A 130,195-nucleotide genomic window follows, 5' to 3' on the forward strand; every position below is an offset into this window, starting at 1 on the left:
GCTCTGACTTAGAATATGTGGACAACTACAAATACCTAGGTGTCTGGTTAGACTGTAAACTCTCCTTCCAGACCCACATCAAACATCTCCAATCCAAAGTCAAATCTAGAATTGGCTTCCTATTCCGCAACAAAGCATCCTTTACTCATGCTGCCAAACATACCCTTGTAAAACTGACCATCCTACCAATCCTCGACTTCGGTGATGTCATTTACAAAATAGCCTCCAAAACCCTACTCAATAAATTGGATGCAGTCTATCACAGTGCCATCCGTTTTGTCACCAAAGCCCCATATACTACCCACCACTGCGACCTGTACACTCTCGTTGGCTGGCCCTCGCTTCATACTCGTCGCCAAACCCACTGGTTCCAGGTCATCTACAAGACCCTGCTAGGTAAAGTCCCCCCTTATCTCAGCTCGCTGGTCACCATAGCAGCACCTACCCGTAGCACGCGCTCCAGCAGGTATATCTCTCTAGTCACCCCCAAAACCAATTCTTCCTTTGGACGCCTCTCCTTCCAGTTCTCTGCTGCCAATGACTGGAACGAACTACAAAAATCTCTGAAACTGGAAACACCCATCTCCCTCACTAGCTTTAAGCACCAGCTGTCAGAGCAGCTCATAGATTACTGCACCTGTACATAACCCATCTACAATTTAGCCCAAACAACTACCTCTTTACCTACTGTATTTATTTATTAATTTATTTTGCTCCTTTGCACCCCATTATTTCTGTCTCTACTTTGCACTTTCTTCCAATGCAAACCAACCATTCCAGTGTTTTTTTTTGTTTTTATTTTACTTGCTGTGTTGTACTCACTTCGCCTCCATGGCCTTTTTATATTTTTATTTATTTATACATATATCTGTTTGCCTTCACCCCCCTTATCTCACCTCACTTGCTCACATTGTATATACTGTAGACTTATTTTTTTATTTTTTTCACTGTATTATTGACTATATGTTTGTTTTTACTCCATGTGTAACTATGTGTTGTTGTATGTGTCGAACTGCTTTGCTTTATCTTGGCCAGGTCGCAATTGTAAATGAGAACGTGTTCTCAATTTGCCTACCTGGTTAAATAAAGGTTAAATAAATAAAAAAATAAAATATGAGACTCCTGTTTCCATAAATCGAGGACGAAGACACTATCGCCTGCTAAGGTTGGTCGAAAATTCTCGAAAAAAATGTTATGGTTAAAACTGGTGTAACAATTTGTAGCTACTGCAGGAGCTCTTTCAGCGTTTACTGGAAATAGGACTCAAATACACAGTTAAAAGCACTTTAGGGGAGGCAAATTTAGGCAGAGGTCGGCCAAGATATTGAGGATAGAGAGGTTCAGGGGAGTCTTGCGGCTGAGGCATCCAGTGAGGTACTGTACCTGTAGGGATGGAGCAAATAGACAATTGTGTGATTAGGCCCTCAGCTCAGCTGCGCTGACTTCAAACTCATTCAACCTTTTGTCTTGTCAGGTTGATTGCTCAATCCTATGCAGCTGGGTGATTGCAAAGTGGCTTCAGTTGCGGGAGTCAGGACCCGTCCAAGATCCTGCCAACTATGTGGTGGCAGGTGGTTGAACCGACAGCGGGTTGGAGGCATTAGTGGTGCTTTGGAGAAGGCTATGGCTATTGTGCTACACACATTACATACTTGTTTATAAACTACCTCTGGTCATGTATTGTAGTGAGCACAATACTTCAACAAAAGATCAATGCCTCAGTAAAGTTTTGTGGTGTATTTTCAATGACAAGCTGAGTGTAGCAGTACCGGTATGGCAGGAGGAAGAAAAACATACAGCGGTACACAACAAACAAACCGTGGTATACTTAATAAGGCCAGAGGAGGTGTGGTATATTGGCTATATACCACAAACCCCCAAGGTGCCTTATTGCTATTATAAACTGGTTACCAACGTAATTAGAGCAGTAAAACGAATTGTTTTGTCATACCTGTGGTATACGGTCTGATATATCATGGCTTTCAGCCAAACAGAATTCAGGGCTCAAACCGTCCAGTTTATAATGAGGAAAATACAGGCTCAGTCTATATCTGTTTCTAGACTTGGTTTTATTGTGTAGCTTGAACCCATACATTGTTTTGACATGAGCCCATTGTGAGTGAATAACATAATTAGTCCTTACTGAGGATCTTGAGAGGTTTTGATCCTGCACATTGAGAGATGTTTAATTCTCTCTCTCTCTCTCTCTCTCTCTCTCTCTCTCTCTCTCTCTCTCTCTCTCTCTCTCTCTCTCTCTCTCTCTCTCTCTCTCTCTCTCTCTCTCTCTCCCTCTCTCTCTCTCTAATGAGAGTAATTTATTGGTGCTGGTCTAACTGATTGAATCCTTTCCTGCATTACGTAAATCCTCTGATGCGTAATGCCATGAGTGATCCAGACAAAGGGAAGCCTGCAGCCCAGGCCCAGAGGGCCTCCGCACTGGTCTAAACTGAGCATTTAAATATTCTCCCCAAGCAGTCCTGGATCAAAGACATGCATACACGCAATAAGTTGAAAGTGTTTCACAAGTGTTTTACAACCTGTTCTGATATATGAACATAGGAGTGTCGATAGAGCCATCACTCAGGCTGCGGTGTCTCTCTCCCTGTCTCTCATCAACATCACGATTAATTAAGAAAGGTTAATGAATCACCTCTGTTATCCACTCAACTGTAGAGTGCATCAGCACATTACACTAGACTTAAACTAGGCAGAACAACTTGTCGACTGTTATTGTCATGATTTTGTATTGCTACTGGAAAGCACATTTCTTTATAAGACAAGCAAAATAAAACATATTTTCTAAACAAACCGGACCTCTGTGTGGTGCTACAAAATGAAGCAGAGTAATAAATGAAACCACAAAATGAAACCACAAAAGTGAAGCATTCTTTCTCACATTCCTAGACATACAGCTTTTCATAAATATTCCTATTGATTTATTTTTTGGGCCAGTGAAATACCTAATATGTCTGTCAGGCCTCCCTTGAAGAACACTTCTTTGTCTTTTTAGATGATGGTGGTCTAGGTTAAGCTGTGAATCCCACCTGTCATAGACATGGACAGGAATGCAACAGCTTCAAACTGAACATTCCAGGACTAGGAGCTCTGTGGTTGAGACTTCCTGGAATCTTTTCATGGTCAGTTAAAGAATACTTAATAGTACAGAAACCTGTAGGTGTAGATTTGAAGAACACTAGCACAGCCCTTTACAGTACTTACAGGTCTCATAACTAACTTCACTTTGACCATTCCATACTGGACCTTTTCCATACCTTGTCCACATCAGCTGATGAAGCATATTCACAGGCAGTATGAAATGCAGACCATATCAAGTGTTCACACTTCAAAGTAGCGTACACATTCTGTATCAATGTTCGGGTACAGTACGAAAACAATTCCTCTCATTACATAGTCTGTGCGCTTCAAAGGTTGCAATGTACTCATTCCCACAGGTACTGGTTATAGATTAAGTGGACTGGCTGGAAGGGATGAAATCAGGTCTTATTCATGCAGTCGCTATATTCACCGACCATTGAATGGAAATGCACCAGTGGCGGGATCACGGCTGTGACTCCTTTCCAGGTTTATCTCCGAAGACACTTTTCATTCTCCGCAAGGGCCTTGATTTACCCCGCAGTGGTTAGCCACCAAGAATGATGGGCCGTGCATGCAAATAAAGCTGCGGTTTAAAGGTGACCAACTGAACTCTCTCTCTCCCTCTCGGGTCTCTCCGGTTAGAACAGAAGGCACGGCTCGTTAGCTCTGCAGCCTGCCTGGATCCTTTTCATTCGGGAAACTGCTCCGTTCCAATGACAGAGAGCAAGGGATTGATGGATCGGACAGACGACAGCTGGAAACCATGACTGTCCAGACGAAGATAAAGAGGGTGGGGTAATGAGAAAGAAGGAGAGTGATGCAGAGAGGCCCTTGAAAAAATAGCCATGTGTTGAACTTGTGGTATCTCTCTAAAGGTACTCCTGTTGAATTCGTAGAATTCCTGATGAATTCGTAAAAGTCTGATATATTCCTAGAATTACTCAAGGACCCTACTCACACAGCCTGATTCTTTTGACCGCTATAATCAATATGTCTATTCATGGAGCCCCATTCACTTAGGGGCATGGTCTAATGGTGTTGCTAGTCTTTCCTGATTACATTGTCCCACTCAATTGCGAGTTTCTGTAAAGTACTTTTTATTCGCCACCACTAGTATACTGTTGAAAACTGCCTTGAATGTGTCATGAATAGTTGATTTACTGTATACAGTGGTAGTTTATGACATAGAAAACATATTACAAAGCTTGAATTACTTGTTATTATTAAACAAAACTATACAGCCCTACACGCCCACACACAAGGTTACTTGTGTGTGTTGTCAGAAAGGCAGCCGGCCCTGACCTAGCAAGGCCCTTCTGTGCGGAGAGGAACCCACACACATTCCTCAGACACCACACACGCCCCTGTCCTTTTCAATTACCTTCCTCGCTCCACCTAGCAGAGAGCCAGCCAAGCGGAGCCATGCAGGGGAGATTATGATGCCAATCTAATTGTATCTCAATCTTTTCTCTCACCCAAAGCAGAGGCGAAACAAAACAGAGACGAAAAATGGCACTAACAAAACACTGTGGACTAGGGGAAAATAATTGGATATCCATATCTGTGTGTCGGTTGTGTATAGTGAGGAGAATGTCTGAGGGAGCTGTGGGGTATTAGGAGGGAGGCTGCTAGGGAAGAGAGACGATCACTGATGAACTGTGATGTGTGACGGTAAACTTGAAGACATCTCGCTGAATGTATACAACATTAAGGAGGACGAGAGCAGGAAAACCTCCCTGGCAGGTGAGAGGGATTATCACGGATGAAACAGGATCGAGACTGGTGCAGAGGTGACGCTTGTTAACTGTATGGTGGTTGTGGGTTGCTCAGGGTTAGTCGGTGCAGTGAGACGTAAAATGGGGGCACGCAAGCTTGGAGTCTACAATGTTGAGGCTGTTGTCTGCCATTTATTTGGACATGCAAGGGGTTGATTTGCCATTATCCTGCTTCATCTGCACATTATACCTCAGGTTATGACTAGGATCTTGGACTAGATTGAATATGTAATGCTACCTTTACCCTGGTACAGGGAACACTTCCTGTGCTCTCAGCAAACTCAGATATTATCTAGCTTTCTTATTGTCGTCAGTGCTACAAATGTCATTACAATTTCTTGCACATCCTACGAATAGACAGTTACAGTATGGCATGTACTTGGCCATGTACTTTAAGTGTGGCCAAAATTATAGACTGAACAAGGGAGTAACTTTGGGTGGCTTATGTTGGTTCACTGTGAGGAAAATCTACTTTATGAGGACAATAGCCACGAGTCAATGTTCAGTAGATTTGAGCAGTCATGGTGTTTCAATTGACCCTGAACCTCTCAACAGTCCTAAACCTCTGGCGTCATTTATATCTCTATCATGAGATGTCACGATCAGCTAGGACTGTGCCTCCTCCTCATCTCAGAGCAACAGTGTTGACCAAAGCAGAAGGGCCTTATCTATAACTGGCATATATTTTCAATTCTATGCCCTCCTCGTGTTTGAGAATCAGATAAATGAGATTAGTACGATGGCTCTACGTGGAGCTGGAGGAGCTCAGGGAGATACAGTCATTTATCAGGGTACTACTTTATTATTAGCCTATTGCTTCCTGATTAATATCTACAACCCCTCATTAAACAGGATCAAAATATCCCCTCTTCTGTTCCAGAAATCTGACTTGTAGCCAACCAATGTTCAGGCAACTCCAAGTGTGAATTTACACTGTAGCTTTACTCCATTAACAATCATCATTAACCATGTGAAAAAATAACCATCCCTGACCGCCAGACCAGAAGCACTGGGTTCTGTTAGTTCTGAAGTACACAACAGCAAAATAGAAACTGTATTCTTTTATGGTTTATCTAATTGCCTGTTTGACTCAGAGCCTGAAGACAAAGAGTGAGAAAGGCAAACATTGAGATAATTTGGATGACACAAACCATGAAGGAGAAGAAATTGATTTTTATTCTGTGCAGCTATGCTTCTAAATGCCAATCTTTATGGAAATGTGTTCCTAAGCCCAAATACCTCAGTTTAATTAAGGACAGACAAAGGTGTGTTGTTTTGCATTCGTGAATTTTCCTTACTATGGATGTTTTTAGTTTCCTCTCTATCAGATATGGATCAACTTTGTGGCGAATTTTTGAGTGACAGATAAAAGAACAATGAGCATTTTCAAGACACAGTTTCTTATCCTGGTCCTTGGGACCTACAGAGGTGCACAATTTTGTTCTCACCCATGCAGCACACAAGCAGCACCTAACACAACTGATCATCAATCCCTCGGTTAGCTGAATCGAGGATGGTTCGGTAACCCTTCATTTTACAGCCCGTAATAAATTGGAAAATACCTAGTAACAAAAATGAAATACATGGTAACCATTTAGTCCCAAATGTACTTACTAGGAACCAAGAAAGTAGTACATACTTACTTAGTAAATACAAAGTAACAAAATGTAATTATTTAACAAATTTTTTGTCCAAAAGGCTAGTATTGAGGACCTTATAAGTAAGGACAAGGTACTTACTATGTAAACACCTAGTCACAACATCTGTGATATTTAATTTATTTATTACCACATACTTACTACATAAATACCTTTGTTAGGTTCTAAAGGAACCTATTAAAACTCACGGACGCTTAATAAAGCTCAAACCAAGTTTATTCATCCATTGGGTCGATACAGCTAGTTAAGACAAAAACATATTTCCACCAATGGTAATATATATACCGCACTTTGGGTGGAGTTTCCTCCTTCTCTCTAAACATTACATCTTCACTGCTAGGCAGGAAGTTAAGTGATATGGGCAATAAACTGCTCCTTCTCCCTTAATGTGACCTGACCTGACCTGACCTCGACCCCCTTCCTCACTAATCCACAGCTCTCCACCCTTATCAGTGATCGTCTTCCCTGCACTCAGTACATTCTAAGCTTAATTGCCTCTACCATATACATTATGGTAGAGGCAATCGTACAGATAACCATTCACTTCTGATGTAGACTCTCTAGAGACCATAGCACTCAATATTTCAATAGGATATCTGATAATGAACATTATTCCAAGTTTAGGAGTCAGAACCCAGAATCCATCACCTTCAAGTCAATCATCCTGATAAAGAGTGTTAGTTGACCTGCAAGTATCTGGTATTCACATGGTATTAGCAATGGCTTCATTGTTAATATGTATTTGTTACCTAGTAATTAGTGTGCTGTAAAAAAATAAATAAAAAAAAAGGTTTACTGATGGTTCTTGTATTTTCAAGAGTCCACTAGATGCATCAGAATCTTCACATTGTCGCCGTTAGATCATATTCAAATCATAGGCTATGGTTAGGACAGACAGCACTTGATATTAGGTCCCTTTGTACCGTGTGTGATATTTTTTGCAGACGATACCAATAATGAACTCTCTCTACATAGAAATGTTAAGGCGATTGAGAAATTCTGATGCAACATTGGGCAACCTAGTGGTACAATCGTGCAGCAAATGAAGTTACATCATACATTTAACATAGAAAGCCAAACATAATTCAAATGGTTCAAATGAAATGCATTTACCCGTGTTTCTCACGCGTGTTGCACAACTCCACGCGTATTCAAACCAATTCCGGAACACAAAATGCCTCTGGCCATTACGATCTGTGCAAGAATTTCAAAACAAATGTGTTAAAGTTTCATTTAGATGTTTGTGCAAAAACATGTTTTGGGCTTTTTAACAGTAAATATGCTTCAATGGGATTCCAATTAGCACAGATTTTACTGGGTAGAGTCGGCACAGCCAGAGCAAGAGACTCCCAAACCAAAGCAAATCCATAGACGCAACAGCATCCCAGTCTTAAATGGGGGTAGGTGGCGGGTAAATTGGAACTGGAGTGAATAATTCAACACTATATTTTTATGGAATTATTTATTTAGCTAAATCGTGTGGATAGATTAGGAGCGATAGCTTGCCTGAGATTAGTTATGTTTTCTTAAACTTTATTTAAGACTTGAGAGAATATGAATGTACAATTAGGCTATTGGTAAGAGCAAGAGAGCATTTAACAGTTTAAACCTTTACCTAATATTTAATTGACATTTTCTGTTAGAACACTTCTTAAAAAATAAGTAAGTGGAGGTGTGGTGTACAGCTAAAAGGTGTGCCTTTCCAAATACCGTATTTCCATGTGCAGTCAGCGAGACCAGCAGGGATAGTTAAAACAAAGAAAGCAATTAAACACATTTAAAATAGCTCACAGGATTATCCCCCATCCACTACCTCTCTCTTCATTTCCAGCACACAGACAAGCACCAGCATTAAATGAAGATAGCGCCACGACTCAAGGATACAGTACATTCAAAACCAAGAGTGCCTTAGATAACTGCAAGCTCTGTGTCACTGTTATTACAAACTGAGAAATCAGAGCTGAATTACATGTATTATGAGTTCTGCATTATGTACACTACCGTTCAAACGTTTGGGGTCACTTAGAAATGTCCTTGTTTTCCATGAAAACATTACATGAAATGAGTTGCAAAATGAATAGGAAATATAGTCAAGACGTTGACATGGTTATAAAATAATGATCTTTAATTGAAATAATAATTGTGTCCTTCAAACCTAGCTTTCGTCAAAGAATCCTCCATTTGCAGCAATTACAGCCTTGCAGACCTTTGGCATTCTAGTTGTCAATTTGTTGAGGTAATGTGAAGAGATTTCACCCCATGCTTCCTGAAGAACCTCCCACAAGTTGGACTGGCTTGATGGGCACTTCTTACGTAGCATACGGCCAAGCTGCTCCCACTACAGCTCAATAGGGTTGAGATCCGGTGACTGTGCTAGCCACTCCATTATAGACAGAATACAAGCTGACTGATTCTTCCCTAAATAGTTTAGAGCTGTGCTTTGGGTCGTTGTCCTGTTGTGGGAGGAAATTGGCTCCAATTAAGTGCCATCCACAGGGTATGGCATGGGGTTGCAAAATGGAGTGATAGCCTTCCTTCTTCAGATCCCTTTTACCCTGTACACATCTCCCACTTTACCACCACCAAAGCACCCCCAGACCATCACATTGCTTCCACCATGCTTGACAGATGTTGTCAAGCACTCCTCCAGCATCTTTTCATTTTTTCAGCATCTCACGAATGTTCTTCTTTGTGATCTGAACACCTCAAACTTACATTAGTCTGTAACACTTTTTTCCTATCTTACTCTGTCCAGTGTCTGTGTTCTTTTGGCCACCTTAATCTTTTATTTTTATTGGCCAGCCTGAAATATGGCTTTTTCTTTGCAACTCTGCCTAGAAGGCCAGCATCCCAGAGTCGCCTCTTCACTGTTGACATTGAGACTGGCACTTAGCGGGTACTATTTAATGAAGCTGCCAGTTGAGGACTTGTGAGGCATCTGTTTCTCAACCTAAGCACTCTAATGTACTTGTCCTCTTTCTCAGTTGTGCACTGGGGCCTCCCACTCCTCTTTCTATTCTGGTTAGAGCCAGTTTGCGCTGTTCTGTGAAGGGAGTAGTACAAAGCGTTGTACGAGATCTTCAGTTTCTTGGCAATTTCTCGCATGGAATAGCCTTCATTTCTCAGAACAAGAATTGACAGACGAGTTTCAGGAGAAAGTTATTTGTTTCTGGCCATTTTGAGCCTGTAATTGAACCCACAAATGCTGATGCTCCAGATACTCAACTAGTCTAAAGAAGGCCGGTTTATTGTTTCTTTAATCAGAACAACAGTTTTCAGCTGTGCTAACATAATTGCAAAATGATTTTCTAATGATCAATTAGCCTTTTAAAATTATAAACCTGGATTAGCAGCAGTTAGCCTAGTAGCCTAGTGGTTAGAGTGTTGGGTCAGTAACCGAAAGGTTGCTGGATCAAATCCCTAGGCTGAATGTGTCTTTCTGCCAGTGAACAAGGCAGTTAACCCACTGTTCCCTGGTAGGCTGTCATTGTAAATAAGAATTTGACTTGAACTGACTTGCCTAGTTAAGTAAAAAAAAAAAAATTGCTAACACAATGTGCCTTTGGAACACAGGAGTGATGGTTGCTGATAATGGGCCTCTGTACTCCTAGGTAGATAATCAGTCAGGATTATAAGCAATACTACAAGTTCATAATATTATAATGTCTTGAATCAGTCAATCAGGATTATAAGCAATACTACAAGTTCATAATTTTATAATGTCTTGAATCGACAGTGTTTCCCGTTTTCTCTTGCGGTGTACACATACAGTAGATGTGCATCTCTTAACCAGGCTCATTATGCCTCCATGATTACTCTATTTATCATTACCTGTCACACTTTATAATGGCAAAACCCTTGCTCATAATTGAAAGAATTTAGTAATTTCTTCATGCAAACTTGTTCAAATGAGACCAGGAAGTTTAGCAAAAACATTAAGTTGACCAATTATTTTGACCAATCACAAAACGGCATACTGTAGAAAAGTGAGTAAAGCCCACATTATATTTCTCACTGCACGTAGATCAACTTAATCCTGATCAACTCTTCTCCTGTTGAAATAGATGTAAAGGTATTTTGTTTGAGTTAGCCTTTATCTTGCTCAGGTCTCTGCCTCCAATTGGCGTTTTCCACCTTGACTACCTCTGAAACAATCAATGAAATGGACACAGATTGAGGGAGGCATGTCGATATGGAAAGTGGGTGGGTGGACGAGGGGCTGAAAAACTCAATGAGGCAACAAGACTAGGCATCAGCCACCCCCTTCACGTACTGTATGAGTACACCAGCAAGAAGAAAAAATATATATTCTCAGGGTGTGTGTATTATCAACCATTTATTCTGCAATTTACTTTTGTTTTGTCAAATATATGATATTGTTAAAACTCTCAGATGACTGTGGCCTTATAAAGAAAAATCCAGTATCATAGACAATACTGCTAGCTTTGAGTATTGGTTGACATTTACTCTCCTATATTCTTTATACGGTACTCCTATCAAGTGTGTCTAGAGAAGAGAGACATAATAACGTAATATAGCATAAGACATTTTTCAAAAATGCAGGGAATGACCTTCACATTAAACCATATTCTGTCTGGCGTCTGGCAGAAAGGTCTATATTATCCACTTTTGCAATCATGTCTAGACTGAAGTTACTGCATCTTCTGGAGAGTTTCAATTGCTTCTGCGCCATCCTCTATGCAAGGAGCTTTCAATTGCCCTTGGATCTCTATTTGCAATGCATTCTGTGTGCTGTGGCTACTACTTAATGTGAACAAGAGCAAAGAAAGACATGTATCTTTCAGATACATTTTCAGGACATCTGAAAGTTGTGTCAATTTTAGATTCTTGTGTGTAATAAATAATCCGTGTCACCTCCAGAGTTTTTATATTTACTTAATTAAACAACCACTATTACTATGACGTGTAAAAATTGCTCCAAAAAGTCCCCACTCTCCTCGACCTCACTGCATGGATGCTGACATTCTACAGTAGGTGACATACAGGAAAGGTTTCTGATGGGCTGGGGGGGGGGGGATCTTTTGTGAGATTAGGGACGCAATTACAGTTGAGGCCCTTCCTGTGACATACACACATATATCGTAGTGGAGTGATAGCAGGGTGGGGGTGCTGACAAATGAGCCAGCCACAAAAACTCTCACTCACAGCTAGTAGCAATAACCTGGTATAATGGAGGGTGACCTTAAAGCTCTCACCCTGAAATCTTCACGTTGATTACGCTAGCAGAGAGGCTACACTCAGTCGGCGCTGATGCGTCAGCCTCACTGAAAAAACATTGCCTCACTACACTACTGTAAAAGAAAAGGGGTCAGCCAGAAGAACAAGAGGTTGTTTCAATCTTACATTGTTGCTTCAAGTATCAGCCAATTACTGGCCCTTTATACACTGTATTGTCCTCCATTCATTCCTAAAATGTACGCTGTTATAGGCCTACTTCATAGCTGCAACTCGCTTGGCCCAAGAACCAACCAGTGTGAACCGAATGTTTTTAAACCTAAATTCAAGTGAACATGAGATAGGGGAAATAAGGTTCTTTCAAATCAGGGCTAATTGTGTTTTGAGAAAGGGTGGACATTGGGTGAACTATTGGTGCTGTTTCTTTGTAGTGCAAAGTGTGTGGTCTGCCAAACGTAGCGGCTGACTAAACAAGGATGCTCCGCTGTTCCAGGCCAGAAACAACTCACTTGGGCTTGGTACTGCACACATTACCATGTGGCAAACCAGCCAAATTAACAAATTGTTTTGACTTTCAGAAGTTGGATATGCATGACTTGTTTTGATTAAATCTGACATCTCATTATTGTTGTGTAATGGTGGTACCCTGCAACAAAGATGAGTCATTAGGACGTTCCCAGAATGTCACAAAATGGTTACCTAAATTTGTCAGGACGTTGTGTCATTGTCCGGGGGAGGTTTTGTGTACTTCCCGGTTTGTTCCCGGGACGTCCCCAAGGTCAATATTAGGACGTTCTCAGGATGTTGTGTCATGGTTACATGCAGGTTTTTGTCTGCTTCCTGGTTTGTTCTGGGGACGCCTATGCCCCTAAAAAAATATATTCTATCCAGGGCACGCGCACCCTAGTTTCATTACACATCTCCCTTGTTACTGTTGCCAAGCCATCAAAGACCTGATTGGTGAACCACTGATCCATTCACAGCTCTCTCTGTTGGCAATGTAAAGGCCACCCACACACAAAAAGTGTTTTTAACATACAGTGTTTTCAACTGAGATATTTGACACACATGCATGATTACATTGTGTATGTTTATTTAGTCATTATTATTCAACATGTCCTCACCTGTCTGTGTCAATGACTGATTTCACCTGTATTCCTACATTTTGCACTTTGCTCTCAGCTCTATTAAAAAGACACTCAAGAATAACTATTATATTTAGGAGTGACATTAAAGCAGAATAATATACCGCACCAACATTAGACAACTATACAGAAAACCCTCAAATTACTGAAACAAGTCAATGGAATCAATGATGAGAAAATAGTCAGATTAACCTTTAGAACTGATCACCCGTGCCTCAATCTAAGTAACATAATAAAACCAAATCCCAACAAAATCCGTCAGTTTAAGATAGAGATATCAGGTTCTTTGCACGGGCTGCGTCTCAATCTACCACATGTCGGCCGAGCTACATCGGTGTTTGTCAGACCATGAGACACACCAAAAATTGGTCTTCTCACAAAAATTGGCCACAGACATCGGCGAATGCGGTGGATTGAGACAACAGCCCATGCAACAACAACAAAAAAGTCTCTATCTTAAACAGACAGATTTTTGATGCCGGTGCTGTTATTATGCTAATTAGAAGGCTTGAATTGGTTCCAAGCTTTTGAGTGAGACTACTCTGAAAAGATAAGCTATCAAAATGCATTTTGTCGATGAAGAAACAGGAAAGCTCTAACTTTCACCAGATTGCTAGGTGGTGCCAGCAGTTAGAGCCCTCTTCTCAGCAGCTTTCCCAAAGAGCCATGTTTTATAGGAAATGGGAGTGGAGAAAAGAGACAGCACTAAGCAATGCGGTTAATTCTCTTCAGGGTTTATTGCTCGGCCTCATTAGAAACACTAGACCTTTAAAAGGCTTTTAAATGCCCAGTTAACTGGTGATACAAATGATCAGTGTCAAATATCTCAATGAAAGGAAGAAAAGAATCTGCTGATTAGGACTAGTGATGGATACTGAGTAGAGGAAAGGGGAGAGCGAGGAAGGCTGAATACAGAGTGCACAAAAGAAGGGTAGGGTGAAGGTGAATTGGAAGAAGGGTGTAGAGACGAGACAGGGACAAGTAAGACCTTCTTTTGAAACAAAGATGTACAAGAAAGAATACACAGTGGGTATTTTCAAACGGTAATTCACTGTATGTCACCCAAGGATAACGCCAAGGCACAGAGACCAACATGTTCATCAACATGTTCATGTTGTACTTTTCACCACATGGTGAAATGTTGAGTCAGCCTTGCCTTGCCTTGCTGAGATGTTCGTCACTCAGTGATAATGAACATGTAGAGGAAGAGTTCATTTTGGCGGGAGGACATCCTGTCAGGTAGCTGTATATTTAGCTTGACTGTCACAATAGAAAAGCTTCTTTATTTTAACTAGGCAAGTCAGTTAAGAGCAAAGTCTTGTTTACACTGACAGCCTAGGAACAGTGGGTTAACAGCCTTGTTCAGGAGCAGAACAACAGATGTTTACCTTGTCAGCTTAGGGATTTGATCTAGCAACATTTCACATACTGTCCCAACACTCTAACCACTAGGCTACCTGCCACCACAGTGAGGCTTCCAGAAACTAAATTGCATAAGAATCATTGCTAGATCCTGCAGTTTAGCCCAAGTAATCTTAAAATTGGATTAATCAGCAACAATGTCTAAAGGGTTGCTTGTTAACTATCTACCTACCATGCAATGCTGAGTAATGTAATTGCTCAGCATTGCCATTAAATTAGTGTATGGTATAATGAGTTTAAATTGCCTCTTGTTCCTGAGGTGAGCTTCTGCTGACTGGGGCCAACGTGGCAGGGCTGGAATTGACTCACAATCGCCTCCCGACATATAACTACCTTGGAGAAACATTGAATATGGCGGTGTACAGCTGGAGACCAGCCTGCCCACAATGGATGGAATGATCTAATTGGAAAAATGTCTAGAAAGATAGACAGATGTTAAAGATCAAATAAAATCAGATGTTTTTTGTCACATGCTTCGTAAACAACAAATGTAGACTAACAGTAAAATGCTTACTTGCAGGCAGGGGTGTGCCGAGAACTCGGACAAAACTAGTATTATGACACGTATTTTTTGCAATTATCTGTATTTGGAAAGAAAAGAAATCAGCTGCCAGCACTTATCTCTTTCACTCAAACAGTGTGAAGCACTGCGTGCTCCAAAAAACAATCAGATAGCTCTTGTAAAGAAACTTGTGGAGTATCGGTTGAGCCTGCTACAACGATTGGATTAGAACAAGCCACTCTCCATCCGCTCTCATTTCCCCAGACAGACACACGTGCGCAGCTGTTTCAGACACCCACAGTCACGTCTCAGGGCACAAGTCTCCCCTTCTCCAAAACATCATGTATGAATCAGAAACCGTCGCTCGTCATTGTTGTTGTGCTCCTCTCAAAAAGTGAAACAATATACTGGGCAAGCAAATTAGCCAATCTTCATCTAAATCTGTGTCTGGAGTAAATGCAGGCAGTAGTAGCCAGCCATGCATTAGTATAGTATTAGCCTATTTCATTGATAATTGAATAGGACTAAGTAAATAGCCCTAATGTGCATTTTCATCTGTCGAGGCCGTGTACCTTTGAACAATGTGTGTGAATGAGTGAAGAAACATAACGATGCGATTTGATTGATAGTGCAGCTGAGGTATAAGCTTTATTCTGGTTTTCCGATCAGGAGTTAAACTGATTACAGGTATCAAGTGTGATAAAACAGATACGAATACGAGTATGACGAGATCGGCACACCCTTACTTGCTGGTCCTTTTTCAACAAAACAGGGTTAAAGATTTTTTTGAAATATATGAATAGTGACTCGAGGAATAAATACACAGTGAATAACGAATAACAATTTTGTATTTGTATTTATTAAGGATCCCCATTAGCAGCTACTCTTCCTGGGGTCCAGCAACATTAAGGCAATTATATACAATTAAAAATATTACATTACATTTCACAACACATTAAAGGTGTTCCCTCAGGCCCCTACTCTATAATCACATATCTACAAAACAAAATCCATGTGTATGTGTGTTTAGAGTGCGTGTCTTGTCATGTGTATGTGTGTTTAGAGTGCGTGTCTTGTCATGTGTATGTGTGTTTAGAGTGCGTGTCTTGTCATGTGTATGTGTGTTTAGAGTGCATGTCTTGTCATGTGTATGTGTGTTTAGAGTGAGTGTCTTGTCATGTGTATGTGTGTTTAGAGTGAGTGTCTTGTCATGTGTATGTGTGTTTAGAGTGAGTGTCTTGTCATGTGTATGTGTGTTTAGAGTGCGTGTCTTGTCATGTGTATGTGTGTTTAGAGTGCGTGTCTTGTCATGTGTATGTGTGTTTAGAGTGCGTGTCTTGTCATGTGTATGTGTGTTTAGAGTGCGTGTCTTGTCATGTGTATGTGTGTTTAGAGTGCGTGTCTTGTCATGTGTATGTGTGTTTAGAGTGAGTGTCTTGTCATGTGTATGTGTGTTTAGAGTGCGTGTCTTGTCATGTGTATGTGTGTTTAGAGTGCGTGTCTTGTCATGTGTATGTGTGTTTAGAGTGAGTGTCTTGTCATGTGTATGTGTGTTTAGAGTGAGTGTCTTGTAATGTGTATGTGTGTTTAGAGTGAGTGTCTTGTCATGTGTATGTGTGTTTAGAGTGCGTGTCTTGTCATGTGTATGTGTGTTTAGAGTGCGTGTCTTGTCATGTGTATGTGTGTCTGTGCCTGTGTCTCTTCACAGTCCCCGCTGTTCCATAAGGTGTATTTGTATCTGTTTTTTAAAATCTGATTCTACTGCTTGCATCAATTACCTGATGTGGATTAGAGTTCCACGTAGCCATGGCTCTATGTAGTACTGTGCGCCTGTTCTTGACTTGGGGATTGTGAAGAGACCTTTGGGGGTATGTCTTGTGGGGTATGCATGGGTGTCCGAGCTGTGTGCTAGTAGTTTAAACAGACACCTCGGGGCATTCAGCATGTCAACACTTCTTACAGAAACAAGTAGTGATGAAGTCAATCTCTCCTCCACTTTGAACCATGAAAGATATACATGCATATTATTAATGTTAGCTCTCTGTGTACATTTAAGGGCCAGCCGTGCTGCCCTGTTCTGAGCCAAATGTAATTTTCCAAGGTCCCTCTTTGTGGCACGTGACCACACGACTGAACAGTAGTCCAGGTGCGACAAAACTAGAGCTTTGTTGATAGTGTTTCTAAAAAGGCAGAGCAGCGCTTTATTATGGATAGACTTCTCCCTATCTGTTGTATTAACATGTTTTGACCATGACAGTTTACAATCCAGGGTTACTCCAAGCAATTTAGTCACCTCAACTTGCTCAATTTCCACATTATTTATTCCAAGATTTAGTTGAGGTTAGGGTTTAGTGAATCATTTGTCCCAAATACAATGCTTTTAGTTTCTGAAATATTTAGCACTAACTTATTCCTTGCCACCCATTCTGAAACTAACTGAAGCTCTTTGTTAAGTGTTGCAGTGATTTTGCTCGCTGTAGTGAATTATCTGTATAGTGTTGATTCATCCGCATACATAGACACACTGGCTTTACTCAAGGCCAATGGCATGTCGTTAGTAAAGATTCAAAAAAGTAAGGGGCCTAGACAGCTGCCCTGGGGAATTCCTGATTGTACCTGGAATATGTAAAGGTTAAATAAAAATATATTAATAAGCGTGCTGAAAGTCCGTTAGCAATTTGTTTACAGTAAAATAGCATTGTATCTGATCAAACACAATTTCTCCAAAAGTTTACTAAGGGTTAGTAACAGGCTGATTGGTCTGCTATTTGAGCCAGTAAAGCGGGCTTTACTATTCTTGGGTGCCGGAATTCATTTTGCTTCCCTACAGGCCTAAGGGCACATACTTTCCAGTAGGCTTAGATTGAAGAGATGGCAAATAAGAGTGGCAATATCATCCGTTATCATCCTCAGTAATTGACCATCCAAGTTGTTAGACCCAGGTGGCTTGCCATTGTTGATAGTGTCACGATCGTTTTTAGGTGAAAGAGAGGACCAAGGCGCAGCGTGATATAAATACATCTTCTTTTATTTGAAGATAAAAACGAACACGGACACTAATACAAACTAGACAAAAACAACAAACGACCGTGACCGCTGGGCAGGCAGCAAGCTCAGATGGCTCTTGTAGCCCCCCCCTCCAATACATTTTTGGTTCTGACTCTCAGGCTTCCAGCCTTGCTTCCGTGCTGCCTCCTCATACCGCCGCTGGTGGTGCCCAGGGTCCTCCGCTGTCTAGAATTTCCTCCCAATTCCTATAGTCCTGCGTTTGCTGCTGCTGCCTTGTATCACGCTGCTTGGTCCTGGTATGGTGGGTAATTCTGTCACGATCATCTTTAGGTGAAAGAGAGGACCAAGGCGCAGGGTGATATAAATACATCTTCTTTTATTTGAAGATGAAAACGAAAATGAACACGAACACTAATACAAACTAGACAAAAACAACAAACGACTGTGAAGCTACAAAACGAAAGTGCAGACACAAGCAACTAACATCAAGACATAGACAATTACCCACAACCTACCTAATGCCTATGGCTGCCTTAAATATGACGACTGATGTGGTGTACTCCTCAACACATTCCAGTCTGTGCTAGCAAAACAGTCCTGTAGCTTAACATCTGCATCATCTGACCACTTTTTTATTGATCAAGTCACTGGTGCTTCCTGCTTTAATTTTTTCTTGTAAGCAGTAATCAGGAGGATACAATTATGGTCAGATTTGCCAAATGGGGGGCTAGGGAGAGTTTTGTATGCATCTCTGTGTGTGGAGTGTAGGTGGTCCAGAGTTTCTTTCACTCTGGTTGCACATTTAACATGCTGATAGAAATTTGGTACAATGGATTTAAGTTTCGCTGTATTAACTTCTTCGGGGTAGGGGGCAGCATTTTTACCTTTGGATAAATTGCATGCCCAAATTCAACTGCCTGCTACTCATCCCCAGAATATAAGATATGCATATATATGCATATTATTAGTAGATTTGGATAGAAAACACGCTGAAGTTTCTAAAAAGGTTTGAATCATGTCTGTGAGTATAACATAACTTATGTAGCAGGCAAAACCCCGAGGACAAACCATTAAAAAAAAAAAGATTGAGGTCACTGTCTTTTCAATGAATTTTCATTGGGACACCAGATTTCCAAGGGACTTGTTTGCAGTTCCTACCGCTTCCACTGGATGTCACCAGTCTTTGGAAATTGGTTGAGGTTTTTCCTTTGTGTAATGAAGAAGTACGGCTATCTTAAATGAGGGTCACTTAAATTGTTTGAGAGAGGGACATTACCAGAAAAGTTGTGTCAGTTTGTTTTCTTTTTGTATTGAACACAGATCATCCCGTCTTCAATTTGATCGATTATTAACGTTTAAAAATACCTAACCTTGTATTACAAAAGTAGTTTGAAATGTTTTGGTAAAGTTTACTTGTAACTTTTAATATATTTTGTAGTGACGTTGCGCAAGTTGGAAGCTGTGTTTTTCTGGATGAAACGCGCCAAATAAATTGACATTTTGGATATATATCGACGGAATTAATCGAACAAAAGGACAATTTTTTGATGTTTATGGGACATATTGGAGTGCCAACAAAAGAAGTTTGTCAAAGGTAAGGCATGAATTATATTTTTATTTCTGCGTTTTGTGTTGTGCCTGCAGTGTTGAAATATGCTACTATCTTTGTTTACTGTTGTGCTATCATCAGATAATAGCATCTTATGCTTTCGCCGAAAAGCATAACAATCTGACATGTTGGCTAGATTCACAACGAGTGTAGCTTTAATTTGGTATCTTACATGTGTGATTTAATGAAATTTTGATTTTTATATCATTTTATTTGAATATGGCGCTCTGTATTTTCCCTGGCTTTTGGCCAAGTGGGACGCAATCGTCCCACCTACCCCAGAGAGGTTAAAGTCCTCGGCTACTAGGAGCGACACCTCTGGGTGAACGTTTTCTTGTTTGCTTATGGCAGAATACAGCTCATTCAATGCTGTCTTAGCGACAGCCTCTGACTGTGGTGGTATGTAAACAGCTACGACAAATACAGATGAAAACTCTCTAGGTAGATAGTGTGGTCTACAGCTTATCATGAGATACTCTACCTCAGGCAAACAATAGCTCAAGACTTCCTTAGATATCGTGCACCAGCTGTTATTTACAGAAATACATAGTCCACTGCCCCTTATCTTACCAGACACTGCTGTTCTATCCTGCTGGTGTAGCGTGTAACCAGCCAGCTGTATGTTGATAGTGTCGTCGTTCAGCTACGACTCTGTGAAGCATAAGATTTTACAGATTTTAGTGTTGAATTGGTTGTTTAATCTTCCGCGTAGCTCGTCAATTTTATTCTCCAAAGATTGCACGTTTGCTAGCAGAATGGAGGGAAGTGGGGGGTTTATTCGATCGCCTACAAATTCTCAGAAGGCATCCTGCCCTTTGGCCACTATTTCTTTGCCTCGTCTTCACACAAATCGTGGGGATCTGGGCCTGTTCCTGAGGAAGCAGTATATCCTTCTCATTGGGCTCGTCAGAGTCGTGAAAGGAAAAAAAGGATTCTGCTAGTCCGTGGTGACTAATCGCTGTCCTGATGCCTAGAAGGTATTTTCAGACATAAGAGACGGTAGCGACAACATTATGTACAAAATAAGTAAAAAAGTAAGTTACAAACAACGCAAATAAATTAATTAACAAAAAAAAAACAAAGGTTGGAGAAACGTAAAACGTCTGTCTTCCTCTCCGGCGCCATCTTAAGGGCGCCAGAGAGGGTGATAGTGGTGATGCAATATGTAAACACAATTTAAAAGTGACTAAGATACCATAGAATAGTGTAGAGTGCAGTTTATACATATGAGATGTGTAAAGCTAGATACGGAAACATTATCAACCCTTTCACACGTACCATCGGGTGTGATCATTCTACAGTGGACCCTGTAGCATACGATCACACCGATGTGATTAGAACGCTCTTTTAGAACGCTTATTTAGAACTCTTAATAAGAACAATCAGCATTTGAGTTGGTCACACTTTTTTCAGAAACTTTTTCCACAAACACAGTCCTTACAAAGTTATGTCCAGAATGTGAGCAGTTTATTTTTGGATGCAATGTTCAGACATTCACACAAGTATCTACAGCATAACACAATCATCCAAACAAGAAAAATGTTGGCTACATTTATCCTAGCGCTAACTGAGGAAAGATTGACGTAACACAAGCGGTCATATTTGTATAACTCTCGGCTGACAAACTACAATATGAATTAGCTAATAGCAATTACTATTTATAATTAATCACATCATGGGTGAGCTCACCATTGATCGAAATAATTGAGTTAAACACTCTCTAGAAGTCGAAAGTAATCCAACGATGGGTAGTTTCTGTGCGCTGCCATGCTTTTTTTCCTTGCAGAAACAAAGATAATAAGAGAAGACAAGATGAGTTTGGTATCATGTTCAAGGGGTGGGTGTGTCGTCTACCATCTTTCACATCCCACCATTCATTTCCAGAAGTCCTCAAAACATGAGTGAACCCTTACTCACCTCATTTTGTTATAACATCTTTGGTCCAACAGACAATTACGTGAAACCCAGAATGCATTGTATGTCAACAAACATGGCTCCACACACAGCTGGAATTAGTTTAGCTCATCATGATCAGTACAACCTTAAAAAAAGTATTTTGCACACATAATATGTGCCCATTACAATCTATGCAAGAATCGAAATGCATGATTTGTCACCGGTAATTGAAAACATGTGAATAAAACAGTCAAGACATAAATAATTACCACACAAAACATTTTCTGATAGTCATTTATTGATACAAGTGGCGTGTACCGACAGCCAATCACGTAACCTCTCTCTCCCACTCTGAGCCATTCAGTGTTGTTGTTTATGTATGTAGCTATTGAGATAAGCTGTCGGATTAGCAATGTCTTTCAAAAGGAGACAACTCACAAATGTGGAAATTCTGGAGATTTTTTAAAATTCTGACAATGAGTCTGAGTATGAAAGTCAGGAATCAGATTCTGAAAGTCACAGTGAGGGTCTGCCCCCCAACCTTGTAGCCATTGAGAACCCTGAATCTGAGGATCCCTTGTCCACTGACAAAGTCCCTGGTCCCTTTGAAGATGCTGGTGGTGATGGAGGCAGACAGACAGTGGATGAAGTACAGGAGTTCTGTGGTAGCTGGAAGGCCGTCAGCCATTTTACCCCTAATGGCCCTGCTGTTTGCTTTGATGAGTCCAAATCTGGAGTACTACGCCCCTTGCTGTTTACAACTGAGACAAAGTGCTTCAAGTTGTTTCTGCCAGAGGAGTTGGTGGGAGACTTAGTAGAGAAGACCAATCGCTATGCCTTGGAGCTACATGAGAAGAGAGAGCCAGGAGTGGGGGGGACAACCACAATTAGTGAAATCTATACCTTCCTGGTGGCAGTCCTTCTCATGGGGATAGTAAAGAAGAATTCCCTAAGAGAATACTGGAGCACAGATCCTATGTTCGCAACTCCCTTCTTTGCCACCTTCTTTTCCCAAGACCGCTTCCTAGTTCTGCTGGGATGCCTGCATTTCGTCAACAATGCTACTGCCATTATAAATGACCCGTTATATAAAATAATACATTTTCTTATCAGCCTGACATCAGCATTTGGTCAGGTCTTTGTGCCATACAAGGACCTATGCATTGATGAGTCCCTGATGTTATGTGGTCCCGTGTGGCTCAGTTGGTAGAGCATGGCGCTTGCAACACCAGGGTTGTGGGTTCGTTTCCCACGGGGGACCAGTACAAAAAAAGTATGAATGTATGTACATGTAAGTCGCTCTGGATAAGAGCGTCTGCTAAATGACTTAAATGTTATGGAAAGGTAGGCTGGTGTTCCGTCAATACATTCCCTCCCAAAAGGCACAGGTTTGGGGTCAAGTTCTTTGTCATGTGCGATGTGAAGACAGGATTTGTCCAGGACATTGTAGTTTACACAGAGTCCACCACTGATCTCCAACATTATGAGGGGCTTGGAGTGTCTGGGTCCGTGGTGATGACCATGCTGGCTCCTCATCTCGGCAAGGGACACACTTTGTATGTGGACAATTGGTACACCAGTCTCACACTCTTGAAGCATCTGCTCTCCAACAGCACAGGGGCCTGTGGCACAGTCAGGTCAAACAGGAAGGGGATGCAGGAAGATGCAGAGAGGGGAGGTGGAGTTGAAGGAGGACAGTCAACAGCTGGCAGTAAAGTTGCATGACAAACGAGACGTCCATGTCCTCTCCACTGTCCATACAGCAACCATGTCGGCCACAGGGAAGGTCGACCACCTGACGGGAGAGAGAAAAATCAAACCAGAATGTGTGCTTGACTATAACCTCAAAATGGGGGCAGTGGATAAGGCTGACATGATAAACAGATTTGTGGAATGCACTCGTAAAACGACCAAGTGGTATAAGAAGATATTTTTCCATCTGATCGACACTACTGCCCACAATGGCCACATAGTTCACCGCCAACGAACAGGTGAGATGATCACTGAACAAGATATTTTTGTAATTGGATGTACAGTTCACATACAAATTCATTATGCAATTATAGTGACAATATCTCACCCACCTACCCACTGCCTCATCATCCTCTCCCTTCTCTCATCCTCCCCACTCCCTCATAGGTAAAGTAATTACCCAACAATAGTATAGAGAGAACCTTATGAGAGAGCTGCTGGAGGAGCACCACACCCCTCGGCACACATCCACTGAGGGTCGCCCTGCTGCGGACAATCCCCTATGCCTCACTGCACGGCATTTTCCCTGCAAAGTCCCTCAAACTGCTGCTCAAGGTAGTCACACACGGATGCACTGCAAAGTCTGCCTGTCTGGCACCAGGTGAAGTAAGCAGAAGAAGATGACAAAATACATGTGTTTAGCTTGTGATACACCTCTATGTATTTCACCATGCTTTGTGGAGTATCATATGCTCAAGCACTATTGAGCACATCTGCAGCAATTAGTGACTGACTGAGCTGACAGATGACTTGACAGGTGACCTGCCATGATACTATGCCTTTAGAGGTGGGTTGGTGGAAATTCAGTTGTTGTTCAGTCACTGCATGAATATTAAATATGGGTTTTTCCCCTCTAGTTAAACAAGTTGTTGAACCAACCACCACCAAAACTGTAATATTACATACTGTATTGGCCTATGTGTTTTCTTGCTGTGTTTTCATCCAGTAAAACTGTTAAGGAGTGTACGCTAGCGTACAAAAGCTGGCCTCAATCTTCAGCTCGAAAGATATCCCTGTCACGAACGTTGTAGAGAGGAGACCAAGGCGCAGCGTGATTAATATTCATCTTCCTTTTAATAAAGAAGAAGACTGAACAAACCATACAAAATAACAAAACGAACATGAACACTAATAGACACGCGTGCAGACATGCAACATCACATAGACAATAACCCACAAACCAAACTGGAAAATGGCAACCTAAATAGGATCCCCAATCAGAGACAACGATAAACAGCTGCCTCTGATTGGGAACCAATCTAGGCCACCATAGACCTACATATGCCTAGACTACACACACACAACTAGACATACAAAAACCCTAGACAATACAAAACAATCATATCCACCCTCGTCACACCCTGACCTGACAAAAATAATACAGAAAACATAGAATACTAAGGTCAGGGCGTGACAATCCTGCTCGAGTTCCAGTTATGATATTGGCAAATACTGTTTGTGGTTTCTGAAAGTACAGAATAAAGAGGAATTATTCATTAGAATACAACATAAGGATATAGCAATCAAGTCATTTAACAACAAATTATTATTTACAATGACGGCGTACACCGGCCAAACTCGGACAATGCTAGAGCCAATTGTGCGCCGCAGTATGGGACTCCCAATCACAGCCGGTTGTGATACAGCCTGGATTTGAACCAGGGTGTCTGTAGTGACGCCTCTAGCACTGAGATGGAGTGCCGTAGACCGCTGTGCCACTTGGGAGTCATAAGGCCAGGGTAGCTTCAAAATAAAACACAAGATAATACTTCTCTGATGCAATTAGCATTGTTTTACAGAGCTAATAGAAGAATGTAGCTCGCTGCATAAGCACGATTGAATATAACACCATAAAGGTTATGAAATGAGGAACGTTACCTCACGTGTCCGCGGTTATAAGGAATATACACAAATATATTATGCTCCATACATACAGTAAGCTACAATAGAAACGACATACAGAAACTATTATAACGTAATAAGGCACTTACTTTGATAGAAACGCACACATTTCCAAAGTTATTATAAGTAACGAAAACAACAATGACTGCGATGCGGGCAACAGATGGAAAATGTGAACACGTGTGTGCAGATCCTGTTCTGACGGGAGATGCGCAAATGTCTGCAGACTTGAACAGCACAAACAACTGGGAAGTGCTTGGGGAATTTTGTCCGAGTCAGAAATGGCCCAAAAATTCATTGTCCGCAGAAGTAAAAAGGATTATTTTTATGTGAATGAATGAGGAGGCGGAACACACCTCAATTCAAACTGTTCTTAGAAAATAAAAACTTGTTTGAAAATCATTTGGAATTGATGTTGAAACAGCCTATGAATAAAAACAGGCTAAGTGCCTTGGTTTGAGGGCAATATACTGCTGAGTAACAATCACATTCTGGAATGGAGAGAACGTTCAAACATCCCCAGCATAAAAAAACTCACGCTGGGGCGGCCATTAGAGATTATTGGAACTCACGCATGAAAAAGCTAAAGTGGCTAGTGATCCATTTCTAAAAGTGGCCATTGATTTCTAATCTATGTCTATAGGCAGTCGCCTCTGATGTGCTAGTGATGTCTGTTTAGCAGTCTGATGAGATAGAAGCTGTTTTTCAGTCTCTCGGTCCCAGCTTTGATGCACTTGTACTTACCTTGCTTTTTGGATGATAGAGGGGTGGCTCGGGTGGTTGATGTCCTTCATCATCTTTTTGGCATTCCTATAGCATTGGGTGCTGTATGTGTCCAGGAGGGCAGGAAGTTTGCCCCCGGTAATGCGTTGGGCAGACCGCACCACCATCTGGAGAGCTTTGTGGTTGTGGGCGGTGCAGTTGCCGTATCAGGCGGTGATACAGCCTGACAGTATGCTGTCAATTGTGCATCTGTAAAGGTTTGTGAGGGTTTTAGGTGTTAAGCCAAATTTCTTTAGCCTCCTGAGGTTGAAGAGGTGCTGGTGCGCCTTCTTCACCACACTGTCTGTGTGGGTGGACCATTTCAGTTTGTCATTGATGTATACGCAGAGGAACTTGAAGCTTTCCACCTTCTCCACTGCGGTCCCATCCATGTGGATAGGGAGGTGATTCCTCTGCTGTTTCCTGAAGTCCACGATCATCTCCTTAGTTTTGGTGATGTTGAGTGAGAGGTTATTTTCCTGGCACCACACTCCCGGAGCCCTCACCTCCTCTCTGTAGGCTGTCTCATCGTTGTTCATAATCAAGTCTATTAATGTTGTGTCATCTGCAAACTTGATGATTGAGTTGGAGGCATGGGTGAACAGGGAGTGCAGGAAGGGGCTGAGCACGCACCCTTGCAGGTCCCCAGTGTTGAGAATCAGCGAATTGGAGGTGTTGTTTCCTTCCTTTACCACCTGTGCGCGACCCGTCAGGAAGTCCAGGACCCAGTTGCACAGGGTGGGGTTCAGACCCAGGTCCTCAAGCTAGATGATGAGCTTGGAGGATACTATGGCATTGAACGCTGAGCTATAATCAATGAACAGCAATCTAACATAGGAATGCCTCTTGTCCAGATGAGACAGGGCAGTGTGCAGTGTGGTGGATCTATTGGGGCAGTAAGCAAATTGAAGTGGGTCTAGGGTGGTAGGTAAGGTAGAGGTGATATGATCCTTGACTAGTCTCTCACACCACTTCATGATGACAGAGGTGAGTGCTAGGGGGCGATAGTCATTTAGTTCAATTACCTTTGCTTTCTTAGGTAAAGGGACAATGGTGGCCATCTTGAAGCATGTGGGGACAACAGACTGGTATATGGAAAGATTGAATATATCTGAAAACACAGATATATTCTCCATTATAATCCCAGTCCCCATTAAAAATAAAAACAGTTGCTGGAGCCAGGTAGAGTATCTGTATTGACCAGTGCTACCCAGAGTGTAATGTATGTTCAGTTGATATTTCATGGCAAACTTTCCAGCAAAGAGTTGACCAACTGTCCCACCACATCTGATTCTTCACAGAGAACAAGTTAACTCTTAAGTGCATTGTCACAAGCTCTGTAGAATGATGTTGCTGTGGTTACTCGTAAATCACAAATACACACTGTCCCATTTTGCCATTTGTTATAACATCATATGTACAGTTGGTGGCGAAAGTATTCACCCCCCTTGGCATTTTTCCTATTTTGTTGCCTTACAACCTGGAATTAAAATTGAATTTTGGGGGGTTTGTAGGAACACCTTCCTAATATTGACTTGCATCCCCCTCCCCCTTTTGCCCTCAGAACAACTTCAATTCTGCAGGGCATGGACACTACATGGTATCAAAATCGTTCCACAGGGATGCTGGCCCATGTTGACTCCAATGTTTCCCACAGTTATGTCAAGTTGCCTGGATGTCCTTTGGGTGGTGGACTGTTGTTGATACACACATGAAACTGTTGAGTATGAAAAACCCAGCAGCGTTGCAGTTCTTGACATACAGAAACCGGCGCACCTGACACCTACTAACATACCCCATTCAAAGGCACTTAAATATTTTGTCTTGCTCATTCACCCTCTGAATGGTACACATACACAATCTATGTCTCAATTGTCTCAAGGCTTAAAAATAATTCTTGAACCTGTCCCCTCCCCTTCATCTAGAGTGATTGAATTGGATTTAACAAGTGATCAATAATGGATCATAGCTTTCACCTGGATTCACCTGGACAGTCTGTCATGGAAAGAGTGTTCCAAATATTTTGTACACTCAGTGTACATACGTGTAGGACAGTATGCTTTACTTAAAGCATTACATGAACAGGTGAATACATGGTCACATTCCAGAGCTTTACATTGCATGAACGCAACTGGCTTATCCAGTCAGATCCGGATTTACCCCAAGGCGAGGCATTGATTGGATTTAGTCTCCACTCACTGAGGTCAAAGTGCGTATGGGTACCCCCTGGATGGACATACAACCACCAGAAAAGAGAGATGTAGATAGAGGTAGAAAAGGTAGAAGCCCTACATGTCTCCCTAATGACGAGGGGGCCTCCTAGGTGCAGTGAGCTGTCACTAAGAGTTGCTGACGTGAGAGCTTTAACACGCCAGGCCCACATCCATAGAGTTGTGTAGTCAGTTGGATGTGATGGCATAATTGATTTTTTATCTCATTGACAAATTCATTATTTCACAGAATCCATCAGTAATGCTGGTGGCAAGAGTGACTCCAGAATCATAATTGTGATTGTGTTTAACCTGCTAATGATGATAACGTAACGATGACCTGGCAAAGGCATCTTCTCTCAATGATGCATAGTAAGGAGGAGAGGGGAGGACAGGTGAAGACTGAAGAGTCTGCTTCAGCTTCTGCTTATTAAGCAGGTAGAGACCCGAAAAGCTTTGGGCACCTGGCAACATGCTAGAAATACTCAGATAAATATGACTTGTGCAACCAGAACCATGCAGAGGTTTGCTTCGTCACGTCTTCATCATCTCTCTCTTTTCCTCCTTCTCCTGTTCCCACAACACACTACTCTGAAAACTTGCTGGTGTCACGCTACACTGCACATTTGCTAGTCCCCATTTTTGGGAAAGGGGGATTATGCAGTCTGAAAAAGGTATTGTGCTTAATTATTTTATGATCTATAGAATTGCATGGCGGACAGTGGGGCCATTTCTGTTGATGAATGTAGGAAAGCTGTGAATCATTTCAGTGAGAAAGGACATATGAGTCACATTTTATCAGCAAGGTTTCAGCTGAAGAAAGAGCACAATGTAAACGTATGATGATTTCCCCATCCCCTTTGTCTTTTCCCCATCTTTTCCCCATTCCCCATCCCCTTTTCCCCATCCCCTTTGTCTTTTCCCCATCTTTTCCCCATTCCCCATCCCCTTTTCCCCATCCCCTTTGTCTTTCCCCATATGCCAATCAATCTGTGCCCATGGTAGCCACCTCCACCCCACTGTCACAGCTATACAAATAGCTACGGTGCACTGTTGGTTTGGCTCCGTAGCCTCTATCAAGTAATGAGGCCTGAAATGAAATGCAGAGCATTTGGCAATAAAGCCTGCCATTCTATACTCCTTTCTGTGCTTTGGTGTGATTAATGAATGTATAAATGTTCAGATAAGGTTTAGCTCCTTTGGCAGAGAGTCTGCATGTATCTTTACCTTTGACTACTCTCTATATAGAACGTAATCTAGTGTACAGTACGTCACACACTAACATACACTACCTGACCAAAAGTATGTGGACACCTGCTCGAACATCTCATTCCAAAATCATGGACATTACTATGGAATCGGTCTCCCCTTTGCTGCCATAACAACCTCCACTCTTCTGGGAAGGCTTTCCAGTAGATGTTGGAACAATGCTGTGGGGACTTGCTTCCATTCAGCCACAAGAGCATTAGTGAGGTCAGGCACTGATGTTGGGCGATTAGGCCTGGCTCGCAGGCGGCATTCCAATTCATCCCAAAGGTGTTCAATGGGGTTGTGGTCAGGGCTCTGTGCCAGTCAAGTTCTTCCACACCGATCTCGACAAACCATTTCTGTATGGACCTCGCTTTGTGCACGGGTGCATTGTCATGAAACAGGAAAGGGCCTTCCCAAAACTGTTGCCACAAAGTTGGAAGCACAGAATCGTCTAGAATGTCATTGTATGCTGTAGTGTTAAGATTTCCGTTCACTGGAACTAAGGAGCCTAGCCCGAACCATGAAAAACAGCCCCAGACCATTATTCATCCTCCACCAAACTTTACAGTTGGCTAATTTGCATTTGGTCAGGTAGCGTTCTCCTGCCATCTGCCAAAGCAAGATTTGTCCGTCGGACTACCATATGGTGAAGCGTGATTCTTCAATCCAGAGAACGCGTTTCCACTGCTCCAGAGTCCAATGGCGGTGAGCTTTACACCACTCCAGCCGACGCTTGGCATTGCGCATGGTGATCTTAGGCTTGTGTCCGGCTGCTCTGCCATGGAAACCCATTTTATGAAGCTCCCGACAAACAGTTATTCTGCTGACATTGCTTCCAGAGGCAGTTTGGAACTCAGTAGTGAATGTTGCAACCGAGGACAAATTATTTTTTACAAACTGTGCGTTTCAGCACTCGGCGGTCCCTTTCTGTGAGCTTGTGTGGCCTACAACTTTGAGGCTGAGCCGTTGTTGCTCCTAGACGTTTCCAATTCACAATAACAGCACTTACAGTTGACCAGGACAGCTCTAGCAGGGGAAGAAATTTGTTGAACTGACTTGTTGGGAAGGTGGTATCCTACGACGGTGCCACATTGAAAGTCACTGAGCTCTTCACTAAGGCAATTCTACTGTCAATGTTTGACTGTGGAGATTGCATGGCTGTGTGCCCGATTTTATACACCTGTCAGCAACGGGTGTGGCTGAAATAGCCGAATAAACTAATTTAAAGGGATGTCCACATACTTTTATACATATTGTGTATATGATTGTGAATATATACTATTGTTCAGCAATGTATAGTGTTAGAGCTATTTCCGAGGGACTGAGAACCAGGGAAACTCTCACAACTGTAGGGGATCCCTGTTAATCGCATTGGAAATATGGCCAATCAAGATCAAACTTGGCACTCTCACCAGTATCTCTTTTTTTCCAGTTGTATTGAACTCAAAAAATCAACACAATATCCTCGAGTGTTACATGCTGCATGTTTGCCATTGTAATTCATCTATGATTTCATTTTTTGGGCAAAGGAAATAATTTTGTGAAGTGTCTCTTCTTATTTGTCTTTCTCTCAGAGGCACAATTTGCATAGGTGAACTGTTGCAACGCTTCCAACTGTCTGTTTGGTCCTTGTTTTTTCAGAGGGAGCAACATAAAAGGGAAAACAAATGTACAATTAAGATTAAGAGAATGAGTGAAACAGTTTTACGGTGTTCGTTTAGTTTTTTTCCTTTCTGAAACTAATAAATGGATAATGTTGCTCAGGTGCATACAGTGGCCTGCGAAAGTATTCATCCCCTTGGAATTTTTCCTATTTTGTTGCCTTACAACCAGGAATTAAAATAGATTTTTGGGGGGGTTGTATCATTTGATTTACACAACATGCATACCACTTTGAAGATGCAAAATATATTTTATTGTGAAACAAACAAGAAATAAGACAGAAAACTTGAGCGTGCATAACTATTCACCCCCCCAAAGTCAATACTTTGTAGAGCCACCTTTTGCAGCAATTACAGCTGCAAGTCTCTTGGGGTATGTCTCTATAAGCTTGGCACATCTAGCCACTGGCATTTCTTCCCATTCTTCAAGGCAAAACTGCTCCAGCTCCTTCAAGTTGGATGGGTTCCGCTGGTGTACAGCAATCTTTAAGTCATACCACAGATTCTCAATTGAATGGAGGTCTGGGCTTTGACTAGGCCATTCCAAGACATTTAAATGTTTCCCCTTAAACCACTCGAGTGTTGCTTTAGCAGTATGCTTAGGGTCATTGTCCTGCTGGAATGTGAACCTCCTTCCCAGTCTCAAATCTCTGGAAGACTGAAACAGGTTTCCCTCAAGAATTTCCCTGTATTCCCTGTATTTCCCTGTGCCCTCCAACATTCCTTAAATTCTGACCAGCTTCCCAGTCCCTGCCGATGAACAACATCCCCACAGCATGATGCTGCCACCACCATGCTTGACTGTGGGGATGGTGTTCTTGGGGTGATGGGAGGTGTTGGGTTTGCACCAGACAGAGTTTTTCTTGATGGTCAAACAGCTACATTTTAGTCTCGTCTGACCAGAGTACATTCTTCCATATGTTTGGGGAGTCTCCCACATGCCTTTTGGCGAACACCAAACATGTTTGCTTATTTTTTTCTGGCCACTCTTCCATAAAGCCCAGCTCTGTGGAGTGTACGGCTTAAAGTGGTCCTATGGACAGACACTCCAATCTCCGCTGTGGAGCTTTGCAGCTCCTTCAGAGTTGTCTTCGGTCTCTTTGTTGCCTCTCTGATTAACGCCCTCCTTACCTGCTCTGTGAGTTTTGGTGGGTGGCCCTCTCTTGGCATGTTTGTTGTGGTGCCATATTCTTTCCATTTTTAAAAAATGGATTTAGTGATGTTCCAAGTTTTGGATATTTTTCTTATAACCCAACCCTGATCTGTACTCCTCCACAACTTTTTCCATGACCTGTTTGGAGAGATCCTTGGTCTTCAGAGTATTGTGTGCTTGGTGGTGCCCTTTGCTTAGTGCTGTTGCAGAACAGGTGTATATAGACTGAGATCATGTGACAGATCATGTGACACTTAGATTGCACACAGGTGGACTTTAGTTAACTAATTATGTGACTTCTGAAGGTAATTGGTTGCACCAGATCTTATTTAGGAGCTTCGTAGCAAAGGGGGTGAATACACATGCACGCACCACTATTTCTTTAAATAAGTAATTTTTTTCATTTCACTTCACCAATTTAGACTATTTTGTGTATGTCCGTTACATGAAATCCAAATAAAAATATATTTCAATTACAGGTTGTAATGCAACAAAATAGGAAAAACGCCAAGGGGGTGAATACTTTTGCAAGGCACTGTAGTAATTCTTGACGTTATGTATTTATTTGCATTGATAGCCATTCCCAGTATTTGAGAGCTAATAACTAATCTTCATATAAACATACATTTTGTCTTATCCTTACTCTGCTGCCCCTATCAGTTTTTAGAATCGTACTTTGTGCCAAGTTAAGCTATACAGAGGCCTGCCGCCATCAATATAAATGCAAATAAACCGTGGGGCATCGAGAGGCCGTGGCATGGTTTTGTCATGATAATATTATAGGTTTGCCTTAGAGGAAGGTTCAAGACTAGGTATTGAGCTGCAGATGAGGGCCAGGCTTTGAAGATCTAACACATTATCCCAAGTGGAAACACATGAAAAGGCAATGATTCTTTAGCGGGAAGATCATAAGGCCTGAAAGACTCCTTGTTGATTCACCAAGACTGGGAGGGTGCCAAAAACAATGAGATATCAAGTAAACAGTGCAGAGGAGGGTTATCTTTGTATAGTATTGTAAATAGTAGTGTCTTTGGTACCCGGGTTTATTTTGCACATCAACTGGGGACTATGGAGTCATAACAGTCAAAGAGTCATGTGCCATAATGTGTAGATTGAGATGTAATGCATGGAAAGCTATTCGCATTCATTGCTTATTACATGTCAAACCTATTACTGCTCTCTCATACGCCTCCCTCTCCCACGACTTGTCATGGACAATCTCAGGATATCTTTTTTTATATATATTGACACAGTAGTCGAAGATACAAAATTGGACACATCCTAGATTGGGCCTAGCCATGATGTATTGTTAGCCAGAGGCGGTGGGTTATTTTTGCCGATTCAGGCGGTTTTGGCAAATAACCTTGTGGAAGGGTAGACACCATTAGTGTGGTCACATGGGATTTTATAGCATTGAGAGCTTCCAATCCTCAACACTTAGCAGAACCCAAAATCACTGATCAATTACACCAGCATTGAAGGGCAAACCTAAAACGCCTGTCAATCTATGCATACAGGTATTCTACCTTCAACTCTACTAGGTTAGCCATTATGATAACATCTTCAAAGCACAGTTTCATCTCACAGATAAAGTGATGACCTTATCTGTGAGAAGGTAATTCAAGTCCTTACATTTCCTCAGCAGTTTCATCTCAGGTCTCGTTTCACCTGAAAAGTAGACAGGACATGGACAACAATGTCACTCGAGAGATGATATGTACATTTGGGTGTCTTATTTCACCTGATTATCACAACAGTGTTAGACTATCTCCGTAAGGTGTGATTTATCAATTGAAGGCAGAGGGCACAGTGGGTCAGGTCATGTTTCAATTCCTGGTTGCATAACTATCACATAAAGTACCAAATCAAATCAATTTCACAAATCGAATCTCAATGAGGCTTGTCTGACTCGGATCAAATAAGTACTGGTGACTCAGGAGTCTTCAAAATCCAACTTAGTGGCACAGCACAGTACTCTCTACACAAATCATATGTTTAGTACACGCTTAGAACAACAACAACAATTTAAGTGTGGGCATAACACTTTGAATACAGTTAGTTATGTTGATACTTTGAACTTGCAGAGAACTATAGTTTGAGGGAGAAAGTGGTGGGAGAGAGTGCTAGTTTCCACAGAAGAATGCGTGTGTATGTAAGGAGAATGACTAGAACCGGAAGATAAAGCGAGGCAAAGATGGATGCGGTAAAAGAGTGCAAAGACAGAGATAAATAGTTAAAAGTGGGATAGTGTGAAAGAGAGAGGGATAAAGGAAGAGGGAAGAAAAGGACAGTCTGCTAAACAGAGTGACAACTCCTTGTATAATGCAGCGGCGAGGAGCCTGCTGTTTTTGTTTCCCCATGCCGAGAACAAATGGTAGTAATCAGGGACTCTCCAACTGACAATAAATATCAGGATGCGTTCCCTCGCTCAGAAAACAGAGGCGGAGGAGAACATAAAGACATTAGACAAAAAGCTTGCCTTACTTCTCTGAAAAGAGATGCACTAAAAGCCACTTAAGATGCAATTTCAGAAACTGGTGTGCGACATAATGTTTTAAAATACCATATCAAGCTGTAAAGAGAAAAATCAGTGGTGATGGTTTGTACTTCTGTTGTCAATATTTCTTAAAAATGGTGCTGTAACGCGACAAGGCCTTTTTTTCGATTGCGACTACCAACCCAACATTTACAGATTTTAGCAGGCCTAATCGCTAGCAAATTGAATGCCAAACACGTTAAAGAGAATGAATACAATTCATTCCAGGTTTTTCATGCCTGTATTTAGTATATTGACCCTAACGTAGAGGTCAAAAACGACGTTGTATAATGAAGGCTTTGGAAAACATTGAATCTTAGTGTGGTATTCCATCAATTGCAGAAAGCGGCTTCCAAATAACACATTATCAACCACACTTCTAAAAGTGCTACAGAAAGCCACTTTCTGCAAGTGTTTGAATACCATATTTAGGCTCATGATTATGATGTCAGAGCACATAAACACTGAATATTCTATACCAGCATCCCTCCTACCCAGTCATGATGAAAATAACTTCCGTTATCTACTTGATCAATGTTTTCATGACTCATTTCTAAAACTTATGAGAGTCTGGACAATTTTTATCCCTCCGCTCGCCTCAGTCTGTCGTTATGTCAGCGGGCTTTTGTTCCCCTTCCTCCAGTAGTTTGCTGTGATTAGGGGATGCACAGCGGGGTGCTGGCAGAGCCTCTCCCCACGCTTAACCACGGTAATTTACTGCCTGTGAAGAGGCCTGCTGAGTGCACCGGGAGAAAGGGTGCCTTACCCGCACTGCCCGCTACCTAAACCTTTCATTATCCCGAGTCCACTGCTTCCTGTGCATTAAAACTGTCACCTGTTCATTTCCACCTAATCGAAGGGGCTTTGGTGGGTTATCTTTTTTCCTGGAGCCTGTGGCATATTCAAGGGAACAGAATAAACAAGGAAGAGAAAGGGAGAGTTAATTTCATAAAAATGTAAAATAACATATTTTTTCCTCCCTCACCTCACTGTTTCAAAATGGCCTATGTTTCGTAACAAGGCTTCATTCGAATAATGAGTCTCCATTCTTTCCCATTGCAAGAGCATTCACTGTCGACCTGACTGTGCTGGTATTTGGAGTGTTTTGAGTTTGTTACATCTCAAAGTCATCTCCCTATCAAAACAGGTGCATTACAAGGAATGGACTTCATCATTTAGTCTTATCTCGGCCAAATCCAGACTGTGGAGCCACGTACAGTCAATACATGGAAACCAGCCACTGTGATAGTGCTGTAAAAATGCTTCCGTTGTAAACATGCAAACGAATCATGACAGTCGCTGTATCTTGGAGGCATACATCAATCTCTCCTCTCGACTGACATCCACCGGTGTCTTTGTCTCAATGAAGCTGGGGGTTTGAGAAAGTGAAATGCCTTTGCTGTTTTGTGTGTGAATGTGTGTTTGTTTTATTTTCAAGAAAGAAGAGGAGTACACTCAATTTAAAACAAGCAATGAGGTTGTTCAATTCTGCATAACAAAGAGAACAGGACACCTCCCACTGATAGTGTATCAACAGTCGGGGTGTGATGTGTTACCCTCCAAAATTATTATCTTTCTAATCCTTAAAGCTGTACACAAAAATCTTGTGTTATGAAGACATATACACAAGCAGATAAATTCAATTTCTTTATATCATATTGGACAACACAATTCCCAGACAGAATCTGTCTCTCTCCCTTCCCCCCCTCCTCTCTCTCTCTCTCTCTCTCTCTCTCTCTCTCTCTCTCTCTCTCTCTCTCTCTCTCTCACTCTCTCACTCGTCCTCAAATCTAGCATACTCCAAAGAAATCTAAGAGAGACAGATTCTGTCTGGGAATTGTGTTGTCCAATATGAAGTAAAGAAATTGAATTTGGTGAGGTCAGGGATAGAATATATAATGTCAAACAACCAGTAAGATATACAAGCCTATTCAAGAGAGAGATACAAGGCCACAACTTGTTCATTTTTATGACACCCACTACATACAGTGGACAATATTTTTTTCCATCGTATTTGATATATAATGGATTTTCTTAACCATAAAGCTGTCCTTTTTTATTCCATGGCTGTTTTAATAGGAGTGATTAAGATGTGCAGATTTGCACAGGAGAACAGAGAATGTAATTTATTTTTCTACTAATCTGGCTAATGGTCAGCACTGAGTTGTCCCAAGGTCAGTCAGTATCATAATCTTATCACTGTTTGCAAGTATATAGGTTCTTGAGCTTGGAGGACATTGCAATAGCGCAATAGTATTGTAATGATCGTCCTACCAGAACCTTTGATTGAGTCTTCGAAAAGAAGTCCAAGTTCATATTCATATTTGTAAGCCAATGAAAAAAAAATGAAAATGCATGTTACAGAAGGATGATGACGATGATGAAGATAATAATGATGATAAATAAATAAAACAAACAAATCTGGAAATGCATGGAGATGGAACAAATGACAAAAACAATACCTCAACCAGGGGTAGTCAAATGTAGGGTTAACTCAGGTAAAACAAAAAACATGAAAGGGTCTGTCTTCCGTAGAATGGACGAATAACACGATTGAGAATACAGCCATGTAGCCTGAAGCTAAACGACTGGGTTTTCTGCGTAACATTAATATCATATGTTTTTTTTTATCATGAGTAAGACAGAAAGCAGCCTCCATGTCACCCTGAGACACCGTTCCCCGTCATACTGTAGGACCAACAGCCAGCCATGCAGTAAGGTCATGAATTACTAAACATGATCCTCGGCTAAATGTAAGAGACTGCACATCTGAGGAGGATTGCCTGACACAAGCAGGCTCCTCATATAGCGCCTACGCTGCCTTTTACGGCTGTATGCGGGAAGAGCTAAGACCTACGTCACCTGCTATGTCTCTTTAAACACATTTGAGGGAACATGACATCTCATTCAGCGAAATTCCACTCAATGTGCTCTAATAGGCCAAGAATGAAAAGCAGTCTTACAAAGAGGAATGTTTTGATGAGCACACAGATGCAACCAGTGGAGCCTGTATACATGAGAACCCTTACTCATTTACAGAAATAGAGAATTAGTATAGAATTGACTGTTTTGTTTCATTTGTGAAAATTAACCAATTGGGTCTTGGGAAAATACCACTTGGGAAAATGCTGAGAGGTCAATGGCCATAACATATGAGCAATGCCTTCCGTCCTCCTCTGGCCCATGATGGGTGTCGATGGAACAATCAATAGGTCTTACTCGAGGTCAGTGGTACATAATGGCTGGTTTTGATGGTGTGGATCTCTAGGAGTCTGGGGGCTCGGAATGCTGAAGATCATGATCCATCTTGTGGAATCAGTTGCTCGACTCAAGCTGCCCGTTGTTATTCAGCTCAGGCTGTTCTTCTATTGATATTTCTCTACTGTCAAATAAGACCAGGGGCTTGCTGTTCCATGTAAGGAGGTAATCAATAGCACAGTTTGAAAATTCACCTTTATTGGATAGCATTCATGCGCTTTAAATAGAGATATTTTTCCTGATTCATCTAGTACATGTTTTTACTTTATAGTTTGAACATGGTGCAGTTTACAGTATGAGCACGCTCACAAACTGCAGTATGGTCTATAGCCTTCAAACTCAAATCTGGACCTCGAAGCCAGGTCCACTGTTTGTTTTTATTGTTCTACTCAGGGACTGATTTAGACCTGGCACACCAGGTAGGTGCAATTAATTATCAGGTAGAAAAGAAAACCAGCTGTAACTGTCCATAGGGTAAGAGTTAAATACCCCTGACCTACAGTATATGTGTGCAAGTACAAGTGTGTGTACAAGGCTTGCTGCAAATTCAATTATGAGCCCCTAAGTGCATGTAGAGGGGTTCTGGTTAAGGAAAGAGAATGTCAGTCTCCTGACACTAACTCATTGTCAAGGGAATGCACCAATGCTGCTCCTGGAAACAATGAGGCCATCAGAACTGAAATGGACCTTCTAGCATAACCTTCCAGCATAACTCTTTATTCAAAATGAATTGAGCGCTACTGTTAAAACTAGTGGAAGTTATCATTTCCCACAGTCAACCCTTTCTCTAGCTCTCATGTCCTCTTCTCCAAATTCTCTCTGACTCTAGCACTCTATACTAGCTTTGGATGAAGTGCTAACGGGAAGAATTCAGTGAACAAGCAATGCATTATTGGCAGCTTGGCAGCTGGGAGAGACGTTTTAGGATTCAGCCAGGGGATCAGTCTGCTGCACCATCCAGGCATCTCAGAAAGACCCTAGATTAAAGCAATAATGGTGGCAATCCACCATGGTCCATACTCCATATAGGTGTGTGTGTGTGTGTGTGTGTGTGTGTGTGTGTGTGTGTGTGTGTGTGTGTGTGTGTGTGTGTGTGTGTGTGTGTGTGTGTGTGTGTGTGTGTGTGTGTGTGTGTGTGTGTGTGTGTGTGTGTGTCACAGCAGGCTGGTCACACCAATCATCATAATCATCAAACCATAAACAGTTATGACATGTATTGGGTGACATTAACATAATTATGTATTTATTTTCAAAGCAAATAGCACAAAATTATTAAATAGGAGCAAGATTGTGTTGAATGGTTCAATATCATAGTGAGATTGATTTTAATCCGAATTACCACATTGTCTGTTTGAGGGAATACGGATTATCCCGGTGGTTATAATACCAGAGGCTGTCTAAAGCACTGCTCTTTTGTTCTGTAGGCCTATTTTTCACGTTAAATAAATAAAACGCTCGGCTCCGGCTAATTTCAGGGTGGCTTGTTGATTTTGGAGAGAAAACAGCATGAATCATCTTGATTCTATATGTTTTAAGGTTTGACATTTCGTTTGGACGTCAGGTTGTGAGAATTGCCCTCATAGGTTGAGCCGCGCGTTGATTTGAGGGAAGGGTTGATTAGGCTTCAACGCGAGTCAGGCTATCCGTGGCGTCGCGCGCATGCCACACTAAGTTAGTGGGTTTGGAAATGCTAAAGCGCCTCCTCGCTGATATGCACTCGCACACAAAGCAAAGGGATCCGCTCGCGAAACTGGGAACTATCTACTGATCCTCCAGGTCTTAGTACAAAACACGGGAATCTCGTCCTCGGCAGGTCCTCTTTATGGGAGCGGACACAAGGATGGTTATGTAATGGGTCTTGGAGAAGTGCCCGGGAAACCTTCCCTTCATGTGGAAAGCAGAATGAGCAGGTTTCTTTCAGCTGAGAAGAAGTTTGGTTTCGACCTGAAGCACATCAGGAAATAAGGAATCACAGTTATAAAGGGATAATAACAGAATATAGAGTAGCTGCAGAACATTCTCACTAATCAAGAGAGGGTATTCTGGTTCGCACCTTTGGATTGTACGTTTTTTGCCTGGCTGGCAGGAAAACATTTTGGAGTACGTTATTTGGATCTTGTGAAATATCCTAAATCTTTGGAAAAGCAGACGAATAAGCCCGACAGATCAGAGCCCAACGCTTGCCCATCATGGAAATTGAAATGCTGATGTTATAAAGATACATTTATGGTCAAATGACCGTCTTTACGCGCTCTCTAATCTAACTACCCGAGCCTATCTATGAGATGGAAAAACGGGGACTCAACGGCGTCCTTTATTATTTAATTCTTAATGCACCCTTGTTATTCTGTGTAAATGGTAAGTCAACTTTGTCAGTCGTAGCATGCCGTGCTATTGATGGTCAACACAAATGATGTCAATCGAACAGCCCCTGTTGTTAGATTTTTGATTTCAAGCTGTTGTGATATGGACCGGACCCGGTCATTATTTGAAGTCAAGCGCATTATTCTGCTGCAGTAACTTGATCGTTATAAGAAAAAACAATCGACGTTGTCGATTAAATGATATATGGGTGAGAGAATAGATTGATAGGAATAAAGTATTAGACGCACGCACGTCAAGACTGCGCTTCAGTAGTTATGCATGTCCACATTTCCCCAGTTATGCTAAGCCTAATGCTAAATGAACATGATCTCTCAAAACACGTAAAGCAACAATAATTAGTATTGTCATGGTGACCAAATACTTGTATTTATTGTGTTACAGGTCATATCAAAAGCCATGGTCATTTCAATGCACAGTGCACGGGTCACATAACGCTAATATGCCTAGTTGTGTAGGCTACCTTTGCGTCATTGCTTCATTGTTTATTTTAAGTCTTAAACTATTATAAACTGATATTTTAGATTGAATGGCAACCTGAATGTGATTGTATTGCGGAATAAAGATACATTTGGTTACGGATATCACTAAAGCGCATTTCAGTTGTCTGTCATGAGGCTACGTAATCTCAGACCTTTGTTAATTTGTTATTCCACCATTTAATCTATTATATCTGTTGTCTTTTCCCAATGGTAGCTACATTTACTGAAGTGCCCAAAGATGTGAGTGTCAGTGAGGGAGAAGACGTTGAGATGCCGTGCGCCTTTCGGGCCATCGGATCATCGCCCTTCTCGCTTGAGATCCAGTGGTGGTACCTAAAGGAGACAACACCTAAAGAACATGTACACGAACTGCAAATAAGCGCTCCGGCGAACAGAGCCAAGGTAAAGCTGTCCCCATGACAGGGAGGGCAGGTTGGGCTGCTCCCGGGCAGCTACTGAGAGGGGCTCTGTTTAAATGTTCGAAGATGCACCAAAAGTGATTGACACTTACAGCTACGGCTGTGTGCAATCTGTCTTTTCATGATGGCATCGCCATATGTACGACCTATAGCGCTATTTATTTTATGGACTTTATTACAACATGTTGCCAACTAAAAGCATGCGAGTGGATATACTGGAGATTATTAACACTGTGTGGCCATTTATATTAAGAAGGGTTGGGGGGGGGGGGGGGGGGGGGGTATTGGGGTGGGCGGGAGGGGGGACGACACACCTAATGATACAAATGGTACTTGTTGGCTTTTAAAATCAGTTCAGGGAGAGTTCTCATGCATGCGACGGAAATGCCCGTGTTGGAATATTCCATAATGCTGTTGGATAACTGTGATATGATTACGCCCTCTGCGCCTCTGTTCCAATCGACTCAGGGACATAGAACAACCCCATCTGTAGTTTCTGCTCTGTTATTTAACCACATTAAACATGCACTAGAAAACACAACCGACTATTTATGACAGCTCGAGAGCTAATGCAGCGGTCGCTGTCCGTGGTGCTGATGCCAATGCAGGCTGTTTGGGACAAGTTTGGTAACAGCGCAACTGTTGCTGTCCATGGTGCTGATTCTAATGCGCGCAGTTTTAGAAACAATTTTACACTGTCGAAAGCGATTCAAAACTGCACAGAGGGAATTCCATTGTGGTGAGGCTCATATCCTAATGTGTAATTGCTATAAAAGAGAGTATTATGCAGTCTTGTGTCTCTGGCTAACACTTCGACACATTTCTGGTTTCAGGTCACTCAAAAGGATGCCACAAAAATAAGCGTAAGTGTTTCCTCTTGTCACTAACCATGTCCAGCTGAAACATTCACGCTAAAACTTTATCATAGTGGAGATATCTATCTGATTTCTTCAAATGTTCGCTTTTTATTGTATTTGGATATGGCTGCACAGTTAAGAGCCATAATGCATTTGAGCAATAAAATGTTTATTTTGTCATTCAAGGCTAGCCACATGATATGGCCAAGTGGCACTATGAAGGCCGATGGCCAATGTTTTAGCACAAGTTATGGAGGTAACTGTCCAGGCCTTTGGTGCAACTGGGAATTTTTCCAAGCATTTTGTTTTCTAGACTTAGGACTCCATTTTGTACAGTTGTCTCCAACGTGGCTGGCTCACCATTATCATGTCGCCTTTGGAATATGAATATAGCCTAATCTTGTTTTGAAATGTATTCAGACTCTTGCCACACAACAGGCAGCGTTAAATCTCCAAATGTTTTAGCATTTTTGGATAATAGGCCTTTAGGCTTTCAAACGCATAAGCCCTCATCGCGTGATACATATGTGGCAGTAGTCTAATGAGTGGCCGGCCTAGTCTACTTTGATATAGACATATTTCTTGTTGAAACCAACAGGTTATATTGTACATGTAGCAATTTCTCCTTTTCTGTTTCTCTTTGTAGACTGTGAGGGTGCAGGGCAGCGCCATATCTCACAGGCTTAGTCTGTCCAAGGTGCGGAAGGAGGACGAAGGGGTGTATGAGTGCCGAGTTTCCGACTTGTACTCCGACGAGACTCAGGAATACAAGGTTCAAGCCACCCTCCGGGTGAGTCCGCGTGATGGCATGGTGGCCGAGGAGGCCGTGTCCCACATCCAGAATAGATGGCCACTGAGGAACAGCAAGGACGCGGTGGCAGGGGGGCGGGCTACCTCTGAGCCGGGTCAGGGAAAGCCTCGTGTGCCTCCTCCGGCGGGACATGGCCCCCTCCCCGCCAGCACGACGACCACTGCCTCCGCAGCAAAGTCCTCAGCTTCGCCGAGGCCCGGCAATGCGGCCATCCTCCGACAGCAGCATGGAGCAGGTAAGTTGAAGTGCAACAGTGACACCTAGTGATATAGGGCGAGAATACGGGAGTTTGTGTGTGTTTCTCCTCGATCTCCAGTCAGACCCTCAGTAGCATGTCATTCTGACCAGTGATTTGTCCTTTTTAAAGTGAATGATAATAAATTACACTGACAGTTTCATTGTCATTGAATAATTCAATGTTATTTACAAATAATACATTTGATGATGCTTGTAGAGTACAACGCCTGTTACATGGAGTGATATTGCTTACAGGGCAGTGTTTCTTAAGGGGAGGTATTGATTCTTTCATCATACCTTAATAAATAAATACAAATGATACATGCTGGGACATATATGCCTATAGTCAGACTATGGAGAGTGAGGGAAGGTGTGTATGTACAGTGGGTATCATAGATACTCCATAATGTCAAAGTGAAAAGAATATTCTACAAATGTTAATAAATGAATAGGCCTACAAATTGAAATAACTAAAATACAGTTGTTTCAAAAGTATTCACCTCTTTTCTTTTGGCAAAATCACATAATAAATTACATCGACTCACTCTGTGTGAGATAATATGGTTTGACATGATTTTTGAATGACTATCCCTTCCTCTGATCCCCATACATAAATGATCTGCAAGGTCCCTCAGTATTGAATTTCAACCACAGATTCAACTACAAAGACCAGGGAGCTTTCGAAAGACTCGTAAAAATGGGCAGTGATTGGTATACTGTTGACCATGAAAAATCAGACATTGAATATCACTTTAAGCCTGGTCAAGTTAATAATGATGCTGTGGATGACGTATTAAACCACCCAAACACAACAAAGACAGTTGTCCTTCTGAACTAAGCTGCAGGACAAGATGGAAACTGCTCAGTGATGTCACCATGAGGCCATTGGTGTTTTTCAAACAGCTACAGAATTCAATGGCTGTGACTGGAAACTAGTCAGGATCGAGGAAAAGATGAACGGAGCAAAGTACAGAGAGTTCCTTGATGAAAACCTGCTCCAGGGTGCTCAGGACCTCAGACTGGGGCAAAGGTTCACCTCCCAACATGACAATGACCCTAAGCACACAGCCAAAACAACACAGGAGTGGCTTCGGGACAAGTCTTTGAATGTCCTTGAGCGGCCCAGCCAGAGGCCGGACTTGAACCCTGGCGAACATCTCTGGAGAGACCTGAAAATAGCTGTGGAGCGACGCTCCCCATCCAACCTGACAGAGCTTGAGAGGATCTGCAAAGAAGAATGTGAGAAACTCCCCAAATACAAATGTGCCAAGCTTGTAGCGTCATACCCAAGAAGACTCGAGGCTGTAATCGCTGCCAAATGTGCTTCAACAAAGTACTGAGCAAAGGGTCTGAATAATTAAGTAAATGTGATATTACATTTTACGTATTATAAATTAACAACATTTCTAAAAAACAGTTTTTGCTTTGTCATTATGGGGTATTGTGTGTAGACTGATGAGGGTGAAAAAAACAATTTAATCAATTTTAGAATAAGGCTGTAACGTAATAAAATGTGGAAAAAGTGAAGGGGTCTGAATAATTTCCCGAATGCACTACATATACTGTATATATACAAAGTATGTGGAAACCCCTTCAAATGAGTGGATTCGGTTATTTCAGCCACAACTGTTGATGACAGTTGTATAAAAGCGAGCACGCAATCTCCATAGACAAACATTGGCAGTAGAATGGCATGGCAGAAGATCTCAGTGATTTTCAATGTGGCACCGTTCCAACTAGTCGGTTCGTCAAATTTCGGCCCTGCTAGAGCTGGCCCGATGAGCTGTAAGTGCTGTTATTGTGAAGTGGAAATGTCTAGGAGCAACAATGGCTCAGATGTGAAGTGGTAGGCCACACAAGCTAACAGAACTGGACCGCAGAGTGCTGAAGCGTGTAGTGAATAAAAATTGTCTGTCCTCGTATGCAACAATTACTACAAAGTTCCAAACTGCCTCCGGAAACAACTTCAGCACAATAACTGTTCGTTGGAAACTTCATTAAATGGGTTTCCATGGCCAAGCAGATTCGGGCTAGGCTCCTTAGTTCCAGTGAAGGGAAATCTTAATTCTACAGCATACAATGACATTCTAGACAATTCTGTGCTTCCAACTTTTTGGCAACAGTTTGGGTAAGGTCCTTTCCTGTTTCAGCATGACAATGCCCCTGTGCACTAAGCAAGGTCCATACAGAAATAGTTTGTCTAGATCGGCGTGGAAGAACTTGACTGGCCTGCACAGAGCCCTGACCTCAACCCCATCAAACACCTTTGAGATTAATTGGAATGCCGACTGCGAGCCAGGCCTAATCGCCCAACATCAGTGCCCGACCTCACTAATGCTCTTGTGGCTGAATGGAAGAAAGTCCTCACAGCAATTTTCCAACATCTAGTGGAAAGGCTTCCCAGAAGAGTGGAGGCTGTTACAGCAACAAATGGTGGACCAACTCCAAGTTCATGCCTATGATTCTGGAATGAGATGTTCGAAGAGCTTTTGATCATGTATTTTATATATATATATATATATATATATATATATATATATATATATATATATATATATATATATATATATATATATATATATATATATATATATATATATATATATATATATATATATATATATATATATATATATATATATATCTTGTTTCTTGTTAACAAACTATAGTTTTGGCAAGTCGGTTAGGACATTACTTTGTGCATGACACAAGTAAGTTTTCCAACAATTGGTTTACAGACAGATTATTTCACTAGGAATTCACAGTATTACAATTCTAGTGGGTCAGAAGTTTACATACACTAAGTTGACTGTGCCTTTAAAAAGCTTGGAAAATTCCAGAAAATGATGTCATGGCTTTGGAAGCTTCTGATACGCCAGTTGACATCATTTGAGTCAATTGGAGGTGTACCTGTGGATGTATTTCAAGGCCTACCTTCAAACTCTGTGCCTCTTTGCTTGACATCATGGGAAAATCAAAAGAAATAAGCCAAGACCTCAGAAGAAAATTGTAGACCTCTACATGTCTGGTTCATCCTTGGGAGCAATTTCCAAATGCCTGAAGGTACCACGTTCATCTGTACAAACAATAGTACGCAAGTATAAAAAACATGGGACCACGCAGCCGTCATACCGCTCAGGAAGGAGACGCGTTCTGTCTCCTAGAGATGAACGTACTTTGGTGCGAAAAGTGCAAATCAATCCCAGAACAACAGCAAAAGACCTTGTGAAGATGATGGAGGAAACAGGTACAAAAGTATCTATATCCACAGTAAACGAGTCCTATATCTACATAACCTGAAAGGCTGCTCAGCAAGGAAGAAGCCACTGCTCCAAAAAGCCAGACTATGGTTTGCAACTGCACATGAGGACAAGGATCGTACTTTTTGGAGTAATGTCCTCTGGTCTGATGAAACAAAAATAGAACTGTTTGGCCATAATGACCATTGTTATGTTTGGAGGAAAAATGGGGAAGCTTGCAAGCCGAAGAACACCATCCTAACCGTGAAGCACGGGGGTGGCAGCATCATGTTGTGGGGGTGCTTTGCTGCAGGAGGGAATGGTGCAATTCACAAAATAGATGGCATCATGAGGAAAGATAATTATGTGGACATATTGAAGCAACATCTCAAGACATAAGTCAGAAAGTTAAAGTTTGGTTGCAAATGGGCCTTCCAAATGGACAATGACCCCAAGCATACTTCCAAAGTTGTGACAAAATGTCTTAAGGACAACACAGTCAAGTTATTGTAGGGGCCATCACAAAGCCTTGACCTCAAACCTATAGAAAATTTGTGGGCAGAACTGAAAAAGCGTGTGCGAGCAAGGAGGCCTACAAACCTGACTCGGTTACACCAAATCTGTCAGGAGGAAGGTGCCAAAATTCACCTAACTTATTGTGGGAAGATTGTGGAAGGCTACCCTAAACGTTTGACCCAAGTTAAACAATTTAAAGGCAATGCTACCAAATACTGATTGAGTATATGTAAACTTCTGACCCACTGGGAATGTGATGAAAGAAATAAAAGCTGAAATAAATCATTCTCTCTACTATTATTCTGATATTTCACAGTCTTAAAATAAAGTGGTGATCCTAACTGACCTAACTGACAACTGACATTGTAGAATAATAGTGAAGACATCAAAACTATTAAATAACGCATGGAATCATGTAGTAAGCAAAAAGGTGTTAAACAAATCAAAATATATGCTACATTTGAGATTCTTCAAAGTAGCCACCCTTTGCCTTGATGACAGATTTGAACACTCTTGAAATTATCTCAACCAGCTTCACCTGGAATGCTTTTCAAACCGTCTTGAAGGAGTTCCCACATATGCGGATCGCTTGTTGGCTGCTTTTCCTTCACTCTGCTGTCCAACTCATCCCAAACCATCTCAATTGGGTTGCGGTTGGGTGATTGTGGAGGCCAGGTCATCTGATGCAGCCCTCCATCAGTCTCCTTCTTGGTCAAATAGCCCTTACACAGCCTGGAGGTGTGTTGGGTCATTGTCCTGTTGAAAAACAAAAGATAGTCCCACTAAGCGCAAACCAGATGGGATGGTTATTCGCTGCAGAATGCTGTGGTAGCCATGCTGGTTAAGATTGCCTTGAATTAAAAATAAATCACTGACAGTGTCACCAGCAAAGCACTCCCACACCATCACACCTAATCCTCCATGCTTCACGGTGGGAACCACACATGCAGAGATAATCCGTTCACCTACTCTGCGTCTCACAAAGACACGACGGTTCGAACCAAAAATAAAAAAATTGGACTGGACTGGATTGAATTGGATTACTCCAAATCAGACCAAAGGACAGATTTCCACCAGTCTAATGTCCATTGCTCATGTTTCTTGGCCCAAGTAAGTCTCTTCTTCTTATTGGTGTTTAGTAGTGGTTTCTTTGTAGCAATTCACCCATGAAGGCCTGATTCACGCAGTCCCATCTGAACAGTTGATGTTGAGATGTGTCTGTTATTGTAGAATATATTTGGGCTGCAATCTGAGGTGCAGTTAACTCTAATGAACTTATCCTCTGCAGCAGTGGTAACTCTGGGTCTTCCTTTCCTGTGGCGGTCCTCATGAGAGGCAGTTTCATCATAGCGCTTCATGGTTTTTGCGACTGCACTTGGAGAAACTTTAAAAGTTCTTGACATTTTCCAAATTGACTGACCTTCATGTCTTAAAGTAATGATGGACTGTCTCTTTGCTTATTTGAGCTGTTCTTGCCATGATATGGACTTGGTGTTTACCAAATAGGGCTATTTTATGTATACCACCCCTACCTTGTCACAACACAACTGATTGGCTCAAATGCATTAAAAAGGAAAGAAATTCCACAAATTAACTTTTAACAAGGCACACCTGTTAATTGAAATGCATTCCGGGTGACTACCTCATGAAGCTTGTTGATGGAAAGAGTGTGCAAAACTGTCATCAAGATATGTAAAAAAATGTTTACCATTTATTTAACTAGGCAAGCCAGTTTAGAACAAGTTCTTATTTATAATGACAGCCTACCGGGGAACAGTGGGTTAACTGCCTTGTTCAGGGGCAGAGTGACAGATTTTTACCTAGTCAGCTCAGGGATTCGATCCAGCAACCTTTCGGTTATTGGCCCAATGCTCCAAGCACTCGGCTACCTGCCGCCCCAGGTAGAGGGTGGCTACTTTGAAGAATCTAAAAGATAAAATACGATTTGATTCGTTTAACACTTTTTGGTTTATACATGATTCCATATGTGTTATTTCATAGTTTTGATGTCTTCACTATTATTTTACAATGTAGAAAAATGTAAAAATAAAGAAAACCCTTGAATGAGTAGGTGTGTCCAAACTTTTGACTGGCACTGTATATATATATATATAGAAACATATTCCAAAACATGCATCCTGTATGCAAAAAGGCACTAAAGAAATACTGGGAGAAAAAAACACAGCAAAGAAAAATACTTTTTGGCCTAAATGCAAAGACTTATGTTTGGGGCAAATCCTTCACAACACATCACTGAGTAACTGCCTCATTATTTTCAAGCGTGGTGGTGGCTGCATCATGGTATGGGTATGCTTAAAATCAGCAAAGATTGGAGAGTATTTCAGGATAAAAAGAAACGGGATGGAGCTAAGCACAGGCACAATACTAGAGGAAAACCTGCTTCAGTCTGCTTTACACCATACACTGGGAGAAAAACTCACGTTTCAGCAGGACAATAGCATAAACTCAGCAAAAAAAGAAATGTCCTCACTGTCAACTGTGTTTATTTTCAGCAAACTTAACATGTGTAAATATTTGTATGAACATAACAAGATTCAACAACTGAGACATAAACTGAACAATACCACAGACATGTGACTGACAGAAATGGAATAATGTGTCCCTGAACAAAGAGGGTGTCAAAATCAAAAGTAACAGTATCTGGTGTGGCCACCAGCTGCATTAAGTATTGCAGTGCATCTCCTCCTCATGGACTGCACAAGATTTTATGTGAGATGTTACATCACTCTTCCACCAAGGCACCTGCAAATTCCCGGACATTTCTGGGGGGAATGGCCCTAGCCCTCACCCTCCGATCCAACAGGTCCCAGACGTGCTCAATGGGATTGAGATCCGGACTATTCACTGGTCATGGCAGAACACTGACATTCCTGTCTTGCAGGAAATCACGCACAGAACGATCAGTATGGCTGGTGGCGTTGTCATGCTGGAGGGTCATGTCAGGAAGGGTACCACATGAGGGAGGAGGATGTCTTCCCTGTAATGCACAGCATTGAGATTGCATGCAATGACAACAAGCTCAGTCCGATGATGCTGTGACACACCGCCCCAGACCATGACGGACCCTCCACCTCCAAATCAATCCCGCTCCAGAGTACAGGTATAACGCTCATTCCTTCGAAGATAAACGCAAATCCGACCATCACCTCTGGTGAGACAAAACCGTGACTCGTCAATGAAGAGCACTTTTTGCCAGTTCTGTCTGGTCCAGCGACGGTGGGTTTGTGCCCATAGGCGATGTTGTTGCCGGTGATGTCTGGTGACGACTTACCTTACAACAGGCCTACAAGCCCTCAGTCCTGCCTCTCTCAGCCTATTGTGGACAGTCTGAGCACTGATGGAAGGATTGTGCATTCCTGGTGTAACTCGGGCAGTTGTTGTTGCCATCCTGTACCTGTCCCGCAGGTGTGATGTTCGGAGGTACTGATCCTGTGCAGATGTTGTTACACGTGGTCTGCCACTGCGAGGACGATCAGCTGTCCGTCCTGTCTCCCTGTAGTGCTGTCTTAGGAGTCTCACAGTATGGACATTGCACTTTATTGTCCTGGCCACATCTGCAGTCCTCATGCCCCCTTGCAGCATGCCTAAGGCACGTTCACAGATGAGCAGGGACCCTGAGCATCTTTCTTTTGGTATTTTTCAGAGTCAGTAGAGAGGCCTGTGTCCAGTGTCCTAAGTTTCCATAACTGTGACCTTAATTGACTACCATCTGTAAGCTGTTAGTGTCTTAACGACCGTTCCACAGGTGCATGTTCATTAATTGTTTATGGTTCATTGAACAAGCATGGGAAACAGTGTTTTAACCCTTTACAATGAAGATCTGTGAAGTTATTTGGATTTTTACAAATTATCTTTGAAAGACAGGGTCCTGAAAAGGGACGTTTCTTTTTTTGCTGAGTTTACAGCACAAGGCCAAATTTACACTGGAGTTGCTTACCAAGAAGACAGTGCATGTTCCTGAGTGGCCAAGTTACAGTTTTGACTTAAATCTGCTTGAGATCTATGACAAGACTTGAAAATTGCTGTCTCGCCATGATCCCCAACACCTTGACAGAGCTTGAAGAATTTTTAAAAGAATAATGGGAAAATATCGCACAATCCATCTGTGGAAAGCTCTTAGAGACTTACCCAGAAAGATTCACAGCTGTAACCGCTGCAGAAGGTGTTTCTAACATGTATGTATTGGATTTATCAGACTCAGGGGTGAATACTTATCTTATCAAGGTAAATTAGTTATTTATTTTTCATTTAAAAACATTTTTAGAATTTTTCTTTCACATTGATATTGGAATATTTTGTCTTGCTCGATGACCCCAAAAAAATCACAATTAAATCCATTTCATTCACACTATGTAATGCAACAAAATGTGGAAAATCCAACGGGGGGGGTGAATACTTATGATTACCCACTGAGGAGAGGGACATGTTCTTGCCTTCATAGTGTCCACCATACAGAGAAAGAAATGATGAAGATATGATTCACAACGGATATGTCTCCTCATGATCTCCACATTATAACGTGAGAGCGCCTTAATGTAGCCTTTGGAGAGAGCGAGCAGAGGGGTTATCTCACACGCCAGACTCGCTACTGATCGATGAAGCATACTGCTGAATAATTCCATTTCACAGACTCCGCAGGAGGGTTTCATTCGCCGTTCTGCCATATCAGACTTACAGCTGCTGACGCAGTGGTGGTGCAGCAAGGGAGACATGACTGGCTGGGGATAGGGAAGGTGGATACTTCTATTTCTCAGTATGTGGGATCACACTTGTCTGTTTATGTGCATTATCATGTAGCTGTGTGCTGATGTATGTTTTGATTGTGCCTGCGTGTGTGTACAGACACGATGTGAAAGCAGCCAGGGAGACCATGTTCATTTCTCTGGCTGGAAGCATGTCTCCAGACTTCTCCTCCACTTTCATGGCTGTTGCTGTCAGTGCGTTGGTGGTTTGCAGGGTAATGTAGAAAAGGCCCCTCCTCTAATGATAGGCTGTTGCCAGGGTTGTGACCTCTTTACGTGGGGGTCCTCAAGGGTTTTTAGAAAGACCTTAGATGCCCTTGGAGGAGACATGGTGGGGAGTTCCATTCTCTGTTCCTTCCCTATTGTGTCTATCTTACTCAGTGTTGTGCCTGCTCAACGTATGTTGTGGCTAGTCGGGATGGCTGTTCTCTCCTCGCTGTGGCTTTGTCTTCAGGGCAGAGGAGGAAAGCTATTGGGCCATGACTGGAGGAGATGACTCCAGAGGAAACATTTCTACAGTTTTACAACTCTACCTGTGTCCTTGAGTGCAGTGCTTCACCTCTGCTTCACATCTAGTCCAGACTTATGATTCAGTAATGTCACCCAACAACTCATATATCTAAATGTATGCTTGATGCCAATGCCATCTACAGAGCCTTGGGTTCCATTGAAAATGTAACCAACAGAGTTGTGCAAGTTAGTAATCGGAGCATACATTTACTTCTACATGTGAGTCATTCAGCAGACTCTCTCATCCAGAGGCCAGGGATCCATTTGGTCTTTTCTATGTGAGTCGAATCCCTTACTTTCTGAATGAAGCTAACTGCCAACCGAGGGGTAATCATGCAAAAAACACCAAAGCTAATAGAATGGCACCATGCTGTTAGTCCTCCTCGTGTTGGACTGTTCATAACACTGATGCTGCCATCCTGGACATGTACTGTGGACGTGAGAATAGCCTGGAGCACGTTAAATGCCCTCTCCTAGGAACTGGCACTGTGGAATCAGCATGCTCGGCCAGCCCTGTCCTTAGCGAAGCGAGACGGAGGCGGCCATTTGGCAAGAAAATCAAACAATACCACTGCCAGTTCACTGACTCTCCGCGTTCTCTCTCTCTCTCTCTCTCTCTCTCTCTCTCTCTCTCTCTCTCTCTCTCTCTCTCTCTCTCTCTCTCTCTCTCTCTCTCTCTCTCTCTCTCTCTCTCTCTCTCGCTCTCTCTCGCTCTCTCTCTCTCTCTCTCTCTCTCTCTCTCCTCTCTCTCTCTCTTCCTCTCTCGCTCTCTCTCTCTCTCTCTCTCTCTCTCTCTCTCTCTCGCTCTCTCTCTCTCATTAACCTAAATGTCCAAATAGTCTAATGTCATCGATTTTCAATATTACTCCTAGGCCCTAATTATAAAATCTGAATCCTTTTCACTGTTTGATTGGTAAACTTGAATACAATTGTGCTCTGCTTTGCTTACACAACGAGCTAAGGTCAGGCAGCCATTGTCAGGGCAATTGGATTGACTGACCAACATTCGTATATGCCTCATACTGAGTAGTACTACTTGTGTGCTTCAGTTCTAAATACTGATTTAGTATCGAAAAACAACATCAGACTGACCTCTGGGCTTGTTGTCTAAACATGATTGTCCAGGACAGAGCAGGGCAAGCTCACCTGTTTATTTAGGAGAATCTGATGGATATTATTTTTCATATTTTACTGTTTGTTCATGGCTGCTATATTCCTTCAAATTGGCTGGTCAGTATTTGCTTCTCTGTCTCTCATCATGTATCTCTGTCAGACTAAATCAAATACAGTAAATAAATCCATGTAAAAGTGCCTCCCTGACACTTTTACATTGACGGGGGGATACAGAATTTGTCTTGGCTTTTTTTTAACGCTTTAAGTGAACCCCTCAACATATTTGTCAACAGATTGTGAAGGTTAAAAAGCACCCTGGCATATTTGAAAGATTGGCCCTCTCCTGTCTTACCACAATAACGACAGCTGAGGGGGAAAAATGCGATCTGCCCACCTCTCGGAAATGCGTGCATCTGTCACTTTTCTGCAATGTCATCTGTCTGAGTGGCAGAAACAATTAATATTAAAGGGGAAATGTCACGGGCATGTGGCAGATAAGCCGGGCCCTCAGCACACTGTCAGGTGTCTCAAATTGCCTCTCACATTTTCATTTTTCATCTGGGGGTTTGGTGGCCTTGCTGGGGTAACATAAACTTGCAGTGCACCATTCTCCAGTGCTTCACAGATAGATAGTCCCATGGAGGATCAGTGGCTAACTAACACTTTGGGGATGGAGGTTGTCTATCATGAATTCAGAGTGGAATGTGTGGCGACTGCATAGATGTGCATGTTCCTCCAGGTTCCAGAAAATCTCCAGAAAATCTACAACATAGCAGTGAAATGGAACCGTGTTGAAACTTTAAACGGTGACCATCCATGGAATCACAATTACTAATCCCAGCATTTTTCGACATTAGAAACAGAATATTATTGTAAAGATTTTAATCTCATCACATTTCTTTGTTTGCGGCACCTCCCAAGCATAATATACAATACTGTTTTCCCTTACTATAAATTAATCTGAAATATATATTTTTTTACATATCTCAGTAATTTGGCTCACTTGTTTCACAAAATCAACCTGTATATAGGCCAATCTGAAAGCCAATTACAATTACAATAATCATCAAATTAATTCACTGGAATATTCTAATTAGAATTTTATTGACTATCTATATTGATTACGGACTGCGTGATTAAAAGGAACATTTAGTTAGTGTAAATATTCCACATTGTGGATGTACAGTTTAAGTCGGAAGTTTACATACACCTTAGCCAAATACATTTCAACTCAGTTTGTCACAATTCCTGACATTTGATCCTAGTAAAGATTCCTTGTCTTAGGACAGTTAGGATCACCACTTTATTTTAAGAATGTGAAATATCAGAATAACAGTAGTGGGAATTATTTATTTCAGCTTTTATTTATTTCATCACATTCCCAGTGGGTCAGAAGTTTACATACACTCAATTAGTATTTGGTAGCATTGCCTTTAAATTGTTTAACTTGGGTCAAACATTTAGGGTAGCCTTCCACAAGCTTCCCACAATAAGTTGGGTGAATTTTGGCCCATTCCTCCTGACAGAGCTGGTGTAACCGTGTCAGGTTTGTAGGCCTCCTTGCTCGCACACGCTTTTTCAGTTCTTTTCTATAGGATTGAGGTCAGGGCTTTGTGATGGCCACTCCAATACCTTGACTTTGTGGTCCTTAAGCCATTTTGCCACAACTTTGGAAGTATGCTTGGAGTCATTGTCCATTTGGAAGACCCATTTGCGACCAAGCTTTAACTTCCTGAATGATGTCTTGAGATATTGCTTCAATATATCCACATAATTTTCCCCCCTCATGATGCTATCTATTTTGTGAAGTACACCAGTCCCTCCTGCAGCAAAGCACCCCCACAACATGATGCTGCCACCCCCATGCTTCATGGTTGGGATGGTGTTCTTCAGCTTGCAATCTTCCCCCTTTGTCCTCCAAACATAACGATGGGCATTATGGCCAAACAGTTCTATTTTTGTTTCATCAGACCAGAGGACATTACTCCAAAAAGTACGATCTTTGTCCCTATGGGCAGTTGCAAACCATAGTCTAGCTTTTTTATGGGGGTTTTGGAGCAGTGGCTTCTTCCTTGCTGAGCAGCCTTTCAGGTTATGTCGATATAGGACTCGTTTTACTGTGGATATAGATACTTTTGTACCTGTTTCCTCCAGCATCTTCACAAGGTCTTTTGCTGTTGTTCTAGGATTGATTTGCACTTTTTGCACCAAAGTATGTTCATCTCTAGGAGACAGAACGCGTCTCCTTCCTGAGCGGTATGATGGCTGCGTGGTCCCATGGTGTTTATACTTGCGTACTATTGTTTGTACAGATGAACGTGGTACCTTCAGGCATTTGGAAATTGCTCCCATGGATGAACCAGACATCTAGAGGTCTACATTTTTTCTTCTGAGGTCTTGGCTGATTTCTTTTGATTTTCCCATGATGTCAAGCAAAGAGGCACTGAGTTTGAAGGTCGGCCTTGAAATACATCCACAGGTACACCTCCAATAGACTCAATTGATGACAATAAGCCTATCAGAAGTTTCTAAAGCCATGACATCATTTTCTGGAATTGTCCAAGCTGTTTAAAGGCACAGTCAACTTAGTGTATGTAAACTTCTGACCCATTGGAATTGTGATACAGTGAGTTATAAGTGAAATAATCTGTCTGTAAACAATTGTTAGAAAAATTACTTGTGTCATGCAGAACTACTACAGTTTGTTAACAAGAAATGTGTGGAGTGGTTGAAAAACGAGGTACAATAACTCCAACCTAAGTGTATGTAAACCTCTGACTTCAACCGTAACTGTGGGAGTTAGTTCAATAATGTTGATGTTAGTATTATTCTCAATGAAAGTGAGGTGAGAGGTACAAAGAGAGAGAGAGAGAGAGAGCAATAGGAGCAGTTGACTATGCAATAGGATAAGAAAAAAATATAAAAACTGACTGTGTTCACTCAGCAGTTCGGGAGCAATGACTTGCCAGGTGAGCTTGTTTGGTAGGAGGTGAGGAGGATGGCATAGAGCAAGAGGACAGCCAGACAGTAGTGATGCAAGAGCTCACTCAAATACACCTACCCAAGAGTACTTGTCTCTGGCTGGACAGCTGTCTCAATCCCTTATTAAACACCCAGTCTATCTCATCCTATGTGTGTTTGTGTGTGTGTTTATGCCATGCATGCCTATTCGTTGCAATACTATTAAATGTGGTTAAAATACATTTAAATAATATAGACTGTATATTGGACATGGCTGATTTCCCTGTCCATTTGTGAAGATTTGGCGAGGGAGGTAGCAATGTGAGAGAGTACATTTGTCTGAGGTAATGGCCACTGTGTGTGTCTGCATGTTAACAGGCTGATGTGGTTTTTCAGTTGTCAGTCTCCTCTCCAAGGACCATTATGACAAGTGTTAGGTAACTGTCAGACTGTGCGGGAAGCACTTTACTTCTCCCAATGTGGTGTTGATTGACTTCCGTTCATTTTTTGTCTAGGAAAATACTTTCATCTGTGACAGATGACGGCTGGACGGTTATGGGGACTTTACATTATTCTATTATTATTGGGCCTTTGTGTTGCTGCCTATAGCTCATCCAAAACCACGAGACAGTGGGATAAGTGGTAGAGAGGTGGAGAGTTCTCACTTAAATGAGTGGTCACTTTCACCTATAAGGAAAGACACTACATGACATATAGGGAACAATGGTAGCTGGCGATCCATAACGGTAGATCTCTGTAGCAGTTCTCTGTGTTGCAGCTACCCCAAGCAGTCAGAGTTAAAAACCTATGGCGCACTGCAAGCTGAGGGTGAAGTGATGGAGGAGGCCTTGTTTGCCTCGCCCTCAGCTTGTATTATTGAACTTCCAAGGCTTTTTGTTTCCTTGTGGCGAAGAAGCCTGTTGGAGTTCAACCTCCCCCTTACGAAAGAGAACGTTGATTTTTGACCTGTATGTATCCATGATGACAAACTTAGGCACACACCAGAGAAAATATCATACAAAATCCTTCTTTGTATGTACAGTCCAATGAAACGAATAGAACAAAGTCAACCACCTGTCAATAGTTCCCTCTTTTTTTTCCTCTGTTTGTTCTCCCCCATATGCGATTCCTAATCATCCCCCTTCTAGCAGATGCCAACCGTAACCTTTGAGAATAGTGATGTCATCCTAACGGTCATTAGTTACAGGTCTACACAGTGCATGGCTGCTACTCTACAGAAACACTCGTATCTAACCAAGGGGTTCTGTTTTAGGTAAATTGTCAATGTCTGCTAATGTTTGAGAGAGAGAGAGAGAGAGAGAGAGAGAGAGAGAGAGAGAGAGAGAGAGAGAGAGAGAGAGAGAGAGAGAGAGAGAGAGAGAGAGAGAGAGAGAGAGAGAGAGAGAGAGAGAGAGAGAGAGAGAGAGAGAGAGAGAGAGAGAGAGAGAGAGAGAGAGAGAGAGAGAGAGAGGAGAGAGAGAGAGAGAGAGAGAGAGAGAGAGAGAGAGAGAGAGAGAGAGAGAGAGAGAGGATAGAGAGAGAGAGAGAGAGAGAGAGAGAGAGAGAGAGAGAGAGAACTTCCAACCTCACTGCGCTGGTGTACTAATGACAGTAATTATTGCTCGAACAGAGCATGTAGCTGAGTCATAGCTAGTTTTGTACACTGTATGAAAGGAAATTGTTTCTGCTTCCCTTTGGCCCCAATGAGCTGGAATGTGATCTCCAAATAATGTGTTGGGCCCATTCAACACCCCCACTTCATATACCACAGATGGCTTTTTAACCCAATGCCAATGTCCAGGTTTTAGTTTACGAATATTTGAACGTGGCGGGTTATATAAAGTATAGCAGATTGTCGGCAGTTAAATAGACTATTGAATTAATTGTATTTTTAAAGGTCGAGGTTACTCTCACAAACCTGTAAGTCGCTCTGGATAAGAGCGTCTGCTAAATGACTTAAATGTAAATGTACATTTCCATTGGATGTAAAATATTGGCTAAATGATTTATCTGCAGTAGACGGATGATCTTACAGACACTGTGTTCTGAGGTTAAGTGTATGCTTTGATTGATTCAAAACTCAGGGGAGAATCATCTGAACCTCAAGGCAAAGCAATGTCATTCGTATCACAGAGAGATATCCACTGGTACTAAAACATGGTTCAAAGATAAACAAGACAGATCCCAACAGAGTGTTGTGTAAATTTGGAGTTGGAGCAGTGTTTGCTTTTATGAGAGTAAACAAATAAATCAAATCAAATTGTATTGGTCACATACACATGGTTAGCAGATGTTTTTGCGAGTGTAGCAAAATGCGTGTACTTCCAGTTCTGACGGTGCAGTAATATCTAACAAGTAATATCTAAAGATTGCACAAAAAATACCTAATACACACAAATATAAGTAAAGGAATAGAATAAGAATATATAAATATAAATATATGGATGAGCAATGTCAGAGCAGCATAGGCTAAGATGTAATAGATACTGTAGTATACAATACAGTATATACATATGAAATGAGTAATGCAAGATATGTAAACATTATTAAAGTGGCATTATTAAAGTGACTAGTGTTCCGTTTATTAAAGTGGACAATAATTTAAAGTCTGTATGTAAGCAGCAGCCTCTCTGTGCTAGTGATGGCTGTTTAACTGTCTGATGGCCTTGCGATAGAAGCTGTTTTTCGGTCCCAGCTTTGATGCACCTGTACAGACCTCGCCTTCTGGGTGGTAGCAGGATGAACAGGCAGCGGCTTGGGTGGTTGTTGTCCTTGATGATCTTTTTGGCCTACCTGTGACTTTGGGTGCTATAGGTATCCTGGAGGGCAGGTAGTTTGCCCCCGGTGATGCGTTGTGCAGACCGCACCACCCTCTGGAGAGCCTTGCGGTTGAGGGAGGTGCAGTTGCCGTACCAGGCTGTGATAGAGCCCAACAGGATGCTCTCAATTGTGCATCTGTAAAAGTTTGTGAGGGTTTTGGTTGACAAGCCACATTTTTTTCAGCCACCTGAGGTTGAAGAGGCGCTGTTGCGCCTTCTTCACCACACTGTCTGTGTGGGTGTACCATTTCAGTTTGTCAGTGATTTGTATGCCGAGGAACTTAAAACTTTCCACCTTCTCCACTGCTGTTCCGTCGATGTGGATAGGGGGGTGCTCCCTCTGCTGTTTCCTGATGTCCACGATCATGTCCTTTGTGTTGTTGAAGTTGAGTGAGAGGTTATTTTCCTGACACCACACTCCGAGAGCCCTCACCTCCTCCCTGTAAGCTGTCTCGTCGTTGTTGGTAATCAAGCCTAATACTGTTATATCGTCTGCAAACTTGACGATTGAGTTGGAGGCTTGCATGGCCATGCAGTCATGGGTGAACAGGGAGAACAGGAGGGGGCTGAGCAAGCACCCTTGTGGGTCCCCAGTGTTGAGGATCAGCAAAGTGGAGATGTTGTTTCCTACCTTCACCACCTGGGGGCGGCCTGTCAGAAAGTCCAGGACCCAATTGCACAGGGTGGGGTTGAGACCCAGGGCCTCAAGCTAAATGACGAGCTTGGAGGGTACTATGGTGTTGAATGCTGAGCTATAGTCAATGAACAGCGTTCTAACATACGTAGGTATTCCTGTTGTCCAGATGGGATAAGGCAGTGTGCAGTGTGATGGCGATTGCATCGTCTGTGGACCTATTTGGGCGGTAAGCAAATTGAAGTGGGTCTAGGGTGACATGTAAGGTGAAGGTTATATGATCCTTGACTAGTCTCTCAAAGCCACTACATGATGACAGAATTGAGTGTTACGGGGTGATAGTCATTTAGTTCAGTAATCTTTGCATTCTTGGGTACAGGAACAATGGTAGCCATCTTGAAGCATGGGTGGACCCCAGACTGGGATAGGGAGAGATTCAATATGTCCGTAAACACACCAGCCAGCTTGTCTGCGCATGCTCTGAGGACGCGTCTAGGGATGTCGTCAAGCCCACAGTCCTTGGTAGCGGGCCGCGTCGGTGGCACTGTATTATCCTCAAAGCGGGCAAAGAAGGTGATTAGTTTGTCTGGAAGCAAGACGCTGGTGTCCGCGATGTGGCAGGTTGTCCTTTTGTAGTCCGTGATTATCTGTAGACCCTGCCACATACGTCTCGTGTCTGAACCGTTGAATTGCGACTCCACTTTGTGTCTATACTGAAATTTTGCTTGTTTTATTTCCTTGCGGAGGGATTGCCTACTCTGTTTGTATTCTGCCATATTCTCAGCCGCCTTGCCATGGTTAAATGCAGTGGTACGCGCTCTCAGTTATGCGCGAATGCTGCCATCTATCCACTGTTTCTGGTTAGGTTAGGTTTTAATAGACACAGTGGGTACAACATCTCCTATCCACTTCCCTAGAAACTCACTCACCGAATCAGTGTATACGTCATATTGTTCTCTGAGGCTACCCGGGACATATCCCAATGATCAAAACAATCTTGATGCGTGGATTCCAATTGGTCAGAAAAGCATTGAATAGTCTTAGCACGGGTACTTCCTGTTTGAGTTTCTGCCTATAGGAAGGGATGAGTAAAATGGAGTCATGGTCAGATTTGCCAAAAGGAGGGTGGAGGAGGGCCTTGTATGCATCGCGGAAGTTAGAGTAACAATGGTCCAGTGTTTTTCCAGCGCGAGTGCCTCAGTCGAAATGCTGATAAAATTTAGGTAGCCTTTTTCTCAAAGTTGCTTTGTTAAAATCCCCAGCTACAATAAATGCAGCCTCAGGATATATGGTTTCCAGTTTGCACAAAGTTCAGTGAAGTTCCTTGAGGGCCGTCGTGGTATCAGGTTGAGGGGGGATATATACGGCTGTGACAATAACGAAGAGAATTCTCTTGGGAGATAATACAGTTGGCATTTGATTGTGAGGAATTCTAGGTCAGGTGATCAAAAGGACTTGAGTTCCTGTATGTTGTTACAATTACACCATGAGTCGTTAATCATGAAACATATATCCCCGCCATTCTTCTTCCCGGAGAGATGTTTATTCCTGTCGGCGTGATGCACTGAGAATCCAGGTGGCTGTACCGACTCCGACAGCATATCCCGAGAGAGCCATGTTTCCGTGAAAGAGAGTATGCTACAATCCCTGGTGTCTCTATTCTCTTATGTAGTGCTTACAGGAGGGGGATTAGTGTGGATTGAGTAATGCCTTTGTGTTATATCTTTGATGACTGCTGTGTTAACGTGTGGAGTGAGGAGAAGTCCTAGGAGAAGTTCTCAGGTTTTAGCTGATTCGTGTGGGTTTATTCATTTTGTTATTTTCATGGCTTTTATTCGACCTTTGTATTTAACATAACTTTACCTGCATTCCATCTACAATGAACACATACTTTAACTGTCTGAGTAGGAGAGTGTCTGATAAAGATTACCATATATGACACAGGGTGAACCAATTGGTTTAATGTAGTTAAAGGTGAGGTGGGGTGCGTCACGGGGGGCAGGGTGACTGACAGGGGTCGTCAGAGCCGGCTGTCTCCAGATAGCCTCAAATAAACACCTGTCATTTGTATCCTTGGTGAGGAGGGTCAGATAAGATGCCCTGTCCAGATGCTGTCCATCACTACAGCCAATCTACTCAATGACCATGGAAGACAGAGAGAGTGCAGATCGGACAGAGAGAGATTTTAAAGGGCAAAGGAAGAGAAATGTGGCAAAAATAAAATGGGGGTGGGACACAAAAGAACAGATAGAGTTTACAAAGAGGCACAGAGCCAGAGACATAAACAGAGAGCGGCTGGAGGGACATGAGAGGTTGAAACTATAGAAGTGGAATGAGGGAGAGACAAGGGGAATTGATGCGAAGATTAGAGCCAATCAGCAAATCAACAAATCAGCGCAGTACGGAGAAAGACATTTGGTCTAACGCTTTCTCACTCACGCCATTTTGTCCTGAATTCACTGCAGTTCTGTTTGGGATTAAGACAGCTGGCCTGGCTCCGGGTGAGTCTTGTAAGTCACTGTTAAGCACGTGTATTGCCCTGTTTGCGTGTGGTAGAGTTCATGTCTTTGAGTTGATGCTGTGTCTTTGGGCTGGGGGATGATGGAAACGTTGGTGTGTGGATGTGTAGTGGGGCATGGCCCGGGGAAGACACGAGAATGGTAAAACAGACTGCTGTTTCACACTGTATCTGTCACAGAAACTCCAGCCTAGTTAAACATTGACTCATTACGCTTGTTTCTGTGTGTGTGTGTGTGTGTGTGTGTGTGTGTGTGTGTGTGTGTGTGTGTGTGATCTGAAAAATCCATCTGGGCTGATTTTTGTTTGTTCGGTGTCTGTTTTTCGGGCAACCGTGCGTGTCCATATATGCACATGTGTGTGTAAACGAGCATGTGTGCTCGTGTGAGAAAGTGTGCGTGTGTCGTAATGAACCAGCTTTTAGCCAGCAGTTGCTCTACTGCTCAAACAGGAAATGAAACGTGTCAAACAGGGATAAGGAGCTATATCCAAGGGCGACTATTCCTCATAGCCAGGTTCTACCCCGGGATGTCTCCCACCTTTCCTGTACAAAACCATCAGCATAAATAGATGCCGCCATTTCATCTACTCAAAGGTAGCCAGGCAATGTGGATGAAACTCTCACCTCTATCTCACCTTTATCTGCAAGTGGCAGCAGAAGCGTGAACAAAAGTCGATTTGAGATTTTCTGCGACTGACATTTTGTCAGCCATAATTGTGTGAAATATGGCCCAGGTAATACAGAATTCTACTCCTGGCAGGAAGTTAATAGCTATCATGAGCTACTGTGAGCTTCCTTTATTCTGGAGGATCCCCCATTGTTCCCATTCACCACAGCCAGGCATCCATGGTACTGTCTTAACACTGTATCTCTCCTCAGTTTCTGTGTGCAGGTTTGATTTGAAGCACAGAGACATTTCCACTGACCTTTCTACCCCCTCTGGTTTTCTTTGTCTGGACAGGTTCTGGAGCCATTACCACCACTGACCCGTTCCTCTTCATCACTCTCCTGATCCTGCATAAGCTCCTCCCCTCCCTGTTTGCCCAGTAAGAGACTTCAACCAAACGACGACCCGAAGGTTTTTACTTTATGTACCAAACAACGAAAGGGAAATATATATAGATGTAAACCGTTATGGCACATCACTGAGGATGAGGAAACGAATGGCAATGAAAGGAGAAGAACGGACTGATGACATAAGGACTGAATGAAAGAAAAGGAGGAGACGGTGGTCTTCTGACTGGGACTAATAGAGGACACGTCTAAGAACTGGAATCATATGGATTGTATGAGAAGCATGAAACAAGGAATCTATGTGAATAGGAACTTCACCTCTGTGTCATACACACAACCGACATCCACTAAACGCTGCATCCAGTTTCCAAATAGTATCTGCCGTGCTTCATGCATGGCTGTTCTTATTTATTTTCGGGTGGATATGTTTTTATGTTTTATTTTCTATTTGTATTATATTTTCAGTTCTATGGATTTTATTTGGAATTCATTTTTCAGGATTTTGAAATTATTTTGATCATATCTGCTTTTGGTTGTTTTTATTTTTTGTATTCTAAAAGAGATCCACTCCTCATGTTTGTTCAAGTTGATTTGCATGAGCTGTTGAACAGAAACCCATCATGTTTGTTCACAGACATCAAAGATGGGGCTTTTTTAAATGTTTGGTTCATTCATGGAGACTGTGAGCCTAAGTAGTTATGTTGCCTCTCGCTCTCTCGCTCTCTCTCTCTCTCTCTCTCTCTCTCTCTCTCTCTCTCTCTCTCTCTCTCTCTCTCTCTCTCTCTCTCTCTCTCTATCTCTCTCTCTCTCTCTCTCTCTCTCGCTCTCTCTCTCTCAAGCGTTGTTTCATGATGTAAACAAATATGACCTTATATATTTTGATTAAATAAGGCACACATTACCATAGTTGTTGTTAGTCACCTTCAATAATGTTTATTTTTATTAAAGATATGGTGGTCAAAGGTAAGACATTCATTTATAAAATCAACAAAAAAAAAACGTATTGGTATGTTGCCAACACCAGTTGAAATAAAAGTTGTTGTTTTTTTAAATAAAAATTGACATCAAAGGCGTTATATGTGAACATTGAATCTATGGCGCTTTCTTTGACCATACAGGAAGCCATGTCTTAGTGCTCTCTAAAGTATATGGTTGACCCATATCATGAGATGAATCTTTCCATGAACTAGAGTTGAATTAGGCAGGTAGGTCACTGTCCAGACAGATCTTTCTTGCCAGTGCCACACGCACTAATGTCTAATGAAGCGCCTGCGTGCATCCCTGTCCAAGTGTATCTCCAAAGTCAGTTGCAGAACCAGTGTCTGAGCTCTATTGAATCCATGGGAGATATGTGACAGCTGAGCAGCTGTTGATCCTGGCAAAGCAGACGCAAGGTACCACTTGAGCGCCCACGTTGTAGACTGAGGGTCGCAACGCAGTCCCCTGGGAGTAGTGAGCTGTGATGTAGTCTTTCCGGCAGGATAGGCACACATTCAGCGGAAGAATTCTTGCTCGTTTAAGCATGTCTAACTAACCAACCAAAAAAAAGGAGCACGATACGCCACTACAGTTCATTTCATTAGTCGAATGTGCATCCCAGGGAAGAGCAACGGAAACTCCCTACCTAGTCTCCTCTTGTTGTCTGTTTCAAGATCTTTCGTCGTTTATCAGTTTATCACATTAATATTGGTGGAGAATGGGAAGACTGGATCCACTTTGAACTTTAGTTTAGTTAGTCCTTTGGTCTCAATAGATGCCTTGCAGACATGATATAAACACAAACAGAATTCTCATCGCAAGTGTTAAATGTCAACATCTTTGAACATTCGGTAGTTTATTATCTTTCCCTGAAACTATCGTTGTGATTCCCTCTTGTGTACGGACTGCATTTGTCCCGAAAATGAATATCACCACAAAATACTAAACAGGTCAGATAGTTAAAAGCAAACAGCAGCAAAGTGGCAGCAACATTAAAACATTTTCGGTTATGTTTCAGTGCCTTTTTAGGGCCTGTTTGCCCATCAAATTAATGGGTGTTTGACAAGGGCATTTAAATGTGTTACACAACATCCGACAAGAATACATTTTATGGCTCCCTCTCGCCCTCTAAAGCCAGTCTTATAACCAATGGCCGAGGTGGACAATGACATCCAGGGTATTGGGTGCGTATTAGGACGTTTGGCCACATCTCGTTTGCGTAATACATTACCGCGTTCTGGCAGTCAACAAAGAGCCCAATGATTATTCCTCGTCAGTGTCTGATTAATTCTGGCGCACACCCCTCCCCTGCCGTTATAGATGGACTGCATTAAAGTGACAAAGCCAAGTGAGAGTAAAGGAGATACTCTCCTGCTCTGTGGATTGTATCAGGAAATAAAACGTTGGCTTAGTGCTGCACAGAGAAAAGCACATGACAAATGTGAGAATATCTTACATAAAAAATAGTTAGCCTCCTTTTTTCTCTGAAGATACTTATTGAGGAACTAACAAGCTGTTTCTGCCTTAGTTAGGCCGGACTAAGAATGCACTTGAATCAGCAATGGGGCCATTAGGCCTTCTCTTGTTCTACTGGAGCACAACATCAGTCTGGTTTATATAAGACCTATAAATATATAATTTGCCGCGTTTACTGGCTCACCGAGAGGTCGAAGTATTACCTTCACCATAATCCAGACTTTACGACAACAAAAAAAAAAAGATCAGCCAAAACTAGAAAAAGAAACGCATTATAAACATGTCTTTTCATTTACAGTATTGGAGCATGGCAGAACATTTAAGGTCAGGGTGAGAACACATAATCCATATCCTGTGGTGTGAGAGTAAGGTCAAAGTCGTTACAAGGAGTGGCTAGAACAACAATTCGCCACCAACAACTGTTCGTCTGTCTGGAAGATATCCAGCAGATCAACAACTACAAATAAAAGACCCCCCCAGGCACCAGGCAACCCTCTACTACCAAACCAGCTGAACTAGTTCTACTGTCGTTTTGAAACACAAAAGGGCCCTCTGCCATCTAGCCCCTCAGCTGACAAAACCCTCAGCCATTAAGACTCTACCCCCCCACCCTGCCCCCATCCCATCTTGTATTATCCAAATGCTAATGCTTTCTTATCTTTTCTTATTTCTTATTGTTGTTGCATTGTCGAGAAGGAACCTGCAAGTAAGCATTTCATTGGACGATGTATACCATGTGTATCCCGTACATATGACTAATAAAACATGAAACTTAAAACCATCTACTCCCTATCCCTACCCCCTCCTGACTACACTCTCCCCTGCCATCCCCTCCTTCACTCCCACCCCCCTTTTAACCCCCTCCTCCCTTCCACCCCCCTCCTCCCTCCGCCCTAGGTCTGTGGACGGTGCCGTCAACATGGGCCTTCACTACATCCACCAACACCTCGACAACCCAAGGACATACGTGACGATATTGTTTGTGGACTTTAGCTCGGCCTTCAACACAATCATTCAGGACCTGCTACAGCACAAACGTACCCAGCTGAACGTATCTGGCTACAGGCAGGTGGATCACTGACAGGACACAGCACATAAAGCTGGGGAAACATATTTCAGATTCCGCAGGGTTGCGTGCTCTCCTCCCTCCTCTACTCACTCTACACCAATGATTGCACCTCCAACGACGCAATGTCAAACTGCTCAAGTTTTCTGACGACCCCCCCGGTCGGTCTCATCTGTGACGGTGTATCATCTCATGACCGCCTGGTGACCGCCTGGTGACCGCCTGGTGCAGTCGCAACAACCTAGAACTAATCACAGTCAAAACCATGGAGAAGGTGGTTGACTACAGGAAATGATCCCCACCATCTCTCCCCCTTAAGATGAATGGCTCAGCCGTCAGCACGGCCAAGTCATTCAAATTCCTGGAGACCATCATCTCCCACGACCTCAAGTGTGAGGACAACATCACGGCGGTCACCGTGAATGCTCGACAGAGGATGTACTATCTGCGCCTGCTGAAGGAACTCAAACTCTCTCCATCAATTCTGGTTCGGTTCTACAGAGCCAGTTGATCCTCACCTCTTCTACCACCGTGTGGTTTGGGTCTGCGTCTGCCCGCTGCAAGGGCAAACTGCAGTGCATCGTCTGGTCTGCAGAGAAGGTCATCGGTTGTCACCTGCCTCCATCAAGGACGTGTACATCAACAGGACAAGGAAACGTGTAGGAAAGATCATTGCCCGACCCTGCCCACCCCATCTTTCAAAGACTCCCCTCTGGCATACGGTTTAGGTCAATCTGACCAAAACCACCTAAACAGTTTCTTCCCCCATGCTGTGGCCCTCATCAACCCACCATCAGGCTCATAGGAATTAAGTGACTGCCTCAAATATGAATCTGCACTATACTGCATTGGCACTAGGTACACCTCCGCACAGCACTGTATATATTTGTCCCAGCAGTATCCCTCCCCCTGTATATTTAAGCAATGCAGTACGAGGGAGTGTGGTATATGAGAAATATACCACAGCTAAGTGCTGTTCTTAGGCAGGACAAAAACCGGAGTGCCTAGATTCAGCCCTATATTGGTCATATACCACAAACCCCCGAGGTGCCTTATTGCTATATAAAAACTGGTTACCAACGTAATTAGAGCAGTAAAAATAAATGTTTTGTCATAACCGTGGTATACGGTCTGATATACCACGGCTGTCAGCCAATCAGCATTCAGGGCTCGAACCATCCAGTTTATAAATAGATATACCCTCTGTAAATTGTGTATTCGCATTCTAGTCAGTCTATACTCCAGAGTTTTATGTTTTATGGTTACTGTTTCGATACTCTATATTCTGTATGATGTCTATGTGGACTTGTGTATGTATTCTGTTTGTATATTGGGGCGGCAGGGTAGCCTAGTGGTTAGAGCGTTGGACTAGTAACCGGAAGGTTGCAAGTTCAAATCCTCGAGCTGACAAGGTACAAATCTGTCGTTCTGCCCCTGAACAGGCAGTTAACCCACTGTTCCTAGGCCGTCATTGAAAATAAGAATTTGTTCTTAACTGACTTGCCTAGTTAAATAAATAAAAATATTGTCTATTGCCGGCGGCACCTTCTCACCAAGGCAAATTCGAGATATGTATAAAGGTGATTCTGATTCTGATGTGCAATGTGGTCACCAGCTGTTTTAGAAATGTACACATCTGGAGAATTCCCTGACTATGCCGCGCAGGATGAGCACTGTGATGCAGAGGATAGAGACATGTCAGAAGTTGATAATTTAAATGCAACGGGAATGAATGAGCTAGATAGACCTCAGAATGCTGCCTGGGGCATTACATAAAGTTTATTTCTCCCCTTAGCCCGTTCTTAGATTTATCATCAACCAGAGCATACTGCAGCAGACTGGCAAAGAGAGAACAGCAGAATCATGATCATATTTTCAGTCATCCTGAAATCAAGGGCTACTGATAACTGTCAAACTTGTACAAGGCTGTGTGTGTGTGTGTGTGTGTGTGTGTGTGTGTGTGTGTGTGTGTGTGTGTGTGTGTGTGTGTGTGTGTGTGTGTGTGTGTGTGTGTGTGTGTGTGTGTGTGTGTGTGTGTGTGTGTGTGTGTGTGTGTGTGTACATAATAATGCTTCACCTGAAACATTCAATGTTGAGATGAAGTATTCTTGTTCCAATCTATGCCTCTCTGATAAAGCAGGGAGCCAATTAAAAAGGCATGGTCAACAGTGGAAGAAGCACAGTGGCAGTAGGGCATTAACACAACATTTTAGCCTTCATGTAAGGCAGACAACCTCCCCAGTGACAGTGTCTAAACCATGGCCAAACTTACACAGCCTTTTCAGGCCCAGCCATGCTACAGCAGAACCCAATCCTGAACAGACACTGATGCTACCTGACACTCTCTGAGGATTGTCTGCACCTCAGCCCACAACACCGTGTCTCCTGCTAGCAGGCCAGGGAACAAGACAGCAGAGAAGATTGGTGGACAGCAGGTGCTGCCCTTCACTTAGATAGACTATTCTCATTTACAATGCTTTAGGCTCTCCTGTAAACCTGGCAAACATTACTTTATCCACTATCAGTAGGGTCGGCTATATTGTTGTGTAGAATTACTGACCACAAATTTAATGGAAGGTTGTTGTTGTGAAAACGCTACTCGTGACCTCATGAGGCAACCTGGTCTCAGAACATTTCCTATTATTCTGTTTGTAAATCTGAGGCACTTCATTTAGTATGATATGTTACGTTTCGTATGGTATGTACCAGGTTGTGGCTATCCATTACCCATGTTGTATGATATGTTGCGAATTACAATTCATTTTCAATGTTATGAATTTGCAAACCGTACAGTATGTTACGAATTTGCGAAATGTAAAATATGTTAGGAATTTTATCTAGGTGGCTAATGTTAGCTAGCTGGCTAACATTAGCTAGGCTAGGGGTTAGGGTTAAGAGTTAAGTTTAGGAGTTAGATTAAAGGGTTAAGGTTAGGGTTAGGGGAAGGGTTAGCTAACATGCTAAATACTGTAGTTGCAAAGTAGCTAAAACGCTAAAGTTGTCCGTGATGAGATTCAAACTCGCAACCTTCAGGTTGCTAGACGTTCACTTTACATGCCCAATCATCCAACCTGACCAACCACCCTACTTTCGTTTTTTTCTCAAGTAAGGGAGCCCCCCCCCCCCCCCCTCTGTTTTATATATGAATATATATACGTAAATATATATGACAAATATATATATATATTTTAAGTAAGAGTTATCATGACTTAGTTTTTTTTGGTATGTAACCATATCAAACGTAGCATATCATACTAAATTGAATGTCTCAGATTTACGTTTAATATGTTACGTCTAGACCAGGCTGCATGAGGACATAGAGGACAACAGATAAACAGACACGTTTTGCAGTGATTGAGAGGAGGTGGTGGAGGGAAGTTTTTTTTTTTAAGCACAGATACTGATATCACTGAACATCTGGCAGCTCAGCCCAACGGGGAGCTGGTGACATTGAAAGACAGATCCTTGACTAAATCTCCACAAGCTGATTGGATTGCAGCAGGTTAAACAGGGACAGACGGACAGAAAGCAAAATGGTTCATAAACAGTTCTCTCTGAAAAATAATTGGACAGTATAGGCCAGATCATTCAGCTTATAATTTACATGAAAAAAAATGTCTGTTCATCTTGTGCATGCTCTATTTGAAACATATGGCACATCATGTATTTAAACATAACTTTAATATCCTTAACATCAATTATATTGCACTGAAAAAGAACTAAACAAGTGACTAATCCTCCAATGGTGCCACCTCCCCCTCTGCAAACTCACATGCATACATTGAGTAGGATGTGTGGATTGTGTGGATTATGTGTAGGTGGGTATTTGAGACAAATCTAATGCAATTGTCTTATTGAATGCAAGCCATGGAAATTGCTTTCTCTTTACTAAAAACCTCCCTCTCTTAGTTCCTTCTTGTCTTTTTCTCCTCCTCCGCCCCCAGCCCTTTATAAATCATACCAGCAGTACACTGGGACCATGGTAGCTACATTGTATAATTAATTCCAAACCTGCGGGGTTTTTGCACTTGTTATTACACATGACATTGGGCTAGTGGAGATTATAAACGTCCTTCTTAGGAAGAGACAGGGGGCTTAAGCCTGATGCATGGTGTGTAGGCTTTTATTTGTCATGAGTTGCTCAGTGGAATTATTTTCATTATTTGATTATTTACCTTCTGTAGCTCACTGCCCTAATTACATACATTTGTGCTGGAATTTACTGTGGAAATATCTGAACCAGAACCAACTAAAATACATCTCTGAACAATAGCTATAATTTAGAAAAATCATTTTGAAAGTAATTGTAATACCATTAGAAGGCAAGCATGGGGCATTACACACATACTATAAATACATGGTGTACCGAGTACGTGCACTCTACTTCAGATTAAAAAAAAAAACAGAACTCAAAAAACCTAGGAAAGTCTTATATCTCTGCCAAAATGATGACTCCACTGTGCAGCCTCTTGATTGCTGAGTGGATTGAGGAGGGTGATTAGGAACTGCCCATGGTCCTGCACGTGTTCTGGGAACTGCTGCAGGAGTGCGTGTCAATGATCACTGTCCGTGGTGCTGAATATGTTGAGAGAGCTGCTGCAGCGCTGGATTCTCACTGCAGCTGTCCGTGGTCCTGAACCTTTGGGGGAAAACCATAAGAAATGTTCCTGCTAAACTCAAATGTGCATGCAGCCCTATTTCTCCTGCCACTACCTCAGATTCACAATGGTGGCTGAGCTATAAGGGTTGGTCTATTTATAGATCCACACTTTATCGTTTTTTAAATATATTCTTCCTGGCGACTCATTTAAAAACTTATCCTCTTAAACTCTAAGCAGGTAAAGTGTAGATTCAGGATTGCTGTAATCCAACAGTTGTCACAGATTTGTTTTTAGTTGATTTGCATGCATTCAACTTTTTTCTGAGAGATGTGTAGATTTGCAAGCAATATCCGTAATACAATTGTTTTGCGCTACACATTCCTAGCTGTTAGAGATTGCCAGCGTTGATAGGTCCATTCTGTATCAAATGTCAATTTCAACCCCCACACTAGCCCTGGAACACATTTAATAGGACACAAATATGTACACACTGTCAGGTACACAGACACACCGCCCAAATGCCTGTCACATTAAATGACCGAACCAAGACAAATCTCACCACTGAAGAAGGCGAGGTCACGAATCTCAATCTCCAGCACCAATATCTTTCCCTGCATTTATGTTTATGCAATGCTTTGTCTTTATGTAGTCGAGCACATCAGTTCTGGCAGGTCTGTAGAGTGTTAAATTATTTCAAATACAACACTTGTCTCCCAGACCCCAAGTTCAAGGCGAAAGTGAAGCGAATGAAACAAGTAGCACTTTTATAAAGAAAAAGAGACTGCCTGGCTTGCTCTCCATTTTACCCTCAAGCCATATTTTGCTAAGTGATAATAAAATATAGATACATATTAATGACGATCGACATGAAACCTTTAATTGGTTGTTGAGGATCTACTGTTATTACCCAATCGTTAGAGGGCTTTTAGAGCTTCCCATCTCTCGCTGAGTGATGTTTTACCTAAAGTACATTGGTGATTTATGAGGCAAATCCCTGCGGAGCTACGGAACAATGGCGAGAGAGGGAAAACTATGAAAGAACTCAGTGGAGTGATTGAGAGTGACAGACGCAACATAGCTACAGATATACTTTACACTCCTCAGTGTAACGGCTTTCGTCGGTGGAAGAAGGATCGGACCAAAGCGCAGCGTGATATGAATACATCTTCTATTTATTATAACGAAGAACACTTAACCAAACTTTACAAAACAACAAAAGTGAAAACCAAAACAGTTATATCTGGTGCAGACACACAAAGACTGAAGACACACAACCACCCACAAAACACAATAGAACACAGGCTACCTAAATATGGTTCCCAATCAGAGACAATGACTAACACCTGCCTCTGATTGAGAACCATATCAGGCCAAACGAGAATCCCCACATAGAAACAGAAAACATAGATAATACCCACCCAACTCATGCCCTGACCACACTAAAACAAAGAAAATACAAAAGAACTATGGTCAGAACGTGACACTCAGCTCTTAAACATAACATCCGTTTTTATTGTGTGGTGGGATAAAGTACAGGATGGAATGGTAAAGTGCACAAATTTACATAAACTGTCTATTGAGGAAACAATAGGTTTTCTGGGAGTGGGCTATAAGAAGACCTTGCTGACCTGCATTACATAAGTAAATGAAAGCTTTTGAGTCAGTCCAAGAGAATAAATAAGGCTGTCTGTTTATATGAAAATGATTGCATGTCCATGTTATCTGGAGAGACCTAAGGTCTGACTGGGCTTTAAGTGTTGTTTTGCAAACATCCTAAGATGACAAGAGGCTTTTCAGCCAGTTCTATTCTGTTTGCCATTCACATTATCGAAGACATTGAAAATAGAGACATGATCAAGAGGGTCATTTTTATCTCCAATGCTATAAAATAACCTTCTCTCCTAAACGCAACCATTGTGACGGTCACATCAAGCAGGTTCAAATCAAATTAAACGTTATTTGTCACATGCGCCGAATACAGCAGCTGTAGACCGTGAAATGCTTACTTACAAGCCCTTAACCAACAAAGTAGTTCAAGAAAGAGTTAAGAAAATATTTACCAAATAAACTAAAGTAAAAAAAGAACGTGTCAATGTGCGGGGGTACAGGTTAGTCGAGGTAATTTGTACATGTAGGTAGGGGTAAAGTGACTATGCATTGATAATAAACAGTGAGAAGCAGCCAATGGGGGAGGTGGGTCAAAGTAAATTGTCGGGTTAGGTGAAAGCTTACAGAATGATGAGGAGAAGGAGGAGGAGGAAGACGACGAGAGGCGGAAGAGGAGGATAAGAGGTGGTGGTGGAGAAGCAGTAGGAGGAGAAGGAGGAGGAAGACATGCCACGGAAGGACATTGGAGTCATTATTGCCAGACAAATGGGACAGGTTCCACCATGAATCCTTAACAGCCCCACTCTCCCTGTCCGTGGGGACAAGGATGTCTCGCAGCAAAGTTATCTTTGTCCAATTCTTTCACGATGCTCTCCTCCCTCTTTTCCCTGTTGAATGTGTACTCGTATGTAGTTGTAGTTCATCTTTTCTCTTACAGTAGTTCACAGATAACCACAGATAAAAATGTTTTTGATTTTCTTTCTGAAAATATCTCTGAGTGCTAGTTTTGGTATATCTCTCCTCTTTGGTTGTATGTAACCATCATAAAGTTTGAATAAAATATTTGCATGTAATTTAGCTAGTTGATCACCATTTTCCACGTTTCATTGGTCTCAGCTCACTATTCTGTGAAATCGTTTGGAAATGCTCGGGATGGAGAAGAGAGGAACCCTTCTAACACCAGACTGTCACGCCTTGTCATGTGATTGGGGAGGATAATATTAATTACAGAAAACAATTGAAGCAGTCAAGTTCAGAGAGCCTGTGTGAGTGCTGTGGACCATGCAGCACACGTTTATGACTTCAACAGGTTGCATACTAACTGGCCCGGTTGTGCATGTGCATGGCAGACTGGCTCCCGGGGGCACTCAGCCACACAGCCCAACAGAACCAGATCCTACTGGGATTGTGGAGCGCAACCCAATCTCAGACCTGTTAAAGGTTCATTAGAGCTCACTTACGTCTTGTTTCTTTCCCTCTGCTTCTCCCCTATCATCTGGCTAAACCCCCTCTCTCACTCTCTAACTATGCCTGCTAGCCTCACCGCCTCCCATTTACCCTGACGCCCTGCCTCCACCTCATCTCAGAAAGACGTCTCACTGTCTCCTCCTCTTCATCCAGTCTAATAGTGCTGCTTATCTAAGGAACCTGATGCCAAACCACCTAAGCATTTAATGAGGTATTTAATTAAGAGGCCATTCATTTATTTCAATTTTTATGCATTCGTTAAAACCGTAAGCTGGCTGAAGGCTTTCAACAAATCCTGTTTTAATTCTGTTTAGACCCTAAACTGAGTTTGTTTCATCTCTCAGACAGAAGTAGTGCTGAGTAAACCCACTGTTCTACTACTCTCATCTCATGAACGAGCAGATCAGACAATGTCAGGGGATACATGAACCAAATACCCGAACGTCAGAAACAATGGGACCTCCCCGGACTTACTCTGATATCAATGGACAGTGAACTATCTCTTACTTGATGCACCATGTCATGCAAAAGGGACATTTACCCGGGCATCAACTCATGCTCCATTTGTTTCCCCCATCTGGCAGCCATAAAGTTTTGAGTAATGCCAATGCTGGGCAGCACTGGCATGTGTCACTCACTACAGTCAGTGTAATTGGGCCAGCCCCTCTACTCCCAGAGCGAGAGAAAGAGAGAGCGAGAGAGCGAGAGAGAGAAAGAGAGAGAGAGAAAAAGAGAGAGAGAAATATAGATAAAGAGAGAAATATAGATAAAGAGAGAGAGAGAGAGAGAGAGAGAGAGAGAGAGAGAGAGAGAGAGAGAGAAAGAGAGAGAGAGAGAGAGAGAGAGAGAGAGAGAGAGAGAGAGAGAGAGAGAGAAAGAGAGAGAAAAAGAGAGAGAGAAAGATAGATAAAGAGAGAGAGAGAGAGAAATATAGATAAAGAGAGAGAGAGAGAGAAATATAGATAAAGAGAGAGAGAGAGAGAAATATAGATAGAGAGAGAGAGAGAGAGAAATATAGATAGAGAGAGAGAGAGAGAGAAATATAGATAGAGAGAGAGAGAGAGAGAGATATAGATAGAGAGAGAGAGAGAGAGAGAGAGAGAGAGAAATATAGATAGAGAGAGAGAGAGAGAGAGAGAGAGAGAGAGAGAGAGAGAGAGAGAGAGAGAGAGAGAGAGAGAGAGAGAGAGAGAGAGAGAGAGAGAGAGAGAGAGAGAGAGAGAGAGAGAGAGAGAGAGAGAGAGAGAGAGAGAGAGAGAGAGAGAGAGAGAGAGAGACTGGCTAACCTCGGTTTCCCTGATGCTACCAGCGAGAAATTTAAAAGCCCATTTGGCGAGATTGCCTCGTCCATTACATCCACAGTTCTAATGATGGAGGCGTTTTAGCTCCACTAACAGAGCTGTGTCATTGGAATGCCTCTAAGAGTCACGGTAAGTGATAATTCCTTCTGTTTTTTCTTCTTGTTAGAGGCTTGCCAGTGGAACAACAAAGGCATTCAGTGCTGCCTGGTGTCGCCCACAGCATTTTCGATTAGTTATCAGCTTGCCCATTACTGTGATTATGACAGTGAGAGGGCCAGCGGCTGAGCCATACAATCACAGGTGCAAATTAAGTCCTTGCAGTGGTCGCCAATCACAAGACTGTCAGAACTGCTGGAAGAAACTCTCTGAGTACTCCATAACACTCATTGATTTTATGATGACTGAAATGTCCAATCGTTAAAGATGCCCTTCCCTCACAGAGCCATATCCTTATCTGGATCCATACACTCAAGTGGGCCATCCTTAAGACCTTCGCAATATGATAGTGTTACTGCCAAAAGGATAGGACTGAGAAGACACACAATCACAGCTACACACAGATGTATCCACAACACCAACATACAAGAGTAGAGAAATGTATTGCATAAATGCACCATAAAAATGTACTTAACTCCAATGAGTAGACCTACACGTGCACACAAACTCACACACATGCACTCACACACTCTCACCCTCTCACACAAAGCTAATCCACACTGTACGCTGACACAGTGCAGATTGATGGGAGAAAGGATGCAGTAAATTAGCTGGCGATTTGCAAAACGGAAACACCAAACTGTTCCCTGCGCCAAACTGTCCCCTACGGCTCTTTTCTGCTGAAGCCATTCAGAAGTCCTGTTTCACTCATTTCTAGTTGAATTGCTGTCCACTTTACATAAAGTACAGCCTGGAAACTGCTTCTGAGAAAAGGACCCTACAGAGACAACGGACCAAGAGGAGACCAGCTTGACAGGTGGACACTCTATTTGAATTTGGCCTGTCCTACATCACTTAAAGGTCCAGAAAATATAGGTGGCGCTTTGCTTTTGGGATGTTCATGACCTCAGTGTAGGTCCTCGCCGCATTAGATAATATAAGGCACATTTACCTGAAGAAACTAGTGTATGTTCAGGTATTATTTTTCTCTTCATGCTCTTTCGTCATATTGTTTTGGGAAGAATTCTGAATTCTGCTTAAGGAGGCTGGTGGTGGTGACTGAATCCTAGTCATGACCACAGGGCAGTTGTGAATCGGGAGAGAGATGAGAGGGAGTAGCTATTCAGATAGTAATCCCATTTCCTGTCATTACCCTGTTGTGCCTGCCTGGAGTCTCTGGCCTCTGCAGGAATATAATCCCTTTAGCTCTCATTATCAACCCTCTTTATCTGAGCCTTTCACTAGCCCGCCCTATAAGCAGCACTCTCTATTGTAACATCAGTGCAACATGAAGACGAGCTGGGTATTTCCACCTGTAGCTCTCGAGGGAGAACAAATCCCATTGTCAGTGTACCCAGCAGCAGCCCGTGACCAAAGAAGCTCACCAGATTTAATCTGAGATCTCATCATTTTTATTTTAAAAGGTTTGGCTGAGTGAGAGGTGGGTGGTTTGGTGGATGGCTAGAGGACGTGTGAGAAAATAATAACAATGACAGAGGAAGCATTATTAGTGTAATTACACTAGTCTATTTTAGCTGAAACTCAAGGTTTTGGGAATGTTATGGTCTCCGCTGCTACAATTTCACAATAAGAATCCCTGTCTTTCACTAAAGATCTTTCTCCAGTTTTAAATGTATGCCCATATGATGTATACACAAACACACCCACCCACTAGCTACCAATCACAACGTCCCCTCTCTCCCATCCATTTAAAATGCCTGTACACTCAAAATGACATTACCGAGTTTGGGATATTGCATTGCTTTTTTGATCGTATTTATTGCCTAGTGTTTAGCATCCAAACGACGCCTCTCGTATTATTTAACAGATCCATTATGGTTTGGAGGAATCATCACCCCCCCCCCCCCCCCCCCCCCCCCCCCACACACACACACACCCTCCTCTTTATGTCTCTCTGTGGTCTGTTTGTATGTGTATAATCATATCTAGATAATTAGGTTGGGAGCACCGCGAGTGGAGGTACACAACAAAAGCATTATGGTTGGCCATACACCTCCCGCTCAGACATGGGAATTAGAGAGACCACGAGTCCACGACTCAAGGGAGACTGAAGAGGCGGAGAGGAAAGTGCTGTAAAAAGTATTCATTTTGACACAGCGAGGCTTCCATAACAAATTAGCAGACAAGAGCTTTTCAATTTTGTTTTGGCCTCGCCTTTGTGCTCTACCATTTTCATTTCCTCCCCAAAGTGGATTTAGAAAAGTGAATTTGGAACAAAGTAATGGGTTGATTCAATAAACCTCAATTATTTCCGATACCTGTATGAAGAGCAGTGGTTGAGATCCAAGCCTTTTGCCTGGGGGTGATTGAGAGCAGGTCATTCCTAATGGCAGGCCTTTTCTTCTCCTCTGTTCTTGACTCCGCCACCAAGATTTAGACAGGGTCTAGAAGGAAAAATGTAGAGATCCCGGCAACCTGGAAAATTAGAAACACCTCTGGTTTGTATTCTTACACTTTTAGACAGGCCCTCTTTGTGATGGCTTTGTAGTGCTCTATGGAGGAGCTTAAGCTCTAAGCTCACTCCACAAAGCTATTAGTTTGTCTGAAATATGGTAATCCGTAGACTTATCCGTGACTACATCAGGCGCTCAGAAGCCCAGCTGGAGTGTTCAAAAGCCAGTGTTGAGTTAAGAGTGTGTGACGGGTGCCCACTGCGCTGTGTGATTTAATCAACGTTATACGGACCAACTACACAGAGTGAAGTGAAATGAAGCACGGGTAGTCTGCATTGTGAGTGAGCGTGTGCCCACGTGTAAAGACTGCGGGACCCGTTTTGCCCTGTCAAAAGTTCACATTTGTGTCTTTCCATGCGCTAGAGAATGTAGTATGAGCTAATATGGTTCAGTCTGTATGGATACTGTAGGCTGTCGAATTAACCGCCTTTCTCCATGTCATTTCCGTTCTAACTCCACGGAACGGTACTGGCCTATTGTTTAACATAAGAGTCAAGGCTGAACGGAGACATCAAAATACACAGAGTCAATTCACCCTCTCCATGAGTTGCAGGGGGTTTTCCCATTGAAGATTGTTTAGCAGCCTGTCTAGAATCATGTATTGTTTGTCAACAACCCAGAAAACATCATTGTTTTGTTTGTTTGTGTTGCTGCAGCAGTCAAGGTTTCCATCACTGTAGAATACTGCCCTTGTGTTGAACAACATTTCTCCTTCGTCTTCTTCAGAGAAATGCTTTTCGAACGCCTTGACACACGTTTTCAACAGCCTACCCATTATGCTAATACTTTGTTGATGAGATTATGGTAACAAGCAATGTCAACTTTTGGTTCAGTTTTGTTGCCATTGTTCACATACACTGAGTATACAAAACATTAAGAACTTTTGTTTGGAGATATCATTCTGCCTTACCGTCTGTGGGCTAACCTTTCCCTTCTCTAATGGAAAAATGCTGAATTAATTAAGGTTATAAAAATGGATCTCAATCAAATGAGCAATGCATGATGGCCATTTGGAATTCCATTGGGCCGGGAGAAATGGAAAAACAACGGAAATCTCTAATTGGTCAATTAGCTGACGTATTCCATAGATACATTCCTCAACAAAGGAGAGTGAAATAAAACAGTATTGTCCTGAGGTAAATGTATACTTTGTTCCAATGTGCCATCCACACTGAGTGCATAAAACATTAGGAACATCTTCTCTTTCCATGACATACTGACCAGGTGAATCCAGGTAGAAGCTATGATCCCAATTGTTAAATCCACTTCAAATCAGTGTCGCTGAAGGGGAGGAGATGGGTTAAAGAAGGATTTTTAAGCCTTGAGAAAATTGAGACATGGATTGTGTATGTGTTCCATTCAGAGGGTGAATGGAGAAGACAAAAAATGTAAGTGCCTTTGAACGGGGTATGGTGGTAGGTGCCAGGCTCACAAGTTTGAGTCAAGAACTGCAACTGTTTCTCGTGTGTATCAAGAATGCTGCACCACCCAAAGGACATCCAACCAACTTGACACATTGGAGTCAACATGGGCCAGCATCCCTGTGGAACGCTTTCGACACCCTGTAGAGTCCGTGCCCCATCGAATTGAGGCCGTTCTGAGGGCAAAAGCGGGAGGGGGGTGCAACTCAATTTTGGAAGTTGTTAATGTTTTGTACACTCAGTGCATATTCATGTCCTCGTTCAGCGACGACTCTGAGAAACTCAGGATATTACAGTTTCCCAGGTCCCGTCGACAGGACAGTCTCGAACGGAGCTCATCCAATTTGTTCTCCAGTGACTGCACGTTTGCCAACAGAACAGAGGGCAACGGCGGCCAATTTGTTTGCCGACTTAGTCTCGTCAGGATGCTGCCTCTTTTTTTGCCGACACTTCCTCTTTCGAGTCTGAGGGATTACGGCCTGGTCCGGAGTAAGCAGAACATCCAGAGCTGCCAACTTGTTGAAGGGACATTTTCATCCAAATCGAGGCTAGCGATCGCTGTTCTGATGTCCAGAAGCTGTTTTCGGTCACAGGAAATGATGGTGGAGACATTATTTCATTCGCTCCGCAGGTAGTATAACTTTTCATTACATTTCATTACATTTCATTATAGTACAACGGTTTAAATTGTCTAACCTTAGCAATTTCCTCTTAGCTAGCTACATAGCCGTCTTTGTATCAAAGATAATTGCGTAATTATCGTATTTCGTCGTCCTATCGTAGTCCACACTGCTATCTGCCCAGCAGCTAGCCAGCTAGCCAGCTAGCAAACGTCCACCATCTACCGAATAGTAGTATAACTTTTCATTACATTTCATTATAGTACAACGGTTTGATTTGTCTAATCTTAGCAACTTCTTCTTAGCTAGCTACATAGCCGTCTTTGTATCAAAGATAATTGCGTAATTATCGTATTTCGTCGTCCTAACGCAGTCTACACTGCTATCTGCCCAGCAGCTAGCCAGCTAGCCAGCTAGCAAACGTCCACCGTCTACCGAAAAGCAGCACTGTAGAAACTATTACACTCAACGGAACGACTTGATTAGTGTAGTGTTAGCTAGCTACATAGTTGTCTTTGCTGTCTTCGTATCCAAGATAATTGGGTAGTTCAGAGTGTGTAGTTTTAGAGTGATTATCTTAATTTACCGAGGTTACCTAGCCAGCTATTTGTCATCCTTAACGTAGGAAACACTGCTAGCTAGCCAACAGCTAGCCAACGTCTACCGAATAGAACTTCCGCACTCAACAACCCGGTCGCATTCCGCTTCGCTCCACAGGTAGTATCACATTTTCATTTCATTTCATTACAGTACAACGGTTTGATTTGTTTGATTGTAGCTAGCTACATAGCTAGCTACATAGCCGTCTTTGTATCAAAGATAATTGTGTAGTCTAGAGCGATTTTCTAGGTTAGCTAGCCAGCTATTGTCGTTCTTTTAACGCAACGTAACGTAATCAACACTGCTAGCTAGCCAGCTAGCCACCGAATAGCAGCACTGTAGCAGCACTGTAGAAACTATTACACTCAACGGAACGACTTGATTAGTGTAGTGTCAACAACGCAGCCACTGCCAACTAGCCTACTTCAGCAGTACTGTATCATTTTAATCATTCTAGTCAATAAGATTCTTGCTACGTAAGCTTAACTTCCTGAACATTCGAGACGTGTAGTCCACTTGTCATTCCAATCTCCTTTGCATTAGCGTAGCCTCTCCTGTAGCCTGTCAACTATGTGTCTGTCTATCCCTGTTCTCTCCTCTCTGCACAGACCATACAAACGCTTCACACCGCGTGGCCGCGGCCACCCTAATCTGGTGGTCCCGGCGCGCACGACCCACGTGGAGTTCCAGGTCTCCGGTAGCCTCTGGAACTGCCGATCTGCGGCCAACAAGGCAGAGTTCATCTCAGCCTATGCCTCCCTCCAGTCCCTCGACTTCTTGGCACTGACGGAAACATGGATCACCACAGATAACACTGCTACTCCTACTGCTCTCTCTTCGTCCGCCCACGTGTTCTCGCACACCCCGAGAGCAGCTGGTCAGCGGGGTGGTGGCACCGGGATCCTCATCTCTCCCAAGTGGTCATTCTCTCTTTCTCCCCTTACCCATCTGTCTATCGCCTCCTTTGAATTCCATGCTGTCACAGTTACCAGCCCTTTCAAGCTTAACATCCTTATCATTTATCGCCCTCCAGGTTCCCTCGGAGAGTTCATCAATGAGCTTGATGCCTTGATAAGCTTCTTTCCTGAGGACGGCTCACCTCTCACAGTTCTGGGCGACTTTAACCTCCCCACGTCTACCTTTGACTCATTCCTCTCTGCCTCCTTCTTTCCACTCCTCTCCTCTTTTGACCTCACCCTCTCAACTTCCCCCCCTACTCACAAGGCAGGCAATACGCTTGACCTCATCTTTACTAGATGCTGTTCTTCCACTAACCACATTGCAACTCCCCTCCAAGTCTCCGACCACTACCTTGTATCCTTTTCCCTCTCGCTCTCATCCAACACTTCCCACACTGCCCCTACTCGGATGGTATCGCGCCGTCCCAACCTTCGCTCTCTCTCCCCCGCTACTCTCTCCTCTTCCATCCTATCATCTCTCCCCTCTGCTCAAACCTTCTCCAACCTATCTCCTGATTCTGCCTCCTCAACCCTCCTCTCCTCCCTTTCTGCATCCTTTGACTCACTATGTCCCCTATCCTCCAGGCCGGCTCGGTCCTCCCCTCCCGCTCCGTGGCTCGACGACTCATTGCGAGCTCACAGAACAGGGCTCCGGGCAGCCGAGCGGAAATGGAGGAAAACTCGCCTCCCTGCGGACCTGGCATCCTTTCACTCCCTCCTCTCTACATTTTCCTCTTCTGTCTCTGCTGCTAAAGCCACTTTCTACCACTCTAAATTCCAAGCATCTGCCTCTAACCCTAGGAAGCTCTTTGCCACCTTCTCCTCCCTCCTGAATCCTCCTCCCCCTCCCCCCCCCTCCTCCCTCTCTGCAGATGACTTCGTCAACCATTTTGAAAAGAAGGTCGACGACATCCGATCCTCGTTTGCTAAGTCAAACGACATCGCTGGTTCTGCTCACACTGCCCTACCCTGTGCTCTGACCTCTTTCTCCCCTCTCTCTCCAGATGAAATCTCGCGTCTTGTGACGGCCGGCCGCCCAACAACCTGCCCGCTTGACCCTATCCCCTCCTCTCTTCTCCAGACCATTTCCGGAGACCTTCTCCCTTACCTCACCTCGCTCATCAACTCATCCCTGACCGCTGGCTACGTCCCTTCCGTCTTCAAGAGAGCGAGAGTTGCACCCCTTCTGAAAAAACCTACACTCGATCCCTCCGATGTCAACAACTACAGACCAGTATCCCTTCTTTCTTTTCTCTCCAAAACTCTTGAACGTGCCGTCCTTGGCCAGCTCTCCTGCTATCTCTCTCAGAATGACCTTCTTGATCCAAATCAGTCAGGTTTCAAGACTAGTCATTCAACTGAGACTGCTCTTCTCTGTATCACGGAGGCGCTCCGCACTGCTAAAGCTAACTCTCTCTCCTCTGCTCTCATCCTTCTAGACCTATCGGCTGCCTTCGACACTGTGAACCATCAGATCCTCCTCTCCACCCTCTCCGAGCTGGGCATCTCCGGCGCGGCCCACGCTTGGATTGCGTCCTACCTGACAGGTCGCTCCTACCAGGTGGCGTGGCGAGAATCTGTCTCCTCACCACGCGCTCTCACCCCTGGTGTCCCCCAGGGCTCTGTTCTAGGCCCTCTCCTATTCTCGCTATACACCAAGTCACTTGGCTCTGTCATAACCTCACATGGTCTCTCCTATCATTGCTATGCAGACGACACACAATTAATCTTCTCCTTTCCCCCTTCTGATGACCAGGTGGCGAATCGCATCTCTGCATGTCTGGCAGACATATCAGTGTGGATGACGGATCACCACCTCAAGCTGAACCTCGGCAAGACGGAGCTGCTTTTCCTCCCGGGGAAGGACTGCCCGTTCCATGATCTCGCCATCACGGTTGACAACTCCATTGTGTCCTCCTCCCAGAGCGCTAAGAACCTTGGCGTGATCCTGGACAACACCCTGTCGTTCTCAACTAACATCAAGGCGGTGGCCCGTTGCTGTAGGTTCATGCTCTACAACATCCGCAGAGTACGACCCTGCCTCACACAGGAAGCGGCGCAGGTCCTAATCCAGGCACTTGTCATCTCCCGTCTGGATTACTGCAACTCGCTGTTGGCTGGGCTCCCTGCCTGTGCCATTAAACCCCTACAACTCATCCAGAACGCCGCAGCCCGTCTGGTGTTCAACCTTCCCAAGTTCTCTCACGTCACCCCGCTCCTCCGCTCTCTCCACTGGCTTCCAGTTGAAGCTCGCATCCGCTACAAGACCATGGTGCTTGCCTACGGAGCGGTGAGGGGAACGGCACCTCAGTACCTCCAGGCTCTGATCAGGCCCTACACCCAAACAAGGGCACTGCGTTCATCCACCTTTGGCCTGCTCGCCTCCCTACCACTGAGGAAGTACAGTTCCCGCTCAGCCCAGTCAAAACTGTTCGCTGCTCTGGCCCCCCAATGGTGGAACAAACTCCCTCACGACGCCAGGACAGCGGAGTCAATCACCACCTTCCGGAGACACCTGAAACCCCACCTCTTTAAGGAATACCTAGGATAGGATAAAGTAATCCTTCTGACCCCCCCCCCCCTTAAAAGATTTAGATGCACTGTTGTAAAGTGGCTGTTCCACTGGATGTTATAAGGTGAATGCACCAATTTGTAAGTCGCTCTGGATAAGAGCGTCTGCTAAATGACTTAAATGTAAATGTAATGTAAAATGATTATGTACTCAATATTAGGAAGGTGTTCCTTATGTTTTGTACGTTCAGTGTATTGGCAAATATTGTCATTGTCATTACTTGAACAATACAGAGCACTGTATCAGCAAATAGGCCACGCAGAACACAAGTAATTGATCTGAACTCCACAGATCTGAACATCATGTTCCCTGAAGCAGCAACATTATTGTGGTATTGAGTGGTCACCGGGCTATGCCTAGCGTGACAGAAATATTATTATCTACATTCACCCCAGGGTAAGGTAATATCATCTTTCAGTGGTCCACTGACACGGAGACCAAATCAATGACAGCTACATAACAAATCCATTTATGTTGTTTGGAAAACCTTAAATCATGCTCTCAAATCCTACCAGCAGTGAAAGACATTTTGTGTAAAAAAAAAACTAACAACCTCATAAGGATCCGACCCTTTTTTTTTAAATGTTTTGCCTATAATGACATACCCAAATCTAACTGTCTGTAGCTCAGGACTTGAAGTAAGGATATGCATATTCTTGATACCATTTGAAAGGAAACACTTTGAAGTTTATGGAAATGTGAAATGAATGTAGGAGAATATAACATATTAGATGTAGTAAAAAATAATAAAAAGAAAAAAACGTGTTTTATTGTATTTTTTTGTACCATCATCTTTGAAATGCAAGAGAAAGGCCATAATGTATTATTCTAGCCCAGGCGCAATTAAGATTTTGGCCACTAGATGGCAGCAGTGTACGTCCAATGTTTTAGACTGATCCAATGAACCAGTGCATATCTCTTCAAAATGTTGTATTAATAAGACTTCCCAAATCTGCCTAATTGGTTTATTAAGAAATGTTCAAGTTCATAATTGTGCACTCTCCTCAAACAATAGCATGGTATTATTTCACTGTAATAGCTACTGTAAATTAAACAGTGCAGTTAGATTAACAAGAAATTAAGCTTCTGGCCATATTCGATATGTCTATGTCCTGGGAAATGTTTTATTGTTACTTAGAACCTCATGCTAATCCCATTAGCCTACGTTAGCTCAACCATCCCGTGGCGGGACGACGACACCAATTCCGTAAGGTTTTTAATCTGATAATCAAACTTTGTTTCTAGCCTCAACTTTTTGTATAAAAGTGTCCACTCACTGTGACATTCACAATTGACAATTTCCACATTTGTCAGAACAAAACAAGCCTAACCTTACTGTGCTCCAGATTTTCACAGCAAACAGGAACACGTCATTTCTCACAACGGAAGGGATCTGTAGATGGTACTGCATTCATCCTTTCTCTCCAGGTAAGATCAAACTGCATTCACATCACTGCGTTCGGTAGGCATGTGGAATTGTAAGGATCCATGGGGAATAATGGAATATAATGCATTATTGTCAATTATTGTGTCTGTGTACTGTATACTGTCTAAGTAGACATGCATATGTCTGTGTACATGTGTCTGAGTCTAGACATGCATATGTCTGTGTACATGTGTCTGAGTCAAGACATGCATGTGTCTGTGTTTATGTGTCTGTGAGTGTATACATGCATGCAGGGTTGGGGAGTAATGGATTACATGTAATGGATTACAAAAAAACTGTAACCCGTTACAAACAAAAATATTGTAATCAGATCAGTGCTGACTTTAGCATGCAAATCTTGGTGGGGCAAAGCCACTAAACAACACTAAACAATACATTAATTGCTCAATAACGGTGACATACGGTGCCCACAAACTGTTAGGGCCTACATAAAGCTGTCCCAACAGCAGAGCTTTCTTTTTAGCACCATGGAGTGAATCCTTACAAACGCTACACCTGTCTGGCAGCGACACAGTTCATTCAGCCTCATTTACTGCATTTAAAAAAAAACATTGCTGATATGGCTGACTTGCTTAAACAAATATGGTTTCTGCTGACAATTGAGATGTACAAACTATGGCATAAGGGAACGGTGTGCGGATAAGAGGCAATCCATCATTTCAATTAAGACATTAATGAACGAGCTAAGATGGACAAGTCAATATAACTATTTGTTCAACACTTTTGAAATGTACACCAAGTCAGAACCGTAGGATAAATAAAGGGGGAATATAGGCAGACAGTGAAAGCTCTTACAATATTCGATGATGACATTTCTCTAAATCAGGCTATAGGTTACATGTGCACCACCAAGTCAGAACAGTAGGCTAAGTTATGAAGGGAAAGGGACCACATTATTAGGGTGAGGCACATGGGCTACGAACAGCTTACTACACAACATACACTTAGTATTACTTTGTTAGCTACAGTATACATAACTCCCTGACATATTACATAATTTATGCAGCAGCATACAAGACACTTTTGGACTCACCGTTGTGCTGTGCTCACCTGAACAGGAAGGTGGCGGGTGGTCCTTCTTGTGGGCAAACTTTGTCATCCAAGTCTGGCATTCTCTGGCATTCTCTGGATTTGAGAGCTCTGAAAAAAACAAGGCTGAATCATGACGTCAGTGATCTTCAGGTCGGAGCTCTAGAAAGAGGCACAAGTTCCCGAATTGGAATTCTGAGTTGGATGACATTTCAAAACGTATTTTCCTAGTCAGAGCTAGTTTTTTTCAGAGTTCCCAGTTGTCTTGAACTCAATGAAGTCTGAGATTTCCCAGTTCTGAGTTTCCAGTTGTTTTGAATGCTGCAGAAGTCAGCATGGCCAATGTATTCAACGTTTTCTGGCCCATGGTGTTGCATTTGAAAGTTGATCCTTTTAAGCTTCGAAAAGAGACCCTTAAACTCAGACTTAGACCACATACTCTCTCCACCGAATAGCAGGGGAAGTAAAATAGTGATTGCTTTGCAACGCTTGCAGTTAGCCACTGAATTTGCGATTTCCAACATGTTGTGTAAAGTGTATGTCCAATGGCATTTTATCTACAATTTATCTTCATATGATAAGGATTGAAAAGTATTTAACTGTCGATTGTCGACATGACTCATGATGACGACTGCTTGTCTAGCTTTTTTTTAGCTACGATTCTGAAAGTATGATGTTGACATTGTCAGTCCAATCAAAGCTACGGTAGATATAAAATTATTTGAAGTCAGTTTATCTGTGGCCAATGACTTTGAGCCTTCTTGGATGAGCACTTCTAATTCAAATCTATGGAAGCACCCAAAGGGGCTTGAACTTTCTAGCTCTCCCTGTAGATTTTGCGGTGACGTAGTGTACCCATGAGTGACAGAAAACTGAGCCAATCACAGCGGAACTAGAAAAGATTACCAACCATTACACTCTTTATTTTCCGCTGGCTGCCACTCCATCACAGAAAGCACTGAGCTAGGCTGAAACACCTGCATTTTTGAGCTGCCTGACTTAAGAAAACAAAAAGAGACCATGTTTGTATGTAGCATTTAGAAAAAAAAATTTTTTACGTTGTTTGCAAATTGATATATGACACGTAGTAATGCCTAAAAAACATGCAAAAAATATATATGTACATTATACACAGTTGAAGTCGGAAGTTAACATGCACTTAGGTTGGAGTCATTCAAACTCGTTTTTCAACCACTCCACAAATTCCTTGTTAACAAACTGTAGTTTTGGTAAGTCGGTTAGGACATCTACTTTGTGCATGACACGAGTCATTTTTCCAACAATTGTTTACAGACAGATTATTTCACTTATAATTCACTGTATCACAATTCCAGTGGGTCAGAAGTTTACAAACACTAAGTTGACTGTGCCTTTAAACAGCTCGGAAAATTCCAGAAAAGTATGTCATGGCATTAGATGCTTCTGATAGGCTAATTGACATAATTTGAGTCAATTAGAGGTGTACCTGTGGATGTATTTCAAGGCCTACCTTCAAACTCAGTGCCTCTTTGCTTGACATCATGGGGAAATCAAAAGAAATCAGCCAAGGCCTCAGAGGAAAAATTGTAGACCTCCACAAGTCTGGTTCATCCTTGGGAGCAATTTCCAAACGCCTGAAGGTACCACGTTCATCTGTACAAACAATACTACGCAAGTATAATCACTGTGGGACCACGCAGCCATCATACCACTCAGGAAGGAGACGCGTTCTGTCTCCAAGAGATTAATGTACTTATGTGCAAAAAGTGCAAATCAATCCCAGAACAACAGCAAAGGACTTTGTGAAGATGCTGGAGAAAACAGGTACAAAAGTATCTATATCCACAGTAAAACGAGTCCTATATTGACATAACCTGAAAGACTGCTCAGTAATGAAGAAGCCACTGCTCCAAAACCGCCATAAAAACCGCCAGAATACGGTCTGCAACTGCGCATGGGGACAAAGATTGTACTTTTTGGAGAAATGTCCTCTGGGCTGATGAAACAAAAATAGTACTATTTGGCCATAATGACCCTCGTTATGTTTGGAGGAAAAATTGGGAGGTTTTCAAGCCGAAGAACACCATCCCAACCATAATGCCCGGGGGTGGCAGCATCATGTTGTGGGGGTGCTTTGCTGCAGGAGGGGCTGGCGCACTTCACAAAATAGATGGCATCATGAGGGAGGAAAATTACGTGGATATAATGAAGCAACATCTCAAGACATCAATCATGATGTTAAAGCTTGGTCGCAAATGGGTCTTCCAAATGGACAATGACCCCAAGCATACTTCCAAAGTTGTGGCAAAATGACTTAAGGACAACAAAGTCAAGGTATTGGAGTGGCAATCACAAAGCCCTGACCTCAATCCTATAGAAAATGTGTGGGCAGAACTGAAAAATCGTGTGCGAGCAAGGAGGCCTACAAACCTTACTCAGTTACACCAGCTCTGTCAGGAGGAATGGGCCAAAATTCACCCAACTTATTGTGGGAAGCTTGTGGAAGGCTACCCAAAACGTTTGACCCAAGTTAAACAATTTAAAGGAAATGCTGCCAAATACGAATTGAGTGTACTGTATGTACATTTCTGACCCACTGGGAATGTGATGGAAAAAATAAAAGCCCCAAAAAATCATTCTCTCTAACATTATTTTCACATTCTTAAAAATAAAGTGGTGATCCTAACTGACCTAAGACAGGGAATTTGTACTAGAATTGAATGTCAGGAATTGTGAAAAACTGAGTTTAAATGTATTTGGCTACGGTGTATGTAAACTTCCGACTTCAACTGTGTGTATATATATTGCTAAACAGGTCAAAACAGGATGACAGGTCGCCACTGAATCAGACTACAGATACTTTTGAAAAACTAGATTACATCTAGGATTGCTTTTAAATTCAGAAAGGATGTTTGCGAAACAGTTATTTGACACCTTTCTGTTTTCTCAATGACATTTCTAAGATTTGTTCCGCCTGAGTGAGTCTGACCACAAATCAGAGACCACTATGATGACACACCAAATGCGTTTGATGGATCGTGGGAAAAGAGCAGGAATATACCTTTGTAGCATACAGTCCAAGCTATGTCTTCACATGGTCTAACTGCTGTCGGCATCCAAAGATTATCCAACTTAAATAAATACTTGGAGGTAAGGACGACAGCAGTGGTGTAGCCTACGAATACGATACGACTATGTAAGGGATAAATGCCGACGTTCTGTATATTACCTTGGAAATAATGGACAACGCAGCCCGCCGAGTCCCTTTTTCAAGGTAATGTAAAGAACGGAGGCATTTATCCTGCTTATACCACAGTTGCCAAATTAACCATACTAAAGCACACATTTACCGGTAGAAAATGTACATATTTTCATCTTTATAAGAGAACTCCTACTTTGCTCAAATCAAATTGTATTGGTCACATACACATATTTAGCAGATGTTATTGCGGGTGTAGCGAAGTGCTTGTAAAAAGAGATGCAACCCAGTTGTTTGTTTGATTAGTTGAATAATAATGGACGGGACCCAGGTGTTCCTTCTATATGTTCCATTGCCATGCTCGCTGGCAACGTTCTTGTCCCTTGCTTGCTAGCTAGCTACGGCTAACCCAGTCACGACCTCTGCAGCCAGAATAACAGCAAAGAAGCTGCCTTTGCGTTTGTTTAACCTTTTATGGCTGCAGCACAATGCCGGTACACCTATGACAACATCCAGCTCAAGTGCAGGGCGCGAAATTCAAAATCTATTTTTTTTTTTTATATTTAACTTTCACACATTAACAAGTCCAATACTGTAACGATAATCCTCCTCCTCTTCATTAGAAGAGGAGGAGCAGGGATTGAACCAAGGCGCAGCGGATTGTGAAGACATAATGATTTATTAAAGACAAGACGAAAACACGAACTTCACTATAAACTAACAAAATAACAAAACGAAAGTAGACTGTCCTGAACGACGAACTTACATACAACGTGAAGAACGAAATGAACAGACTACATGAAAATGAACAAACCGTATACAGTCCCGTATGGTGCAAACATTGACACGGACACAGGAGACAACCACCCACAAACAAACACTGTGAACCGCCTACCTAAATATGACTCTCAATTAGAGGAACGCCAAACACCTGCCTCCAATTGAGAGCCATACCAGGCAACCCTAAACCAACATAGAAACAGACAACATAGAATGCCCACCCAAACTCACGTCCTGACCAACTAACACACAAAACTAAACAGAAAACAGGTCAGGAACGTGACAGTACCCCCCCCACAAGGTGCGAACTCCGGACGCACCAGCACAAAGTCTAGGGGAGGGTCTGGGTGGGCATCTAACCACGGTGGTGGCTCAGGCTCCGGGCGCGGTTCCCACCCCACCATAATCCATCCTAACTTCCTCCCACAAAGAATGTCCACCCTCTTTCTTCCCCCACACAATTCTCTTAATAATATATTAAATAAAGATAACACCAGGACAGAGAGATAAATCAAGATAGAGGGATAGATAAGACTATAGAGATAGATGAAGATAGAGAGGGAGATTAGGATAGAGGGGCAACTCCGGACTGAAAGGCAGCTCCGGACAGAGAGACAGCTCTGGACTGATGGGCAGTTCTGGGTATCCAGCCTTTTCAGGCTGAAGGGCAGCTCATGGCTGACTGACGACTCTCGACGCTCATGGCTGGCTGACGGCTCTCGACGCTCATGGCAGGCTGACGGCTCTCGACGCTCATGGCAGGCTGACGGCTCTCGACGCTCATGGCAGGCTGACGGCTCTCGACGCTCATGGCAGGCTGACGGCTCTCGACGCTCATGGCAGGCTGACGGCTCACGACGCTCATGGCGCTCTGACGGCTCTGGCTGCTCATGGCTCTCTGACGGCTCTGGCTGCTCATGGCTCACTGACGGCTCTGGCTGCACATGGCTCTTTGACGGCTCTGGCTGCTCATGGCGCTCTGACGGCTCTGGCTGCTCATGGCTCGCTGGCGGCTCTGGCAGATCCTGTCTGGTTGGCGGCTCTGGCAGATCCTGTCTGGTTGGCGGCTCTGGCAGATCCTGTCTGGTTGGCGGCTCTGGCAGATCCTGTCTGGTTGGCGGCTCTGGCAGATCCTGTCTGGCTGACGGCTCTAGCGGCTCCTGTCTGGCTGATGGCTCTAGCGGCTCCTGTCTGGCTGACGGCTCTGTAGGCTCATGGCAGACGGGCGGCTTTGCAGGCTCATGGCAGACGGGCGGCTTTGCAGGCTCCTGGCAGACGGATGGCTCAGATGGCGCTGGGGAGACGGATGGCTCAGATGGCGCTGGGGAGACGGATGGCTCAGATGGCGCTGGGGAGACGGATGGCTCAGATGGCGCTGGTGAGACGGATGGCTCTGGCCGGATATGGCGCACTGTAGACCTGGTGCGTGGTGCCGGAACTGGAGGCACCGTGCTAATGATAAGCACCTTCCTACTAGTGCGGGGAGCAGGGACAGGGCACACTGTATCCTCAAAGCCTACTCTACCCCTGATGCGTGGTACCGGCACTGGTGACGCCGGGCTGAGGACAAGCACATCAGGATTAGTAGGGGGAGAATATATAGTGTGTACAGGGCTCTGGAGACGCACTGGTAGCTTAGTGCGTGGGGCCGGAACTGGAGGCACCGGGCTAGATGCACGCACTACAGGGAGAGTGCGTGGAGGAGGAACAGGGCTCTGGAAATGCACTGGTAGCCTAGTGCGTAATGTAGGCACTGTAGGTACTAGGCTGGGGCGGGGAGGTGGCGCCGGAAATACCGGACCGTGCAGGCGTACTGGCTCTCTTGAGCATTGAGCCTGCCCAACCTTACCTGGTTGAATGCTCCCGGTCGCCCTGCCAGTGCGGCGAGGTGGAATAGCCCGCACTGGGCTATGCAGGCGAACCGGGGAAACCATGCGTAAGGCAGGTGCCATGTATGCCGGCCCGAGGAGACGCACTGGAGACCAGACGCGTTGAGCCGGCCTCATGACACCTGGCTCAATGCCCAATCTAGCCCTACCAGTGCGGGGAGGTGGAATAACCCGCACTGGGCTATGCACACGTACAGGAGACACCGTGCGCTCTACTGCGTAACACGGTGTCTGCCCGTACTCCCGCTCTCCACGGTTAGCCTGGGAAGTGGGCGCAGGTCTCCTACCTGCCCTTGGCCCACAACCCCTTAGCCCCCCCCCAAGAAATTTTTGGGAATTACTCACGGGCTTTTCGGGCTTCCGTGCAAGACGCGTCCCCTCATAACTCCGGTTCTTCACTCCAGTAGCCTCTGCTCTCCTCAGTGCCTCCACCTGTTCCCATGGGAGGCGATCCCTTCCAGCCAGGATCTCCTCCCATGTGTAGCAACCTTTACCGTCCAATACATCGTCCCAAGTCCATTCCTCCTTCTTGCGCTGTCCCTTACTCCGTTTAAACCGCTGCTTGGCTCTGGATTGGTGGGTGGTTCTGTAACGATAATCCTCCTCCTCTTCATCAGAAGAGGAGGAGCAGGGATTGAACCAAGGCGCAGCGGATTGTGAAGACATAATGATTTATTAAAGACAAGACGAAAACACGAACTTCACTATAAACTAACAAAATAACAAAACGAAAGTAGACTGTCCTGAACGACGAACTTACATACAACGTGAAGAACGAAATGAACAGACTACATGAAAATGAACAAACCGTATACAGTCCCGTATGGTGCAAACATTGACACGGACACAGGAGACAACCACCCACAAACAAACACTGTGAACCGCCTACCTAAATATGACTCTCAATTAGAGGAACGCCAAACACCTGCCTCCAATTGAGAGCCATACCAGGCAACCCTAAACCAACATAGAAACAGACAACATAGAATGCCCACCCAAACTCACGTCCTGACCAACTAACACACAAAACTAAACAGAAAACAGGTCAGGAACGTGACAAATACAGCATTTGAAAGATAAACATCTTGTCAATCCAGCCAACATGTCCGATTTTTTAAATGTTTTACAGAGAAAACACCACATATATTTATGTTAGCTCACCACCAAATAAAAAAGAGGACAGACATTTTTCACAGCACAAGTAGGAAGCAAGTAGCATGCACAAGCCAACCTAACTAACCTAGAACCAACCTAAATAACCTAGAAAAAACTACCTCAGATGACAGTCCTACAACATGTTACACAATATATCTATGTTTTGTTCAAAAAATGTGCATATTTTAGCTATAAATCAGTTTTACATTACTGCTACCATCATAGCTACAGTCTGAAATCGCACGGGAGTAGCCAGAGACAATACAGACACCAACGTCAACTACTAATTACACATCATAAAACATTTCAGAAAAATATATGGTGGATAGCTAATGAAAGACAAAGATCTTGTGAATAGAGACAATATTTCCGATTTTTTAAGTGTTTTATAGCGAAAACACAATATATCGTTATATTAGCTTACTACATTAGCTAGCACACAGCAGCATTGATTCTAGTCAAACGGTAGCATAGCACAGTTCGACAGATATATGAAAAAGCATCCCAAATTGGGTCCTTATCTTTGTTGATCTTCCATCAGAATGTTCTCCAAGGGGTCCTTTGTTCAGAAACGTCTTTATTTCGATCCAGAACGAACGATTTCCCTCTTGAATTAGCAAGCACACTGGCAGTGCGACGCTAACCTCTCCATCTTGACAAAATTCTTGCGTCGCATCACGTCTAAAGTCCAGAATAAATTTCAATAATATAATTAAACTATATTGAAAAAACATACTTTAGGATGATATTGTGACATGTATCAAATAAAATCGAAGCCGGAGATCATATTCACCTTTAACGAGCGTTTTCCAGGAGCCGAGTCCAGGTTCTACTTCGCGCCCAGAAAAAAAAATAAAGTGCGCAAGTCTCACTCCAAGAGGTTGTGTTCAACCCCAGGACGAGATATTCAAGTCCTTTCTGCTCTCACTTCCGCATGACACCCAGGGGAAGGCGTATGACGCGTTTCTACAGTCCTAAGTGACATGCCCTTTTATAGACAAGGTCTTGAAGAGAGACATCGATTTTGGAAATCTCATTTCCGGATAGGAAATGGGCTGTAAAAATAGTTCTGTTCCACTTAGAGAAATAATTCAAACGTTTTTAGAAACTAGAGACTGTTTTCTATCCAATAGTAGTAATAATATGCATATTGTAAGAGCAAAAATTGATTAAGAGGCCGTTTGAAAATGGTCAAATATTTTCCAGTTTTTCAATACGCCCCCTGCAGCCATAAGAAGTTAAAGAGCTTTCACACTGTGTATGTCAAGTTTACACCCTTTATGTTGTGTAGGAAATATGAAGAACGATTAAACTTTTTTTGTTAAGATAGGAATGTGATTTTAGTTTTCTAGCGAGATCATAGTTTTTCATGTCCGTTGCACATTAACAAACTATATCTTTGGTAAGTTGGTTAGGACATCTACTTTGTGCATGACACAAGTCACTTTTCCAACAATTGTTTACAGACAGATTATTTCACTTATAATTCACTGTATCACAATTCCAGTAAGTCAGAAGTTTACATACACTAAGTTGACTGTGCCTTTAACTTCTTATGGCTGCAAGGGGCAGTATTGAGTAGCCAGTTAAATCATGCCCATTTCAAACGGCCTCGTACTCAATTCTTGCTCGTACAATATGCATATTATTATTACTATTGGATAGAAAACACTCTCTAGTTTCTAAAACCGTTTGAATTATTTCTCTGAGTGAAACAGAACTCCTTCTGCAGCACATTTCCTGACCAGGAAGTGGAATGTCAGAAATCGATGCTCTGTTCAACTTCATGCCTATACATGGGCAATGAACGTAAGAGTCTACGTACACTTCATAAACCTTCCTCTGGGTGTCACGAAGGCTGTGAGAGAAGAAATGAGGTGATTATCTCGATCTGGGATGGAATAAATCCTCTTGGAATGACGTGTACCCCATTTCCGGTAATCTGAAGAACGCAATTTGGACAGTGGGGTTGCCTTTTGTTTTGCTGACGTTAAAGGCGACTATTATTTCCGGCTTTGATTTTATTTGATACATGTCACCATATCATCGTAAAGTATGTTTTTTGAATATATTTTCATCAGATTATTGACATTTTTTCGGGAGTTTTGCCGTGTTCCGTTCTCTTCCGTTTGTTTACATGGAGAGATCCGTGCAACCCGGCTAGCGCGCTTGCTAAATGGAGAGAGAAAGTTGCCATTCTGAATCCACACAACGACTCATCTGGACAAAGGACACCTTGTTCAACATTCTGATGAAAGATCAGCAAAAGTAAGACCCAATTTATGATGTTATTTCATATATCTGTCGTAGTCGCCGGCGCCCAAGTGTTTCTGGCTATTGTGCTAAGCTAATATAATGCTACATTTTTTTCCCCGCTGTAAAACACTTAATAAATCGGAAATATTGTCTGGCATCACAAGATGCCTGTCTTTCATTTGCTGTACACTATGTATTTTTCAGAAATGTTTTATGATGAGTAATTAGGTATTTGACGTTGGTGTCTGTAAATATTATAGCTGCTTTCGGTGCAATTTCTGAATGTAGCTGCAATGTAAACTATGATTTATACCTGAAATATGCACATTTTTCAAAAAAAAAACATATGCTATACAATAAATATGTTATCAGACAGTCATCTGATGAGGTTGTTTCTTGGTTAGTGGCTATTTATATCTTTATTTGGCCGAATTTCTGATAGCTACTGATGGAGTCAAAAACTGATGGAGTAATAAAAGTGGAGTCTTTTGCTAACGTGGTTAGCTAATAGATTTACATATTTTGTCTTCCCTGTAAAACATTTTAAAAATCGGAAATGTTGGCTGGATTCACGAGATGTGTACCTTTCATATGCTGTATTGGACTTGTTAATGTGTGAAAGTTAAATATAAAAAAAAAAATCTTTTGAATTTCGCGCCCTGCACTTGAAGTGGCGTTGTCATAAATGTACCGACGTCGGGCTTGCACGCCAAACAGGTTAAACAGCTTGAAAAATGCCAGAAAATTATGTCATGGCTTTAGAAGCTTCTGATAGGCTAATTGATATAATTTGAGTCAATTGGAGGTGTACCTGTGGATGTATTTCAAGGCCTACCTTCAAACTCAGTGCCTCTTTGCTTGCCATCATGGGAAAATCAAAAGAAATCCTCTGAAAAAATTTGCTCCCAAGTCTGGTTCGTCCTTGGGAGCAATTTCTAAACTTCTGAAGGTACCATGTTCATCTGTACAAACAATAGTACATACGCAAGTATAAACACCATGGGACCACGCAGCCGGAAGGAGACGCGTTCTGTCTCCTAGAGATTAACTTCCTTTGTGCGACAGGTGCAAATCAATCCCAGAACAACAGCAAAGGACCTTGTGAAGATGCTGGAGGAAACAGGTACAAAAGTACATATATCCACAGTAAAATGAGTCCTATATCGACATAACTGCTCAGCTAGGAAGAAGCCACTGCTTCAAAACTGCCATAAAAAAGCCAGACTACATTTTGCAACTGCACATGGGGACAAAGATCGTACGTTTTGGAGAGATTAAACATAGCCTACAGTGATAGGTGTCAAAAAATTAATGGTTCAAAGTTCAAAGTTCAAAATAATTTTTTGCAGATTGTGCAAAACGCCCCCGTCAGAGGACTCTAATCTTGATAAGGTAAAGCTTGACAACATTCAGTTGTTTTCGTGATATGTATTTTCTAGCACTTACAATTTATTTCCTTTTTGCTTACTTAGTAGTTATATCAACATTTAATAACGAAGCTAGCAACATTAGCAAATGCGTTGTTTCAGAGGTAAAAAGTTGTATATTAAATGATGTGTGGTCTGTCGCGCTGTTGAATTTTATGATATACAGTGTGTCCTACAAAATGTGTATACATGTTACTTTTTATTACTCTCAAAACCTAACTTAACTTACATAAATTGCAATAAAAATTGGTGGTCATCTAGCTAGAAGGGTGTCTTTAGTTACAAAACTTACCGTTATTTTCCAGTCCATTTAAATGTTGAGCTCGATGTGATTTAGTCCTCCAACAGCTAGAGAGTGTCCGAAGTTAAGGGGTGGCCGATGTTGGGGGAAATTTAGCTATGTTTTTCCTTGTTGGAACTGTGTTTACAATGTATACAATTTCAGTTTGTGTGGTTGTTGGTTTAGCTTTCTGTAACCTTGTAGCAAGTACGGTCTGCATGTCCACACGCATATTGCTTCATGATTGCAAGGTGTACCGATATCTTTTCCAACTGTCTCAAAATCTTTTCCACTGTCCTGTTATCTGGTTTTAATTTCCAATGTCCACTACATCCTGTTGGTCAAAACAAGTATTGTGATTGGTTGAGACGCGTTCTAAGCCATACAAAAAAAACCCATTTAGCACAGGTAAGCCTATGATGCAAAAATGGGTATCTTGTTTTCTGTTCCATCTGAGCAAACCCTGCATATCCACTGTCCTATCAGCCCAGCCAGCCAGATCCTCAACTTGATCTCCACTGTAAAAAGCATACAGACATTATTTCCCCTTGCTTCTAGCCTAACATTTTCTTTACAACAATAGAGGTTTGTACAAACATTGCTGTCTGTTAGCTGTGTTAGCTGTGTAGTTGGCTAGCTCCTCTGAACAGTGTCCCGACGACAGAGCAAATGTTTAATGCCAGGCAAAATCGTGCATCATTGTTATGGATGTATCTAAAACAGCTTGAACAAACACAAATGGAGCAACTTTGCTGTTATTCTAGATGCACGGTTTGACCTGACTATGTTAGCCATAGTTGGCTAGCTAGCAAGCAAGAGATAAGAGCATAAACAACGAATGAATGGGTCGCGTAGATATAGAACAAAAAGATTTCACGACTGGGTCACGTCTCTGGCAACCTAACCGATAGACTGAACGGCCATATTTTTGTTGAGGGATGAAATAGAAGCCTATAAATTCATTCATCAAAATAACATTTTTCATTTCATTGGTAACCGGATGTAGAAATGCCATTGCTCATTCAAAATTGTGCAAAACCACTTTTTTAGCATGGTTATGCTGATCTAAGGTACTCGACTCCGCCTCATACGTATGACTAGAGCACAGCCTTGCTAAAAAAGTGGTTTAGCACTCCCTCTCATGTACAATTGCTTTATTCTTGAATTCCCTTCTAACCAATCAGAAACGAGTATTCAACATTTGCACCTTACGGATTGTGGTTGTTGGATGGCTGTTCACATATGTGTATTTTAACACAGTAGCCTAATGGTTGAATTTAAGAAGTTTAAGCTGCCTATGAACCATTGTTTTTTGCGACCAGGGGTGTATTCATTTACAGAAACCGTTTACCGTTTAAGAACCAAACGGAAGCAAACAGAGCAAAACAAGAGTTTCTATTGGACAAATACAGTTAGGTCCCTCCCCGTTTCGTTCCATTTAAGAAACATTTTGGAACAGAACCGGCATAATGAATACACCCCAGTGGACAGACAATGAAAATGCGCCCTTGCAAAAGCTGTATAGTACAGATCCCAGCCTATGGGATAAAAGTTTGAGTTCCTCCCTTCTAAACTCCCCCGCGGTATTGTGCTCCATATTGTCAAAACTAGTTTCATTTAAGAAGACCCCGAGTTAGGCTTTTATTTTCTTCATGGAAAATGACCAATCTAGTTTTTCACATACAGATAGTACTTTTCGTTAGTGCTCGAATCATGCCATTTTGAGAGAAACATTTATTTTTCAACTCAAAGCAATGAGCCCAACCAGTCCTCCAGAACAACAAAATCATAAACAACAGAGTAAGCTAATTAACCCGTAGTTTTGGGGTTATGCTCAGGTAAACCAATTTGGTTAATCTATATTTCCAATATTTCCAAGTCCTATTCTTGGAGATCAAGGGGTATTAAATGAATTGTACCTTATGATAATCTGTAGACCACACTATCTACCAAGAGAGTTTTCATCTGTATTGTTCGTAGCCGTCTATTTACCACAACAAAGCGAAGCTGGTACTAAGACCGCTCTCAACCAACTCTATAAGGCCATAAGCAAAGAAGAAAATGCTCATCCAGAAGTGGCGCTCCTAGTAACCGGGGACTTTAATGCAGGCAAACTTATTAAAACAGTTTTACCACATTTTTACCAGCATGTCACATGTGCAACCAGGGGGAAGAAAATCCTAGACCACCTTTACTCCACACACAGAGATGCATACAAAGCTCTCCCCCACCCTCCATTTGGCAAATCTGACCATAATTAAATCTTCCTGATTCCTGCTTACAAACAAAAACTAAAGCAGGAAGTACCTGTGACTTGCTCAATACGGAAGTGGACAGATGACGTGGATGCTACACTACAGGACTGTTTTGCTAGCACAGACTGGAATGTGTTCCGGGATTCATCCAGTGGCAGTGAGGAATACACCACCTCAGTCATCGGCTTCATCAATAAGTGCATCGATGACGTCGTCCCACCATCGACGCCTCGCTTTATGTCTTTCTCTAATATCAATATGCCTTGTATATCGTTGTTTGGGATAGTTATCATTGTGTTAGTTTGCTGCGGACCCCTAGTCCCACTCAACATACCTCAGGTACCTCTTTTGTCCCACCTCCCACACATGTGGTGACCTCACCCAGCATAACTAGTGCGTCCAGAGATGCTACCTCTCTTATCGTCACTCAATGCCCAAGTTTACCTCCACTGTACCCACACCCTACCATACCCCAGTCTGTATATTATGCCCTGAATCAATCCTACCACGCCAAGAAATCTGCTCCTTTTATTCTTTGTCCCCAACGCACTAGACGACCAGTTTTGATAGCCGTACCCTCATCCTACTCCTCCTTTGTTCCTCGGGTGATGTAGAGGTTAACCCAGGCCCTGTGTGTCCCCAGGCACTCTCATTTGTTGACTTCTGTAACCGTAAAAGCCTTGGTTTCATGCATGTTAACATCAGAAGCCTCCTCCCTAAGTTTGTTTTACTCACTGCTTTAGCACACTCCGCAAACCCTGATGTCCTTGCCGTGTCTGAATCCTGGCTTAGGAAGGCCAACAAAAATTTGGAGATTTCCATTCCCAACTACAACATTTTCCGTCAAGATAGAACTGCTAAAGGGGGAGGAGTTGCAATCTACTGCAGAGATAGTCTGCAAAGTTATGTCATACTTTCCAGGTCTATGTCCAAACAGTTCGAGCTTCTAATTTTAAAAATGAATCTCTCCAGAAATAAGTCTCTCACTGTTGCCGCCTGTTATAGACCCCCCTCAGCTCCCAGTTGTGGCCTGGAAACCATATGTGAATTAATTGCCCCCATCTAGTATCGTCAGAGTTCGTTCTGTTAGGTGACCTAAACTGGGACATGCTTAACACCTCGGCAGTCCTACAATCTAAGCTAGATGCCCTCAATCTCACACAAATTATCAAGGAACCCACCAGGTACAACCTTAAAACTATAAACATGGGCACCCTCTTAGATATTATAATGACCAACTTGCCATCCAAATACACCTCTGCTGTTTTCAATCAGGATCTCAGCGATCATTGCCTCATTGCCTGCATCTGCTATGGGTCCGCGGTCAAACGACCACCCCTCATCACTGTCAAACGCTCCCTAAAACACATCAGCGAGCAGGCCTTTCTAATCAACCTGGCCTGGGTATCCTGGAAGGATATTGACCTCATCCCGTCAGTAGAGGATGCCTGGTCGTTCTTTAAAGGTAATTTCCTCACCATCTTAAATAAGTATGCCCCTTTCAAAAAATGTAGAACTAAGAACAGATATAGCCCTTGATTCACTCCAGACCTGACTGCCCTCGACCAGCACAAAAACATCCTGTGGCGGACTACATTAGCATCGAATAGTCCCCACAATATGCAACTTTTCAGAGAAGTCAGGAGCTAATACACGCAGTCAGTTAGGAAAGCAAAGGCTAGCTTTTTCAAACAGAAATTTGCATCCTGTAGCTCTAACTCCAAAACGTTTTGAGACACTGTAAAGTCCATGGAGAATTAGAGCACCTCCTCCCAGCTGCCCACTGCACTGAGGCTAGGAAACACTGTCACCACCGATAAATCCACGATAATCGAGTATTTCAAGAAGCAATTCTCTACGGCTGGCTTTCCTACTGGCTACCCCAACCCCGGCCAACAGCTCTGCACCCCCCGCAGCTACTTGGCCAAGCTCCCCAGCTTCTCCTTAACCCAAATCCAGATAGCAGATGTTCTAAAAGAGCTGCAAAACCTGGACCTGTACAAATCAGCTGGGCTAGACAATCTGGAACCTCTCTTTCTAAAATTATTGTTGCAAACCCTATTACCAGTCTGTTCAACCTCTCTTCCATATCGTCCGAGATTCCCAAAGATTGGAAAGCTGCCGCAGTCATCCCCCTCTTCAAAGGGGGTGACACTCTAGACCCAAACTGTTACAGACCTATATCCATCCTGCCCTGCCTTTTTAAAGTCTTTGAAAGCCAAGTTAACAAACAGATCACTGACCATTTCGAATCCCATCATACCTTTTCCGCTGTGCAATCCGGTTTCTGAGCTGGTCACGGGTGCACCTCAGCGACGCTCAAGGTACTAAACGATATCATAACCGCCATCAATATTAGACAGTACTGCGCAGCCGTCTTCATCGACCTGGCCAAGGCTTTCGACTCTGTCAATCACCATATTCTTATCGGCAGACTCAACAGCCTTGGTTTTTCAAATGACTGCCTCACCTGCTTCACCAACTACTTCTCAGATAGAGTTCAGTGAGTCAAATCGGGGGGGGGGGGGGGGGGGGGCTATTGTTCAGACCTCTGGCAGTCTCTATGGGGGTATCATAGGGTTCAATTCTCAGGCTGACTATTTTCTCTGTATATATCAACAATGTCGCTCTTGCTGCGGGTGATTCCTTGATCAACCTCTACGCAGACGACAGCATTCTGTATACATCTGGCCCTTCTTTGGACACTGTTAACAAACCTCCAAACGAGCTTCAATGTCATAGAACACTCCTTCCGTGGCCTCCAACTGCTCTTAAGCGCTTGTAAAACTAAATGCATGCTATTTAACCAATCACTGCCTGCACCCGCCCACCCGACTAGCATCACTACCCTGGACGGTTCTGACTTAGAATATGTGGACAACTACAAATACCTAGGTGTCTGGCTAGACTGTAAACTCTCCTTCCAGACTCATATTAAACATCTCCAATCCAAAATTAATTCTAAAATCGGCTTCCTATTTTGCAACAAAGCCTCCTTCACCCACGCTGCCAAACATACCCTCATAAAACTGACTATCCTACCGATCCTCGACTTCGGCGATGTCATTTACAAAATAGACTCCAACACTATACCCATCAAACTGGATGAAGTCTATCACAGTGCCATCCATTTTGTTACCAAAGCCCCATATACCACCAACCACTGCGACCTGTATGCTCTCGTCGGCTGGCCCTCGCTACATATTTGTCGCCAGACCCACTGGCTCCAGGTCATCTATAATTATTTGCTAGGTAAAGCCCCGCCTTATCTCAGCTCACTGGTCACCATAACAACACCCACCCGTAGCACGAGCTCCAGCAGGTATATCTCACTGGTCATCCCCAAAGCCAACACCCCATTTGGCCGCCTTTCCTTCCAGTTCTCTGCTGCCAATGACTGGAACGAATTGCAAAAATCGCTGAAGTTGGAGACATATATCTCCCTCACTAAATTTAAGCATCAGCTATCTGAGCAGCTTACCGATAGCTGCAGCTGTACACAGTCCATCTGTAAATAGCCCATCCAACAACCTACCTCATCCACATATTGTTTTTATTTACTGTTTTGCTCTTTTGCACACCAGTATTTCTACTTGCACATCATCATCTGCACATCTATCAGTGTTAATTTTCTAAATTGTAATTACTTCGCTACTATGGCCTATATATTGCCTTACCTCCTTACGCCATTTGCACACACTGTATATAGACTTTTTCATTGTGTTATTGACTGTACGTTTGTTTATTCCATATGTAACTTGTTGTTGTTGTTTGTCTCGCACTGCTTTGCTTTATCTTGGCTAGGTCACAACTGTAAATGAGAACTTGTTCTCAACTGACCTACCTGGTTAAATAAAAGTGAAATCAAAAAACAGTGGCTGTATGTACATATCCCAACCAGAAGCCATGGATTACAGGCAATATCAGCATTGAGCTAAAGGCAAGAGCTGTCGCTTTCAAGGAGCAGGAGACTAATCCAGACGCTTATAAGAAATCCCGCTATGCCTTCAGACGAACCATCAAACAAGCAAAGCGTCAATACAGGATTAAGATTGAATCCTACTACACCGGCTCTGACGCTCATCGGATGTGGCGGGATTTAAAACTATTACGGACTACAAATGAAAACCCAGACGTGAGCTGCTCAGTGACACGAGCTAAATGCCTTTGATGCTCACTTCGAGGCAAGCAGCACAAGCATACATGAGAGCACCAGCTGTTCTGGATGACTGTGTGATAACGCTCTTTGTAGCCGATGTGAACAAAACCTTTAAACAGGTCAACATTCACAAAGCCCCTGGGCCAGACGGATTACCAGGACGTGTACTCAAAGCATGCACGGACCAACTGGCAAGTGTCTTCACTGACATTTTCAACCTCTCCCTGACCGAGTCTGTAATACCAATATGTTTCAAGCAGACCACCATAGTCCCAGTGCCCAAGGAAGCGAAGGTAACCTGTCTAAATGATTACCGCCCCGTGGCACTCACGTCGGTAGCCATGAAGTGCTTTGAAAGGCTGGCCATGGCTCACATCAACAGCATCCTCCCGGACACCTTAGACCCACTCCAATTTGCATACCGCCCCATCAGATCCACAGATGACGCAATCTCAATCGCACTCCACACTGCCCTTTCTCCCCTGGACAAAAGGACCACCTATGTGGGAATGCTATTCATTGACTACAGCTCAGCATTCAACACCATAGTGCCCACGGAGCTCATCACTAAGCAAGGGACTCTGGGACTAAACCCCTCCCTCTGCAACTGGATCCTGGACTTCCTGACGGACCGCCCCCATGTGGTAAGTGTAGGCAAGAAAATGTCTGCCACGCTGATCCTTAACACTGGGGCCCCTCAGGGGTGTGTACTTAGTCCCCTCCTGTATTCCCTGTTCACCCATGACTGAATTGCCAAACACGACTCCAATGCCATCATTAAGTTTGCTGATGACACAACAGTGGTAAACCTGATCACCAACAACGACGAGACAGCCAATAGGGAGGAGGTCAGAGAACTGGCCGTGTGGTGCCAGGACAACAACCTCTCCCTCAATTTGAGCAAGACTAAGGAGCTGATCGTGGACTACAGGAAAAGGCGGGCCGAACAGGCCCCAATTAACATCGACGGGGCAGTAGTGGAGCGGGTCGAGAATTTCAAGTTCCTTGGTGTCCACATCACCAACGAACTATCATGGTCCAAACATACCAAGACAGAGGGCACGACAAAACCTTTTCCCCCTCAGGAGACTGAAAAGATTTGGCATGGGTCCCCAGATCCTCAAAAGATTCTACAGCTGCACCATCGAGAGTATCCTGACTGGTTGCATCACCGATACAGAGGGTATCAAATCAAACCAAATCCAATTTTATTTGTCACATACACATGGCTAGCAGATATTAATGTGAGTGTAGCGAAATGCTTGTGCTTCTAGTTCCGACAATGCAGTAATATCCAACGAGTAATCTAACCTAACAATTCCACAAAAATGACCTTATACACACAAGTATAAAGGAATGAATAAGAATATGTACATTAAAAAATATATATGAATGAGTGGTATAGAACGGCATAGGCAAGATGCAGTGGATGGTATAGAGTACAGTATATACATATGAGATGAGTAATGTAGGGTATGTAAATATATAAAGTAACATTGTTTAAAGAGGCTAGTGATACATTAAATCAAGATGGCAAGATGCAGTAGATGTTATAGAGTACAGTATATACATATGAGATGAGTAATGTAGAGTATGTAAACATTATATAAAGTGGCATTGTTTAAAGTGGCTAGTGATAGATTACATCAAGATGGCAAGATGCAGTAGATGGTATAGAGTACAGTATATACATGTGAGATGAGTAATGTAGGGTATGTAAACATTATATGAAGTGGCATTGTTTAAAGTGGCTAGTGATAACATTTATTACATACATTTTTCCATTATTAAAGTGTCTGGAGTTGAGTCCGTATGTTGGCAGCAGCCACTCAATGTTAGTGATGGCTGTTTAACAGTCTGATGGCCTTGAGATAGAAGCTGTTTTTTCAGTCTCCCGGTCCCTCTTTGGTGCACCTGTACCGACCTCACCTTCTGGATGATAGCGGGGTGAACATGCAGTGGCTCGTGTGGTTGTTGTCCTTGATGATCTTTTTGGCCTTCCTGTGACATCGGGTGGTGTAGGTGTCCTGGAGGGCAGGTAGTTTGCCTCCAGTGATGCGTTGTGCAGACTTCACTACCCTCTGGAGAGCCTTACGGTTATGGGCGAAGCAGTTGCCATACCAGGCGGTGATACAGCCGGATTGTGCATCTGTAAAAGTTTGTGTTTTTGGTGACAAGCCGAATTTCTTCAGCCTCCTGAGGTTGAAGAGGCGCTGCTGCGCTTTCTTCACCACGCTGTCTGTGTGGGTGGACCATTTCAGTTTGTCCGTGATGTGTACGCCGAGGAACTTAAAACTTTCTACCATCTCCACTACTGTCCTGTCGATGTGAATAGGGGGGTGCTCCCTCTGCTGTTTCTTGAAGTCCACAATTATCTCCTTTGTTTTGTTGACGTTGAGTGGGAGGTGTCGTGGAAAATTGCAAGATTATGTTATAATGCTTGTATTACATTATAATGGTTGTTTTATTCTACAGAATAGAGTATTCTGTTAACTATTGTGTGTGTGTTCCACTGAGGATGAGCCTCTATGAGATAGCACTGACAGAGGAGATTTACGATGTCTTTGGGTGAGAAAACCTAAAGAGCATTCCAGATTGGATGAGATAATGGTTCTGTGCTATGAAGTACCAGGAATGAGATTAGAACCTCGTCTTATGGACCAACCTGAGCGATAATTTATAGCAAATGTTATCTGGCTAAGGGATACTCCTTTCTCAAATATAAAGTCCCTTTGTGAAGAGTTCCTAAGATCTGTGGTTCACCATGTAGGTTGAGAGGGGTGTATCTTGGCTATAAAAGATCTTTGTAATTTTCTGTAGTCATTTCCAATGGTTTATTAGAAATGGTGCATCATTGAAAGTCAAATTGCTATTGCAAAGCTCTTATTATTAAAGATGTAGTTTAACCTTTCACGAGCCTCTACCCCGGGTCCGGGAGCACCCCCCCCCCCCCCCTCCCCCCCACACTGATTAGCATCGCTAGCATAGCGTCACAATTAAATAGTAGCATCTAAATATCATTAAATCACAAGTCCAAGACACCTAATGAAAGATACAGATCCTGTGAATAAAGCCACCATTTCAGATTTTTTAAATGTTTTACAGGGAAGACAAAATATGTAAATCTATTAGCTAACCACGTTAGCAAAAGACACCATTTTTCTTTGTCCACCATTTTCTCTCTCCACCAGTAGCTATCACCAATTCGGCTAAACTAAGATATTGATAGCCACTAACCAAGAAAAAACCTCATCAGATGACAGTCTGATAACATATTTATGGTATAGGATAGGTTTTGTTAGAAAAATGTGCATATTTCAGGTATCAGTCATAGTTTGCCATTGCAGCCACCATCACAAATCTCACCAAAGCTCCTAGAATTACTACAGAGAGCAACTTGTATTACCAATTTACTCATCATAAAACATTTCTTAAAAATACACAGCACATAGCAATGGAAAGACACAGATCTTGTGAATTCAGACAACATTTCAGATTTTCTAAGTGTTTTATGGCGAAAACACAATAAATCGTTATATTAGCATACCACATATGCAAACGTTACCCGACCATTGATTCAAGCCAAAGAGAGCGATATCGTTATCATCGCCAAAATATATTATTTTTTTCACTAACCTACTCAGAATTCTTCAGATGACACTCCTGTAACATCATATTACAACATACATATAGAGTTTGTTCGAAAATGTGCATATTTAGCGGCACAAATCGTGCTTACACAATGGAAATACTGTCCAACTACTCAAGCAATCTGCCCGGCGCCATCTTTAAAATACAACTATTTTTATCGAAAACTATTCATAAACTTGACTAAAAAAATACAGGTTGGACATGAAATGAAAGATGCATTAGTTATTAATGCATAGTTAGATTTAGATTTTTAAAATTAACGTTACTAGACATACAGTGTGCGTTACAGCCAGACTAGTGCCGCAATAACGGCGTCACTATTCACCATTATTGAGTTTACATTTTTCCACATAAAAATGGAATAACATCATAAATAGCTCTTACTTTTCGACGAGCTTCCATCAGAATCTTGGCATGGTGGTCCTTTGTCCAAAAGAATCGTTGCTTGGTTGTAAAACGTTGCATTCAACTTCTGATATAGCAGCTAACAATAGCTAACAATAGCTATTTTGCCCCAACGTGTCCAAATCCTCAAGACGCAATACTGAGGAAATTCCGAAAAATAGCAATATACTCGCATAATCTGATATAACTCGGTTTAAAATAGCTTCGTTATGATGTTTCTAACACCTATATCAAATTAAATTACAGACGGATACATCTAACGATGGTAAATGAGCGTTTGAAAATGGCATCCTGAGGTCCCTCTCTGCGTAATGCTCAGCTTCGAAAGGAAGGCGTACCTCACTCCTTGGCCTTTTATAACCTCTGAGAGCTACCTAGGAAGCCCATTCCACTTCTCATTGGTTACTGACATCCAGGGGAAGGCGGGTGCAGTTCATGTCGTTCCATAGGATACACACAGACCTTTAAACTGATCTGAGACCAGAGCTTCGCTCTCAGACCTTCGCAGTACCTGTCATGGATTTCGCTGTAGAAAGAGTTCTGGGTCACCCACAGACAAAATTCCAACGGCTATAGAAACTAGAGAGTGTTTTCTATCCAATAATTATAATATTATGCATATTGTACGAGCAAGAATTGAGTAGGAAGCCGTTTAATGTGTAGAGAAAATTATGCTAATGATAAACAGCACCCCCTATAGTTGCAAGAAGTTAAGTATAACTCTGACTGGTGTGTGAAGTTTGTAACTCTCCTCATTTGGTAAAGCAGAAATATGCCACCACAGAGGTTGTTTTCCTGACACCACACTCCGAGGGCCATCACCTCCTCCCTGTACGCCGTCTCGTCATTGTTGGTAATCAAGCCCACCACTGTAGTGTCGTCTGCAAACTTGATGATTGAGTTGGAGGCGTGCATGGCCACGCAGTCGTGGGTGAACAGGGAGTACAGGAGAGGGCTGAGAACGCACCCTTGTGGGGCCCCAGTGTTGAGGGGTGTAAATGTTGTTACCTACGCTCACCGCCTGGGGCGGCCCGTCAGGAAGTCCAGGACCCAGTTGCACAGGGCGGGATAGAGTCCCAGGGTCTTGTGCTTGATGACGGGTTTGGAGGGTACTATGGTGTTAAATGCTGAGCTGTAGTCGATGAACAGCATTCTCACATAGGTATTCCTCTTGTCCAGATGGGTTAGGGCAGTGTGCAGTGTGATTGCGACTGCGTCGTCTGTGGACCTGTTGGGGCAGTAGGCAAATTGAAGTGGGTCTAGGGTGTCAGGTAGGGTGGAGGTGATATGGTCCTTGACTAGTCTCTCAAAGCACTTCATGATGACGGAAGTGAGTGCTACGGGGCGGTAGTCATTTAGCTCAGTTACCTTAGCTTTCTTGGGAACAGGAACAATGGTGGGAACAATGCGTAGTGTGTAGTGCGAACGGCCCAGTACATCACTGGGGCCAAGCTTCCTGCCATCCAGGACCTATATAATAGGCAGTGTCAGAGGAAAGCCCATAAAATTGTCAGAGACGCCAGTCACCCGTTATAGAGACGCCAGTTATAGACTGTTTTCTCTGCTACCGCACGGCAAGCGGTACCGGAGCGTCAAGTCTAGAACCAAAAGGCTCCTCAACAGCTTCTACCCCCAAGCCATAAGACTGCTGAACAATTCATAAAATCGTCACTGGACAATTTACATTGACTTGCAAGCCTCCCCCTTTTTCCTTCAAACATAACGATGGTCATTATGGCCAAACAGCCCTATTTTTGTTTCATTAGACCAGAGGACATTTCTCCAAAAAATACGATCTTTGTCCCCATGTGCAGTTGCAAACCATAGTCTGGCATTATTATGGCGGTTTTGGAACAGTGGCCTCTTCCTTGCTGAGTGGCCTTTCAGGTTATGTCGATATAGGACTCGTTTAGATACTTTTGTACCTGTTTCCTCCAGCATCTTCACAAGGTCCCTTGCTGTTGTTCTGGGATTGATTTGCACTTTTCGCACCAAAGTACGTTCATCTCTAGGAGACAGAATGCGTCTCCTTCCTGAGCGGTATGGCGGCTGCGTGGTCCCATGGTGTTTATACTGGCGTACTATTGTTTGTACAGATGAACGTGGTACCTTCAGGCATTTGGAAATTGCTCCCAAGGATGAACCAGATTTGTGGAAGTCTACAAAAACATTTCTGAGGTCTTGGCTGATTTATTTTGATTTTCCCATGATGTCAAGCAAAGAGGCACTGAGTTTGGAGGTAGGCCTTGAAATACATCCACAGGTATACTTCCAATTGACTCAAATTATATCAATTAGCCTATCAGAAGCTTCTACGCCATGACATGATTTTCTGGAATTTTCCAAGCTGTTTAAAGGCACAGTCAACTTAGTATATGTAAACTTCTAACTCACTGGAATTGTGATACAGTGAATTATAAGTGAAATAATCTGTATGTAAACAAATTTTGGAAAAATGACTTGTGTCATGCACAAGGTAGATGTCCTAACCGACTTCCCAGAACTATAGTTTGGTTAACAAGGAATTTGTGGAGTGGTTAAAAAACGAGTTTTAATGACTCCAACCTCCAAACTTCCGACTTCAACTGAACTTAACCAACATGCAAGATACATTTATGGTCGACTCTAACATTGATTTAGCCTGCAAATGTTCAGTTGGTAATATTCATTTTTTGTCCTCTTTTAATGCTTCTAAAGCAGGTTGACGTTTATTGGGATGAGTCTTGTCCTTGAGGCAGACCTGAGCGATTTCCGCTAGGTGTGCCAACTGCAAAGTCAAATTTGCCTTTCTTTTAAAAATCTTCATTTAAAGTTAGGGTTAGGCAGTAGGGTTAGCAGTGTGATTAAGGTTAAGGTTTAAAATATGATTGTATGACTGTGTGGCTGTGCCAGCTACTAACCTGTGCCTCTTATTAAGGGGAAAGTAATCTAAAAGTAACAAAGTAATCAGATTACATTTAAGGTAATCCAAAAGTTACATTACTGATAAAAATGTGGACAGGTAACCAGCAACTAACATTTAGAAAGTAACCTACCTAACCCTGCATGCGTCTGTGTTTATGTGTTCTGTGAGTGTTGACATGCATGTGTCTGTAGGTTGTGACAAATGCAGAGTGAAATGCAAAGAAAGCTTCCTTTCCTGTCAATCTGTCCATATGCAAGGGCAGCTGGAGAAGACAGAACCAACTGTCATCTTCGTGTGAGTGGATTCTGCTATATGTCTTCAATCCTTTGAGTGAAAATGGCATAAATAATTTACAATGCCTATGAGAAGTTCAATGGCAGATTTTATTTCAATATGCCCATTTTTCAAGCCTCAGAATTGGGCCTTAAACTGAAAGAAAGGGAAGTAGAAGTTCATGTGTCTACTGAACTGGCACCAGGTAAGCTACATTTCAATAATTAAACTCGTGCCTACTGTACATTTAGCAATGACCCTGTATTTAAGAATTCATAAATCAGTGAATACATTCGATATAAACAGTAACTATAGCCTATAACCTAATGTCTAGTATAGACTGTACACTTGCAGTATCAAGCAACACTAGGCCTCAAGTAGCTTGAGGACTGATTATCTTCTTTAAAAATGTAACGCAATATCAATATGACGTTGTGCTCACTAAGCCACATGACCTGACCATGACCCGTGTCATTACATTAAAAGGAACAGAATAATATTCATGTAATTTGTGAGCACTGGGCCACTCGATCCCAAACAGCACAAGGGCTATTATTACAACAACATACTCTAGAGCAGGGATCATCAACTATATTCAGCGACGGGACATTTTTTTCTTGAGAGGATGGTCGGGGGGGGGCAGTGTACAAATAAATAATTTGTACACTGGAAATTGACAGCAGGAAGCCAAAACAGATACAATATTTAACTCAAACATAATCATTTCAAACCTTGCTTACATTTGTATACGAGTATGTGTCTCTCTGTTATGTGTGGGAATACTTGGGAACAGATTTCCAAAATAGAAAAAACTTGGAGCTGTTTTCCTGGTGTTTTTTGTCTTTTATGTTCAACCATGTTTGTTTTCTTTGCTCAGAAAACTTGAGGGGCCAAATAAAACCAGGCCCACATGCCGCCAGTTGGGGAACCCTGCTCTAGAGTCTAATGCTGGCAGAGTATTCTGTGAAGGAGTATTCTGTGAAGAAACACATACAGTATATAACAATAAAAGAAATGACAGTAATACCAATCCAAGGACAGCCTTCTGCTCAACATGTATTACTTTGCTGCTGCCTGTCGCAATAGAGCTGGGTGTATTCATATTTACTCTGTTATTTAGTTTACTCTGAAAGAGCAGTTGCTTTTAGCTAAGTTACATGCTGGTATATGGATTAACCTCAGAGGTAATTATCTTCAGTGTGACCTACCCTGTGGATAACCCGACACTTTAACCCAGGCATGTGGAGGGAACATGACGTCCCAAACATGAGCAGCTGTCAGTGGCAAGCACATAGAAATAAATACCCACCGTGGCACACCACATCTCTGTGACATTAGGAGCGTCCATAAACACACAACACACACTCTCTCGCCCTCTCTTGTTAAAACACGCTCAGAAAACATGTGAGACAGATAGCTAGATACATTCTACTCAAGTGTTTGGGAATAGACACTTCTCAAGTGGCTCCTCATGTTTTCATCTGTTACATGAGCTGGTATCTGGTCACATTGCATATTACTCACATGGTCCTACTGACCTTTATCACACAAGTGATCCACAAGTGTACTGACTTACGAGCAGCATGTTTTCCTACAGTCAAATTTCCAAAACATTCCTTTTCATGGCTGCAGTGCCTGGGGCTCTCAGACTGCACTGTTGACATTAGTGAGTCAGCCTGGCCATAGGTCATAGACTGTGGTCAATGTCATTCTTTACCAAGTTCATAGTTACAGATAGCCTTTGTCAGGTTCTACAATACAAAGTTGCATGGTTTTCTGAAATCAAGTGGAAAGCTGTTTTCAATTGCTTTCAAAGTTAATGTGTGCTGATGTAAGGCATTGTCATCTTGAGTGTAGGGCTGTGTATAAGTGCGTGGCTCGTCAGGCTAATGTGTGTTGATATATTGGCTGTTTGTGTATGCATGTGGGTTGGATATGCATGTGTTCTTTTAAAAGTAGGCGGAGGGCATATTCCTGTATGTGTTTACTGCCCTACTGAGTCTGAATTTGTTTCCACTAAGCAGAGGCTGTCGGGCTGTCGGCTGGTTACAAGCACAAGAGTCATTATCAGCCAGCCCCCACAGTGTGTGTGTGTGTGTGTGTGTGTGTGTGTGTGTGTGTGTGTGTGTGTGTGTGTGTGTGTGTGTGTGTGTGTGTGTGTGTGTGTGTGTGTGTGTGTGTGTGTGTGCGTGCGTGCGTGCGTGTGTCTGTGTGTGTGTCCCTATGTGTGTGTGTGTGTGTGTGTGTGTGTGTGTGTGTCTGTGTGTGTGTCCTCTGGCTAAGGCTCAGAAGCAGTGTCAGAGACATAATGTAGAATAGGAGGTAAGTACATGAGGCTCCATTTAAAAATGAAAACAAAATAAAAACCAATGATTAATTGATTCTTGACATCTGCAAGAGAGGTATTTGTTGCCAAAAAAATCACATTAAAAGTGTTTACAGTTACAAATTCATATCATCAAAAAGAATATTGCAAACAATGTGGGTTCTATCCATAAATCAATCACTATGATTTTGTGTGTAATCCTTTAACAATGAAGCGATAAAGATGTTGTTTATTTTCTGGCCTCTGTTTGCCTATCAAAATAAATCAGCCAGTACTATGCGTATTTCAGACATTACGACATTCCTACAAGGCTAGACAGTCTATCAAACGTGATGTCAGACTGCCCCCTGGAGGACAATCAAGAATAAATACAAACTGACTGGAAATAGGTGGGTTCTTTCACACACAGAGAGAGAGGGAAAGAGAGAGAAACAAGGAAGAGGGAAGAAAAAGCAAGCATCAAAACATATTACATTGTTATCTGGGGCATGTCAGAGCAGAAACTATAACCATGAAGTCCAAGGAACTGTCCGTAGATCTCCGAGATAGAATTGTGGTGAGATATTCATCTGGGGACGGGTATAAAATAATTTCTAGAATGTTGAAAGTTTCCAAGAGCGCAGTGGTCTCCATTTGGGAAATTGAAAATATATGGAACTTCCCAGCCTAGAGCTGTCCGTCTGACAAAACTGAGCAACTGTGTAAGAAGGACATTGGTCAGGGAGGGGACCAAGAACCCAATGACCACTCTGACAGAACTACACAGTTCCTTGGCTGAGATGGGAGAACCTGCCAGAAGGACAACAGTAATACGCTCCATCATTCGTCTCTGTTTTTTCCTAACTGGAAATTGAGACCCGACTTATCATTCCTTGCAAAGACTGAGCGGTAGTATTGAGTGAGTTTTCCAATGGAAGCCCCGCCCCTGTGTCTACATCACATCTTTTCTGGTATCCCTTCTGGTATAAACACAGAAGAGATGGACATTCTGCTACTTCGCTTCTACTGCTTGCGCAATTATATCTCTATCAAGTTTGGAGGAGTGTCTGTGCGAGCTGGTGAGACAATACAAGAACCTTTGCAACCCTTTGATGTAGTTGTATTCGGACAAGCAAGCAAAAGATAACAGCTGGAGGGAGAAATCACGGAATTTGAAAACCAATACTGATATTAAAGGAACATGGAGAAAGATTTGGGACCGGTTTGTTCACATTCTGAAAAAGGTGAAGGAGATGAGGAGTGGGGCTGCCGCTGGTGTGTGTCCCACCGATTGTCAGACAACTGCATTGACTTTGTGTTCACGTGAAACATCATCAGACAGACACCAATATGTGACTCGCTTCAGAAAACTAGGCATATGTCGCACGTCACTACTTCACAGGAGCGGCATTGGAAAGTAAACAAAATGCGTTTTTTGGCAGAAATGCCTTCCGCAACATGTGAACTTTCAGGTGCCTTAATAACAAACTTGTATTCCAGCCTAGTTGGTTTAGCTACATAAAAAGACAGGAACCGTCCCGCTAGCAATGATTGGCTGAGATAATGGTGGGCTGGACATGCCGGGTTGATGAGTTTGGATTGGTCTGCCATGTAGCATGCTTATGTCTATAATGTGAGCTGTTTGTATTGATAGTCCTTTCTACCGTGCCGCTTTTGAAAGATATAACCTTAGCCATGGAGAACTACAAAAGTGTTGCTACTTTTCTCAACAACATTGATGCCCCGCTATCAACAGATCAGTTGGAAAAAGTGATGGGCTACTTTCTGCACATGCCAAGGTCAGTGTGAACTGGAGTGATTTTACACAACGCTGGCCAAACAAGATGTAGCTACAAACAAAATGTAGTTAAATGGTTCCAGTCTGTGTGAAGCTTTCATCCATGTATACAGGTATGAGTCTAGCTACATTTTCAGATATAACTTTGTAATTTTGTCAGAAAGTTGTTTTTATTGCAAGTTAAAGTAAAGTAAAGTAATTAAGTAAAAATACTTTAAAGTTCTACTTAAGTATTTTAGGGGTATCTGTACTTTAATTGACTATTTACATTTTTGACTACTTTTACTTTTACTCCACTACATTCCTAAAGAAAATAATTGACTTTCTACTCCATACATTTTCCCTGACACCCAAAAGTACTCATTACATTTTGAATGCTTAGCAGGACAGGGAAATGGTCTAATTCATCCATTTAAAGAGAAAATCCTCGGTCATCCATACTGTATCTAATCTGTCAGACAAACAAAACACAAATGCTTTGTTTGTAAATTATGCCTGAGTGTGAGAGTGTACACCTGGCTATCCGTAAATGTTAAAACCAAGAAAATTGAATTGTGCCACCTGGGTTGCTTAATATAAGAAGTTTGAAATAATATATACTTTTGCTTTTACTTTTAATGCTTAAGTATATTTTAGCAATTACATTTACTTTTGATTCTGAACTATATTTAAAACCAAATACCTTTTTACTTTTACTCAAGTGGGTTTTTACTGGGGGACTTTCACTTTTACTTGAGTCCTTTTCTATTAAGGTATCTTTACTTTTACTCAAGTATGACAGTTGGGTACTTTTTCCACCACTGCTAACATTACATGTATGATCTGTGTAGTAATATTATTTTTTATCAGAAATCCATTGCCTTCCGAGTTATAGCCTAATGTTAGCTAGCTAACATTGAACCTAGTTTTAGCTTTAACTACCTGCAAATTCACACTACAGCTATGACATTGTTTGTACTGGTAGTAGTATGAGTTGGGATTATGCCGGTTCATTGTTTAGCTAGCGAGCTAGCTACATGTCTAAACAAAAGACTCCACTTCGGCTGGATTATATTACATGACCCATCATATTAGCCAGGTGTGTCTGAAGGTGATTACGGTCATCTATTGTATTTCATGAACATGTGCACATGTCTAGACGACAGTGACGCATCCACTTAGCTAGATGTGGCTGGGGCGTGGTCATAGCATTTCCTCCTATTCAGACAAGTGTGTCAGGTAACATTCATCTAATACTGATAAAATATGTATAAAATATAATTTTTTCTGGACACTTTCTGTTTTTGATATTGCTACTATGCAAGTAACCCATTTCACTGTACCGTTTACACCTTCTGTATCCTGTGCAAGTGACAAATACATTTGATATAGTGTGTGTTTACCACATGGCCTCACATGTGAATCCTTAACCCTTTCACACATACCATCACACGGGTGTGACCATTCTACAGTGGTCCCTGAAGCGTATGATCACACCCGTGTGATTAGAACGCTCATTTAGAACGGCCAGTTTCGAATGATGTAACAACGTTTGAGCTCGCCACACTTTTTTCAGAAACTATTTACACAAACACAGTCCTTACAAAGTTATGTCCAGAATGCGAGCAGTTTATTTTTGGATGCAATGTTCAGATATTCACAGAAGTATCTATAGCATAACACAATCATCCAAACCGGGAAAATGTAGGCTACATTTGTCCTAGCCCTAATTGAGGTCTAGCAACACAAGCGGTCATATTTGTATAACTCTCGGCTGACAAACTACAATATGAATTAGCTAATAGCAATTACTATTTATAATTAATCACATCATGGGTGAGCTCACCATTGATCAAAATAATTGAGTAAAACATTTTCTAGAAATCGAAAGTAATCCAACGATGATTAGTTTCAGCACGCAGCCATGCTTTTTTTCCTCACAGAAACCAAAGATAATAAGAGAAGACAATATGAGTTTGGTACGTTTATAGTATGCATTTTGAAGGGGTGTGTCATCTACCATTGTTCACATCCCACCATTCACTTCCTGAAGTTATCAAAAAATGAGTGAACTCTTACTCATTTTGTTATAGCATCTTTGGTCCGACAGACGATTACGTGAAACCCAGAATGCATTGTATGTCAACAAACATGGTTCCACACACATAGCTGGAATAAGCTTAGCTCATCATAATCAGTACAACCCTCAAAAACGTATTTTACACACATACCATGTGCCCATTACAATCTATGCAAGAATCGGAATGCATGATTTATCACCGTTACTTGAAAACGTGAATAAAACAGTAAATATATAAATAATTACCATACAAAACATTTTCTGATAGTGATTTATTGATACAAATGGCGCGTGCCGGCAGTCAATCACGTTTCCTCTCACTCCCACTCTGAGCCATTCAGTGTTGTTTATGTATGCAGCTAGTGAGCTACATATATACACAAAAATATTATGTTACAGTAGAAACCACATAACACAACTTGCAGAAACTATTATAACGTAATAAGGCACAACTTTGATAGAAACGCACACATTTCCAAAGTTATTATTGGTAACGGAAACCACTATGACTGCGATGCAGGCAACAGACGGAAAATGTGAACACGTGTGTGCAGGACGGGAGATGAGCAAATGACTGCAGACTTGAACTGCACTAACAATTGGGAAGTGTTTGGGGAAATTTGTCTGGGTTAGAAATGTTTAAAAAAAAATCATTGGTTCGCAAAAGTAAAAATGACTACTTTTATGTGAATGAATGAGGCGGAACACACCTCGATTCAAACTGTTCTTAGGAATTCATTTGAAATTGACAAGTTGAAAACAGCCTATAAATAAAAACAGGCTGCGTGCCGTGGTTTGAGGGCAGCGCGTAATTAAATATACTGTTGCGTAACAATCACATTCTGGAATGGAGAGAACGTTCTAACATCACATGCATAAGAAAACTCACACTTGGGTGACCGTTAGAGATATTTGGAACTCAGGCATGAAAAGGTTAAAGAGATAGGTGGGGCTAAGGCTTAAGAGGGTGTGAACGATAATGAATGGGGGTAGACAAAGAAGAGCACTCCAGTAGGTTTACCAAAACATTCAAGGACCATTTTCTCAAATGTGGGCTTACAATTTTATCAACTTTCAAAGCAGAATTACTTTCCCATTGTTCTTCAACTGCAGGGTATGATATACTATTTTCTAGCTACTTTTACCCAATGTAAAAAATATAATTTCAAATGTTGCTACATAAGACCGAATCGAGGAGGTCGGTCACATACAGTACATTCGGAAAGTATTCAGACCCCTTGGCTTTTTCCACATTTTGTTACGTTACAGCTTTAATCTAAAATTGATTCAATAATTTTTTTCTCATCAATCTACACACAATACCCCATAATGACAAAGCAAAAACAGGTTCTTTAAAAAAAAAGTTTTATGCAGAATAAAAACAGAAATACTTTAATTACTTAAGTATTCAGACCCTTTTTTATGAGACTCGAAATTGAGCTCAGGTGCTTCCTGTTTCCATTGATCATCCTTGAGATGTTTCTACAACTTGAATGGAGTGCACCTGTGGTAAAATAAATTGATTGGACATTATTTGGAAAGGCACACACCTGTCTATATAAGGTCCCACAGTTGACGACGCATGTCAGAGCAAAAACCAATCCATGAGGTCAAAGGAATTGGCCGTAGAGCGCCGATACAGGATTGTGTTGAAGCACAGATCTGGAGAAGGGTACCAACACATTTCTGTAGCATTGAAGGTCCCCAAGAACAGTGGCCACCATCATTCTTAAATTGAAGAAGTTTGAAACCACCAAACTGAGCAATTGGGCGAGAAGGGTCTTGGTCAGCGAGGCGACCAAGAACCCGATTGCCACTCTGAAAGAGCTCCAGAGCTCCTCTGTGGAGACAGGAAAACCTTCCAGAAGAACAATCATCTCTGCACCAATCAGGCCTTTATGGTAGTGTGGCTAGACTAAATCCACTCCTCAGTAAAAGGTATATGACAGCCCACTAGGAGTTTGCCAAAAGGCTCTCAGACCATGAGAAACAAGAGTCTCTGGTCTGATGAAACCAAGATTGAATTCTTTGGCCTGAATGGCAAGTGTCACGTCTGGACGAAACCTGGCACCATCCCTACGGCGAAGGATGGTGGTGGCAGCATCATGCTGTGGGGATGTTTTTCAGCGGCAGGGACTGGGAGACTAGTCAGAGATTGAGGGAAAGATGAACGGAGCAAAGTACAGAGATCCTTGATGAAAACCTGCTCCACAGCGCTGAGGACCTCAGACTGGAGCAAAGGTTCACCTTCCAACAGGACAACGACCCTAAGTACACAGCCAAGACAGTGCAAGAGTGGCTTCTGGACAAGTCTCTGAATGTCCTTGAGTGGCCCAGCCAGAGCCCGGACTTGAACCCGGTCAAACATCTCTGGAGGGACCTGAAAATACCTGTGCAGCGACGCTCCCCATCCAACCTGACAGAGCTTGAGAGGATCTGCAGAGAAGAATGGGAGAAACACCCCATATACAGGTGTGCCAAGCTTGTAGCATCATAGCCAAGAAAACTCATGGCTGAAATCACTGCCAAATGTGCTTCAACAAAGTACTGAGTAAAGGGTCTGATTACTTACATAAATGTGATATTTATTTATTTGTATTAATTTGCTAACATTTCTAAAAACCAGTTTTTGCTTTGTCATTGTGGGGTATTGTGTGTAGATTAATGAGGGGGGAAAATGACTTAATCCATTTTAGAATAAGGCTGTAACATAATCAAATGTGTAAAAAGTAAAGGGGTCTGAAAACATTCTGAATGCACTGCATGCCAGATATGGTATGTACTGGTCATGCAGCCAAGCCCTTTTGTACAGTCAGTTTGTTATCTTATGTTTAGCAGACCTAGGTAGAACATGTGAACTCAGCTCTTTTGTGGATGGTAGAAATTGAGTGGGAAATAGTCCGTGCCTGTGTTATAATAACGATTAGCAGGGCTAGTTTAAGATTGAGATATTTCGGGAAATCCTTTCCTTGGGTAAACATTTTAACTCAAAGGAGCCCATGAATATGTTTTAAGATTGCATACCATTCTAATGTATTTTTTTAAATATTTAACCTTTGTTTAACTAGTACATACACACAGCAAGTAGGTCACATGGGGGAGAGGCATTGTGCCGTGAAGGTGTTGCTTTGTTTGTTTTTTGAAATGAGGTTTGCTGTTCACTTGCGCTATATAAGATGGAAGGGAGTTCCATGCACTCATGGCTCTGTATAATACTGTACGTTTCCTTGAATATGTTCTGGACCTGGGGACTGTGAAAAGACCCCTGGTGGCATGTCTGGTGGGGTAAGTGTGTGTGTCAGTGTTGTGTAGGAGTTGACTATGCAAACAACTTGGAATTTCCAACACATGAATGTTTCTTACAAAAACAACAACTCTTAGCCAAGAGAGAGTATTAATATTTGACTATATTATCAAGACTGTTTCAATGACAGCTTTTTCCATCGACGTAACATTGCAAAAATCAGAAACTTTCTGTCCAAAAATGATGCAGAAACATTTATCCATGCTTTTATTTCTTCTACATTAGACTACTGCAATGTTCTACTTTCCGGCTACCCGGATAAAGCACTAAATAAACTTCAGTTAGTGCTAAACACGGCTGCTAGAATCTTGACTAGAACCAAAAAATGTGATCATATTACCCCAGTACTAGCCTCTCTACAATGGCTTCCTGTTAAGGCTAGGGCTGATTTCAATGTTTTACTGCTATCCTACAAAGCATTAAATGGGCTTGCTCCTACCTATCTTTCCGATTTGGTCCTGCCGTACATACCTACACGTACGTTACAGTCACAAGCCCTCCTTACTGTCCCTAGAATTTCTAAGCAAACAGCTGGAGGCGGGGCTTTCTCCTATAGAGCTCAATTTTTCTGGAATGGTCTGCCTATCCATGTGAGAGACGCAGACCCAGCCTCGACCTTTAAGTCTTTATTGAACACTCATCTCCTCAGTAGGTCCTCTGATTGAGTGTATTCTGGCCCAGGAGTGTGAAGGTGAACGGAAAGGCACTGGAGCAACGAACCACCCTTGCTGTCTCTGCCTGGCGGGTTCCCCTCTCTCCACTGGGATTCTCTGCCTCAAACCCTATTAAAGGGGCTGAGTCACTGGCTTACTGGTGCTCTTCCATGCCGTCCCTAGGAGGGGTGCATCACATGAGTGGGTTGAATCACTGACGTGATCTTCCTGTCCGGGTTGGTGGTTGAAGTATCCCTCTAGTGGTGTGGGGGCTGTGCTTTGGCAAAATGGGTGGGGTTATATTCTGCCTGTTTGGCCCTGTCCGGGGGTATCGTCGGACGGGGCCACAGTGTCTCCCGACCCCTCCTGTCTCAGCTACCAGTATTTATACTGCAATAGTTTGTGCCGGGAGGCTAGGTTCAGTCTGTTATATCTGGAGTATTTCTCCTGTCTTATCCGGTGTCCTGTGTGAATTTAAGTAAGCTCTCTCTAATTCTCTCTCTCTTTTTCTCTCTCTCTCTCTCTCTCTCTCTCTCTCTCTCTCTTTCTTTCTTTCTTTCTCTCAGAGGACCTGAGCCCAATGACCATGCCTCAGGACTACTGGGCCTGATGACTCCTTGCTGTCCCTAGTTCACCTGGCCGTGCTGCTGCTCCAGTTTTAACTGTTCTGCCTGCGGCTATGGAACCCTGACCTGTTCACTGGACGTGCTACCTTGTCCCAGACCTGCTGTTTTCAACTCTCTAGAGACAGCAGGAGCGGTAGAGATACTCTAAATGATCGGCTATTAGGCTGGGTTTCTGTACAGCACTTTGTGACATCAGCTGATGTAAGAAGGGCTTTATAAATACATTTGATTGATACTATCCCTCTGATTAAAAAGAAGAGGAAGATGTGCTGCTCTGTTCTGGGCCAGTTGCAGCTTAACAATGTTTTTATTTGCAGCACTTTACCATATGTGCGTCGTTTCAGGAAATTAGGCATGTGTCGCGGGTCACTACTTCACAGGAGAGCCTTTTGAATGTAAACTTTTTTTTAAATCAAAATGTGTTTTTTGGCAGAAATGCCAATCTCGATCATGTTAACTTTCATGTGCCTTAAAAACAAACTTGTATGCCATCTGTAAATAGGAATTAAATTGTTAAACTACGAGCCTAGTTGGTTTAACCACAGAAAAAGTCAGCAACCTTCCCGCTAGCCATAATTGACTGAGATAATGAGTGTGCTGGACATGCCGAGAGATTAGTTTGGATTTGTCTGCCATATAGCACGCTTCTGTCTATTTAAGCTGGTCAGTATGTGTAGGTAATCTTGTTTAACGCGGCTTTTAAAAATATATATTGCATAGTAAAACTGCATACGTGTTGCGCTCCACTTTCTGGAGGACCGAGTTTTGAAATCAGTGGAATTCGAGTATGATAGCTAAGGAGATGGAGAAAACACATGTCTCCGGATTACATCTTCAAACTAAGTGCAACCATGGCACCCGTGACAGGGAGACACATCCATCCATGATGTATATGGGTAAGAAAGTCTAGCTAGCTACATTTTGGTTAGCTACCTGCAGATTCATGCAGTGTAGTAACGTCAGAAGTTGGTTAGCTAGCTAGCTTCATGTCTTAACAAAAGACTCCACTATGCAAGTAACCATTTCGGGTGCGTTCGTAAATTCAGTCTGGCCATCTACTCCGATTTCAGAGCACTCTCGTCTGAGTGTGCCAGAGCGCAGAATAACTGATGAATATACAAACGTTCAACACCTGTTGAATGTGGCCGGTGTCTGTAAACGTTGGCAAAAAAGCGTAATTAAATTGTTGCCAGCAGTACAATTATAGTCACCAACACTCTGGATAACATGAAAACACCCTAACCAGCTCTGCAAGGGCGAGTAAAATGGTCCGAGTTTGGGTGGTGGCTAAAGCTTAAGAGGGTGTGAATGATGCTGAATGGGTGTAGACAAAGAAGAGCTCTCCAGTAGGTACCAAAGCATTCAAAGGCCATTTTCTCAAAAATGTATCAACTTTCAAAGCATAATTACATAAAAAACACAATTTCAAATTTTGTAACATAAGACTGAATTAAGGCGGTCGGTCACATATGACTGGACAGTAATCAAGATAAGATACAACTAGAGGCTGCAGGACTTGCTTTGTTAAGTGTAGTGTCAAAAAAGCAGGGCATCTATTGCATTTATTACAGACCTCTCCCAATCTTTTGGGAAACTATTGAATCTACATGGTTTGACCATGACAGTTTACAATCTAAGGTAACATCAAATAATGGAATCTCCTCAACTGTTCAACAGCCACACCATTCATAACCAGATTCATCTGAGGTCAAGAACTTAGGAAATGATTTGTACCAAATACAATGCTCTTAGTTTTAGAGGTGTTCAGGACCCGTTTATTACTGGCCACCCATTCCAAAACTGACTGCAAGGATTTCAGTGACTTACTTTCCTGTGGTTGCTGATGCGTATATGGTTGAGTCATCAGCATACATGAACACACATGCTTTGTTTAATGCCAGTAGCACATCATTGGTAAAAGTAGAAGGCCTTGCTGCCTGCCCTGTTGTATACCACACTTTACATGTTTGACATTAGAAAAGCTTCCACTAAAGAAAACCCTTTAAGTTATATTAGACAGTTAGCGCTGAATCAATGATATGACAGAGGTTGACAAGCAATAAGACATAAATTTTTTCAACAACAGGATATGGTCAATAGTATCAAAGGCTGCACTGAAATCTAACACTACAGCTCCCACAATCTTCTTATTATCAATTTCTTTCAACCACTCATCAGTAATTTGTGTCAGTGCAGTACATGTTGAGTGCCCTTCTCTATAAGCATGCTGAAAGTCTGCTGTTAATTTGTTTACAGAGAAATAGCATTGTATTTGGTCAACAAATACAACAAAAACTGAACAGTTTGCTAAATGTTGGCAGCAAGCTGATAGGTCTGCTGTTAGAACCAGCAAAGGCCGCTTTACCACTCTTGGGTAGTGGAATGACTTTTGCTTCCCTCCAGGCCTGAGGACAAAGACTTTCCTATAGGCTCAGATTAAAGATTTGACAGATAGGAGTGGCTATAGAGTCATCTACCAACCTCAGTACCTTTCCCTCTAAGTTGTCAATCCCAGGAGGATTGTCATTATTGATCGATAACAATAATTTTCCCACTTCTCCCATACTAACTTTACAAAAGTCAAACTTACAAAGCCTCTATTATTAGTTTTTTAATGCATGAGTACAATGGCTCACTGTTTGTTGTTGGCAATTCCTTTCTAAATTTGCCCACTTTTCCAATTAAGTAATCATTAAAATATTTGGCAACAACATGGTTTTGTGATGAATAAGCCATCTGATTCAATGAAAGATAGAGTTGAATTTGGCTTTTTGCCCATTATTTTATTCAAAATACTCAAGTTGTTTTCAATAATTCTTTATATCATTGATCTTTGCTTCATAACTTAACAGCTTGAGAAAAACTGCAAGGAATAATGGGGAAAAAATCCCCAAATCCGGATCTGCAAAGCTGATACAGACATACCCTAGACGACTCAAATCTGTCATCGCCGCCAAAGGTTCTCCTACAAAGCATTGGCTTAAAGGTGTGAAGACTTGTGTAATGAGACGTTTCTGTATTTCATTTTCAATAAAAGTTTAATATATTTCCTCAACCACGTTTTCCCTTTGTCATTATGGGGTATTGTGTGTAAATGGGTGAGATAAAACATGTTTTTTATCCATTTTGAATTCTGTAACACAACAAAATGTGGAATAAGTCAAGGGGTATGAATACTTTTTGAAGGCACTGCATGTCACGACTTCCGCCGAAGTTGGTGCCTCTCCTTGTTCGGGCGGCGTTCGGCGGTCGTCGTCACCGGCTTTCTAGCTGCCACCGATCTACGTTTCTTTTTCCATTTGTTTTGTCTTGATTGAACACACCTGGTTCCCATTACGTTAATATTATTTATTATTATTATTATAAATATTATTATAAAATGTAACCCTCTGGTTAATGATTTAGACATTTTTACATGTGATTAATAGTGTCAATTACGGCCCTATTCAATATGCCAAGATTTTAGTTTTTTTTAGCTTCCAATTACATTCTGCTCTTAGTTCTGCCATAGTTCTTGGGATACTGTCTGGAAGCCTATGGCTATGTGCTTTTCTTTTGTAGGTGAACATACTCTTAGAAAAAAAAGGGTTCCAAAATGGTTCTTCAGCTTGGTTCTTCCCAATTGGAGAACCCTTTTTGGTTCCAGGTAGAAAGAACCCTTTTAGGTTCTAAATAGCAAAAGAAATGTAAAGAGTGTATGTGCGAACACTTTCCTTGTTTATTTAGTAGACACAATTACTCCGATAGATTTGCAGTCCCTACAGCTATGTATTGCCCATTCAATGACCAAACCCTAACAGTGGTATTATTAGCAGTCTGTTCTAACCAACGGAGCTACCTCGCTCCTAAGCAAGTGTAAAAACCTGGAGGATAGAACAACTAAGTGTAAAGAAGAGTAAAGTTCAGTGAAGCCCAGCAGAGCTGCAGAGGCTGAGGTGAACTAAAACTGATCTGTGACCTTCACAATAACACATCAGAGCACAACAGTAGAGGAGAGCTCTAATCTCCCAGGTATCCGGTAAGTAGCCTACCTACTGTGGCAGTAGTCAAAAAGGGCCACGTGAGAATCCCTTCCTACCAAGTGCCAATATGAATTTTAAGAACAGTGAAAACAATAGTCAAATCATGACTTAATTTTCACGTCCTAGGGCATAAACCTGAGACCAATCATTTAGTCTTTAAGGTGAAAAGAAACAGACACAAGAATACAAGTCAGTCAGTTAGATAAGCGAAACAGGGGTTGAGCAAAGATGCGGAGCATCTTTTGACGGCCTCCTTAATAATATTTACTGGAGTACATTGAGACGACCTAAACTAGAAGAAACACACAAGTGCAGGCGAACAGGTATCAGGGGAACAGAAAGCTGGTGGGCATAACATAGGCTTAGTGCACTTCATTGCCCAACAATAGCCTATTGATGCTTCACTGAAATCGAGTCTTTAAAATAAAAACTATTCTAGCTTTTCTGGGTCTAAATTGATCTGCCACCCTGAAACTAAAACAGCATGCTTGTTGAGGGGGGGGGGGGGGGGATTATCACTGTTGGGGCATAAGACTACAAAGAGACTCTCTCGCCAGCAAAAAAAGATGACTATAATTGTAGAATATTTGTCTGGTATAATTTGTGTGGATGCCATTTTGATTTATTTTGAAAATGCTATACATATGCTATTTTAGGAGCAGAATGCATGTTCATGACTTATGGAGAATAACTAGCTCGCTAAACATTCAAAAAATGACTCACTCAAGTATCAGCTTCCTAAATAATGTGATAACCATTCATATTAAGCCTCTTCACGCATTAGTCTAGTTGTAGGGTAGCCAACTACACAACTCCTCGATTTACAATGAAGGTGAGCGGCGGCTAGTATGAGTGGACTGGAGCTCCGATGTCACATAAAATTCAGTTTTATTCAGAAAACAACTGATTTCAGCACCCAAAGAATAGCCCGTAATTACGCAAAACAATGGCGTGTGTAATTGCAGGCTATTCTTTGGGTGCTGAAATCAGTAGTTTTATTTTTTAAATCTAGAAGATGGAAATACTGCTCATTTTTAATAACTGCTAGTTTTTTGTCAGCATGGTCAAGTAGTCCATTTGATCAGAGATTTGGTTATAATGACGAGATACCTATGTCTCCACCCTAACAATGGGATTCGTTGTCGACAGAGCGGAGCGGCGGGCTGTCAAGCTTGCCTATTCCTCTCTTTGGATTGGTGGATAAAACTTTTTTAACATTCAATGTGGGGTGTTGAAGTCAACAGCCTGTATTCAATGGAGAGAGATGCTATGCTACTAGCCTCATGTCATGAATATGCATAGCCATCAAGACAACTCCGATATGAAGTGTTTTTTCTCAAAGTTGCCGGGATGTCACGTGTCTTACTCATATCAGTACACTCGTAACAACCTAAGCATTACAAAACTTATATTAGATCAAATAAACTTCACGTAGCAAATAAGCGATTACATTTTTTGTTGACCAAATTCAACACTCTCATTGACCTCCATACAAAAACTCCTCGCTTGGTGAGCGAAAGAAAGTAAACAACGCCACCTGCTGGAGAAGACAGATTTTTGGCCCAGTTAGCAGGCTGACGGAACAACTAGCAATCATAAAACACTAGTGGTATTTCAATCTTCTCGATTTGTCAGTTGTGATAATGGGACAATTAGCAGTACACTGCCATCTCCCATCCCTGGATTGAGGTATGTTTTCCGAGCCATATCTGGCGCCAGCTCTGCATTGTCCTGATCGTGGCACAGCCACATTCTATGGAGCAAGATACCTGCCAAAAGGTTGACCATACATATCGCTATGATCGCAAGAAAATCCATACGTAAATTGTTAGGATCGTAAGAAAAGCCATGCGTGAAACATGAACGTACACGTAATCTGTGAACATACAAACACCATGTTATGATGACGGACTAACATTTTAGGCTTGAACAAATCTTGTGTTGCAAATCTGACATACAATAATACCTTTCAGAGTTTAGGCAGTTTCATCTCACCAGCAAAAAAACATTCACCAAATGGCCTGTGAGGAGTGCTACCCGAACTAGCATTCCGGAAAAGAGGTATCCTGCACGTTTTCAAGTTAAAAGTCTCCATTCTCTATTGCCTCTCAGTTGGTTTACTTTACATTTAGATAGCAAATGTAATGGATTAGTTTGCCAGCGCAAGACTAGATAGCACTAGCTGTGTTATGCCTACAACAGTGAAGCTTCAGTCCATTAGGTGTATCTCTACAGAATGAGCATAGCTCTATGAGACGTGAACATCCCCATGCAAGCATCTTGTCTTATCATTTTGGGTACTGGTGTCTTTAGAATTGTTGTATTTTTATAATTGTTTTTATTATAGGGCTCCCTTTAAAAAGAGACCCTAGCTCATAGGCCTCTAAATAAATATTAAACAAAATAGTTGAAGAAGCACGTTCAGTGGCTGATAGGGGAAACAGATCTGACAATATAAAAAAAAGATGTTTAAGTAATTTAGCAGACGCCCTTAACCAGAGCGACTTACAGGGGCAATTGGGATTAAGGTGCCTTGCTCAATCAAGGGCACATCAACAGAGTTTTCACTTTGGGGATTCAAACCAGCAACATTTTGGATACTGGCCCAATGCTCTTAACCACTAGGCTACATGACACCCAATAAACAGAGGCTATAGATAGTCTTGACCATTTGGGACCCCTTGGCTATTTCGCTCAGGACAGGTTATAGACAAGACTTAATCAATATTTTGTTTTGTCTCATTTATTGATAAGGATATAGCCTCTGCGTGATGGATTTGTGCAATGCAAATTGGTATAACAAGCCTACATACAGAGTGGAATTCACTAATACAACAGCCAAAATGCCTAATATAAGTCCTACAATCCGTGCTCCCAAATACTGTAAAAAGTGTGATTCATTTGGTTACATGATCACCACAATAGCCCCAAGTGGCAAAAAAAAAAATGATGCAATTATACGGCCATTAAATAACACAGCATGGCATATTTAACACAGCATGGCATATTTAGATAGGGCCCTACCTGTTTTGAGCCCCACATCTTTGGGGGGCTTGTCTGTTTTGCATGTTATTTTGACTATTTTGACATTAATACGTGTCACATATCAGTTTGCAAACAATGTAAAAATATATATATATCATTGCGCAAATAAAGCCGCATACAAACATGGTCTCTTTTTTGGTTACTTGAGTAAGGCAGCTCCAAAAGGCAGGTGTTCCAGCCTAACTCAGTGCTTTCTGTGGTGGTGGGGCAAGCCAGCAGAAAATACGGAGCGTTGCGCCGTGATTGGCTCAGTGTTCTGTCACTCATGGTGACACTACGTCACCGCCAAGTCTATGGCTAGAAAATTCTAGCCCCTTGGGTGCTGCCATAGAGTTACATTAGAAGTGCCATTGGCCACAGATAAAATGAAGTCAAATCAAGTTGTATGTACAGTAGCTTTGATTGGCGGCCTATGCATATTTGTAAACAACAGCTGGTGCACGAAATCTAAGGAAGTCTCGAGGTTTTGCTCAACTGAGGTAGAGTATCTCATGATAAGCTGTAGACCACACTATGTGCAACCAGAGGGAAAACAACTCTGGACCACCTTTACTCCACATGCAGAGACCCATACAAGCTCTCCCCCGCCCTCCATTTGGCAAATCTGAACATAATTCTATCCTCTTGATTTCCTGCTTAGAAGCTAAAACTAAAGCAGGAAGCACCACTGACTCGGTCAATAAGAAAGTGGTCAGATGAAGCAGATGCTAAGCTACAGGACTGTTTTGCTAGCACAGACTGGAATATGTTCTGGGATTCTTCTGATGGCATTGAGGAGTATACCACATCAGTCACTGGCTTCATCAATAAGTGCATCGATAATGTCGTCATCACTGTGAGCGATCGTACATACCTCAACCAGAAGCCATGGATTACAGGCAACATCCGCACTCAGCTAAAGGGTAGAGCCGCCGCTTTCAAGGAGCG

General features: G+C 42.5%; 1 protein-coding gene across 2 annotated transcripts; it reads left to right on the top strand.

The window, feature by feature from the left end:
* The first annotated feature begins 4,708 nt into the window (after window positions 1-4,708).
* LOC129854164 (V-set and transmembrane domain-containing protein 2B-like) lies at window positions 4,709-64,159 on the top strand. Of its 2 annotated transcripts, none has more exons than XM_055920931.1 (5): window positions 4,709-4,839; window positions 40,872-41,059; window positions 41,910-41,939; window positions 42,580-42,979; window positions 63,016-64,159. In XM_055920931.1, exons 1-5 carry the CDS (start codon window positions 4,758-4,760, stop codon window positions 63,102-63,104), a joined length of 789 nt encoding a protein of 262 aa, XP_055776906.1. In that variant the 5' UTR covers window positions 4,709-4,757; the 3' UTR covers window positions 63,105-64,159. The 2 variants fall into 2 exon arrangements, with proteins under 2 accessions (XP_055776906.1, XP_055776907.1); XM_055920932.1 differs by lacking the exon at window positions 4,709-4,839 and adding an exon at window positions 39,359-40,151.
* The last annotated feature ends 66,036 nt before the right edge of the window (window positions 64,160-130,195 follow it).

The sequence above is a fragment of the Salvelinus fontinalis genome, chromosome 4 (assembly GCF_029448725.1).
Source record: "Salvelinus fontinalis isolate EN_2023a chromosome 4, ASM2944872v1, whole genome shotgun sequence".
NCBI classification, from domain to species: domain Eukaryota; kingdom Metazoa; phylum Chordata; class Actinopteri; order Salmoniformes; family Salmonidae; genus Salvelinus; species Salvelinus fontinalis.

Excerpts from the sequence above, each read along its gene's own strand:
- LOC129854164 (XM_055920931.1), top strand. The coding sequence starts at position 4,758 with ATGTGTGACGGTAAACTTGAAGACATCTCGCTGAATGTATACAACATT. Across the intron at positions 4,840-40,871 it reads CAGGAAAACCTCCCTGGCAG|CTACATTTACTGAAGTGCCC; the intron begins GTGAGAGGGATT and ends TCCCAATGGTAG. Across the intron at positions 42,980-63,015 it reads CCGACAGCAGCATGGAGCAG|GTTCTGGAGCCATTACCACC; the intron begins GTAAGTTGAAGT and ends TTGTCTGGACAG.